Source organism: Salminus brasiliensis, chromosome 24 (assembly GCF_030463535.1).
Source record: "Salminus brasiliensis chromosome 24, fSalBra1.hap2, whole genome shotgun sequence".
NCBI lineage: Eukaryota > Metazoa > Chordata > Actinopteri > Characiformes > Bryconidae > Salminus > Salminus brasiliensis.
Genome location: NC_132901.1, coordinates 842,918 through 985,053, shown reverse-complemented (window position 1 = coordinate 985,053; position 142,136 = coordinate 842,918). Strand labels below are relative to the sequence as shown.

Below are 142,136 nucleotides of genomic sequence, written 5' to 3'. Positions count from 1 at the left end.
ATGATCGAATCGGGGTGGGCAGATTCTGGTGTTGAATATCTGGCAACCTGTGCACGGACAGACCCGTAGGGGCAGCAGGTTTGCCTCCTGACCGCTCTACTGCTGGGATTCATGGTTCAGGCTGACTCTGCATTTCACCGTATCATTCGGTGAGGGGGTGGGGTGTGTGTGTGTGTGTGTGTGTGTGTGTGTGTGTGAGATTGACGTCAGTGCTGGCTCATTGCCAGCTCAAGGTACTGCAGTAGCCTGAAGTAACGAGGCCAAACTGACACCCTCCTGTCCTTCATTTATCGCACTGATCTGACCGAAATAGCGCCCTCTACCTCTGAAGGTGGGATCTGTGGTATCTGACCGCAGGACGTCCCAGCAGATGCTGGCTTTAACCCCTGTGAGATTCAGATGGAGCCTTTATGGAACGGACTTGCTGTTCCAGCGCCTCCCACAGGTGAACAGAGCATGTGCACCTGGATGTCTATGAAGGACACTGGACCAGACCGCCTTCTTCCATTGGTCCAGTATTGAGGCTCACTTGTCCATTATAGATGGTGGACAGGGGTCTGCATCTACGCAGCCTCGGATGCAGCATCGCCCCCTCTCGGCCACCTCAGGGGTCCTCGGGTCCTACGCTTGTCCATTTTTCCACTTGCTGCTTGTTTTGACTCTAACCCGGTGGTCTTCTGTGTATGTGAAGGGGGTCCCCCTGATGTGGGAAAGATGCTGGGTGGAGAAGAGGATAAGGACCCCGAGGCGGAGAAGGAGAAAGAGGAGGAGAGGCAGGAGGCTCTGAGGCAGCAGGAGGAGGAGAGGAAAGCCAAATACTCCAAGATGGAGGCCGAGAGGGAGGTGATGAGACAGGGCATCAGAGACAAGGTAGGAGTTTCATACTGGATATTAATGTTATTAGAGCTTCATACTGGATATTAATGTTATTAGAACTTCATACTGGATATTAATGCTATTAGAGCTTCATACTGGATATTAATGTTATTAGAACTTCATACTGGATATTAATGCTATTAGAACTTCATACTGGATATTAATGTTATTAGAACTTCATACTGGATATTAATGCTATTAGAGTTTCATACTGGATATTAATGCTATTAGAGCTTCATACTGGATATTAATGCTATTAGAGTTTCATACTGGATATTACTGTTATTAGAGCTTCATACTGGATATTAATGTTATTAGAACTTCATACTGGATATTAATGCTATTAGAGCTTCATACTGGATATTAATGCTATTAGAGCTTCATACTGGATATTAATGTTATTAGAACTTCATACTGGATATTAATGTTATTAGAACTTCATACTGGATATTAATGCTATTAGAGTTTCATACTGGATATTAATGCTATTAGAGCTTCATACTGGATATTAATGTTATTAGAACTTCATACTGGATATTAATGTTATTAGAACTTCATACTGGATATTAATGCTATTAGAGCTTCATACTGGATATTAATGCTATTAGAACTTCATACTGGATATTAATGTTATTAGAGCTTCATACTGGATATTAATGCTATTAGAACTTCATACTGGATATTAATGCTATTAGAGCTTCATACTGGATATTAATGCTATTAGAGCTTCATACTGGATATTAATGTTATTAGAACTTCATACTGGATATTAATATTATTAGAGCTTCATACTGGATATTAATGTTATTAGAACTTCATACTGGATATTAATGCTATTAGAGCTTCATACTGGATATTAATGCTATTAGAGTTCATACTGGATATTAATGTTATTAGAACTTCATACTGGATATTACTGTTATTAGAGCTTCATACTGGACATTAATGCTATTAGAGCTTTATACTGGATATTAATGTTATTAGAGCTTCATACTGGATATTAATGTTATTAGAACTTCATACTGGATATTAATGATATTAGAGCTTCATACTGGATATTAATGTTATTAGAACTTCATACTGGATATTAATGCTATTAGAGCTTCATACTGGATATTAATGCTATTAGAGCTTCATACTGGATATTAATGTTATTAGAGCTGTAACTGATGATGTTGCACGCCGCCCTTCCTCACCTCATGTCCGTGTGTTTCGTGTGTCAGTACGGCCTTAAGAAAAAAGAGGAGGCAGAAGCCGAGGCACAGGCGGCCATGGACGCGGCCAGCGAGGGCAGCTTGACACGCCCGAAAAAGGCAGTACCGTCCGGCTGCGGAGACGACGACGAGGAAGAGGAGAGCATCATGGACACAGTGATGAAGTACCTGCCGGGACCACTGCAAGACATGCTGAAGAAGTAACACACCGTAACCACGGCAACACCCAAGCTTTACACATCACTCGAATTATTACAATTGTAATGCGCGCTTCCGCGTTCAAACAGCAGGGGGCGCAAGACCACACTCCACGTCAGAAAACCCACCATCCGTGTTTCGCAACGGTTCTGTAAATAGACTTTAGCCACCGGTTTTAGGCCAGAAGGACGGGCGGGCGGTACGTACGTTTCAAAATATAAGCCATATTTTATCTTGAAAAGGAAATGCTGAATCATTTCATGACTTCTGATATCGTTTCTTATCAAAACACAAACGAGAAAAACGCGAGCTATGACGTATGCATGAAACGTAGCCTACAGATCTACTTCCACTGTTTTGTACCGTCAACCAGCCATGAATTCCCCTTCATTTATTAGACAATAGCAATATGCCGAGCTAATATTAACTATATATTAGCTAAATTAATATTAGATATACTAGCTAAACTAACATTGACATTATAATAATATCAACTATATATATATATATATATATCGGTCGAGTTAATAGTAGCTACATATTAGTTCAAACCAATAATAGCTCTGTTAAGTCATATTAATTATACGTTATAACTTCAACTTAGCGATACATTAGCTCTTAATGCTAATCAGGTTAATATGAACTACATACTAGCTTGGTTAATATTCCATAAATAAACCTTAACCTAATTAATATTAACTATATATTAAGATATAGATTATATATTAGCTATACTAATATTAGCCAAGCTAATATAAGCTATATATTAGCTAAGTCGTCAATGATCAAATTAGCTAGTTATGTTTTGCCTAAATGTGAAGAAAAAAACAACAAAAAAAAACATTGCAAATATTAGCAGAAACACTTCATCTATGCATGTATCTGTAACGTTTGTCATATTTTTGGTGCAAAGTATAAAAATAAATAAATAAATAAATAAATAAATAAATAAAAATCAACATAGAAGGCAATAAATTTTTTAGCGTTCTGGAGGCTAAGCTGATGCGTGTTGCTGAACATACCAAAACTCAGTCGGTCTTGAAGCTAAACTCTCTCAGAGGACTGGCCTATCGAGCACAGGTTAGAGTCACATGAGGCCTCGACACTCTTATCAGCGCAGAAACGTCCAAATCCAGCGTTTATTTCCGTCCTTTTTAGCGCGACGTGATACGTTCCACACTTCAGGTGCAGCATCCGCCAGAAGGCCAGACGGCCGAGGCCTCGTTTCGACTGGAAAAAGCGGGGTTTAGCATCGGGCCGGCCTCCGGACCTTCTCTCGGACTGTTTTCTGGAACTTCCTTAGCAATAAGTTTCTTCTGTTCTGCTTGGTCTGTGAAAACCACTGGTACACCCACATTCTGAGTGAGGGTGAGGGACGACCATGGGAGGGAATGTGGCTGGAGTGAAATACGTGAGGAGGAATGATGGGCATTATAGCAATATAATGATTAATCACGTGCTGTCATTTATTTGCATTCCAGGCTGTTTTTTGTTTGCTCGCCTTAAACGATGCCTTTGTTATGATTTATGAAGAAGATGAAATGTGTTGTACTGTCACTCCAAATCATTCAAATAAACAAACTCCTGAACGCCTCTTTCACAGAAAGCATGCTGCTGAATAAACGGGATTCTCAATGACCATCGAGCTACGCTTTCAGAACCCCGCCACACGGTGTCGCTGTTTCACAGCTTCATACTGGATATTAATGTTATTAGAGTTTCATACTGGATATTAATGTTATTAGAGCTTCATACTGGATATTAATATTATTAGAGCTTCATACTGGATATTAATGTTATTAGAACTTCATACTGGATATTTATGTTATTAGAGCTTCATACTGGATATTAAAGTTATTAGAGCTTCATACTGGATATTAATGCTATTAGAACTTCATACTGGATATTAATGCTGTTAGAGCTTCATACTGGATATTAATGCTATTAGAGCTTCATACTGGATATTAACGCTATTAGAGCTTCATACTGGATATGAATGTTATTAGAACTTCATACTGGATATTAATGTTATTAGAACTTCATACTGGATATTAATATTATTAGAGCTTCATACTGGATATTAATGATATTAGAGCTACATACTGGATATTAATATTATTAGAGCTTCATACTGGATATTAATGTTATTAGAACTTCATACTGGATATTAATGTTATTAGAGCTTCATACTGGATATTAATGCTATTAGAACGTAGCAAACCTTTTGTTGCTATAATTAAACCGACACAAGCACTGCTACGTCAGCTGACAGACGCCCACACAGGCTCGCAGCACCCATGCTGAGTGATGGGGAGAGGGACGTCCTAGTTATGCATTGTCTGGGGCTCTCATTTACAGGGAATCTTGTGGGGAATCGAACCTGCAACCTTCTGATTTCAGGGCTTAGTCATATTTTTAAAAGGTAAACATTTTTAAAGTACGAAGCTAACGAGACGTGGTGTAAAGTTATCTGGAGAGTGGAGGTTTTTGGTTGAACCTGGACGGATGAGGTCATGCGAAGCAAACCAACACAAGAGCGAATTCACACAATAATTCCAATCTTTATTAACCAAAACAGAAAAACAACAAAATACTCAGAGTGAACTAACTCAACCATACAAGCAGGAGATCAACAGCAAGCTGTCGGTCTGCAATCGCGATTCCCCGCGTTCTTCTCCGCACTCCCAACACCTGAGTGGGCTGAACAGGTCGGCCCAGTGTGGAGAGGCTCGGTGCGGCGCTGGACGGGAGGTCGGAGTACAGAGAGCGGGAGGGACTTATACACTACATAGGCCCAGATAGCCACGTAATACAGTGGCTGGTGGTCCGGTGTTCTACCCACTGACCAGTGCGGTACGGTTACTAACCCGTCATTTTGTGACCCATGCGGATTGTGGTCTCCCTTGTCGCCAGGGTGCCAACAGTTGTGGATTTGTCACCGTACTGGGCCGCACCTCACTGGCCAGGGGGTAAACGCCGTAAACGCGGTTCTTCAGTGGGGAACAACGCTGCATGGGGGTGGGGAGGTTGGGGACACACAGCTGGTTCAGGATGGAGTACAGTGGGGAGCAAGGTGGCGGGCGGACTGGACGCCGACCCAGTACAGTAAACTACGCACCAACCAGCAAACCATGCAAAGGGGCTACAAGGTACACTCGGGCATGGTCAGCATCAGCAACACTTGAGCTTATGGACTTACGAACTCCCGCGGGCAACTTTCCCCACATCCTGGACCTCCAAATACACCGACACGGTGTTTTACGGTCAACTGCCGCCAAGTTAAAGGTTCTGTCGCTCTCCAAATTCAGGAACACTCAACGAAACGACCGTCCCTGGACATCCCGAGCTACAGAGGGAGCAGATACTGGTCAGGCCTGTGCCAGAATATCCCTTTAACAAAGTCAACCATGCATTTTAACCAGGGTTTATACTACGATAGTACCACTTCCCATCAACCTGAGAGACTGAGAGGGAGCATGAGAAGGAAGGAAGGAAGGGTCACGCTGAACAGCAAAAGCACATAAATAAAGTATATAATCGCAGAAATACCGCACATACGTCACGGTCCTCAACCCAGCGCAACCAAGGGTGACCCCATACACAGGTTAAAGGCTCACTAATAACAGCCACGTCGTGTCAGAACTGAAAACACTTCTAGATTTGAACCCGAAAAAAAGCTCTGGAAGGATCTACTGGGTGTGTTTATGGAGGCGTGTCCTTATGGGGGTGTTTACACTTTGCATCAGCAGGGTGATTTTATGGTGTTCGGATTTCACAACAGCCTGAAAAAGCACCGTGAAAGGGCAGGCATTCCCAGTACGGACTGTGCGGGAAGGCCGAGGGGGGACCCGGCACGGGCTGTGGAAGGCCGGGGGGGGGGGACCAAGTACGGGCTGTGGAAGGCCGAGGGGGGGGAACCGGCACGGGCTGTGGAAGGCCGGGGGGGGGGGGGGGACCTAGTACGGGCTGTGGAAGGCCGGGGGGGGGGGACCAAGTACGGGCTGTGGAAGGCCGAGGGGGACAGAGTACGGGCTGTGGAAGGCCGAGGGGGGACCAAGTACGGGCTGTGGAAGGCTGAGGGGGACAGAGTACGGGCTGTGGAAGGCTGAGGGGGACAGAGTACGGGCTGTGGAAGGCCGAGGGGGGACCCGGCACGGGCTGGGGAGAGCCAAGGGGGACCAAGTACGGGCTGTGGAAGGCCGAGGGGGGACCAAGTACGGGCTATGGAAGGCTGAGGGGGGGGAACCTAGTACGGACTGTGGAAGGCCGAGGGGGGGACCTAGTACGGGCTATGGAAGGCTGAGGGGGGGGGAACCTAGTACGGGCTATGGAAGGCTGAGGGGGGGGGGAACCTAGTACGGGCTGTGGAAGGCCGAGGGGGGGACCTAGTACGGGCTGTGGAAGGCTGAGGGGGACAGAGTACGGGCTGTGGAAGGCCGAGGGGGGGACCTAGTACGGGCTGTGGAAGGCTGAGGGGGACAGAGTACGGGCTGTGGAAGGCCGAGGGGGGGACCTAGTACGGGCTGTGGAAGGCCGAGGGGGGGACCTAGTACGGGCTGTGGAAGGCCGAGGGGGGGACCTAGTACGGGCTGTGGAAGGCTGAGGGGGACAGAGTACGGGCTGTGGAAGGCCGAGGGGGGGACCTAGTACGGGCTGTGGAAGGCCGAGGGGGGGACCTAGTACGGGCTGTGGAAGGCCGAGGGGGGGACCTAGTACGGGCTGTGGAAGGCCGAGGGGGGAACCCGGCACGGGCTGTGAGAAATCAGGGATACCCATTAAGCACTCTGTAAGCACCGTAAAAAGCCAGGTACACCAGTGAAGTCGCAAGGTGTAAACAGGCTGTATGTGAGGCTGTAGTGATCTGAAATCCAGCTGTGTGCAAAAGTTTAGACACCCTGACCTAATGATGCAAAAGACTAGGTATTGGCGCGCACCACGCTTTCTCCAGTCTGCGGTTCCAGGTGTCTCAGAGTAGAGTAAGGCGTGGGCTTATTCCGTTCCAGTGTCCAGTGTAGTAATACCAGTAAGGGTACTGTGTCCCTCCGACACGCGCCCTTTACCTTCACTGGTTCCCAAATCAGCAGACCTCGGACACCAGGACCCTAACTCACCATCCCTTAAAAGCACATCCAATTATTTACAGTAGCAGTGGACAGTAGAGGGCGCCGGCCGGCCGCGGAAACGCGAGCAGCCTCAGCATTGGAGCTGATCGTTACTGAGTGACGAATTTAACACCAAACCTCCTGCCTGGACCTTTAACTGACTGCTGGAGCGCCCTCTGCAGTTACAGTGTGTCGTCAAGGACCGTCATGAAGGACGGACTGTGTGTGTGTGTGTGTGTGTGTGTGTGTTGGGATCAGAGTCTCTGCAGTGGTGTAGAGTGAGAGAACAGTACACTACAGACACCAGCGTAAGAAATTCGGAGAGAGAAAGGGAAGGAGGAGAAGAGACGTGGGCTGCCGCAGACCTCCAGCCCACAGGGGGCGCCGTCACTGCTGCTGCCACCACTGCTACACGTTTGTCCGACATTTGGGGAAGATGGGGCCTCCTTCAAGCCTTTTCTTTCTTACTAGAAAGAGAGAGAGACAGAGAGAGAGATCATCAGTGTATGCACAACATAGAATTAGACAGTACAGCGCTGATCTCTCCAGGCTCCGCCCACTGGGTTCTTCCATAGCTATAGTTACTAGATGTAGCTCCGCCTCCTCAGTGTATATCACACTACCTACATTTAGAGCGTTATTAATATTCACCCTAATGAGAGACTGTAGCTCCGCCTCCTCAGTGTATATCACAATACCTACATTTAGAGCGTTATTAATATTCACCCTAATGAGAGACTGTAGCTCCTCCTCCTCAGTGTATATCACAATACCTACATTTAGAGCGTTATTAATATTCACCCTAATGAGAGACTGTAGCTCCGCCTCCTCAGTGTATATCACAATACCTACATTTAGAGCGTTATTAATATTCACCCTAATGAGAGACTGTAGCTCCGCCTCCTCAGTGTATATCACACTACCTACATTTAGAGCGTTATTAATATTCACCCTAATGAGAGACTGTAGCTCCGCCTCCTCAGTGTATATTACATTACCTACATTTAGAGCGTTATTAATATTCACCCTAATGAGAGACTGTAGCTCCGCCTCCTCAGTGTATATCACAATACCTACATTTAGAGCCTTATTAATATTCACCCTAATGAGAGACTGTAGCTCCTCCTCCTCAGTGTATATCACAATACCTACATTTAGAGAGTTATTAATATTCACCCTAATGAGAGACTGTAGCTCCTCCTCCTCAGTGTATATCACAATACCTACATTTAGAGCGTTATTAATATTCACCCTAATGAGAGACTGTAGCTCCGCCTCCTCAGTGTACATCACAATACCTACATTTAGAGCGTTATTAATATTCACCCTAATGAGAGACTGTAGCTCCGCCTCCTCAGTGTATATCACAATACCTACATTTAGAGCGTTATTAATATTCACCCTAATGAGAGACTGTAGCTCCGCCTCCTCAGTGTATATTACATTACCTACATTTAGAGCGTTATTAATATTCACCCTAATGAGAGACTGTAGCTCCTCCTCCTCAGTGTATATCACAATACCTACATTTAGAGCGTTATTAATATTCACCCTAATGAGAGACTGTAGCTCCGCCTCCTCAGTGTATATTACATTACCTACATTTAGAGCGTTATTAATATTCACCCTAATGAGAGACTGTAGCTCCGCCTCCTCAGTGTATATTACATTACCTACATTTAGAGCGTTATTAATATTCACCCTAATGAGAGACTGTAGCTCCGCCTCCTCAGTGTATATCACAATACCTACATTTAGAGCCTTATTAATATTCACCCTAATGAGAGACTGTAGCTCCTCCTCCTCAGTGTATATCACAATACCTACATTTAGAGCGTTATTAATATTCACCCTAATGAGAGACTGTAGCTCCGCCTCCTCAGTGTGTATCACAATACCTACATTTAGAGTTATTAATATTCACCCTAATGAGAGACTGTAGCTCCGCCTCCTCAGTGTATATCACAATACCTACATTTAGAGTTATTAATATTCACCCTAATGAGAGACTGTAGCTCCTCCTCCTCAGTGTATATCACAATACCTACATTTAGAGTTATTAATATTCACCCTAATGAGAGACTGTAGCTCCGCCTCCTCAGTGTATATCACAATACCTACATTTAGAGTTATTAATATTCACCCTAATGAGAGACTGTTGCTCCTCCTCCTCAGTGTATATCACAATACCTACATTTAGAGCGTTATTAATATTCACCCTAATGAGAGACTGTAGCTCCTCCTCCTCAGTGTATATCACAATACCTACATTTAGAGTTATTAATATTCACCCTAATGAGAGACTGTTGCTCCTCCTCCTCAGTGTATATCACAATACCTACATTTAGAGCGTTATTAATATTCACCCTAATGAGAGACTGTAGCTCCTCCTCCTCAGTGTATATCACAATACCTACATTTAGAGCATTATTAATATTCACCCTAATGAGAGACTGTAGCTCCTCCTCCTCAGCGTATATCACAATACCTACATTTAGAGTTATTAATATTCACCCTAATGAGAGACTGTTGCTCCTCCTCCTCAGTGTATATCACAATACCTACATTTAGAGCGTTATTAATATTCACCCTAATGAGAGACTGTTGCTCCTCCTCCTCAGTGTATATCACAATACCTACATTTAGAGCGTTATTAATATTCACCCTAATGAGAGACTGTAGCTCCGCCTCCTCAGTGTATATCACAATACCTACATTTAGAGCGTTATTAATATATATTCACCCTAATGAGAGACTGTAGCTCCTCCTCCTCAGTGTATATCAATACCTACATTTAGAGCGTTATTAATATTCACCCTAATGAGAGACTGTAGCTCCGCCTCCTCAGTGTATATCACAATACCTACATTTAGAGTTATTAATATTCACCCTAATGAGAGACTGTAGCTCCGCCTCCTCAGTGTATATCACAATACCTATATTTAGAGCGTTATTAATATTCACCCTAATGAGAAACTGTAGCTCCTCCTCCTCAGTGTATATCACAATACCTACATTTAGAGCATTATTAATATTCACCCTAATGAGAGACTGTAGCTCCGCCTCCTCAGTGTATATCACACTACCTACATTTAGAGCGTTATTAATATTCACCCTAATGAGAGACTGTAGCTCCGCCTCCTCAGTGTATATCACAATACCTACATTTAGAGCGTTATTAATATTCACCCTAATGAGAGACTGTAGCTCCGCCTCCTCAGTGTATATCACAATACCTACATTTAGCGCTTAAGTGATGAAATGACATCACTCCAGCGTGGTCGGCAAGATGGTTGTTGTCGAGTTCGGCTCCCAACCGTAGCTATGGACGAACACCTCAGTGGGCGGAGCCTAGGTGGATCAACTCAAGGGAAGAGCAAAGAGACTGCAAGCTGAACGACTGCAGATACTGAGCGCGAGAGAGAGAGAGAGAGAGAGGAAAAGCGAGCGAGAGAGTAAGGCGTGTTTGAGGAACCAGGTTCAGCACAGCTCTTAGACGCTACAAGCGGAAATAAAAAAACTCCAGCAGCTGCAGAGAGAGCAGGAAAAGCGGACGAGAGGACGAGGACGTGGACGAGGACGAGGACAAGGCCTCTGGAACTCCAGAATGGGAAGAGAGCAGCTCTGAGGACAGGAAGGAGAAGCCGGTTTAAAAAGGGAAGCGCCTGCTTTTACTTGGGTTTGGAGGAGAACTTGAACTTTTTACAGAAGGCTCGCTCCAGTTCGGGGACGGACAGGGTGAAGGTGATGGCTCCGTCGGAGTCCGACCGAACTACGCGCACTGCAAGGCAGGCAAAACAGGACAAGCGATGGTCAGACATGTCCACAGTTTCAGCCCCGAGTCCAATCCCCCCAATTGGGATTAAGATGCGTGTCCAAATACTTTTGTCCATGCAGTGTACATTAGTCTTGTTGCTCCAGTGTAAATAATCCACTACAAGTGGGGTACATCTGAGAGACTGAATGTGTGTGTGTGTGTGTGTGTGTGTGTGTGTGTGTGTGAGGAGTTTACCCAAGTCGTTGTTGTTCATCATGGCGTTGGAGCAGCGTAGGCGCGGGCCCTGCTGGGTAAAGTGGTACCCGAACTTCAGCAGAGTGCTGTTCTTCTCCAACATGCTGGCTATCTCCATCTCCACCTTATTACCCAGGGGCTGACTCTGCAGAAAGGCAGTACAACAAGAGCGACGAACATGAATGATCTGTAATACAGCCCAGGAACTGCAGGGGGCGACACAGCTGGAGAGATTTCCTCACACGGATGGAAATTTGAGTGATGCTGGAGGTTCAAGCTTACGCGTGCAGCTCGGTTCATACCTGGTTGTCGATTTTCAGCTCCTGCAGGGTGGTGTTGTGCTGCAGGGCGTCCACAAGAGCGACGATCCCGGCTCCGGTGATGAAGTTCGACTCCACGTTCAGACTTCTCAGAGCGGTGTTGACGTGCAGCATGTCCGCCAACGCCTGACGCAGCAAGTGCAAGCAATACACACACACACTTAAGAACCCTTTCAAATCTTTGACCGGACCCTAAAATGCCAAACCAAACACTGCTACGGGGGGGGGGGGGGGTATCATGGCTTAAGCCTCGGGTTTTGGACCGCTTTGCCATTACTGATGTAGCTAGGAATTCTGGACTGCACCATTCTACAGGCCTGAAGTGCAACCTTAAGTGGGCCATGTGACAAGACAATGACCCTAAGTGTATAAATGAGCCAGTTCAAGGACCAGACATTCTTCTCATTTCTATAAACACTGCATCCAGGTTTTCTAAGGAGAAACGGGCCAGAACAATCCTGAACCGAATGGTTCTGAAGTGAATCACCAGTTACTGGGAATGTTTGGATGAGGCGACACTTTACGGGGAGTTATCTCCCTCAGTAAATAAACCACAGAAATGAGTGTTTCTAGTTTTAGGACCTGCGATGACGCTCTGACCACATCTCGGGTCCAGTTTCTACAGAAATCCATGTTTATGAGAGGGTTCGAGTGCGTGAGACTCACATGGGCGACGGGATCGTTGCTCCTAGTTCCCACGATGCTCAGACGCTCCACCGCCGTGTTGTTTTTCAGGGCTTCAGCGTAGGCTTTCAGGGTGGCAATGGGGATATTCTACCAAAACAACAGGAGCAGCTGATACACCCCGCCTGACCGGCCTGACCGGCCCACACACAGCAGGCTTCGACAAACACACTTAAGCGGCTTTAGTGAAAATCTCAGCTTTTCTTGAGGGTTTAGGGTGGTCCAGAGGTCAAGCTTGTAGAAGGTAGGTGTGTGTATGTGTGTGTGTGTGTGTGTTTATGAAGTACCCTGATGTTGTTAAGGTTGACCTCCACAAGTTCAGGGTCGTTGCGCTTGATCCGGACGAGCGTCTCCTCCACGTCGGTGTCATTGGGCCGCTCATCGGGAACGGGCTTGTACTGCGCGCACTGGATCACACCTGACCAATCAGGACACGGAAATGCGTTAAACAACCATGTGTTATTGAAGTGCGCCGGACCAATCACATCTCACCTCCCTCATCACATGACGTGTCCTGTTAGCGGCCAGTTTTACGCCACATTTACGCCTTTACGGCCCGACCCGTTACCGACTAGGTCCGATTACAGGAGACCCATCGCGGTCGGTCACATACACAGTGAAGCTAGCTCTATCTCGGAGGGTCAGTGGGCTGAGGCAGAGGTGTGTGAGAGTGTGTGTGTGTGAGACAAAGAGAGAGAGGGAGGCCGAGGGAGAGATACTCACTGTTTAGGCCCTGTTTGTTGACGATGGTACTGCTGGCAAGAGCTTCATAATACTGCTGATTACTCATCAGAGTGTGCATGCCCAGGATAGCTGGAGAGAGAGAGAGAGAGAGAGAGAGAGAGAGAGAGAGAGAGAGAGAGAGAGAGAGACATTGTTTATATACAGTGTGTTTGCAGGAGAGGAGAGAAAGCTGTAAATCTCCTCTAACTGCTGGTGACGTAAGCAGAGCTCGTGCAGGACGGGGGACAGACGGAGCAGAGTGGTCCAGTACAAACAGTCCTGTGGAGGACATTACTCTATAAACTCCACTGTAAACCCCTCAGACCGGCAGCGCCCCGAACCGCTGCAGCGCCCTTCACTCTCGTTTCTTCTGAGGAAGCCAGGATGTCTGCCTGCCAGTCTAGCTGCCTATCAGACTACTACCCTACTACCTTATCAGTCTAGGAGTCTACCGACCCATCAGTCCATCAGGCAACCAATCCACCAGCCTACTAACTTACTATAGACCTACCAGAGTAAAGTGGGCAGTGAGGGGGTGGAGCTTAGAGGATACATACACCCATGTTTCCTTTTAAGTTCACTGCCTACTAATCTAAAACTTTTTCCAGTGTACCCGCCTGGCGGTCTATCAGACGGCTTGCCTACCAGCTTCATCAATCTATGAGCCTAATAGCCTTTCGGTCCACCAGCCGATCAGCCAATCAGCCGACCAGTCCACCAGTCTACCAGCCTGTCAATCAGCCGACCAATCAGCCAACAAGTCTACCAGCCAACTGGCCGATCTGCCGACCAGTCTACCAGCCGATCAGTCTAACTGTCAATCAGGCTGGTAGACTGGTCGGCTGATTGATAGACTGGTTGGCTATCAGCCGATCAGCCTATAAGCGTACAGGCATATGAGCCTACCGGTCCATCAGAGTAAAGTGGTACCTCTGGTAGTGGGCATGAAGGTGGTGGGCCCACCAGTCTACCCACCCACAAGCCTACCAACTAACCTGCCCATCAAGCCATCAGAGCCTACCAGCCAACCAATTCCCCATGTTTGGGGGCTGTACTGTAGCCTGGCTCGCTCTGGATGGGGAGTTGGAAGTCGTTCTGCTTCACGGCGGCGCTCCATTACGCCCCCTGCTGGACCCCTGCCAGACAGCGCTGAGATATTTAAGAGTATTGAAAATACTCAGGCCAAAAATGGAGGCATGCTCTACACGTTTGTCATGCCACGGGCTCCGAATGCTGCACCGTGATCCCACGAGAGAAGGGGAAAAAAGAAAAAAGGCCTGACCCAATTTCTATGACAACAGCTCTCCATCATGCAGGACGAATCAGACGGCTGAGAAACTTTGCTCCCCTTTTTTGGAAGCCATGCGTCTTTCCAGCAAAGCAGTGAGTCATCGCTGCGGAGAGAGAGCACTCAATGAGGCATACAGCAGAGGCTCGGGCCCGCGGGGGGAATTCACCGTCCTCAACATGGCAACCCACACACACACACACACACACACACACACACACACACACACACACACACACGCGCTAAGAGTTAGTCTAAGCTACGCTCCCTCCATCAGTTTCACACTGGAGCTACGAGGCTAATGTGGCTAACGAGCAATGGACACCTCTACGCCATGATTGGTGGTTGCTCTGCTATTGGAGGTGGTTGCTACGCTACCCCAGGTGGTTGCCAGGTATTAGCTTGGATTTCCACAAGGTTGCGAGGGTACAAGCATCATGAAGACGTGAATGGCGGGGCACAAACATTTGCACAAAGATATTGCGGTTGCCATGGTGTTCCATGTGATTGCTAGGGTGTTATTTGGCGGTTGCTGTGTTGCCCTAGATGGCTGCTGATCACCAGGCCACTGTTACGCCATGTCTGATGTTTGCTAGACTGTTGCTTGGTGGTGTTCCAGGTGGTTGTCTGGGTGTTGCTAGGGTGTTTGCTTTGATGTCAAGGTGGCAAAGGTATTAGTCAAGAGGCTTTTACTAAGAGGTCTCTAGACTGCTCCATGTGGTTGCTAGGGTGTTCCTAGGTAGTTGATACAGTGTCTCACTAGCCTGCTAGATTGCTGCTAGATCAGCGGTTGCTTTGCTATTTGAGGTGGTCGCTATGGTATCTTAGGTGGTGGTCTGGGTGTTGCTAGGTCTTTGCTTTGCTAATGTAGCAACGCTAGCATACCGTGGCTCGTGTTTACAGGGAGCAGCGAGTCACGGCAGTGCAGTGTCTGAAACCACACATGCAAGTCCACTTGCGGTTAGCGCCATGCTAATGGAAGGGGGCGTGAGCTTGCATGAACTTGTTAGCTACATTAGCCTCGGAAGCTAAATGCACCAAACCAGACCTGGCTGATGTTGCTCTGGGATTAGCATTGCGGTCGTAGAGGGAGGTTAGCGCGGCGAGCTGCTGTTAGCCCATCATGCAGAATGACCTGCTGGGGAAAGTCCATGGCTTAAGGAACGGGTGAACCAGGGTGGAGGGGAGGGTGGAGGGTGGGCGGGGGTGGAAATGAAGGAGGATGGAGGTGACTGGAAAGCAGAAGGTGGGTAAACGCACATGGTGAGGAGAGGAACAGTGAAAATCATCCGTGGGATTAAATATTAGAGGACGATACGGTGACATGGGGTCAAACAGGGAGCAGTAAGCAGGGCCTCGGGTGACGCGTACCTGCTATGTCACAGAGCTCGGCGTCAGTGGCGTTCGCCAAGGCCTCCTCCAGCTCCGGTTCGAGGGTCACGTCCTCCAGAATCGGATCGACCACCTTCGTCTTCGGAACCCACGGCTTCCCTTCGAAAAGGCATGGCGGTGTGCACACAGTTACTCACATTACACACAACATGCGTCCAAATACTTACGGACACCCCTTCAAATGTATGCATTCTGCAACATCAAAAAGCAAACGTTTGCACAAAAGATATTGTGGTTGCCATGGTGTTCCATGTGGTTGCTCTGGTGCCCCTAGATGGCTGCTGATCACCAGGCCACTGCTACGTCGCCATGGTGTTTCCAGGTGACTGTCTGGGTGTGCTTTGATGTCAAGGCGTGCAAGGGTATTAGTCAAGAGGCTTTTATTAAGAGGTTGCTATGCTGCTGCATGTGGTTGCTAGGGTATTCCTATGTAGTTGCTATAGTGTCTTGCTCAGCGGTTGCTTTGCTATTTGAGGCGGTCGCTATGGTATCCTAGGTGGTTGCTAGGTACTTTTGTCCACAAGATAAATAACCAAGAGCCTGTAGGTATTAGGCAGGTCATAATGTTTTGGCTGGTTGGCCTTACCCCTCTTCTCGCCCGTGAAGGGCACCAGGTCGTCCCGGTCCGGATGCTCCTTCGCCTGCTTCTCCAGGTGCGCCAGCAGGTTGTCCCGCTGAAACGTCCCAGTCGGAGCTTTCTTGGTCTGGTCCCTCTGCCTCATCCCGGCGGGCAACAGAGCATTCTGGAAAAGAGGAGCACACGCCAACCTCTCTCAACAGCTGCTGACCAAACCAACTGACCGACTGACTGACCGCTGTATGAACGTCTCATGAAGATCAGCTGTACTCAGACATTAGCGTCTGAAGGCTGCCTCCGCGTCCGACACGCATCTCTGGCTGGACGCTACCGGACTCTCCGGACGTTTTCTGACGCTGATGTGTGCTTCTCCACAAGGGGGCGCTATAAATACTGCAACAGCTCACTTATCAGTTGATGTTTGGGCCCAGGAATTTTCTAGATTGGTCCATTTTTTATTCTCCATACATTCCACGTCCACCTGGCAGACCAGGCCGCCCCGCCAGGCCGCCCCGCCAGGCCGCCCCGCCAGGCCGCCCCGCCAGGCCGCCCCGCCAGGCCGCCCCGCCAGGCCCCTGCACTCATGGGAAGATATGCCCAGCGCCTCCGTACAAATCAAACACCATCAGCCTAATAAACACGTCATCCATAGCTCACCGAGCAAAGTGGGCTGCATAACGGAAGCTATGATTTGCGACGGCGGTGCGCAATGACGCCGCCCCGCCAGAGCACCAGGAGGGCACCCAGCACATGCAGTATCTGCCCCCCCCCCCGGCTATTAATAACACACCACACAGCTGGGCCCCGTCAGCGCCACAGACTCTGCTATCTGAAGCCGAGACGTGCCGAGGGACAGTCTGCAGGACACACACTGCACTTCAGCCAGAGCCTGATCAGATATTCCAGCTGTTTATCTTCAGAGCAGTCCGAGCCGAGAACAAGACAATACAGTAACGGCACCCAATCACAGCCCACATCACTCACCACTGCTTACCAATAACCCAACAATACATCCAGTAAATAGACAAAAGTATTGGGACACTGGTCTGGAGCTCTGCTGCAGTTAGTGAGTCAGTTGGAGGCTTTTCTGCACTCTGCTCTGAGCTCGGCACTCGGCCCTGACCCCGCTCTGTAACTTTACGTGGTCTGACAGACACTCTGTGGACACTGAGCTGCTCTCTGTGAGCTGTTCCTCCTAAACTCTTCCACTGTTCAATAATAACACCACTCACAGCTGATGGAGGAAGATCTAGGAGGGAAGGTCTAAATTTCACCAGCTGACTTGTTGTAGTTGTTGGTGCAGCGGTGTCTCCTATTACATACAGAACCACGCTGGAGTTCAGTGAGCTCTTCAGAACCTCCCAGAAGACAGACTGCAGGACTCGAGGCTGGAGTTTATACACCTGTGGCTGAACGGGACTGAAGAAAGCGCCTGAATTCAGTGATTATGAGGTGCGTCCAAATACTTTTGTCAATATAGCGTATGACCCATCCAAATCACTGAACCAAAGACCGTACAACCCATTCAAATTAATATCATCCAACCAAACAAACCACTGAAACCACTTAAAGCCCAACTATCCAATCAAAGGCCATCTAACCAAAACCCACAACCACGCCCTCAGCCAGCCCCTCATCCCCTCGGCCAGAGTGCGGGAGTCGGCCGCTGGTCAGAGTCGGTCAGTTAAAGAGGAGTTTCCTCAGTGAGGAGTTATAGCTGCGTTCTCTCCGTGGCAGCAGAAGTGCGCTGGACTGTCCAAACCTGTTATTTACGGTCAGTTTGGTCCAGCACCTCTGGCTTTCTCGCCCTGTTTGGGTCTGCCCACAGTTTTCTGTCCCTCTCTCTCCTTCAGCTGCTCATTAATTCAGCCTCTGTGGCATCCGAGTGTCGGCACGTCCAGATAAATGCCCAGAGAGCTGGAGCTCGACCAGACTGGCTCTCTCTCTCTCTCTCTCTCAGCGGAGAGAAAAACGACCACGGTCCGGGAAAACCCCAAACACACACACACACACACACACACACACACACACACACACACACAGTACTTTTAACATTTAAAACTTCATACATTTTCAGGTTTCCTTAAACGCTCTAAAGGGTGTGAACTAATACCCCCCCAACCCCCCCCCTCTCCGGTGTGAGAGGCAACGCCAGCTGTAGCAGGACAAATGGTGCATAGCTGACACGACAGCAGGAGGCGAAACACAAGCACATCCAGATCAACCTCACAAGCAAACTTCTACATCAGAGTTAATAAATCACAAGGCTGTGGGTTCGATACCCCAGTCTGCTAAGCTGCCACTCCACTGTGTTCTGGAGCGCTGTTATTAATCCCAACAAGGCTGTTGGTGTAATAGTCAGGTTCACTAAGGTGCCACGGTTGGTTTGAGTACTGGGTTATTAAAAATCACAAGGTTGTGGGTTCAATACTCTGGTCTGCCAAGCTGCCACTGCTGGTAAGAGCTCCAAACTACAGCTCCAGCTATTACTTCTACATTGGTGCAGCGGCGGCCGTGGAGTTAGGGTGATGGGTTACTAATCTCAAGGTTGTGGGTTTAATACCCTGATCCGCTATGCTGCCACTGTTGGGTTATTAATCACAAGTTTGTGGGTTTCATACCCAGATCACAAGGATGTGGGTTTGATACTAAATTATAACTCATGAATTACATGAATCACTCAACAATTTGAGGTATTGAGGATAATCACAAGGTTGTGGATTTAATACCCTAAACCCACTAAGATGCCACTGTTGGTTAATTGCCAGGTTATTAATCCCAAGGTTGTGGGTTCAACACCCTGATCCACTATACTGCCACTGTTGGTCACAGCGCTGGGTTATTAAACACAAGGCTGTGGGGTTAATACCCAGGTCCACTAAGCAGGCACTGTTGGTTAAGCGCCAGGTTATTAATCCCAAGGTTGTGGGTTCAACACCCTGATCCACTATACTGCCACTGTTGGTCACAGCGCTGGGTTATTAAACACAAGGCTGTGGGGTTAATACCCAGGTCCACTAAGCAGGCACTGTTGGTTAAGCGCCAGGTTATTAATCTCAGGGTTGTGGGTTTAATACCCTAATCTGCTAAACTGCCACTGTTGGCCAAATCGCTGGGTTATTAATCACAAGGTTGTGGGTTTAATCCTAAATACCCTCGGTTTGCTAAACTGCCCTCTGTAACATGCCTGGCCCTACACTCTGACCCCCGAAGGGCAGCGCTGTACTATACAGGCGATGGAGGTTCTTTCCAGCACAGGTTTTTGAACGGAGATTCTCCACCGAGCAGGGAGAGTAGTCCAGAACCAGGCTTAATCCCTGCCCGGGCAACCAGCCCTGCAAGTCTGACTAAGTCTGTGCTATGACACGTACACGCCCCTCCCCTCCTGATCTGCAGCCTTGATTTCCAGCCAGTTGCATCACCGGGAAAATGGGAGACCAGAGACGATACTCCACCTTCGTCAACCTCTCAACTGTAGCAGGACAAATGGTGCATAGCTGACACAACAGCAGGAGGCGAAACACAAGCACATCCAGATCAACCTCACAAGCAAACTTCTACATCAGAGTTCATAAATCACAAGGCTGTGGGTTCAATACCCCAGTCTGCTAAGCTGCCACTCCACTGTGTTCTGGAGCGCTGTTATTAATCCCAACAAGGCTGTTGGTGTAATAGTCAGGTTCACTAAGGTGCCACGGTTGGTTTGAGTACTGAGGTCACAAGGTTGTGGGTTCAATGCTCAGGTCTTAGCGCTGCCACTGCTTGTTAGAGCTCCAATCTACAGCTGCAGCTATTACTTCTACGTTGGTGCAGTGGCAGCTGAAGAGTTAGAGCGATGGGTTGCTAATCACAAGGTTGTGGGTTCAATACTTCGTCAACTTCCACTCACAGCTGCTCCGACACGCCTCCCGGCCCTACGATCGGGTTTTTAGACCACGGTGTTCTTCTGTAGGGATTACAGAAAGAGGTCTGCAGAGGGTCCTGAACCCACCCTCCGGTAAAAGTTTCACTTTCTGCTAGAACGTAAATCTGGCTTCATGACGACTGGACCAATAGAAATGCCCCAAACATGCAAAGCTCTTACATCAGGGTCCAGCTCCTCCAGCTCATCCTCCAGCCTCCTCAGCTCCTCCTCGCTGAGTTTCTGCAGTAGCTCATCTTCATCCACGTCCCGATACTTCTCCATCTCCTTACGGAACGACATGACGAACGGGGTGGAGGGGCGAAAGGTGGGATAAAGCACAAAAAAAAAAAAAAAGAAGGAAGGAAGGAAGCTCAGGCAGCTAAAGCCACCCCCTCCAACCCTCTGGACCTGGAGAAGAAAGCACAAGCATGTTTGAATAACCGGTTATCTAGTACACATTGGACTTCATAGGACGTCAAGCCAAGCAGTAACCATAGAGATCGCAATCTGAAGGGGGATTGGAGGGTTTGAGGTACCCCCAACTGTATTTGTGGGCGGCTTTCTAGGAAAATCTAAGCTGGTGCTGGTTTTTCCCCTCCTTTCCTGGACCTGGCAACCTAGCACACTCGGAATAATACAACTGAACAGTGGATCTTTGGGGATTAACTTCAAATTATTAAAAGTAACGTGATGTAAAAGCCGGAAGTGACAGCTGCCAAAAAATATAAATATATAAATAAATAAATAAAAATCCATTACAGAGATGAACAATCCCGTTAGCTTTAGCGTTTCAGTGATTACTGTGAAATCGCAGTGCTCAACCCATAACCTGCCAGGAACACAGGGCTTAGCAGTGTTGGGGGTATCGAACCCACAACCTTGGGCTCAGTGACCCAAAACTGTAAAAAAGTCAAATAAATAAATAAATAAATAAAAATCTTAAATACAACTGTAGATCTAAAGGACATTCTCTGGAGTAAGATAACGTGCCGTAACTGACGTGTCGGAGTTAGTGAGTCGGCAGGTGTGAAGTACGGCGGCGTTAGCAATGAGAACAATAACGGATAAGGTTGAGGCCGAGACTGTAGATCAGACGCTTCTGAAGAGGAGAAGGAGAACAGCTGTCAGCTGCCGGCGTTTATTTATACCCCAACGTCCCGTTTAACCCAGGAGGGTCAGGGGGTCAAACCAAATAAAAGAAAAAAAGGAAAAAAGAAATAAATAAAGGCTCCTCGATGGTTCCTGGCCCTCGTTTTCGGTCTGGAGAGCTGTGAAGGCCTGCAGTTGGCAGAACACAAAAAGCCAAGATAATGGTAAAGAAATCAGGTGGGTTTGAAATTGAGGTACGGCATTAAATTAAGGATTTTGCAACTAAAATATTGAAAAAAAATAGAAATTTTTGAAGCTTCTGAAGACAGAAAATGTGTTTGATCTCTTACTGGATTGAAGGCGAGGGGGGGGGTTAAGGTGACCTTCTGGCAGGCCAAATCAGACATCCTTAGAGTTCAACTTTTAGCAGCTCGGTTTTTCACTTGAAACTTTCCTTAAACTTTAAAGCTTTTTTTAAATTAGTATTTTTTTTTTTAATCTATCTAAATATCTAAAAATTATCAAAAATTTGCAATTCTTAACTTTTAATCCAATCCACCAATGACCAATCAAACATCTTCTGTGTTTTGGCCCTCATATGCAAATGTTAATGATGGCAAAATAGGGCCAAATCTGAACAAAATACATGTTATTTGGACTTTCTACTGTATGTATCCCTCCACTAGGAAAGTCTCTCGGGGCATCAGGGTGGAATCATCGTCTAATTGTCTGTTTAATTACTTTTTTAAACTGTCTTGTAGAAACAAGACTAGTCCAAAACCCTGCACATCACCATTTGTCTCTGGAGCTCAACAAGGGCGCTCAGTGCTTGGACCCCCGGTGATTGCCGCCAGCAATGTAATCTGAGGACTTCTCGTGGTTCAGAGAGTTACAGAAATCAACACGTTCTTCATCCATTTCCATTCCTTTCAATGTGTGCCAACCATCATCCAGCCACTGATGTGCTGCATAGTAAACGCTGCATGTAGTTTATATATATATATTTTTTTAAATGTATAAATTACTTTTTATATTGATTCAGCTATTCGCATATACTCATTTTTAGTGAGGATTTAATTTATATACTCAACCATGAATGTGTAGATATTTCCATGTCAAATTGTAAAGATTTACACACTGCTTTAAGTCCAAAATAAGTTCTGAAATAATTCAGCATACTTGACTAAAAGGTGTCAATTCTTGGTGTCAAAGTATGAATATCTAAATATTTTAGTTTTTATTTATAACACTACACAATTTTCTCTATAACATCTAGGTGCTTGTGTCAAAAACTTGGACTGTTTTTAGTAAAACTAAAATTAGTAATAAATAAAAATATTTGCTGTTATACTTACACCCTGCTTTCAGTTAAAACCTTTACAGTTAAAAGAATTTACAGTGAACCTCACTATTAACTGTGTAATAATTTAAGTGGGAATATTTACAGTCTTTCAGTTAAAAGAAACTTTAGTTACAAGACACACTTTTCAATGAACTTTAACTGAAAATTCACTTTCTTGTAAAAATCAATGAAAAAAGTACAAATAAATATAAAATATAAAAAGATGAAAAACGGTTTTCCCACTAAACCATAAAACACTGTATCTGACACTGAGTATATTCTACACTATATACTTCTCAAATTAAAATTCAAAATATTCTATATTTATTTGTACTTTTTCTAACTTGAGGTTTTTCTTGGGTAAATAGCAAAGCACTTTGCAAGTCGCTCTGGATAAGAGCGTCTGCTAAATGCCATAAAAGTAAAATGAAGATTCACTTCAACTTTAATTTCATTCATTTTACTGGTTACAATAATTCAATTCAGCAGCTGACTCCTGTTACATTGTACAATATTTACAATATTGAACATGTTATAAATCACAGAGTTATACAATGTGTTATACGTTAAGTTAGGGCTGGGCGAAACTGTAAAAATATTGAAAATCACGAAAGCTACCGTCCAAACATTCTCCCATATTCAGTACAGTAATTTTGATTGAAATGTGCTGCACTTGATCCTGTTAAACTAAGACTAATTACACTGTTAATGAGGAAACATGCAGCTGATCAGTGTTATTCAAACATATTTTGTCAGGTTCGATAAAATCTACGTGAAGTATTTCGTAAGACTTATAATTTGTAATATATATATATATATATATATATATATATATATATATATATATATATATATATATATATATATATATATAGCATATACACACACACACTAACATACATACTTAAACACACCAAAATAAAAGCCAAAAGTTAAATAATAAATATATATATATAAAAAAAAGCTACTTTTAGATAAATAAATTAACATGACCTGTAACTGTCCACTCAGGATAAAGGGGGTTTCTGAGAGAGTGAATGACCATTTGTGACAGCAGTGTGAAACACACACACACACACACACACACACACACACACACACACACACACACACACACCTTTCACAGGCAGTTTAAAGCTAATCTGCATTTCAATCACATGTAAGGTGATGGCTCTGAGTGTGTGTAAGTTTAAACCCCAGCTACAGTCAATTCTCTGACATACTTCTGATATGTACTCTATGTGTAAGAGAGAGCGAGAGACATAGAGACACAGTGAGACACAGTGAGAGAGAGAGAGAGAGAGAGAGAGAGAGAGGTAGTTTGACAAACTGCAAATGCAGCTGATCTGAACTCCATCCCACTATTTAGAGAGTTTAAGCTCAGCGAGAGAGCCGACACACACTAAGCGAGTGTGAGTGAGCGTGTGTGTGTGTGTGGGTGCGAGAGAGCCCACCGCGTCCCCTTACCTCACACACTGATGATCCGCGCTATATATAGCACACACATACACACTCCCTCTCGCGCACTCGCAGGCCGAATACTTTGCCCAGATATGGTTTCTTCTCAGGGTCGCAAACTCGCTCCAACGTGCTGCAGCAAACGGCCGGCAGCCGAGTCGGCGGTACACACACACACACACACACTGCGCTGGAAACACACACACACACACACACACACACACTCACTCTCACACAGCTCTGCAGCCCAGCTCTCTCTCTCTCTCTCTCTCTCTCTCTCTCTCGCTGCCTCCTCTTTTCCTCCAACTTGTGAGTTACAAGTCCTGCAGCTCTGCTACCGCCACCAGCTTTCCACAGGAGAGAAGTTTGGGAAGCCACGCCCACTCTGGGCAGGTCACGCCCACCGATCCGCCCAGTCCCAGCTTGATGCAGTCAATCAAATGAGGTCACAGTGTGGCCGTGTCCTTGTTCCAGTCCTAGGGAGGAAAAACAGAAGGGTCAGAGAGGCTGTTCGTTGCTGGGCTTCGTTAGCTTAGCAGAGGAGCTGCAAGGCTATGGTCAGTGTCGCATACACTCAGACTGTCCACCAGTCTGTCCGTCCATCAGTCTCACTAATTTCACCAGCAGCCACCAATTAGCACTGCTCAATCGATACGCCAAACTGTGCCCATCAGAGCTCATTTACTGTTAGCAACTGTTTCAAAGTAGATCCTAAATAATCCATAGTGGATCCTAAATAATCTATAGTGAACACTGGATATTTCAAAGTAGATACTAAATAATCTATAGTGGACACTGGATATTTCAAAGTAGATTTTAAATGATCTATAGTGGATCCTAAATAATCCATAGTGGATCCTAAATAATCCATATTGGATCCTAAATAATCTATAGTGAACACTGGATATTTCAAAGTAGATACTAAATAATCCATAGTGGATCCTAAATAATCCATAGTGGACACTGGATATTTCAAAGTAGATTTTAAATGATCCATAGTGGATCCTAAATAATCCATAGTGGATCCTAAATAATCCATAGTGGATCCTAAATAATCCATAGTGAACACTGGATATTTCAAAGTAGATACTAAATGATCCATAGTGGATCCTAAATAATCCAAAGTGGATCCTAAATAATCCATAGTGGACACTGGATATTTCATAGTGGATCCTAAATAATCCATAGTGGACACTGGATATTTCATAGTGGATCCTAAATAATCCATAGTGGACACTGGATATTTCATAGTGGATCCTAAATAATCCATAGTGGATCCTAAATAATCCATATTGGATCCTAAATAATCTATAGTGAACACTGGATATTTCAAAGTAGATACTAAATAATCTATAGTGGACACTGGATATTTCAAAGTAGATTTTAAATGATCTATAGTGGATCCTAAATAATCCATATTGGATCCTAAATAATCTATAGTGAACACTGGATATTTCAAAGTAGATTTCAAATGATCCATAGTGGATCCTAAATAATCCAAAGTGGATCCTAAATAATCCATAGTGGACACTGGATATTTCATAGAGGATCCTAAATAATCCATAGTGGACACTGGATATTTCATAGAGGATCCTAAATAATCCATAGTGGACACTGGATATTTCATAGTGGATCCTAAATAATCCATAGTGGACACTGAATAAGTAGAGAATTACTTATAGTAGATACTAAACGATTGACTGCAGATACTAATAAGTAATTCACAGAAGTCAATAAAGGTGATTAATTTATAGTAAATACTGATTCACTCCGTGGATTCAGAAGGAGTCATTAGAGAATAATAAACCGTAGATACTGAATAATTAGTAGTTAGTAAATATTTCATAATAGATCCCGCAGAATTCACAGTAGATATTTTTAATTACTTGCAGATACTGAGTAAGTAATTAGAGAATATTTTACCAAAGGGAAGAATTCATAATGGATACCGAATAAGAAGGTAATGATTTATACATTTAAAAAATGAATAATTAGTTAGTGAATAATTCATAGTCGATACAAATGTAGTAATTAGAGAATTATAAACAGTAGATATTGAATAATGCATAGTGGTTCATGAACAAGTAGTGCGTTAGTTTTACATTTGGTTAGTGGATAAGTCATAGTAGCTGAATATTTTGTAGTCGATATGGAATTAATTAGAGAATAATACACAGTAAATATTGGATAATTAGTAAATGAGTCAATATTTTTTAAATAAGTAGATAAATTATTTTAAATCATTTGTAAATAAGTAGATTGTGAAAGTCATGCGTATTTAAAACGCAAATAATAGATAAAAACAGAGGGTAAATTCCTGATTTTTTTTTTTTAGCAAAACCAAGTTTCAATCAATCAATCCTGCAGCACTTTTCTGACCACTGCTCTGTTCTTTAATAAAATAACGAACAGAATCAAACGAACAAATCCTAAGAAAACTGAACAACTTCCTCCACAACTCTGTTCTTACGGCTCTTACAGGTAAACACACAAATCCAAACCTTCAACACACAAAAGACAAGTGCAAAAAACTCTCAAACCAGCCGCAGCCAGTTCTAAGTGGAACCACACGTAAAAAACCAAAGACAAACGAGGATAGAAACCAACCAGAGGAGGAGAAACGGCTTCACTGCAAACATTCAAAAGAGGGGAAAAGAAGAAGTTCAGCCTCTAAGCAGAAGGAGAAACACGGTCAGGACCCCGACTCGGAGCCGGGCCTTTCAGCCAGAAACATTCACATGCAGAGTCTTCAGAGATCTCCGGAATAAACACGCCATCTAGAACGTTCCATTTTTTCTTGTTTAACACCAGTCCGACCCGGCGACTGACTTTAAAACCCCAGTAGAGTCGATGTCGGATCGGCTGGATGTCGAGCGAAGGGGAAACGGCTCCCCCGGTGGCCAGAGCGCAGTACTACTCAGCTCTGTTGAGCTCGTCCATAAACTCAGCCATGATGTTGTGGATCCACACGTCGCTGCTGTCCGTTGATGTGTCCACCAGGTAGACGGAGAGCCGGTGGTCCCACGGGTGCGCCCCCTCCTGGATGGACTCGATCTGCGCCACCAGCGGCCGTTTCTCCACGTGGTTCCGGAACACCATGGAGGCCTCCTCGCCCCAGCCGTCCCGCCGCACACCTGTCACGGCGGCAAAGGCGGATGATGAGCCGCATTCCCTCAAACACGCGTAAACAAACACATGAATCAATAAATAAACAAACAAACAAACAAACAAACAGTCTGTATTGATGAGCATCGTTTACACAATGAAACGAACCCTTCTAGTGGCCCTCAAGCCCAGCCTGGGGCCCCTTGCCCAACCCACGTTACATATCTACATACGCTGGACAACATCACTTCTTGGTCTGTTCCTCAGTGCTCAGACTCGGCTGTCTCACAGTAATTCAATAAAATATAAAGAACACACTGAATCCGTCTGGGTGTGTGTGTGTGTGTGTGAGAATGTCCGTCTGACCTGCCAGCTGTGCCAGGATGCCCTGGAAGGGCAGCTGTCTGAACTCCTCGATGAGGGGGCGGAGCTGGGAGCAGTGGACAAGCTCGTGTTTGCCGTAGTCGAGCTCGTACACCGACACCAACGAGTTCACCAGCACACCTTTCACCAGCACACGGTGCCAACTAGACAGACAGACAGGTACACAGACAGACAGGTAGACAAACAGGTACACAGGTAAACAGACAGGCACACAGGTATATAGACAGACAGACAGACAGACAGGTAGATAGACAGGTACACAGACAGACACGTCGACACACACACGGGTTGATAGACAAGCAGACAAGATTGGTAGACAGACAGACAGGTAGACAGACAGACAGGTAAACAAACAGGTACACAGGTAAACAGACAGGCACACAGGTATATAGACAGACAGACAGACAGGTAGATAGACAGGTACACAGACAGACACGTCGACACACACACACACACACACACACACGGGTTGATAGACAAGCAGACAAGATTGGTAGACAGACAGACAGGTAGACAGACAGACAGGTACACAGACAGACAGGTAGACAAACAGGTACACAGGTAAACAGACAGGCACACAGGTATATAGACAGGTATATAAACAGACAGACAGAGACAGACAGGTAGACAGACAGACACACACAAGTAGACAGACAGATAGGTAGATAGACAGGTACACAGAGAGACACACAGGTAGACAGACGGACAGACAGACACAGCTAAAATATCATTTACATAAAACATAATATATATAAAACATAATCTGGCACAGAGCCAAGATATCCGTGGTTTCTGTAACTGCCTGTAGAGGAGTGTAACACCTCGGACCGTGACGGGGTTGAGCGACCGCCCGCCGCCTCTCGGCCTCTCAAGCGGCTCCCTTCCCCGCAGGACGACTCACTTGCTGTCGATCTTGGCGGCGTAGATGTGGTTCCTCTCCACGCTGATGCGGAGCTCCTCCTGCCGGTTGTAGTACAGGATCATCTCCCCCATCAGCACCACCAGCTTGTACAGCTCCTGCCACGGCTGCAGGATGAAGTGCCCCGGGTGGCAGGCCACCGACACGAACACGTCCAGGTTCTGCCCCGGCTGGGGCAGCTGCAGCAGCGGGGGTAGGACGGGGGTCGCGGGAGCCCCCGCGCAGAGGGGCGCATCGCCCGCCTCGGGCTGGAGGGGGGCGGTAACCATGGTAATCCCGCTGAGGTGGACATCGCGCTGGCGTTGCCACAGGCTGGATGAGGCCAGCTGCAGGTTGATGCTGGAGGAGCGGTCGTGTGGCACGGCGCCGCGGAACAGATAGACGTGCACCAGCCCTGCGGAGTCCAGACTGGAGATCTGAACGAACACACACACACACACACACACACACACACACACACACACACACACACACATTGTGATAACTGACATTTCTGCTCTTGGGCTCCCCCTGCAGTTAGGGAGAGTAATTCACATTAGCTCCACTGCAGTAAATACAAAAATCACGCATTGAGCGCCCCCTCATGGACAGTTGTACACATGCATTTCTGGACAGTGTGAGAGCTGCAGAAGCTTGATCTGAAGGTGGAGCAGCATGTGGGCGGAGGCAGTAGAGTAATACTACAGGATTTTACACTAATATGACTCTATGGGTTCTGCAGCGTTACACAGCAGCAGTTCTGGAGAGAGGTTCTCCTCCTGCAGCTCCACCACCAAACCTCCATAGTGCAGTAGCAGCAGCAGCGCTCCGGCCCGGAGTGGGAATGACGGAGACTGACCAGTTCGTCCCGTCAGAGAGTTCAACACACCTTCATGTTGCAGTCGTCTGCGTTCAGCAGCGTCTCTCTGAGCCACAGGACCGCATCAGGAGGCCATACGCATCCCTCCACCTCCAGCTCTGCGAGACAGCATTTCACAGCCTGTAGAGAGAGACACACACACACACACACACACACACACACACACACACACACACACACACACACACACACTTTTTGCAGCCTTTAGACGCATCTTGTCCCCCGTAACTTGACAGGACAGCCCTCATATGGAGCCACGGGCGTGTCTGTGTGAGGTGGTGCACCTGTGCAGGTATGGTGATGAGCTCTCGGAGGAAGACCGGTGGGATCTCCCTCAGTTCGCTGACCTCCAACGAGGCAGGGAGACCCAGGTCCACAAACAGAACGTCCAGAACCCGACTGCCATGCAGATTAACCACCTGAAAACACAACCTCATAAAAGCTCCTCACAGAAAGTTCTTCACCTAATGGTGATGAAGACGCTGCCTGATGCCTGAGACACGGTTCTACCAGAGTTCTGAGAAGAGTTCGGCTCTAGAACCTGCTTTTAGAACCAGATCATTAAAATGGTGGAGGGATACATGCTGCAGGGTGTAGTGCAGCTACAGAAAGTAGTCCCTAAAGAAAACTGCATTAGTTCAGATTCTCTATTCACTATTTTACCTTCATCATCATCATCATCATCATTCTATATAAAACTCAGAAGACTCGTGTTGTAGCTGCACTGGTGGGTTTGGATAGGAGATAAATTATGGGCTGTATCTGTGTGGTAGTCATGGTGACCGACACCTGTCGGTTAGTTTCTCTACAGTGGATGGATTTGCTTACCTCCACTCTGGCCCACCTGCCTTTGTGTCGAGCCAAACACACTTTACCACAGAACGGCCGAGACACCAACAGCTCCCACGACACCTGCACACACACACAGGTATTTAAAGGTGCTGGGCTAGATGGCCTGGGGGGGTCCGGCAGTCAGACTAGACGGCCTGGGGGGGGGTAAGGTTCAGTACCTGAGAGAGGAGGTAGGACTCGATCTTGCCCATGGTGTCTCGGAGCTTGGCCAGACCACGGGACGGGAGCTGGCAGTACACCCTGCCGTCTGAACATACGTTGGTCACGTGGACGTCAGAGTACGAGCTGTTCACCTGCGGAGACGACGGTAAACATCAGATTATTATATATATTCACATATTCAGGGGTCTTTTTATGAGGTCATCACGACATCATTATATCACGGTGGTCATGTCTGTGACGTCTGTAAAACTGGCCTGCAGGGGGTTCTCCATGGTTCTGTCCTGCAGGGCCTGGAGGCAGGCTGAGTTTATGTTGACGTCCGTCTGCTGAGACGTGTCATACAAAACCACGAGGGGCGTGGCCTCCCGCTCCACCAGCTCGGCCAGCAGCGTCCGCCCGCAGGCCATCGACTCCAGAGTCTTCAGGACCGCCGCGTCCTCGCTGAACGGCTCCAGACCTACCACCCACACAATTGGGACAATACGTATGCAAGAGATGTGGAGGTTCAACACTGCCCCCTGGTGGAGCACACACACACACACACACACACACACACACACACACACACACACACTTCAGACACCCACACCACCTCCTCTCAGGTGAGCATTACCTGCTAGTTGGCAGCTGGTGGCCTGGAAGGGCAGGGGGAAGAACCGGTCAGCGAGCTGGAGGAGCTGGTCTCTGCCCACGACCTCGGAGAAACCGTGATCCACACAGAACACCTGCATGCAGACAGCGAGGGGCACAACACCCCTCCAACATCAAGAGGAACAGCTAGCAGAGCTTGACATTAGAGGTTGGAACATTGCTGTGAGGAAGATGTGATTGCATTCGGCCTCGTGAGAGCGGATCAGTGGGGTCGAATGCCATGCCTAGCACTGGGCACTGTGACCTCTGGCTCGGCTACGCTATGGAGGCGTGTGTGTGTGGATTTGAACATCTGCATCGGCATTGGTTGAAGCAGCTGGACTGAGTGTCCATAAACTTTTGGCGTATGCATTAACAGTCAGATACCGGTGGTCTACCGTACCTTTGCGTCGTCTGCCGTGACCCGGTGCACCTGCGCTCGCAGCACAGCGTCGTCCTCCATGGAGACCGCCACCAACTGACCAACCGTAGGACAGGGGAGGGTAAGACTTGCTCCACTGCCACGGTAAAACTCCAGCATGGCCTCCTCCATCTTCTCCAGAGCTTTAGAGTAGTCCTCACCAACATACCTAAAATCGAACAAGCAGCACCTGCTCATGCACACCTGCTCTGAATAAACCTGTCCCAATACTTTTGTCCATATAGTGACTATGGAGACTGCCTGGCTACCGGGACATACCTGAATACAACACTGTTGGTGCTGCTGGCCTCCATCACCAGCACGGACGGGAACTCCTCTTTGGGCAGGGGCAGCTCGGGCACCTCGGGGTTGTCGCAGCAAGTGATGATGAAGGGGCGCGGCTGCGGGCGCGGCGAGGGCTGAGCGACGCTGGGCAGCGCGTACAGGATCGCCTTGCTGCGGTTCTCAGGCATCGGGTACTCGACCACGCAGGTATCGGCCAGCAGAGACAGGTCGTCCAGCACGTGCTGCGGGAACTCGCACCTGGGGGGAGAGAAAGCCGGGGACTCGAGCAAAGCCATGGACTCCGTTTGGAGGCGACGTGCCGGTTCTTAACTGTACCTGAAGGCCTCCCGGAAGAGGCGGGGCAGCGCGTGAGCCCAGAGGCCGTGACTGTACTTATCCAGAAGCACAAGCACTCTCTGCTTCAGGGAGGGAGACACTGGCACCCCAGGAGGGGGCGTGGAGGGCGGGGTGAGCAGAGAGTGGCTCAGGGCGTTGGAGGTGACCGGGGATTTGGGGGTGTCTGGAAAAAGAGAAAGAGAAAATAGAGAAAATTCTCAATCCCATATACACTGTATGGGCAAAAGTATTGGGACGCCTCCAGAGTTCAGTTCAGAGCTCTTCAGAACCACCCAAGAAAGGCAGACTGCAGGGCTAGGGGTTTTGATTTTACCTGGACTGAAGCAAGCTGCTGGATTCAGTAATGACTAGGAGCGTCCCAATACTTTTGTCTATACGCTGGGACTGCTTAACTCACCTTCTCCAGCAGGGGGCAGTCTCGGTATGACTAGTCTGGGAGGCTTGAGGTTGGGAGAAACCGGAGACTGTGGGAGTGACTTTGGCGAGTTGGGGGTTACAGGCGGTTTCGTAGGGGTTGAAGATGGCGGGGCGCTGGGTTTGGGGGTCGTCTCTTTAGCGGGATACACCAGACGCCCGGCGATGTTATTAGAGCCCGGCTTCTCCACCTGGAAGAACATGAAAGATCCATGATCCATCATCATCATCATCATCCCATTTAAAATGCGCTGGTGGGTTTGGAGAGTCTCACAGTGCAGATGTGCGTCCACGTCTCCAGCAGGGCGGGGGCGCAGGACGGCAGCTCCTGGTGGAACATGTCCTTGTAGACCTGAGGGAGTTTGGAGAGCCAGACGCCGCTGCTGTATTTCTGCAGGAGCTGTTTCACTCGGCCCTGAATCAGCTGGAGGTCTCCACCTGCCCCTCCAGCGCCCTCCGCAGGCCTCTGGGGACCTGCAGGGAAACACACGAACGGGCCAGACTGGCGGGCTGGACCGGAGCACCTGTGTGAGAGAGCGTGTGAGCGAGAGAGGAGCTTACCTGCAGTCTGGCTGGTACTGGACGGATGGGTCATGGTCAAGTCCTTCTGGAACTTACAGGCCAACGCTGCGCTCCTGACGCACCTGGGACCAGCAGAGGTGGACAAACAGTGTTCAAAGGGTACTTTGTACTTTTGTTTTTGCTAGGAGGTTGCTAGGTGGTTGCTAGGGTATCCCAGGTGGTTGCAATTGCATTGCTATTGTGTCTCATGTGTTCAATATGGATATACTGGGTGGTTGCTATGGTGTTGCTAGGCAGCTGCTATGAGGTCCCAGATGTTTGATATGGTTGCACTAGGCGGTTTATATAGTGTTGCTAGGGTGTTCCTGTTATATTTTAGGTGGTTGCTATAGTGTTGACAAGTGGTTGCTATGGTATCCCAATTGTCTGCTTAAAAAAAACGCTAAAGCCCAAAGGGCAAAAGAAAAATGTAAGATATGGGTCCTTTAATAAATATTCTAAATGTAGGTATTGTGAGATACACTGAGGAGGCGGAGCTACAGTCTCTCATTAGGGTGAATATTAATAACGCTCTAAATGTAGGTATTGTGAGATACACTGAGGAGGCGGAGCTACAGTCTCTCATTAGGGTGAATATTAATAACGCTCTAAATGTAGGTATTGTGATATACACTGAGGAGGCGGAGCTACAGTCTCTCATTAGGGTGAATATTAATAACGCTCTAAATGTAGGTATTGTGATATACACTGAGGAGGAGGAGCTACAGTCTCTCATTAGGGTGAATATTAATAACGCTCTAAATGTAGGTATTGTGATATACACTGAGGAGGCGGAGCTACAGTCTCTCATTAGGGTGAATATTAATAACGCTCTAATGTAGGTACTGTGATATACACTGAGGAGGCGGAGCTACAGTCTCTCATTAGGGTGAATATTAATAACGCTCTAAATGTAGGTATTGTGATATACACTGAGGAGGCGGAGCTACACTCTCTGAGGTATTGTGATAAACTGACCCTGAGGACTTTGCGCTCTGTAGGGCAGGAACTCGGCTGGACAGAAGGTGGGTGGGGTAACCATGTCGCTGGTTGTTTTGGAGACCGCCCCGAAAGACCCTGGAGTGGGAGGCGGAGCCTTGTGTGGGCCAGGTCATGTGACCAGGCTGCCGCAGGGATGAGCGAGGTTTGGCTTTAGAACCACAAACAGAGAAAACCCATTAATCAATCAACCAATCAAATTCTCTCATTTTGTTACCGTACCTTTACGAGTCTCCTAATTAAATGTGCTCTGCCCTGATTGGCTGCCCTACGTTACACCTGCTTTAGGAAGCAACCCAGGCTTAAACACTGCTCACTGCTGAACCCAGAGCCTGAGAACTGCAGTATAAATGGGCGGGGCTATATTTTGCTACGCCGAATGGGGGGTGGTTATGCAAATGAGCTCTTGTGACATCATAAAAACAGTGGTTTCACCAAACACCATTTTTTTCATTTATGGACTGGGGGGAGTGGGCAGCAGTTTGAAACACCTGTTCACGCTTAATGGACAAAAGTATTTGGACGCACCTCGTAATCACTAAATTCAGGCGCTCGCTTCAGCTACAGGTGTATAAACTCCAGCCTCTACTCCTGCAGTCTGCCTTTCTTCCACACATCAGTGAAAGAACGGGAGGTTCTGAAGAGCTCACTGAACTCCAGCGTGGTTCTGTATGTAATAGGAGACACCGCTGCACCAACAACAACAAGCCAGCTGGTGAAATTTAGACCTTCCCTCCTAGATCTTCCTCCATCAGCTGTGAGTGGTGTTATTATTGAACAGTGGAAGAGTTTAGGAGGAACAGCTCACAGAGAGCAGCTCAGCCACCGAGTGTCTGTCAGACCAGCTCCAGAATAATGCCTATTGGTTCAGAACAGGACGTCATAAAACCTCCTGTAGGTGGAATGGTGTGGAGGTGTCCCAATACTTTTGTCCATTCATTTCAGCGCATACCCCACCAAATTACTACCCCAGATATTCGATGTATACTGCAAAAAACAATAAAGCCTAGCAGCATCTGTCCGTGTGTGTGTGTGTGTGTGTGTGTGTGTGTTACCGGTGTGTGTGAACAGAGAGGACTTGGCCCTCATATGGAAGTTGAGGAGCTGAGAGCGTCCGGCCTTCTTGGCGTTCTTCTGCCGAGCGACCAGCTGAGCGATGTGGGCGGTCTCCTCACAAACAGCAGCAAAACACACCACCTGCCAACGTCCCATTCACATACCCAACGATCACCTCCACCACACTGCTCAGGCCCCGCCCACCAACACCCCCCCCCCATCAGAGCTGGAGTTCTACAGTGGAGGTTCTAGATAAGCTCCTCCAGTCAGAGCTGGAGTTCTACAGTGGAGGTTCTAGATAAGCTCCCCCAGTCAGAGCTGTGGTTCTACAGTGGAGGTGAAGGGAAGCAGACGTCTGAAGCTCTACTAAAAGCTCCTCACAGAAAGTTCTTCACCTAATGGTGATGAAGACGCTGCCTGATGCCTGAGACACGGTTCTACCAGAGTTCTGAGAAGAGCTCGGCTCTAGAACCTGCTTTTAGAACCAGATCATTAAAATGGTGGAGGGATACATGCTGCAGGGTGTAGTGCAGCTACAGAAAGTAGTCCCTAAAGAGAACTGCATTAGTTCAGATTCTCTATTCTTCACTATTTTATCATCATCATCATCATTATTCCATATAAAACTTGTGTATCTTCACTGGTGGGTTTGGATAGGAGATAAATTATGGGCTGTATGTGTGTGGTAGTCATAGCGACCAACGTCTCGCTCCATTCACCTCCACTGTGAAGACCTGGCTGGACATTTCCTTTAACCGTCGTAAGGTTCCAAAACTTTAAGAAACAGAACCTTGAACTTTCCTTCATCTTTAACTCTATGATAACATCTCAACCTCAAAACTATAGGTTCCTAAATTGTTCTAGCCTAGAACGTGCAGTTCTTTTATTTATTAAAAAAAAATAGCTAGAACCTTTTATTAAGGTTCTTTAATCGTTAACCTAATCATACCCAATGAAGGTTACATAAAGGTTCCTAACTTGTTTGTGGATAGAACACCATGGCTAAAGATTGAAGAACAATTAAGATTAAGGTTCTACTTTGTTAAAAGTATACAATCCTTAAGGAACTTTTGGAGGTTCTTCAGTGGAGGAAGTTCCTAAGGTGCTTTGACGAACCTTCAAGAACCATCTTCCCCCTTTCAAATTGAAGAACCTCTAAAAAAAGTTCCTAGAGGAACTTCTTCAGTTTGACACTATGGAGGAACCTCTGAAGGTGCTTTAAGGAACTTTCAAGGAAAATTGAGAAATAGAAAGCACCTTAAGAGGTTCCTCCACAGTGTAAAACGGAAGAAGTTCCTCTAGGAACTTTTTTGGATGTTCTTCAATTTGAAACTGTGGAGGAACCTCTGGAGGTGCTTTAAGGAACTTTCAAGAACCATTTTCTTCTATTAAAAATAGAAAGAACCTAAAGATGTTCCTCCACAGTGTCAAACAGATGAGGTTCCTCTAGGATCTTTTACTTTTTTGGAGGTTCTTCAATTTGAAACTGTGGAGGAACCTCTGGGGGTGCTATGAGGAACCCTCAGTTAGCTTTTCTTTTCTTCTTTAGAGGAAAATGGTTCTTGAAGGTTCCTCAAAACACCCTCAGAGGTTCCTCCACAGTTTCAAATTGAAGAACCTCTAAAAACGTATAAGATCCGTTTGACACTGTGGAGGAATCTTTTTTGATGCTTTCTATTTTTAATAGAAGAAAAGTTCTTGAAAAGTTCTTGAAGGTTCCTTGAAGCCCCTTAAGAGGTTCCTCCACAGTGTCAAATGGAAGAAGTTCCTCTTGGAACTTTTTTGGAGGTTCTTCAATTTGAAAAGGGGAAAATGGTTCTTGAAGGTTCCTCAGAGCACATTGGGAGCTTCCTCCATGGAAGAACCTCCAAAAGTTCCTCAAGGATCTTATACTTTTAACAAAGTAGAACATTAATCTTAATTGTTCTTCAATCTTTAGCCATGGAAGAACCTCCGCAAAAGGTACATGACCTGTGTGTATTCTACCTGGAACTGTGGTGTTCTACCCACCTGATTAGGTTAACAATTAAAGATCCTAGAGGAACTTCTTCCATTGGAACCTCTTTAGGTGAAGAACCTCAAGGATCTCCTACTTTTAACAGTGTAGACTCCTTAAGAAAAGGATTCCTAATACTGAAATTCTCAAGCCAAGAACCATCAAATATTACGCCTAGAACTGCAGGTTCTAACCAAGAACCATTCAGGAACCTATATCTGCAGGACTGAATGAGCCATTAGGTCTGGCGTGAAGTGTGGGTGACCTCTCCGGTGCGAGACCGCTCGAAGCGGACCACGCTGGGGACGGATCTGAGGAAGCTCTCCAGCGTGGGGTGTCCGAGTTCTCGGTGCTGGATGAATTCTCCGGTCAGAGCGCGGTAATCAGACTGCAGCCGCGACACGGCCACCCCGTGCTTACTGCTCTGCAGCACGGCCCGCAGCATCTTCTTCACCAGCTCCACGTCCGACATCCTGAAAACACAGCAGCCAGCGCCAGGGCTACAGCCTCAGAAACACACACACACACACACACACACACACACACACACACACACACACACACACACTACGCTACATGTCCAAAAGTATCCAGACACGCCTTACTCTCATCCGTCTGGACACTCCTAGACTACACCAGATGCTGGAACATGGCTGTGAGGAGGATTTGATGGCCTTCGTGTGAGGGCAGGTCCTGATGCTGCACTGAAGGTACTGGATGGAGCTCAGTCACTCCAGAGAACCCCACAGCTGGGACCGGGGCCCCATGTTGGGAACTGGTCGAGGTGACCTGAGGGTCATGTGTATTCTGGTCTGTTGGTCAGAGCTTCTCTATGGAGGTCATAGGAGCTGAAGGCCTGTAGGTGTCTGAAAACTTTTGGACCATAAACTGGACTCAAACACTACTGTTATGTTTAGGCTGGAAGGGAGATTATTATTATTTCCTCATAAATATGCTTGTTTTTATGGTTATTTTTGAATAATTGGATAATTATTAAAATCTCCTCTCGTCACATTTTGCCGCCTCATCCAGGCTAGGCTAGGCTAGGCTAGGCTAAGCTAAGCTAAGTCAAAACATTATAGCTAGCTGTCTCCATTTTAAATGGTTCAAACTTCCATTTAAACCCTGATTAATATAAATATTATTAATAATATTAATAATAAGTAACATTTACTCTGTTTTATAGTCGGCTAGTCTAGGGAAACGGGCTGTTAGCTAACGAGCTATGCTAACTTGTGTAACGTTAGCTATAGCTAAGCTAAACATAGCTACAAGACCAGTACAATTTAATACAACCTATGAAAACACTTAAAACACTTATATTAAGCTAAATTTATAATAAACACACACTATATTTACACACATTATTCATATCCGTGCTGTTAGGCTAAAATGACAAAGCCGAATTTAGCCAAGATGACAATTCGTCCGTTCCACCTTAAATCGCGCTGCAGTACATAAGCGCTGCTCCACTCCGTCTATTCAAGCTAACGGCGCTATTTAAGGTGGACCGGAGAATTCCAATGGTCCTTGATTAGAACCTGTAGTTCTTGGACAATTATTAGAGAACCTTGTAGAGAACCTTAAGAACATTGACTCTAAACAGAGGTTATCTAAACTTCAACCACATGTTAAGATGACAAGTCGTCCGTTCCACCTTAAATCGCACAGTGTCTATTCAAGCTTGCGGCGCTATTTAAGGTGGACTGAAAAATTCCGATAGTCCTTGATTAGAACCTGCAGCTCTACGACAATTATCACTTAAATTAGAGAAAGTAGAGTTTAATTACAGATCCATTAGTACAGATTTTACACGACGGTCATTTCATCTTTAACCCCATGTGTTAATACAATTCGTCCGTTCCACCTTAAATTGCACTGTGTCTATTGAAGCTAACGGCGCTATTTAAGGTGGACCGGAGAATTCCGACCAGAAGCCGGCGTTACCTGTTGATTAGGTCCAGCGCTGGACGGAATTTGATGCAAAATATAGATTATTAATGCAAACGTTTTAATAAACTACATATTTTGTCATTTTTTAACGTAATAATCAACAAAAAAATAAAGAAAAATTAATAAACACACGCAGTAATAAAAGCTGCAACCCGGCTCCATTCACACACGCTAGCCAACTAACCTCGAGTTCCGACCTCACCCGCGGTGAAGGGGGCTCATCTGCAGGGCGCATGTGTTGGGTTCACAGCCCAGACTGTGTGAATGGGGTCAGATCTGACCTGGGAAAGGGGCTGGAACCTCACCTGAGTGCGCGTGAGTGCAGGAAACCGTGTGGACGACTCTGCACGAGCTGAGCGCGCGCGCTCGGTGAGGTCACTACGGGGTCAGAACTAATTAAAACAATAATATTTTTAATTAGTTTCAATTATAATTAAAAATGTGTTACAGCCTTGTGTCAAAATCTAGAATCTAGAGATGAATACTTTTCCATTTGAATTATTAGAAAAATCTGATTCCCTCATGGAGGGTGTAGATCAGAAGGTCAGAAGGTCAGAAGATCAGAAGATCCCTCACCAACTATCTAGAGCGAAGGTTCTTGGTTCTTCCAGGTTCATGGAACATCTAGGCTAGAGGTGCCTGCTATTGATCTCGTGTGTGTCGAACGGCGTTATCTGTACGGCTAGATGTTGGTTCTGAAGGGTTCTGCATCGTACTGACAAAAGTATTTGGACACCTGCTCGTTCAAATTCAGTTCAGATTGTCAAAATCCTGCTTTGGTTGGACTGACTGTCCTGACTGTCTCTGCTGTCCAGGGAAGAAGACTAGCTTTCCTCTAGATTTGGGAGCAGAGGATTTGATGGCAAGGGCCTTCCTGAGGTCAAGATGTTGGATGATGACGATCACCACCCCACCCCACCTCCCCAACCTCATCCCATCCAAAAGTACTGGATGGAGCTCCACCACTATCATTCCAGAGAACACAGCTCTTCCACTGCTCCACAGCTCCTCAATGCTGGGGGGCTTTATACCCCTCTAGCCCACGCCTGGCATTATTAGGCAGCATGGAGCCGATAGGGTCATGATGTTGATCTGCTCCAGAGAGATGGTCCTATTCTTTTGGCAGTACTTCTTCTCTACAGGGACTAGACAAGCTGTGTGTGTGCATTTGCACATCTGTGTCAGCAATGGGTTAAACAGAAAAGAAGCTGAATGCATTTATTAGATGCGTCCACAAACTTTTGGACATATAGTGTCTAAAAGGCCAACAGTCCACAGTTATGATCATTTTATTTACCAGTTACACAGTGTCTCTCTCTCTCTCTCTCTCTCTCTCTCTCTCTCACACACACACACACACACACACACACACACACATACACACTATCAGCTGACCCTCCACTCCGACCACAGGGCCTCTGCTGTCCAGATATTATTGGCATGGCGGCCCGTTCTCAGCGCAGCAGTGCCGCGGGCACGGTGGTGTCCAGGGTAGTGTGTGTGGCGCTCGTACGAGTGTGTGGGGTAAGTCAGCGTCACTGGTAGGTTGAGAGTGGGTCCAGCACCCAAAAATATCCGGACAAGAGCAGCTCTGTGGTCAGACACTGACCTCTGATGTAGGTCTACAAACTGTGCATCAGCAGATGATCTACTGCAGTCTAACTGAACGAGGAAGGGGTTTCTGATAAAGTGGCCAGCAAGGGGTAAAGCTACAAGAGAAGGGTTTCTGATAAAGTGGCCAACAAGGTGGAGCTACAAGAGAAGGGTTTCTGATAAAGTGGCCAACAAGGTGGAGCTACAAGAGAAGGGTTTCTGATAAAGTGGCCAACAAGGTGGAGCTACAAGAGAAGGGTTTCTGATAAAGTGGCCAACAAGGTGGAGCTACAAGGGAGGGGTTTCTGATAAAGTGGCCAACATGGTGGAGCTATAAAGGAGGGGTTTCTGATAAAGTGGCCAACAAGGTGGAGCTACAAGAGAAGGGTTTCTGATAAAGTGGCCAACATGGTGGAGCTATTAGGGAGGGGTTTCTGATAAAGTGGCCAACAAGGTGGAGCTACAAGAGAAGGGTTTCTGATAAAGTGGCCAACATGGTGGAGCTATTAGGGAGGGGTTTCTGATAAAGTGGCCAGCAATGTGGAGCTATTAGGGAGGGGTTTCTGATAAAGTGGCCAACATGGTGGAGCTATAAAGGAGGGGTTTCTGATAAAGTGGCCAACAAGGTGGAGCTACAAGAGAAGGGTTTCTGATAAAGTGGCCAACATGGTGGAGCTATAAAGGAGGGGTTTCTGATAAAGTGGCCAACAAGGTGGAGCTACAAGAGAAGGGTTTCTGATAAAGTGGCCAACATGGTGGAGCTATTAGGGAGGGGTTTCTGATAAAGTGGCCAGCAATGTGGAGCTATTAGGGAGGGGTTTCTGATAAAGTGGCCAACAAGATGGAGCTACAAGGAAGGGGTTTCTGATAAAGTGGCCAACACAGTGTAGATATAAAGGAGGGGTTTCTAATAATGTGGCCAACAAGGTGGAGCTACAAGAGAAGGGTTTCTGATAAAGTGGCCAGCAAGGGGTAAAGCTACAAGAGAAGGGTTTCTGATAAAGTGGCCAACAAGGTGGAGCTACAAGAGAAGGGTTTCTGATAAAGTGGCCAACAAGGTGGAGCTACAAGAGAAGGGTTTCTGATAAAGTGGCCAACAAGGTGGAGCTACAAGGGAGGGGTTTCTGATAAAGTGGCCAACATGGTGGAGCTATAAAGGAGGGGTTTCTGATAAAGTGGCCAACAAGGTGGAGCTACAAGAGAAGGGTTTCTGATAAAGTGGCCAACATGGTGGAGCTATAAAGGAGGGGTTTCTGATAAAGTGGCCAACATGGTGGAGCTATAAAGGAGGGGTTTCTGATAAAGTGGCCAACAAGGTGGAGCTACAAGAGAAGGGTTTCTGATAAAGTGGCCAACATGGTGGAGCTATAAAGGAGGGGTTTCTGATAAAGTGGCCAACAAGGTGGAGCTACAAGAGAAGGGTTTCTGATAAAGTGGCCAACATGGTGGAGCTATTAGGGAGGGGTTTCTGATAAAGTGGCCAACAAGATGGAGCTACAAGGAAGGGGTTTCTGATAAAGTGGCCAACACAGTGTAGATATAAAGGAGGGGTTTCTAATAATGTGGCCAACAAGGTGGAGCTACAAGAGAAGGGTTTCTGATAAAGTGGCCAGCAAGGGGTAAAGCTACAAGAGAAGGGTTTCTGATAAAGTGGCCAACAAGGTGGAGCTACAAGAGAAGGGTTTCTGATAAAGTGGCCAACAAGGTGGAGCTACAAGAGAAGGGTTTCTGATAAAGTGGCCAACATGGTGGAGCTATAAAGGAGGGGTTTCTGATAAAGTGGCCAACAAGGTGGAGCTACAAGAGAAGGGTTTCTGATAAAGTGGCCAACATGGTGGAGCTATTAGGGAGGGGTTTCTGATAAAGTGGCCAACATGGTGGAGCTATTAGGGAGGGGTTTCTGATAAAGTGGCCAACAAGGTGGAGCTACAAGAGAAGGGTTTCTGATAAAGTGGCCAACAAGATGGAGCTACAAGGGAGGGGTTTCTGATAAAGTGGCCAACATGGTGGAGCTATAAAGGAGGGGTTTCTGATAAAGTGGCCAACATGGTGGAGCTATAAAGGAGGGGTTTCTGATAAAGTGGCCAACATGGTGGAGCTATAAAGGAGGGGTTTCTGATAAAGTGGCCAACAAAGTCGAACTACTAGGGATGATTTTCTGATAAAGTGGCCAGAAAGGCGGTGCTACAAGGGTGGGGTCAGGAAGATGGAGCTGGACACTACCATGAACACCACCATGTCCGTGTCCCTGTTGAACGGACACCACCTCAGTAATATGTGGATGACAGTAGGGGTTGCACACTACACTGTATCCACCGGATGGCGCTGTAGGCAGCTGTGGACGACAGTGTTCCAAATCCACCCCCGTTCCTGCTCCAGCGACCTGTGGAGCCGTAGGACCTGAGGGTCCTACACAGAGGGTCCACCAGCATGGGCCGAATGGTCACTCGCTGTTGACCATAGAGGTCATGGCCCGAGCGATGGCCAGAGGGTCTTTAGGGGCGGGACTCCGTTGCTTCCTCAGCAGGATGAGTTTGGGGTTTTTCAGGAGGGTGTAGAAGAGGAGCCAGCGAACACGGACCCTGCCCCCTGCTGGACCGTCTGGGGAAGACATGAAACGACACCTTCATCATACACCGAATGTTGAAAAATAGGTGGACTGTCCCTTTTGGCACACAGCCAAGTGGACAGGGCAGTAGGACAGGAGTTCTGACCTGTGCTGTGGAACTGTGAGTAAGGGTTGGCCGCTGTCTGTCTCTCCAGGGTCCAACTGAGCAGCAGGTGGCAGAAACAGACCATAACTGGGTTGCTATGGTAATGGTCTGCCATGATCATCCCTATCCATGTGCGGTAGCCTACAGACACAGTGTGAATTAATCAATTATTAATTAAGATTAATTAAGAGAACAGCCAATGGACAGCCCTCGTCTCTGGGCTAGGGGCAGTGAGCACACACCCACCCGGAGTAGTGGGCAGCCACCTCAGCGCCCAGGGATCAGTTGGGGGTTAGGTGTCGTGCTCAAGGGCACCTCAGCCTTAAATGCTGAGGGAGGAGAAAGCGCTATTCCTTCACTCCTTCGCCCCAACTTCCTGCAAGTCCATGGGACTGAACCAACAACCTCCCGGCCTACTTCTTTTAGGGCTTTAGACCACGACTGCCCACTATGTACTTATCTAGGCAATGCTGCTCTCAATGCTGCTATTATGCTTCTGTTCACAAGTCCCCCTAGAGCGCTGGGTCATCAATCACAGGGTTGTGGGTTCTACACTCACTAAGCTGCCGCGGCTGGCCCCTTGACTTCTAAGAACCTGGCTTAAGGGGCGCCTCTGGGGCAAAGAGGTTGATGGCCTTGTTCAAAGGCCCAACAGTGGCAGCTTAGTGGGTATAGGACCCACAACCTTGTGATCAATACCTGCCACCTTTGGGCCCTTGAACAACTCTATGATCAATAACAGGGTTGTAGGTTCGATACCCACAAAGCAGCCACTGTTGGGCATGTGAACAACCCTATGATCAATAACAGGGTTGTAGGTTCGATACCTGCTAAGCTGTGACTGTTGGGGCCGTGAGCAACACTGTGATTAATAACAGGGTTGTAGGTTCGAGACCTGATTAGCTGCGACTATTTGGCCCATGAGTAACCCTGTGATCAATAACAGAACTGTAGGTTCGATACCCACAAAGCAGCCACTATTGGGCCTGTGAACAACCCTATGAACAATAACAGGGTTGTAGGTTCGATACCCACAAAGCAGCCACTGTTGGGCCTGTGAACAACCCTATGAACAATAACAGGGTTGTAGGTTTGATACCTATTAAGCTGTGACTGTTGGGGCCATTAGGAACTCTGTGATTAATAAGAGGGTTGTAGGTTTGATACCCACTAAACTGCCACTGTTGGGCCCATGAGCAACCCTGTGATCATTTACAGGGTTGTAGGTTCAAAGCCCACAAAGCAGCCACTGTTGGGCATGTAAACAACCCTATGATCAGAAACTGGGTTGTAGGTTCAAAGCCCACAAAGCTGCCACTGTTGGCCCGCTCTCAAGCACCAGTCGACAGACCTTCAATTGTCAGAGTGACCTACACCTTTGGTTTTACCTGGATCCATGGACTCATAGCCCCGCTGCATAATGGTCCGGTCGATCCGAGGCACGAGCCAGGTACCCACAATGCAACTGTTCAGCAGCCGCAGGATGCAGTTGCTCAGCCCCATGATGACGTTGTAGAAGAAGAAGAAGTAGTTAAAGTTGTGAAAGGCCTTCCTGAAGAGGAGAGGAGCACAGTGCCTGTTAGACCCAACCCCTCCCAACACATACAGACAATAACGAGGGGTCCTCCAGAACCAGGGTCGGGAACCACTGTACACCAGAGACCACCAGCAGTCCAACCCTCCGACACCCTGTATCTACTCTGGCTACATCAGACCTACAGTAGCGGCAGTTACCTGTTATTGAGTGCCAGGGGCTTCTCTCGGTCCTCCGGCGAGAGTTTGTCCTGCAGGAAGAAGATCCGCACCAGCAGGACCTGCAGCACCACCAGGACGATCACTATGAAGATGGTCAGTCTGAGAATGGTCAGCAACACTTGGGATGAGCTCCAACTCTCCAGATTCCAGCGCTAAGCTGGCCTGAATGAATTCAGCGTTTACTGACGTCGAGGCCGGACTCACAGTATGATGGCGACGTGGGAGAACCAGGGCAGGAAGCCTCCTTTCTGAATGGGCAGGATCACCAGATACACGAACAGCAGCGCGAACACGAACTGGACAAAGTGGACGATCAGGTAACTGATCGTCCACCTTTGTCCAGTTCGTGTCTCGCGCTGCTGTTCGTGTATCTGGTGATCCTGCCCATCAGAAAGGAGGACTTCCTGCCCTGGTTCCTCCCCACCGTCGCATCATACTGTGGAGTCCGGCCTCGACGTCAGTAAACGCTGAATTCATTCAGGCCAGCTTAGCGCTGGAATCTGGAGAGTTGGAGCTCATCCAAGTGTTGCTGACCATTCTCAGACTGACCATCTTCATAGTGACTCGTCCTGGTGGTGCTGCAGGTCCTGCTGGTGCGGATCTTCTTCCTGCAGGACAAACCTCTCGCCGGAGGACCGAGAGAAGCCCCTGGCACTCAATAACAGGTAACTGCCGCTACTGTAGGTCTGATAATCAATTAGTAATCAGTGTTAACTAGGGCTGGACAGCATTCCGAATTTTTTTTCCGGACCGATATTTTGGCGTTGATTCGTCCACGATATTTTTTGTTTTCCGTTATTCAATCACAAACAGGAAGTGGGTGGAGCTTATCCTGAAGCAGAAATGTGGGTGGGGCGCGTTGCCGTACCTGTAACACGCCAGAACGTGGAACGTGTAGGTGACCGAGGTCAGCGAGGCGAACAGTGTCGTGGCAAACCAGGCCTCTAGGAAACAAACAAACACAACGGATATCTGTAAATGTACCCTGCAGAACCCTGCAGAACCCTGCGGAACCCTACAGAACCCTCCGGAATATGTATGGAGATGTTCATGCAGTGTAGTCTGGGTGGGCAGGACAGCCCTCCCTTTCCCTTTGCATGATGATAGCCAGTGCTGGAAGCATTGTGTGACAGTGGGAGGCTTGGATAGACTCAACTAGGGGTGGGGCTTATAAAGTAGGCGTGGCTTCGTGTTTTTTTTTTTTTTGTAATGCAGAAATGATTTGCTGAGAATGATATAATAGACAGATACACAGATCAGCAGATCCACGGGTCTTACATAGAAATAGATAGATTCACTACATTGACAAAAGTATTGGGACACCTGCTCATGCACCCTTCCTTCTGAAATCAAGGGTGTATAAAAGCGCCGATCCTGCTTTTGTTGGAGCAACTGTCTCTACTGTCCAGGGAAGAAGGTTTCTACTAGATTTTGGGAGCAGAGCATTGCTGTGAGGATTTGATTGCATTCAGCAAGGTCAGGATGTTGTGTCAACAGCAATGGGTGCAGCTTAAATTAGCCGAATGCATTCATTAGAAGGGGTGTCCACAAACTTTTAGACGTATAGTGTAGATGTATAGATTTATTGATTGATTGATTGATAGATTGATCGAACTGATCGATGGATCTCACTCCAAGCCACATGGCCGAACTCGTCCAGATACGGCAGCATAGAGACGAACAGATTGTCCGTCTCGTTGAAGGCGTGCGCCAGCTCCTCCACAGAGTCCGTCACAGCCACCAGCGTCGAGAAGATGTAACCACTCACGCTGTAGTCCCCGAGAGTCATCTATACACACACACACACACACACACACACACACACACACACACACACACAGTGACTTCACAGAATCTCCCGATGAGTCAGTCTGACGTGTCGATTCCTTCTTCCTGAACAAATTCTTTGGGTGAATGACCTGACACACATGACCCCCACACACACACACACCCACACACACACACACACACACACACACACACTGACCATGTAGAGTCCGATAAGGGAGATGACGGCAGTGCCGATCATCCTGTTGGGGAATTTAAAGTAGGGGTCCCAGTCGTACACCTTCCTCTGGAACCAGGTCTTCTCCGGTGACCTGGACGGGAAAACAAGAGTGTGTGTGTGTGTGTGTGTGTGTGTGTATGTGTATGTGTGTGTGTGTGTGTGTGTGTGTGTTAAGGCCTGTCTGCATGCTTCTGAAAGTGTGTGTGTGGGTGGGGTGTGTATAACTGTCTGCGTACCGTTCAATAGGTCGTCTCAGTAGTGTTTGTACATATCTGAACTGATGAGACTGGACAAGCTTCTCCTCCTCCACCTGCAGATCACACACACACACACACACACACACACACACAGAGAAAGAGTGTGTAAGTGTCTTCTGTAAGAGTTAGATGATCTACATATGAATTATTGAATTATTCTCCTTTAAACTGCAGATATAAGAAATATCAGAACCACAAGCGGCAATCTGCGGGGACCAAGCACTATTTGCTAGTGTCCCGAATAGTGCTTGGTCCCCGCAGATTGCCGCTTGTGGTTCTGTTATTTCTGTTATTTCCAAACTGTGATGTCATTTTGTGTATCTTAATTCAGATAATAATATTGATGTTCTGAGTTGGCCTCATTTTATAGTCCTATTAGAAACCATACTTTACTATATTTCTTTATTTCAGACCGTGAAAAAGAAAGACAGTATTCTGGCAGCCCCAAATATTACTTATATAAATTTGACATTTCCTCTGAGTGTTCACACATGTTCTGTGCAAAGGATTTAGACACCTAAGCAGTTTTTTTTAACATTAAAAATAATGTTATGTATAATTACATACAATTCTAATTATGTATAATTCTAAAACGCTTACGTGAACACATTATTATATGTAAAATTGCAAAGTTAAATATATTCTAAAACATTAAAGTAAGTAAAGTTTCCTTTAACTTTTTAGAACGTGCAGTGCTGTAAATAAAGAGTGAATTTAATTAAAACCTTTGTACTTTTGAAAATGGTAATGGTAACAATCCAATTTCTGAGTCCAAAAAGTAAAAATCTAAATATATATATATAAAAATATATATATATATACACATACCTTTTTATATACAAGTTTTTATGTATACGTTTTTTATAAATATATATAGATAGATATAAATATATATAATTTAAAGTAAAGAAGATATAAAACTATTAAAAAATTAATATAAAAAATATATATTAAATGTCAAATCTTAAGGTTGTATTAACATCTTAATCAGCAGCTCATCTGATCTAAACTGTGGGGCTGTATTATTTATACATACGATCAGATCGGATCGGACCGGTATCGACTGAGACTGATAGCATTAAGAGACTCGGATTTGAGGGCAAAATAACCTGATAGGGAAAGTCTAATCACAACAAGAGCTGTGCCATGAGGGCTTGGACCCCAAATAATGCAGTGTGTATATATATATGTGTGTGTGTGTGTGTGTGTGTGTGTGAGACCTGTTCGTTCTGTAGCAGTAAATGAATTCGGACGGCCTTCGCCACTATATATATGAACCGTCCCATCAGGAAGCCCAAACACAGGAAACACGGCCACTGCAGGATTATCTTCTCATAGTCCCCCATGACCTACACACACACACACACACACACACAGATATGGTCTACATATGAATTATATATATTATATATATTTATACTGCGGATATATGAAACATCATAACCACAAGCGGCAATCTGCGGGGACCAAGCACTTTTTGCTAGTGTCCCAAGCTATGATTACTACTATAGCACCCCCTAGAGGTGAAATGTCACTCACACATTTTTAATACACACACACAGCATTTAAATCTGTACATTAAAACACATTAAGGACGTGAAGTGCGGTTAACCTACCAAACCTCCAGGACAGGTGATGACATCCCATAATCTCACTATCAACCTATTAAACACACAGACACACATTACCACATGCAGCCAGTGCTGGTATAACCGTGTGTGTGTGCGCTTGCACGGACGTTCGATTACCAGGCCAGTGTGTACAGCAGGCCTAGAACTCCCCCCAGCACTCGGTGGCTTGTTGACAGGCAGACGAAGAAAGGCATGTAGGCCATGCCCACCTCCAGAGCCCCCAGCAGATACAGGAACGCTGAGCAACACACACACACACACACACACACACTGATCAGCCATGACATTAGTACTGGGTATCGGGTCAAGTGAACAACAATGGTGACCTGAGATACTTTGACAGAACCTGACTGTGACGTTCTAGATAAAAGACTGGGTCGGAACATCTCCAGAACATCAGACAGGTTTCGTGGGCTGTTCTCTCCTGGTGTGTGGTGGTCGGTACCTATGGTAGCAAACGTGCTCCAAGGAAGGGCAACCTTGAGGGCCCACTGATGCTCATGGAGGTCCCACCTCATGGAGGTCTTGGTGCCAGATACCACAGCAGGACACCTTCAGAGGTCTTGTGGAGTCCATGCATCGACAGGGGGATCTCCGCAATGGTCTACAATGGTCCATTTAGGTGCTAGATACTTGTCTACCATGGTTGGGGACCTAGTTATAAAAGCCCCCAGCCTCCACCTAGGTCCAGGTCTGGCAGGGCTGGATTCTGGATTCTTCAAGCCACTGCAGTAACCTTAGAACTGATGGACCTGATGGACCTGCTGGGATCTCAGGCTTAGGGAGGGATCATGGAACGGTATCAAAGCTCTGGGTTTGCGGTGTGCATCTCGTACCTTTGGCCCAGGTGGGTACGGGAAATGGTGTGTAGGACTCGGAGAACAGCTGGAGTACGCTGGGAGCCACGGCGCCAAACGCAACACCATAGGACCAGCGGTTGCTCATGCTGCCGATGAAATCCAAGGGCCTGAGAAAGCAAACAGACGGTAAACGTCCACTGAAAACCAACGATGCCAATGCGCCCCCTAGGGACGCGGTCTGAGGAAAGCGTGGGTTCCCAGCTTCACCACACCAGGTAAGAGAGCGCTGCCAATTGTGCTCTTTCTGACTCCGGCTGCTAATGGCAATGCGGTGGCATGGCTCGGGATTTGAACTCGTGACCTCCCGGGACAGTATCTCCACAAGGAGATATGGCACAAGTAATGGCACCCTGAATTATTAAGGCCAAAGGGCCCCATGATTGGGCACAGTCTGATGCAATGTGTGTGTTCCTGTGAGTGTGTGTGTGTGTGTGTGTGTGTGTGACTCACACCACAAAGCCGAATCGTCCTCGGAGGTAGGGGAAGCGTTCCTCGAAGGGCCGTGTCTTCTCTCTGTGCTGCACGAACGACAATATTGCGATGATACACACCTACAGGAGAACAAACAGTGCATTATCACACACCCAACCGTGAAGCATGGTGATGGTAGTGTCATGTCGTAGCCAATCAACCCCAGTCAACCACAAAAGTATTTGGACGCCTTCTAATTCATCGCTTCTTCTGAAATCTTCTGTCCAGAGAAGAAGACTTTCTACTAGATTTTAGAGGAGGAACATTGCTGTGAGGATTTGATTGCGTTTAGCGATTGTAAGAGCGTTACTGAGGTTGAGGATGTTGGAAGAGGATCACCACACCACCCCACCTCATCCCATCCAAAAGTACTGGATGGAGCTCCTCCACCACCATCATTCCAGAGAACACAGCTCCTCCACTGCTCCACAGCTCCTCAATGCTGGGGGGCTTTACACCCCTCTAGCCCACGCCTGGCATTGATAGGCAGCATGGAGCCAATAGGGTCATGATGTTGATCTGCTCCAGGGAAAGATAGTCCTATTCTATTGGCAGTACTGAGGTAAATCATTGAGGGGTTAATTAGAAGGTGTAGCGAGAACATAAATATTGATAACTCACCGACGGAACAAGAGAGACGTGGAGGAACAGGTCCAGAGGAACTCCACAGTTGTCTTCCCTGTGGAAGAAGAAGACAACCAGCATGACCAGCATGATTAGCATGATTAAGCTGGTCCACCAGCATGACCAGCAAGTACCAGGTGGTCCACCAGCACCACCAAGCTGGACGACTAGCATGACCAGCATGTGTCCCCAGATCTAAAAGACGGCCCTCAGTCTATTAACTACCATCGATTGGGTTTCCTGAGGGCTCTCTCGAGGTCGGTGCAGGTCAAGGACGTCCAAGTTCCTGGTGTCTGACTCACCTGCCCATTTCACGACCTCTCTTATGGACGGCAGATCGTGATGTTTGCTCTCCAAAAGCCCCACACACACCTAAATCATGTGTGTCACGTCTCAAAACCACACCTTCTCCTTCAGCACATGAGCGTCCTGCTTCCTTTAAGGTCAATCCAGACCTATTATTGTGCTGAGAGAAGTGAAACTAGCTGGAGGAAGCAGCTCAAAGGAGCCACAGAATGCATTTGAGAAGTATCTGAGGTCTTATTTCACGCCAAATGTCAATTTACCACCCTGTTATTGCACCTCAGAACGAGGCGGGCTCAAGCTATAGTAACAAGCCCCGCTCTGATTGGCTGGTTTACGGCACTGGCGTCGACTCCCCAGTCTTACCGGATTGAGGTGCCGTCCTCTCAGCAAGCTGAAGAGATTGCTTGTAGCCGGTTAGCTTTTAGCCTAGCCCCCCACCTTTCTCGGCCTTTCTCGAGCCGATGTGAATTTAGCTCCAGTTTGGTTCACCGGAGGTCGTCCTGTTAGTTTTGGAGGGTGTAGAGAGAAGGTGGTAAAAGCTAGCACTAGCGTTAACTTTTAGCCTAGCCGCGTTTTAGCCTAGCTCCCCTTCTGCGGACACTGGCCCAGGAAAAGCCGAGGTCACGATGACCTCGGCTGGCGATGAGCTGCTCTCCAGTATCAACAACACCATATTCTCCTAAAGACCGCCGTCGCAGTGTACAGGTTTGAGGGTGGGGTTATCTGTAGTGGGCGGGGCTTATTTGCATTTTGTTATATTTCAAGACTGTGATGTAACAGTTTTGATGGTTTTGCTTCTGCTGGATGTTCTTTTAAATAAGGAGCAAGAGGGTTTGAGGTTCACGGTTCGCCACCTCCATCTACTGAACTCTCATTGAGCCTCACTATGCTAAGCTAAGTTAGCTTTCAATGAAAACGGAGCGTTTCCCACAGCCAGATTCAGCCCTGACCAAGACTGAAGGCCTTTCAAATGCAACGTACCATTGGATACCTACAATTTAGTCCAGCGCTAGGCTTAATCCGTGTCCAGAAGCGGATGCTAAGCAGCTAATCACTCTAAACACTCCCCAACACGCTACTGATGAGCTCGTGAAAATAGCTGAAGTTACTCACATGGCTGTCTGCCTCTCTGTCCTCCGGCCCTGAGCTTCAGAATGGAGCCTCAACATATCTCAACCCATCAGCGCCTAAACTCTAATCACATGATCAAATGACCTTTGACCCCGGGCCTTTGCAGTAATGTAAACTCTCACTCTCTGTTAACATGTGTGTGTGTGTGTGTGTGTGTGTGTGTGTATTTCAAATACTGATAAGAGTTTCCTGATACTGTCTGTAAATCATTACACACACTCACACACACACACACACACACACACACTCTATCGCTATGTCTGGATTGCACCACACACCACTATAAACCTCAGGAGATCCATCAGGAACAGGCTTCCCCGTTGGCTAGAACAGCAGCGCCCCCTGCTGAATCATGCAGGAGTTCATTAGGACGGCATTCTGTAACATACACTCTCTGGCCAAAAGTTTGTGGACACCCCTTCTAATGAATGCAACCAGCTGCTTTTATTCAGCCTTACATACACACACACACACCTACTGGTAGGCTGAATGGGTGGGGCTAAATTGCTGTAGGCTGAATGGGTGGGGCTAATCAAACACTAGAAGACTTTGATTGTGGAAAGACTGGGGGTCTTGTAGGGTCACTTTTTGCAAGATGGCAACTAGATTCCTCTCTCAGGCTCCGGCTGCTGATGGATTCAAACTAGGGGTCCCAGGTATGCTGGACCACTCGGAGCCCCAGGTCTACGGACGGAATATTAAAGAGAAACTGGTGGAGCTGAAGCTGGAGTACGTCCCAATATTTTTGTCCAAACAGTGTATTTCCTCGGGTGGCGCTATGACACTGAATTAGTCCAGGATGACAGATTAGGCCTTAGGGCTTGGAAGTGAACTTCAGGAACGGTTCCTTTTAGAACCCAATAGAAAAACAGACAGACAGCAGCGGGTTCTCCAAGAGGTTTTACTACCAAACATGTCTTTAATAAAACACACAAATGTATCAAATTTAAATGTAAAAACAGCAAACTGCAAAAAATACAAATAAAAAAAAATAATAATAATACAGGCACTGAGGTTTGGGTGGAGCTAAACTGCTGTAGGCTAAATGTGTGGGGCTAAACTGTTATAGGATGAATGGGTGGGGCTAAACTGCTGTAACCTTCGTTAGCCTCGGCGATGGCCAGTGAGTTCACTTCCTCCATCTGCAGTATGACCCAGGCTACGGCCATTTGGTCCTGGTTGTCGTTGCTGTGCTTTCGGTGCTTCCTCAGGAGGATGAGTTTGGGGTTCCTCAGCAGAGTGTAGGAGAGGCGCCAGCGGGCTCGGACCCGGACCTCGTTTGGACTCCCTGACAAAAACAACATTCGGTGTGACTACTGTAGGCTGTTGTGAGCTGAATGGGTGGGGCTAAACTTCTGTAGGCTGAATGGGTGGAGCTAAAGTGCTTTAGACTTAATGGGCGGGGCCAATCGGCTATACGCTGAATTAGCTGGTACTGCGGTATGTGAATGGGCGTGGCTAAACTAGGCTGAATGGGTGGGGCTAAACTGCTGGATCTGGAAGGGTGGGGCTACTCTGATGTGGGCTGAATGGGTGGAGCTAAAGTGCTTTAGACTTAATGGGCGGGCCCAATCGTCTATACGCTGAATTAGCTGGTCCTGCCTTATCAGAATGGGCATAGCTAAAGTAGGCTGAATGGGTGGGGCTAAACTGCTGGATCTGAAAGGGTGGAGCTAAACTGCTATAGGCTAAATGGGTGGGGCTAAACTGCTGTAGGCTGAATGGTCTGAGTGGTCTGTGAATAGTCACCTGAGGTGCTGTTCAAGCGGGAGTAAGCACTGGTTGTCTTCTGTCTCTCCAGGGTTCGACTGAGCAGCAGGTGGCAGAAACAGACCATAACTGGGTTGCTATGGTAATGGTCCGCCATGATCATCCCGAGCCATATCTGGTAGCCTGCAGAGAGCAAGAACACCATTGTTCTGAAAGATTGTCTAAAGAGCTTTTTTGAACAGTTGCTACTTCAGTCCAGTAGGTGGTGCTGTGTGACTAGCGGATGTAGCTAGCCGTCATCTGGCTCGCTCTACCTTTGTCCAGCAGCTCGAAGCCCTTCGGCATGATGGTCCGGTTGATGCGCGACACCAACAACAGGCCGACGAAGGCGCTGGCACACAGCCGTAAGATGCAGCTCCCCAGCCCCAAGATCACGTTGTAGAAGAAGAAGAAGTAATTGAAGTTGTGGAAGGCTTTCCTGGAGAGGACAGAGAACCAATGAGAGCTCTTAATTAATCACTCACACAACAATGGCTAACAATGGCTAACAATGGCGCTGCCACTGCGGCCCGGGGGGTCGTGAGTTCCAATCCCGAGCCATGCAGCTTTGCCATCAGCAGCTGGAGTCAGAGAGAGCACAACCGGCTGTGGGGTCTCTCTCTCTCTCTCTCTTTCCGGGTGGGTAGGTGGCGCCCTCTCTGCCCTTGTCACTCTTAAGCAATGTTGGTTCCTCTGAGCGTGCCGGCTAGCCAGCAGCAATTAGAAAAGAGGCGGAGCTAACATGCTTTTGAGTAAATGGCCAGAGCCAATCGGCTATACGCTGAATGAACAGGTACTGCCTTATCTGAATGGGCGGAGCTAAACTAGGCTGTATTTGCTGTATTTGAAAGGGTGGGGCTAAACTGATGTAGGCTGTATGGGTGGGGCAATTAGAAAAGAGGCGGTGTCTGGCTTCACGTGCATCATAGGAGACATAGCAGTGTTAAGTCCTGACCCTTCTAGCGTCGGGAGCTTTGCTAGCGCTAGGGGGCGCTAGGAACGGGTGGGTTAATTGACAGGACCAGATTGGGAGAAAGATTTATGAATTATTAATTAAATATTTTTATAAATTTATATATATTTAACGCTTTACCTGTTGTTGAGCGCGAGGGGCTTCTGCTTGTCCTCGGGGGAGAGTTTCTTCTGCAGGAAGAAAAAGTGAACCAGCAGGATCTGCAGCATCAGCAGCGTTATCACTACGATGAAATTCGACCTGTTTTTGCAACACACACAGACCCAGGATCAGAAGCCATGATCAGCAGCTCGTGAGTCAAGAACCGACCCTAAACCAACTTAGGAGGAGGACTTACAGAAAGATGAGCAGATTCTTCAGCCACGTGAAGAATCCAAAGACGCCAATGGGGAAAATAACCAGATACACAAAGATGATCCCAATCACGAACAGAGCAAAATGCACCATGAGATAACCTGCAAATGCAATGCGTTTGAACAGGAGCGTTAAAAAAGTAGCAAAAAAAAAAAAAGTATGTGGACATACGTAACATCAAGATGTAGAAAGAAGAGCTCGGTTCGTGAAATTTCTGCCCTGCTAGAGCTGCCCCAGACAGCGGTAAGTGCCAGTATTGGGAATAGTAGCGCCTCTGAGCGACAACAGCTCAGGTAGACTGTGCAGGACCCTGAAGGAGCATGCTCTTGGTGTAGTCGTGGATGCAGCAGCACGGGTCATCTTCAATATTCCGAAGTTCACGCCATGCCATGACGCCGGTCTACAAAGTCAAGACTGGACCAGCCAGCCCCTCCGTACTTGACGGCAAAGCCCCCTAGAGCTCTTCAAGCGTCTGGAAGTACGGCTGGGCTCGACCCGCCACCCTTTAAGATCCACGGAAGACGAGCGTCCAGACTTTTTACTGTCCTGCACCAAAGTGGTGGAACGAGCTTCCCCTGGATGTCCGAACAGCAGAGTCCAACGCTCACTGTCCTCAAACCCAGACTGAAGACCCAGCTGCTCCGAGAGTACCTAAATCAGCACTTACCCTCCACTTGACTTTTGGACTCGGCAGCTTCTAAGCTCAAGGTACGTTTTGGATCCTAGCCAATACAAACTAGCCGAGGACATTTCTGGGTGAACGGTGCGGAACGTCTGTAAGATGCTCTGGAGAAGAGCATCTGCTAAACGCCTTAAACTGAAGTGGAAACATGGAGTCAAGGCTGCAGTTCCCAGTCTGGACACTAGAGGCCATGTATGGTAACCCCATGTACGGTTATGGCACTGCCAACACAGTAAACAAGCAGTTCTGATTACTTTCACTTTCTCCAAGGTTTTTGGATGTGGGTGGGGCCTATGAAGTGGGTGGAGCCTGTGAAACCCCCACTCAGACCACTACACAGGTAATGAAGGACCACAAAACTAGCCCTACCTCTTGGCTTCTGTTGAGCTCCCTTCAGTTCAGGGTCTTTGTTCTTTAAGCCGTGTTTCGAGAACCAGGATCAAGAACCGATAAGAACCAGACAACAGGAATCCGCTACTAACCTGGATCTGGATCAGGACTAGATCAGGAAAAAGGCCGGGCCTACTCACCCCATATTGTGAAGGCAATCTGGCAGCCAGGGTATTTTGCAAAGGCAGCCTGCGGACGAGATATTGATCGGGTGCTTGTTATTAATTATTAGTGGAAACGGAATAAACATGGGGTGCATCATGGTGGGGTTCCTCAGCCTGCTGGTGGAGACCTACTACCACTACTACTACTACTTGCCCTCGGTTCCATGTGGGCCAGTATCTAAGTTGTACACTGCACATGGGGGCTTAGATGGGACCCATGCCAGATGGAGGTGGAACCCATCTAGGCCCCACATGGACATGCTGGCTGCAATCTGAGACACGTTGACAAGAACCAAACTGTGATGTTCTAGACGACTGGGTCAGAACCTCTCCAGAACATCAGGCTGGGCTCTTTTGTACGTATGCAGTGTTTTAAAAAGTGCTCCAAGGAGAGACCGGCGACAGGGGACTTGGGCACCCAAGGCTCTCAGTGATGCTCATGGAGGCCCCGTCCACCTCACAACTTACAGGACCTAAAGGATCTGCTGCTGCCGATAGTTAGTTAGTCTTGGCGCCAGATACCACAGCAGTCTTGTGGAGTCCATGCCTCGAATGGTCAGAGCTGTTATATTAGACAGGTGGTACTAATGTTGTGGCTGATATGGCACTGGATAATGGCCAAGGCCTTCATGAGTTCAGTGCAGTCATGCTTACCACACTAACAGCAGGGTTGGCGTGGTACTTCTCTGGCAGGAAGGTCTTGTTCCCCGCCCACAACCTCTTCATGTGCTTCCTGTGAAATGAACGAATAAATAAATAAACAAATAAACAAACAAACAGCAAAAGAAAGCATGCTCAGACGTACCGGTAACACACCAACACATGTCCGATGTGAGCCACCGACGCCAGCGTGGCCAGGGCTGTCGTGGCGTACCAGGTATCTGGAACCCAAAGAACAAAGAGCTTTATGTAACATCTAGAACAGCCGTCTAGTCACAGAGGTCAGCATGCTACGCTATATGGACAAAAGTATTGGGACACCTGCTCATTGCCCACCTCATCATCCCCAACTCCCCAAAGTACTGGATGGAGCTCCACCACCACCATCATTCCAGAGAACACAGTTCTTTCGCTGCTCCACAGCTCCTCAATGCTGGGGGGCTTTATACCCCTCTACTAGCCCACGCCTGGCATTATGCATGGAGTCAATAGGCTCATCAGGCTTATCTGCTCCAGAGAGATGGTCCTATTCTATTGGCAGTACTTCTGTACACAGACTCTAGACCAGCTGTAATGCTTTAAGCATTCATTTGAAAGGGTTCTCTGAGGGATACCAAAGATGGACCAACTTCGGGGTCCCTAAAAGAACCATGTCTGAGAGATTTTGTGAGTGGGAAGAAGGGTATGAAGGGTTCCAAGAACCTTCGCGTCATGCAAAAGGTTCTACACCAGCGCGAGGGTTCTTCCTCGAACCCTGACATTATTTTGGAGGGCAAAGAACGAGGAGGAAGAGGAGAAGGAAAAAATGAGAAGACAGTGATCTTACTCCTGGCGTAATCCAAATGGTCGACAAAGTCTGCCGATACGTTAGAGTACAGGAATTTGAGGCCCACCGAAGAAAACACCTGCTCGGTTACAGCGGTCTATGGAACACACACACACACACACACACACACACACACATACACATTCACTAAACTCGCAACAACACATCACATGGCTGAGAAGCTCATCTCACTCGCACACTGACCATGTAGAGTCCGATGATGGAGATGACGGCAGTGGCGATCATCCTGTTGGGGAATTTAAAGTAGGGGTCCCAGTTGTACACCTTCCTCTGGAACCAGGTCTTCTCCGGTGACCTAGAGTGGTATACCAGGGTCAGAGTGTGTGTGTGTGTGTGTGTGTGTGTTAACGTGTGGGTAAGAGTGTTTGTAAGTATGCACCATACTTGACATAAGACCTCCTGTGGCTCCATAAATAACTCAACCCAAAAGCTAGCAGGCCCCCTACAATTTTTGCACTTTTGGTAGGTACTGACCGTCGCATACCGGGAGAGAACACCTCACGTGACCTGACCTGCTTGCGGACGTTTTGGATATCTGGTTCTGACCCAGTCGTCTTGAAACATTTGTCCATTTTGTCCATTTGTCCATCTCCAAGAACTGACCCTTCACTTGCTGCCTCCAACTCTCGACAGGAGCCGCTGGAGATGACGATGATCAGTGTTCTTCATGTCACCGGTCAGTGGTGCTAATGTTATGGCTGATTAGTGTGTATGTTTATGTGGATAATCGGACAATGTGTCTGCACATTGGAGGATGGGGGGGTGTTATCGTGAATACCGTGCAGAAGGTCGCCTCAGTAGTCTTTGTACATGTCTGTACTGATGGGAGTGGAGGACCTCATGCTCTTCCACCTGCAGAAACAGACAGACAGATATCCCTGGCGGGGTTAAACATGGGCCCTATCTGCACACTAAGGCCTAGATGGGACCCATGTGAGATAAGGATGGGCTGTAACGATGGGTCCCAGTACCTGGCGGTCGCTTTTCTGCAGGCGAATCTGCACGTCCTTCACCACCATGAAGGCAAAGCGACCCAGGAGGAACCCCAGACACAGGAAATACGGCCACTCGTACAGCTGCACACATCAGAGCGCACCCTGGTCAGCAGTCACTCTTATGAGGTGAACGTGGTCCATCAGCCAAGCCAGGTTTGGAATCTGGCGGTTCTAGATAAGTGCTAGATAGAAGTGCACTCACCCATTCATGGCACGTCACCATGCCCCAGAATGTTTTTTGGTCACATGACGTATGGAGACAGTGGTAGTTCCACGCTGCCACAATCAACCTGAGGAACACACACACACACACATATATATACACATCAGCCATAACATTAACACCACCTCCCCAACTCCTAAAATCCAAAACTACTGGATGGAGCACCTCCCATCAATCCAGAGAACATAGTTCTGGGGGTCTTTATACCCCTCTAGCCTACGCCTGTGTTACCAGCAATGGGTGCAGCTTAATGCACTCATTAGAAGGGGTGTCCACAAACTTTTGTATAAACATATACAGTGCCCTCCATAATTATTGGCACCCCTGGTTAAGATGTGTTCTTTAGCTTCTAATAAATTGAGTTTTTTTCTAAATAATATAGGACCACGATGGAAAAAAGAGTCAAATCCAACCTTTAACTCAAGTAAATTTTTATTCAGTAGGAAAAAATCCCACATTAAGAAATAATTGTTTAACATCAAATCATGTGTGCCACAATTATTGGCACCCCTGATGTTAATACTTTGTACAACTCCCTTTTGCCAACAAAACAGCACCTAATCTTCTCTAAGATGGGAGAATACAGATAGAGGGATCTTGGACCATTCCTCTTTGCACAATCTCTCTAAATCATCCAGCGACCCGGGTCCTCTCCTCTGCACTCTCCTCTTCAGCTCACCCCACAGGTTTTTTCAATGGGGTTGAGGTCTGGGGACTGAGATGGCCATGGGATGAGCTTGATTCTGTGTGTGGTGAACCAGTTCTGTGTAGATTTGGCCATATGTTTTGGGTCATTATCTTGCTGAAAGACCCAGTGACGACCCATCTTCAGCTTTTGGGCAGAAGCCACCAGAATTTGTGTTAAAATGTCCTGGTATTTCAAAGCATTCATGATGCCATGCACCCTAACAAGGTTCCCAGGGCCACAGCATCACTGGCCCACAGCATCACTGATCCTCCCCCATATTTCACAGTGGGCATGAGGTGCTTTTCTGCATACTCAGCTCTTGTGTTACGCCAGACCCACTTAGAGCATTTGTTGCCAAAAAGCTCTATCTTAGTTTCATCTGACCGAAGCACACGGTCCCAGTTGAAGTTCCAGTGCTGCTTAGCAGACTCCAGATGTTTGCGTTTATGACTGTGAGTGAGAAAAGGCTTTTTCAGTGCATGCCTTCCAAACAGCCTGCTGGCATGCAGACAGCGCCTGATGGTTGTTTTGGAGACTTTGTGACCCCAAGAAGCTGCCATTTGTTGCAGTTCTGTAACAGTGAGCTTTGGAGAGCTTTTTATTCCTCTTATCATCCTCCTCACTGAGCGTGGTGGCAGAATAAACCTGCGTCCTCGTCCAGGCTTGTTTACCACTGTTCCAGTTGTTTTACACTTCTTAATAATTCCTCTGACAGCAGATATGGACAGGTGGAGGTCAGTGGCTATTTTCTTGTGGCCATTGCCTGACTTGTGGAGGTCAACACACATCTGCCTTACTTGACTGGTATGTTCCTTTGTCTTTCCCATGTTGAAGAGAAATGGCCTCTGTGTCATGTCATATTTATACCCCAGGGAAACAGGAAGTTGTGAATTACTAATTAAATGTTCCTACATACTCTGATCAACTTCGTAAACGACTGTAGAATTGACAGAAATACTTTAATTACATTTATTTCCTAAGAAATGTTAGGGGTGCCAATAATTATGGAACAGGTGATTTTATAAAGAATAATTATTTCTTAGTCAGGGATTTTTTTTTCCCCTTAAAATTTACTTGAGTTAAAGGTTGGATTTGACTCTTTTTTCCATCGTGGTCCTATATTATTTAGAAAAAAAATCAATTTATTAGAAGCTAAAGAACACATCTTAACCAGGGGTGCCAATAATTATGGAGGGCACTGTAGTGTGTGTATGTGTGTGTGTGTCTGTACCAGGCGAGTGTGTATAGCAGGCCCAAAGTTCCTCCTAGTCCTCTGTGTGTTGTTGACAGACAGACGAAAAAAGGCAAGAAAGCCACGCCCACTTGAAACGCAGCCACCAGGTACACCAGAGCTGAGGACCAAATATAATATATATAATAATATTCAATATTCAATATAATATAATATTCAAAATTATTTTTTGTGGCACAGTGTGATAGTGTGTTACTGTAGTGTGGTATACTGTTAGTGTGGTGTTAGTGTACTGTAGTGTGGTGTTAGTGTAGTGTGGTGTTAGTGTAGTGTGGTGTTGGTGTAGTGTGGTGTTAGTGTACTGTAGTGTGGTGTTAGTGTAGTGTGGTGTTAGTGTAGTGTGGTGTTAGTGTACTGTAGTGTGGTGTTAGTGTAGTGTGGTGTTAGTGTAGTGTGGTGTTAGTGTACTGTAGTGTGGTGTTGGTGTAGTATGGTGTTAGTGTGGCATGGTGTTAGTGTAGTGTGGTGTTAGTGTACTGTACTGTGGTTTTAGTGTAGTGTGGTGTGGTGTTAGTGTAGTGTAGTGTAGGTGTAGTGTTGGTGTAGTGTAGTGTTAGTGTACTGTACTGTGGTGTTAGTGTAGTGTGGTGTTAGTGTGGTATGATGTTAGTGTAGTGTGGTGTTAGTGTACTGTAGTGTGGTGTTAGTGTAGTGTGGTGTTAGTGTACTGTACTGTGGTGTTAGTGTAGTGTGGTGTTAGTGTACTGTACTGTGGTGTTAGTGTAGTGTAGTGTAGTGTGGTGTGGTGTTAGTGTACTGTACTGTGGTGTTAGTGTAGTGTGGTGTTAGTGTAGTGTGGTGTTAGTGTAGTGTGGTGTTAGTGTACTGTACTGTGGTGTTAGTGTACTGTGGTATGGTGTTAGTGTAGTGTGGTGTTGGTGGTGTTGGTGTAGTGTAGTGTTAGTGTACTGTACTGTGGTGTTAGTGTACTGTGGTATGGTGTTAGTGTAGTGTAGTGTTGGTGTAGTGTAGTGTTAGTGTACTGTACTGTGGTGTTAGTGTAGTGTAGTATAGGTGTAGTGTAGTGTTAGTGTACTGTACTGTGGTTTTAGTGTAGTGTGGTGTGGTGTTAGTGTAGTGTAGTGTAGTGTAGGTGTAGTGTTAGTGTACTGTACTGTGGTTTGGTGTTAGTGTAGTGTGGTGTTAGTGTAGTGTGGTGTTAGTGTGGTATGGTGTTAGTGTAGTGTGGTGTTGGTGTAGTGTTGGTGTAGTGTAGTGTTAGTGTACTGTACTGTGGTGTTAGTGTATTGTGGTATGGTGTTAGTGTAGTGTGGTGTTGGTGTAAATGTAAATGTGTAGTGTTGGTGTAGTGTAGTGTTAGTGTACTGTACTGTGGTTTTAGTGTGGTGTGGTGTTAGTGTAGTGTAGTGTAGGTGTAGTGTTGGTGTAGTGTAGTGTTAGTGTACTGTACTGTACTGTGGTTTTAGTGTGGTGTGGTGTTAGTGTAGTGTAGTGTAGTGTGGTGTGGTGTTAGTGTACTGTACTGTGGTTTTAGTGTAGTGTGGTGTTAGTGTGGTATGGTGTTAGTGTAGTGTGGTGTAGGTGTAGTGTTGGTGTAGTGTAGTGTTAGTGTACTGTACTGTGGTTTTAGTGTGGTGTGGTGTTAGTGTAGTGTGGTGTGGTGTTAGTGTACTGTACTGTGGTTTTAGTGTGGTGTGGTTTTAGTGTGGTGTTAGTGTAGTGTGGTGTAGGTGTAGTGTTGGTGTAGTGTAGTGTTAGTGTACTGTACTGTGGTTTTAGTGTGGTGTGGTGTTAGTGTAGTGTAGTGTGGTGTTAGTGTAGTGTAGTGTAGTGTGGTGTGGTGTTAGTGTACTGTACTGTGGTTTTAGTGTAGTGTGGTGTTAGTGTGGTATGGTGTTAGTGTAGTGTGGTGTGGTGTTAGTGTACTGTACTGTGGTGTTAGTGTAGTGTGGTGTTGGTGTAGTGTTGGTGTAGTGTAGTGTTAGTGTACTGTACTGTGGTTTTAGTGTGGTGTGGTGTTAGTGTAGTGTAGTGTAGTGTGGTGTGGTGTTAGTGTACTGTACTGTGGTTTTAGTGTAGTGTGGTGTTAGTGTGGTATGGTGTTAGTGTAGTGTGGTGTGGTGTTAGTGTACTGTACTGTGGTTTTAGTGTGGTGTGGTGTTAGTGTAGTGTAGTGTAGTGTGGTGTGGTGTTAGTGTACTGTACTGTGGTTTTAGTGTGGTGTGGTGTTAGTGTAGTGTAGTGTAGTGTGGTGTGGTGTTAGTGTACTGTACTGTGGTGTTAGTGTAGTGTGGTGTTAGTGTAGTGTAGTGTAGTGTGGTGTGGTGTTAGTGTACTGTACTGTGGTGTTAGTGTAGTGTGGTGTTAGTGTGGTATGGTGTTAGTGTAGTGTGGTGTGGTGTTAGTGTACTGTACTGTGGTTTTAGTGTGGTGTGGTGTTAGTGTAGTGTAGTGTAGTGTGGTGTGGTGTTAGTGTACTGTACTGTGGTTTTAGTGTGGTGTGGTGTTAGTGTAGTGTTAGTGTAGTGTGGTGTTAGTGTACTGTACTGTGGTGTTAGTGTAGTGTAGTGTAGTGTGGTGTGGTGTTAGTGTACTGTACTGTGGTGTTAGTGTAGTGTGGTGTTAGTGTAGTGTAGTGTAGTGTGGTGTGGTGTTAGTGTACTGTACTGTGGTGTTAGTGTAGTGTGGTGTTAGTGTGGTATGGTGTTAGTGTAGTGTGGTGTGGTGTTAGTGTACTGTACTGTGGTTTTAGTGTGGTGTGGTGTTAGTGTAGTGTAGTGTAGTGTGGTGTGGTGTTAGTGTACTGTACTGTGGTTTTAGTGTGGTGTGGTGTTAGTGTAGTGTAGTGTAGTGTGGTGTGGTGTTAGTGTACTGTACTGTGGTTTTAGTGTAGTGTGGTGTTAGTGTGGTATGGTGTTAGTGTAGTGTGGTGTTGGTGTAGTGTTGGTGTAGTGTAGTGTTAGTGTACTGTACTGATAATCCAGGAGGGCACTGTAAACGGTTTGATATGTCCAGAGATCAGGTTAATCATTTGGGGAGTCGCAGCCCCCACGGCAAAAGCGTACGACCAGCGGTTCCTCAGCGTCCCGGTGAAGTCCAGCGGCCTGCCAACAGCAAATACCTGGGGTGTTGCTATGTGGTTGCTATGGTATTGGATGTAGATGCTGAGGTGTTGCTTTGTGGTTACTATGGTATGCAAGGTGGTTGCTGATTGTCTTAGTAACACTTACACCACGATGCCGAAGCGTCCGCGGAGGTACGGGAAACGTTCCTCGAAAGAGTAAACCCTCCGTCTGCGCTCCAGGAACGACAACAGCAATACGATACACAACTGCAACACAACAGAGCACAGGCAAGGGTTTCTGATAAAGTGGCCAGTGAGTGGAAGCACAAGAGTAGGGGTTTCTGATAAAGTGGCCAGTGAGTGGAAGCACAAGAGTAGGGGTTTCTGATAAAGTGGCCAGTGAGTGGAAGCACAAGAGTAGGGGTTTCTGATAAAGTGGCCAGTGAGTGGAAGCACAAGAGTAGGGGTTTCTGATAAAGTGGCCAGTCAGTGGAAGCACAAGAGTAGGGTGTTTCTGATAAAGTGGCCAGTGAGTGGAAGCACAAGAGTAGGGGTTTCTGATAAAGTGGCCAGTCAGTGGAAGCACAAGAGTAGGGGTTTCTGATAAAGTGGCCAGTGAGTGGAAGCACAAGAGTAGGGGTTTCTAATAAAGTGGCCAGTGAGTGGAAGAACAAGAGTAGGGGTTTCTAATAAAGTGGCCAGTGAGTGGACACACAGGGTAGGGTGTTTCTAATAAAGTGGCCAGTGAGCGGAAGCACAGGGTAGGGTGTTTCTAATAAAGTGGCCAGTGAGTGGAAGCACAAGGTAGGGGTTTCTAATAAAGTGGCCAGTGAGTGGACACACAGGGTAGGGTGTTTCTAATAAAGTGGCCAGTGAGTGGAAGCACAGGGTAGGGGGTTCTAATAAAGTGGCCAGTGAGTGGAAGCACAGGGTAGGTGTTTCTGATAAAGTGGCCAGTGAGTGGAAGCACAGGGTAGGTGTTTCTGATAAAGTGGCCAGTGAGTGGAAGCACAGGGTAGGTGTTTCTGATAAAGTGGCCAGTGAGTGGAAGCACAGGGTAGGTGTTTCTAATAAAGTGGCCAGTGAGTGGAAGCACAGGGTAGGGTGTTTCTGATAAAGTGGCCAGTCAGTGAACGCACAAGGTAGGTGTTTCTGATAAAGTGGCCAGTGAGTTGAAGCACAGGGTAGGTGTTTCTGATAAAGTGGCCAGTGAGTGAAAGCACAGGGTAGGTGTTTCTAATAAAGTGGCCAGTGAGTGGAAGCACAGGGTAGGTGTTTCTAATAAAGTGGCCAGTGAGTGGAAGCACAGGGTAGGTGTTTCTAATAAATTGGCCAGTGAGTGGAAGCACAGGGTAGGTGTTTCTAATAAAGTGACCAGTCAGTGGAAGAACAAGGGTAGGTGTTTCTAATAAAGTGGCCAGTGAGTTTAAGCACAAGGTAGGTGTTTCTGATAAAGTGGCCAGTGAGTGATCATGTGTTTGTGGGGTAACTTACAGAGGGAAGGAGACATGCATGCAGGAATATCTCTGTAGAAATTTCACACTGATTTTCATCTGTCGTAAAACTGGATTAAAAAAACGAATGAACAATAAATTCAGTATTAATTTGATGAAACTTTTATTCAATTAGTTTATAAATCTATCGAACACACGCTGAAGCTGTTACCCACCTCTGGTCTTCTGTAGCATGCATATCATAGTCGGCCTCATCCTGGTATTCATAGTGGTCCTGAGGGGGAAACAGGCTGTTATAGACGTTCATGACCTCTACTTTGAAAAATGTGAGCCTCCTCCACCCACCCCAGCAAGCCCCCCCTGAGAAAGAGCAGAAGGTGGTCAGTGTATCAGCAGAGGCCTGTGGAGTGTGGAGCAGAAGCAATGCTGAAATCTGAGGAAACCCTCAGGAATGTGGGTGGGGGTGGGTCATGGCGGAAAGGAACTGCATGGTGGTAAGGTATTACACAGTGAAACAGGAAGCAGCCAGATACGCCACGGCTAAATCACCACCTTCTGCTTCACTCCACTGGAAGTGAAACTCCATCCCATTACTGGAAATCAGACGCCAAGTCAGTTCAGACACCTTAGTTCAGCACGTTTAACTGTGCTTTACTGTGCTTCACCATACTACACTGTGCTTCACTCATCTACACCGTTCTACACTGTACTACCCTGTGCTTTACTGTTCTACTCTGTGCTTTACTGTTCTACACTGTGCTTTACTGTGCTTCACCATACTACACTGTGCTTCACTCATCTACACCGTTCTACACTGTTCTACACTGTGCTTTACTGTTCTACTCTGTGCTTTACTGTTCTACTCTGTGCTTTACTGTTCTACACTGTGCTTTACTGTTCTACACTGTGCTTTACTGTTCTACTCTGTGCTTTACTGTACTACCCTGTGCTTTACTGTGCTTCACTCATCTACACCGTTCTACACTGTTCTACATTGTGCTTTACTGTTCTACACTGTGCTACACTGTACTACACTGTGCTTTACTGTGCTTTACACTGTGCTTTACTGTTCTACTCTGTGCTTTACTGTTCTACTCTGTGCTTTACTGTGCTTCACCATACTACACTGTGCTTCACTCATCTACACTGTTCTACACTGTGCTTTACTGTTCTACACTGTGCTTTACTGCTACTCTGTGCTTTACTGTGCTACCCATGTGCTTTACTGTACTACACTGTGCTTTACTGTACTACACTGTGCTTTACTGTACTACACTGTGCTTTACTGTTCTACTCTGTGCTTTACTGTTCTACACTGTGCTTTACTGTTCTACACTGTGCTTTACTGTTCTACTCTGTGCTTTACTGTACTACCCTGTGCTTTACTGTGCTTCACTCATCTACACCGTTCTACACTGTTCTACATTGTGCTTTACTGTTCTACACTGTGCTACACTGTACTACACTGTGCTTTACTGTGCTTTACACTGTGCTTTACTGTTCTACTCTGTGCTTTACTGTTCTACACTGTGCTTTACTGTTCTACTCTGTGCTTTACTGTTCTACTCTGTGCTTTACTGTGCTTCACCATACTACACTGTGCTTCACTCATCTACACTGTGCTACACTGTACTACACTGTGCTTTACTGTGCTTTACACTGTGCTTTACTGTTCTACTCTGTGCTTTACTGTTCTACACTGTGCTTTACTGTTCTACTCTGTGCTTTACTGTACTACCCTGTGCTTTACTGTGCTTCACTCATCTACACCGTTCTACACTGTTCTACATTGTGCTTTACTGTTCTACACTGTGCTACACTGTACTACACTGTGCTTTACTGTGCTTTACACTGTGCTTTACTGTTCTACTCTGTGCTTTACTGTTCTACACTGTGCTTTACTGTTCTACTCTGTGCTTTACTGTTCTACACTGTGCTTTACTGTTCTACACTGTGCTTTACTGCTACTCTGTGCTTTACTGTGCTACTCTGTGCTTTACTGTACTACACTGTGCTTTACTGTGCTACTCTGTGCTTTACTGTACTACACTGTGCTTTACTGTTCTACACTGTGCTTTACTGCTACTCTGTGCTTTACTGTGCTACATTGTGCTTTACTGTGCTACATTGTGCTTTACTGTGCTACTCTGTGTTTTACTGTACTACACTGTGATCTACACTGTGCTTTACTGTGCTACTCTGTGCTTTACTGCACTACACTGTGCTTTACTGTGCTACTCTGTGCTTTACTGTACTACCTTGTGCTTTACTGTACTACCCTGTGCTTTACTGTACTACACTGTGCTTTACTGTGCTACTTTGTGCTTTACTGTACTACACTGTGCTTTACTGTGCTACTCTGTGCTTTACTGTACTACCCTGTGCTTTACTGTTCTACACCGTTCTACACTGTTCTACATTGTGCTTTACTGTTCTACACTGTGCTTTACTGTACTACCCTGTGCTTTACTGTTCTACCCTGTGCTTTACTGTGCTTCACCATACTACCCTGTGCTTTATTGTACTACCCTGTGCTTTATTGTTCTACGCTGTGCTTTATTGTTCTACCCTGTGCTTTACTGTACTACACTGTGCATTACTGTTTTACCCTGTGCTTTACTGTTCTACACCATTCTACACTGTTCTACATTGTGCTTTACTATTCTACACTGTGCTTTACTGTACTACCCTGTGCTTTACTGTTCTACCCTGTGCTTTACTGTACTACCCTGTGCTTTACTGTTCTACACCATTCTACACTGTTCTACACTGTGCTTTACTGTTCTACACTGTGCTTTACTGTTCTACCCTGTGCTTTACTGTTCTACACCATTCTACACTGTTCTACATTGTGCTTTACTGTTCTACACTGTGCTTTACTGTACTACACTGTGCTTTACTGTTCTACCCTGTGCTTTACTGTGCTTCACCATACTACCCTGTGCTTTATTGTTCTACACTGTGCTTTACTGTTCTACACTGTACTTTACTGTTCTACCCTGTGCTTTACTGTACTACCCTGTGCTTTACTGTTCTACACCATTCTACACTGTTCTACATTGTGCTTTACTATTCTACACTGTGCTTTACTGTACTACCCTGTGCTTTACTGTTCTACCCTGTGCTTTACTGTACTACCCTGTGCTTTACTGTTCTACACCATTCTACACTGTTCTACATTGTGCTTTACTGTTCTACACTGTGCTTTACTGTACTACACTGTGCTTTACTGTTCTACCCTGTGCTTTACTGTGCTTCACCATACTACCCTGTGCTTTATTGTTCTACACTGTGCTTTACTGTTCTACACTGTGCTTTACTGTACTACCCTGTGCTTTACTGTTCTACACCGTTCTACACTGTTCTACATTGTGCTTTACTGTTCTACACTGTGCTTTACTGTACTACCCTGTGCTTTATTGTTCTACCCTGTGCTTTACTGTGCTTCACCATACTACCCTGTGCTTTATTGTTCTACACTGTGCTTTATTGTTCTACCCTGTGCTTTATTGTTCTACCCTGTGCTTTACTGTTCTACCCTGTGCTTTACTGTACTACGCTGTGCTTTACTGTTCTACCCTGTGCTTTACTGTGCTTTATTGTTCTACCCTGTGCTTTACTGTGCTTTATTGTTCTACCCCGTGCTTTACTGTGCTTCACCATACTACCCTGTGCTTTATTGTTCTACACTGTGCTTTACTGTACTACCCTGTGCTTTACTGTTCTACCCTGTGCTTTACTGTGCTTCACCATACTACCCTGTGCTTTATTGTTCTACACTGTGCTTTATTGTTCTACCCTGTGCTTTATTGTTCTACCCTGTGCTTTACTGTTCTACCCTGTGCTTTACTGTACTACGCTGTGCTTTACTGTTCTACCCTGTGCTTTACTGTGCTTTATTGTTCTACCCTGTGCTTTACTGTGCTTTATTGTTCTACCCCGTGCTTTACTGTTCTACCCTGTGCTTTATTGTTCTACCCTGTGCTTTACTGTTCTACCCTGTGCTTTATTGTTCTACCCTGTGCTTTACTGTTCTACCCTGTGCTTTATTGTTCTACCCTGTGCTTTACTGTTCTACCCTGTGCTTTACTGTACTACACTGTGCTTTACTGTTCTACCCTGTGCTTTACTGTACTACACTGTGCTTTACTGTTCTACCCTGTGCTTTACTGTGCTTTATTGTTCTACACTGTGCTTTATTGTTCTACCCTGTGCTTTACTGTGCTTTATTGTTCTACCCCGTGCTTTACTGTTCTACCCTGTGCTTTACTGTGCTTTATTGTTCTACACTGTGCTTTATTGTTCTACCCCGTGCTTTACTGTTCTACACTGTTCTACACTCTGCTTCACGCTGCTTTACTAGTAAATAAAATATTATTATGTTATGCCTGTGTTTTAGTCATGGCGACCGACGCCTGGTTAAATTCACCACCGCTGTAGAGAACTCAGAGAACCTCTCCAGTAAAGCTCAGTGCACGGAGGTGGCTGCCCAGTCAGTACTGCAGGGCGGTAGAAAGGCGACGGGGGGAGGGGTGTCTCTCCAAACTTCACCAGGCATGAAGGGGAAATCGTGGGGCCTGTCTGGGGTGGGACTGTAGGAAAACACAATGCACACTGACAGAAATGCCAGGCGCTGTGCTAGTCAGGAGCTAAGCTGCTCCACCAGCTTCCCAGCACACGGTGTTACAGGGCCACCAACATCCACAGATTTACAATTAATAGACAAAAGTATTGGGACACCTGCTCATCCACTCATTCCTTTCCTCTGAAATCAAGGGGACAGCTGATCCCGCTTCTGTTGGAGTCTCTACTGTCCAGAGAAGAAGACTTCCTACTAGAGTCTGGAGGAGCATTGCTGTGAGGATTTGATCGCATTCAGCCACCAGAACCACAAGAGCCACATCATCCCTAACTCATCCCAAAAGTACTGGATGGAGCTCCTCCACCATCATTCCAGAGAGCACAGCTCCTCCACTGCTCCACAGCTCCTTAATGCTGGGGGGCTTTATACCCCTCTAGCCCACGCCTGCCATTATTAGGCAGCATGGAGCCAATAGGGTCATGATGTTGATCTGCTCCAGAGAGTCCTATTCTATTGGCAGTACTTCTGTACTGTGTGCATTTGCACATCTGTCTCAGCAGCAGGGGGTGCAGCTTAAAGTAGCTGAATGCATTTATTAGAAGGGGCGTCCACAAACTTTTTTCAAAACAGCACTGAGTTTTTGTTTTGGTGGATTTAGCTCGTGGCGTTAGCTACGTCACAAAATCTCATCAAAGCAAACAAAAGTAAAAAAAAACAAAAAAAAAAAAAACACAACATCTGCTCAACGTTTATAAGGTTAACGCCAGAACGTCCACACAACGTGACGTTTAAAGAAGGCTAAACGTTAGCTAACATGGTGCTGTTTTTTTAGTCGTGACACCAACATTCAACGTCTTTCCAACGTTGGAGGTTAAATATGTCAAGCCATATCACCTGCAACGTTCCCACAACCTTCTCAGAACCGTAATAAGCAAATAATAATAATAATAATAATAATAATAATAACTGAACGTCTAACCTAAAATAGACGTTCTAGAAACGTCATGGAAACCAAAACTAACGTCTAATAATAAATAATAAACGTTGAATGAAGCAGTTGTTGTTTTTTGCTTTTCTGAAGCAAACGTCCTAAACGTTCAGCTCAGCCCGCGCGCGAGTTTAATACTGGACCAGGACTTACAGTGCTGACCGTGGGCATCTTCTTCCCCGGATTAGGAGCAGGACTAAGCCTCGCGCAGCTCCTCTCGCGCTCGTATGTGTGTTTATACGGCTGCGCTGGCGCGCGCCGCTGGAGAGTGGGCGTGGCGCACGAGGAGCTCCAGTTCTCCCGTAAAAGGGAAACTCCGCCCGAATCCCTGCTGGACAAACCTGGTGTCCGGTTTCAGTGACTGGACTGGGCTGGACTGGGCTGAGAAGCTGCTCATCCAGGCCAGGCTGGGTTCCAGGGTCGTCAGTGTTGTTAATTAATTAATTAATTAACAATTAATTAATTAAGTAATTAAAACGTGCCCTGTCAGTTTAAATGAAGTGTACTAATTAATTAAATAATAATTAATACTTTTAAACACAGTTACATTAGTGTTAGATTTTAATTAATAAATGATTGATCATTTTTTATTTAAAGTGAAATAATTCATTAATAGCATAATTAAAAATAAAGCAAATGATCAAGTTAATTATTATATATATTGTTTATTAATAGCTATTTTATATATAGACCAAAACTGAGAAAGCAAGCGAATTAAACAGTGCCTCAATATTGCAGCAAACACACGTTTCAATACACCTCAGTGTTTCATTTTAATAAATTAATTCAAATCTTATTTTATTATTTATTATATGTTTTATTATTCAGAATTGTGTTCGATTGAATAATTATATATATGGTATATATAGTAACTTTATATACAGAGCAAAACTGTAAAACCAAATGAATGAAACACAGCAAGTCAAATCTGCACACATTATATTGGACTGCAGGGGGAGGAGCTAAACATCCAGCCTTTTATACAAACGTAAAAAAATATATAAATAAAATAATCTCCAGACGTCAGACAGTAGCAACGTAAAACACACCCTCTGAAAAGTAAAAAAATAGACAGCAGTCAAATTCCACCCATATATATATATATATATATATATGCCCACAGTCTATATGTTTAGCTATAGCCACAGTGCTGCTTGCTGCATCTCCCTGGAAGAACGAATGGAGAGCGGTTACGCCGAGAGTGGGCGGTCAGCAGAGTCGGTGACGGCCCCCGTGTCTCGTTGTTGTGTCTGCAGCAAGACCCAGGCTACGGCCACCTGGCCCTGGTTGAAGCTGCTGTTGTGTTTTCGGTGCTTCCTCAGCAGGATGAGGCTTGGGTTCCTCAGCAGAGTGTAGGACAGCAGCCAGCGGGAACGGACTCGGACCTCGACCGGACGCTCTGACCAAAACAGCAGAAGATCACGGGTGTACATCTGTAACCATGTAGCCATGACAATGTGGTGTGGGTGGGGTTAAACTGCTGTAGGCTGAATGGGTGGGGCTGAGCTGCTGTAGGCTGAATGGGTGGAGCTAAGTTGCTGTAAAATGAATGGGTGGGGCTAAACTGCTGTAGGCTGAATGGGTGGGGTTGAGCTGCTGTAGACTGAATGGGTGGAGCTAAACAGCTATAGACTGAATGGGTGGGGTTAAGTTGCTGTAAACTGAATAGGTGGGGCTAAACTGCTGTAGGCTGAATGGGTGGGGCTAAATTGCTGTAGGCTGACTGGGTGGGGCTGAGCTGCTGTAGATTGAAAGGGTGGGTACATGTGGTTACCTGAAGTATTGTTCAAGCGGGAGTAAGCACTGGTTGCCTTCTGTCTTTCCAGGGTTCGACTGAGCAGCAGGTGGCAGAAACAGACCATAACTGGGTTGCTATGGTAATGGTCCGCCATGATCATCCCTATCCAGGTGCGGTAGCCTACAGATATGGAAGTGAGTAGATGAATAAATCAACAAGGCCCCCGTTCTGAACTATGTGCTCTTCTAGACCTCACTCCTGCTCGCTCTACCTTTGTCCAGCAGCTCGAAGCCCCTTTGTCCAGCAGCTCGAAGCCCTTCGGCATGATGGTCCGGTTGATGCGCGACACCAACAACAGGCCGACGAAGGCGCTGGCACACAGCCGTAAGATGCAGCTCCCCAGCCCCAAGATCACGTTGTAGAAGAAGAAGAAGTAATTGAAGTTGTGGAAGGCTTTCCTGGAGAGGACAGAGAACCAATGAGAGCTCTTAATTAATCACTCACACAACAATGGCTAACGGTGGCTAACGGTGGCGCTGCCACTGCGGCCCGGGGGGGCGTGAGTTCCAGTCCCAAGCCATGCAGCTTTGCCATCAGAGGGACTAAATTAACGTAAATTGCAGAGAGGAAATATGTGAACCACAGAGGGGAACTACATGACCCACAGAGGGGGAAACGTGAGCCACAGAGGGGGAAATAAGTGACCCATAGAGAGGGAAATAAGTGAACCACAGAGGGGGAAACGTGAGCCACAGAGGGGGAAATAAGTGACCCATAGAGAGGGAAATAAGTGAACCACAGAGGGGGAAACGTGAGCCACAGAGGGGGAAACGTGAGCCACAGAGGGGGAAATATGTGACCCACAGAGGGGGAAATACGTGACCCACAGAGGGGGAAATAAGTGACCCACAGAGGGGGAAATAAGTGACCCATAGAGAGGGAAATACGTGACCCACAGAGGGGGAAATACGTGACCCACAGAGGGGGAAATAAGTGACCCATAGAGAGGGAAATAAGTGACCCACAGAGGGGAAATACGTGACCCACAGAGGGGGAAATAAGTGACCCATAGAGAGGGAAATACGTGACCCACAGAGGGGGAAACGTGAGCCACAGAGGGGGAAATAAGTGACCCACAGAGGGGAAATACGTGACTCACAGAGGGGAACTACATGACCCACAGAGGGGGAAATACGTGACCCACAGAGGGGGAAATACGTGACCCACAGAGGGGGAAACGTGAGCCACAGAGGGGGAAATAAGTGACCCACAGAGAGGGAAATACGTGACCCACAGAGAGGGAAACATGAGCCACAGAGGGGGAAATAAGTGACCCACAGAGGGGAAATACGTGACCCACAGAGGGGAACTACATGACCCACAGAGGGGGAAATACGTGACCCACAGAGGGGAAATACGTGACCCACAGAGGGGGAAACGTGACCCACAGAGGGGAAATACGTGACCCACAGAGAGGGAAACATGAGCCACAGAGGGGGAAATAAGTGACCCACAGAGGGGAAATACGTGACCCACAGAGGGGAACTACATGACCCACAGAGGGGGAAATACGTGACCCACAGAGGGGAAATACGTGACCCACAGAGGGGGAAACGTGACCCACAGAGGGGAAATACGTGACCCACAGAGGGGGAAACGTGAGCCACAGAGGGGGAAATAAGTGACCCACAGAGGGGGAAACGTGAGCCACAGAGGGGGAAATAAGTGACCCACAGAGGGGGAAAAACATCAGTAGAAAAACAAACATGAATCTCTGCTGGATAAAACAGCTTGTGGAAACCCCACGACTCCAAAGCCTCAAAGTCAAAAAGCTAAATCTTAATGTGTACCTGTTGTTGAGAGCGAGGGGCTTCTGCTTGTCCTCAGGGGAAAGCTTGTCTTGCAGGAAGAAAATCCGAACCAGCAGGATCTGCAGCATCAGCAGCACCACCACTATGAAGAAGTTTCCCCTGTTTTTGAAACACGTAGACCCAGGACCAGAATGCAATGCAAGTGAAGACCTTTGCTATGGCCTGCCAGGATATTACCCTAAACCCACCCCCCCTCATTTGCTTTGTTTTTTAGATGCTAAGCTCTTCATGGACTTGACTGGAAGGTCACTCATTAACTCCCTCACTCACCCAGGTTTAGCAGTCTGCAGATTCTCCACAAGGGGGCCTTGGGTGTCCTTGTTTTTAAGGGGCCCTAAGTGACCACTTAGACTTTGTAGAGCAAGACTTAGACTAAGACTCACAAAACATATAATCTGACTTACAGAAAGATGACCACATCGAGCAGCCAGGTGAAGAATCCGTTGCTCCGGATTGGGACGACAACCAGATACACAAACATGGTTCCAAATACGTGGAAGCCGAAGTGCACGATCATATAACCTGCAACAGCGATGGGTTTAGGATGGGCCGCCATGACAGAAGGCATACCACAGCAACCACCCGTTCACCCCCTAGCAACCACATAGCAACACCATCTTAACCACCTAGCAAAAACAGCTTCACCCCTTGGGACCGCATGCAACAGCATTAGCCTAGCGACTGCCTGGACATGGGAAATCAGGGAAACCTGTCCCAGAGGTACAACGGACGAGGTGGACGAGCATACTCACCCCATAGTGTGTAGGCGATCTGCCAGCCGGGGTACTTCAGAAAGGCGGCCTGAGGACGAGTTTTTGACCAAAATAATAATGATGATAAGGATGAAAAGGACACAGTCGCCATGACTCCTCAAACTGATCAGCTAATTATCGGCTAATTATCAAGCCCTGGATAGCGCTCATGCTCACCACGCTAACAGCAGGATCAGGCACGTGGTACTTCTCCGGCAAGAAGTTCTTCCTCCCCGCCCACAACCTCTTCATGTGCTTCCTAGGAAACGAATGCAATCATTCATTTGTTAATTAAGTAATTAAGTAATTAATTAAATAACTGTAAAGTAAGATACATCTTTCTCTGCCGCATGCTCGCTTCTCTAATCAAAAAAACCAGTGGAACCAGTGCCGTCCCATTCAGCGAGCTCACACGTACCGGTAACACATCAACACATGTCCCACGTTAAATACGGACGCCAGCGTGGCCAGGGCTGCGGTGGTGTGCCAGGTATCTGGGAAGCAAAGGAAAAACCGTTGTATGGGACATCTATACACACACACACACACACACACATATATATATATAAACACAATTGTTGTTATATTATTAATAGAAATTAACTATTACATTATTTATATAGATTTATATATATATATACAATATGTATATGTATACAATATTAAATATATATATAACTTTATAAAAGATTTTGAAAAAAAAGATCTATATATGTGTAAATAATTTACTAAATTCAGTTCAGTTAATGTTGAACTATTCTATAACCAATCATTTTTTAAAATATAAATAATTAATAATATATATAATTATATATATTATGATATATAATATAATAATAATATAATATATAATATAAATAATATATACTACAAATTATGTTTAAAAATATATAAACATACATATAAATTTAATAAAAAATAATTAATAAGATAAAAAAAAATGTAATAAGAATTGGTTATTTATCCATATCAAATTATGAATCCGAATATTAATCAATATAGCTAGCATTTTGCACTGTGGAAAAATAATGTGTGTGGGTCTATATACAGTGGGGAGAACAAGTATTTGATACACTGCTGATTTTTCAGGTTTTCCCACTTGCAAAGCATGTAATTTTTATCATAGGTACTCTTCAACTGTGAGTGATGGAATCTAAAACAAAAATCCAGAAAAATACATTGTATGATTTTTAAATAATTAATTTCCATTTTATTGTGGGAAATAAGTATTTGATCATCTATCAACCAGTAAGAATTTTGGCTCTCACAGACATGTTACTTCTTCTTTAAGAAGCCCTCCTGTTCTCCACTCATTACCTGTATTAACTGCACCTGCACCACAGTCTCAAAGAAAACAATCAGTAACACTCTACGCCGTCAAGGATTAAAATCCTGCAGTGCACGCAAGGTGCCCTTCCTCAAGCCAACGCATGTCAAAGCCCGTCTGAAGTTTGCAAATGACCATCTGAATGATCCAGAGGAGGAATGGGAGAAGGTCATGTGGTCTGATGAGACAAAAATAGAACTTTTTGGTTTAAACTCCACTCGTCATGTTTGGAGGAAGAAGAATGATGAGTACAACCCCAAGAACACCATCCCAACCGTGAAGCATGGCGGTGGAAACATCATTCTTTGGGGATGCTTTTCTGCAAAGGGGACAGGACGACTGCACCGTATTGTGGGAAGGATGGATGGGGCCATGTATCGTGAGATTTTGGCCAACAACCTCCTTCCCTCAGTAAGAGCACTGAAGATGGGTCGTGGCTGGGTCTTCCAGCATGATAACGACCCAAAACACACAGCCAGGGCAACTAAAGAGTGGCTCCGTAGGAAACATCTTAAGGTCCTGGAGTGGCCTAGCCAGTCTCCAGACCTGAATCCAATAGAAAATCTTTGGAGGGAGCTTAAAGTCCGTGTGGCCCAGCGACAGCCACGAAACCTGAAGGCTCTGGAGGAGATCTGTATGGAGGAGTGGGCCAAAATCCCTGCTGCAGTGTGTGCAAACCTTGTCAAGAACTACAGGAAACGTCTCATCTCTGTAATTGCAAACAAAGGTTTCTGTACCAAATATTAAGTTTCTTTTTCTGGTGTATCAAATACTTATTTCCCACAATAAAATGGAAATTAATTATTTAAAAATCATACAATGTATTTTTCTGGATTTTTGTTTTAGATTCCATCACTCACAGTTGAAGAGTACCTATGATAAAAATTACAGTCTTCTACATGCTTTGCAAGTGGGAAAACCTGAAAAATCAGCAGTGTATCAAATACTTGTTCTCCCCACTGTATATATATATAATATGGATATATATATAATGTAAATATGTGGTATTTGACATGATGGTCAGGTTTGGTCAGGGATGAGGGACAGCAGGCTGGATTTATTAAAGTTAATAAAGGAACTGTGGTCTCACGCTTGAAGTAATCCAGGTCATCTGTTTTAATGTTGTACAGCCGCAAAAAATCGTAGGCCTTGTTTATGACCAGTGCAGTTAAAACCTGCTCCGCAAAAATGACCTAGGAGGAAACCACACAGACACAGTGGCTGATCTCATTACAGTGCACTACATGGACCACAGCGGAGGACAGCGCTTCAACAGCAACAGACCCAACCCCAACATACCCCGTACAGTCCGATGAGGGAGACCACGGCGGTCGCAATCATTCTGTTTGGGAATTTAAAATAAGGATCCCAGTCGTACACCTTCCTCCTGAACCAGGTCTTCTCCAGCGGCCTAGAGTGGAGATCAAGGGTCAGATTGTGTGTTAGTGTGTATACGACCCCACGTGTCCTCACAAGCCCCCGAACAGTGGCCTCCAACCATGCTTCCTGCAACCCACCTGTAGACTTTGGGTCCAACCCAACTAATTACTAGATTTGGGTGGAGCAGGAACCTGCAGGACCTCCAAGACTAAGGCTGGATGGACCTTCTCGATTGCACATCATTTGTTATGTTTATTTTATTGACCACTTGGGGGCGCTCCAACAACATTTTTAACTCGCGCCCTTTGAGGTGTGTGGTGGTGGGACCTTCCTGGGGGCATATCAGGAAGATCTATCTGCTGGGACGCAAGCGAGCTCGTGAACACACATATGACCGATGTGATGTACGTACCGGTCAGGAGGTCGCCTGAGTAGCGCTTGGACGTATCTGTACTGGTGGGACTCGACAACCTCATTATCTTCCACCTGCAGAGACAGACAGACAGACAGACAGAGCAGACAGGGGTTCCAGAGCACCACGGTGAATAATGGGACCTTATCATGTAATCCCTTTATACCCGTCAAAAGTTTGGACACACTTGGTTGAATGTGTCCTGATCAACATCCTAACTGTGGTGGATACCAGTGTGTCCCCAGTGTCCTTTTTTTTAAATAAGCCAAATATTCAAATTGTATGTCAACATATACAACCATATATGTGTATTACATACACTTAATATATAACTCAATAAATAATAGAAAGTAAAGAATGGAAATACAAGGTTTTTGCACATCTGTTACATATATGTTTACTACAAATATGTACATATGTTATAAAAAAAATAAATATATGTTCAAATCTCTAAATAAAATCGTGTATATACCAAAAACATATCTTTTTTTAGTTATACATACATAAAAACAATAATAAATAAATAAATAAATACATATACACAATTTTATGTCATATGTTTATATTTTAATTATATAAATAATAATTATATAAAATGTCATATATTTGACATATATAAGCATATGTCAGATTTCTGTATGAGCTTAACGGAGCGTCTGACCTGCTGGTCATTTTTCCGCAGGCGGTTCCTCACACCCTTTACCAGCATGAAGCCGAAACGACCCAGGAGAAACAGCAGACACAGGAGATGTGGCCACTGCAGTAACTGCACACAGGAGCACACGCCACGGGCCGTCAGTCGGGCCGTCACCCGCGATACTTTAGCAGCAGATCAGCAGACTGCCCCCTACCTTCAGTGTCTGAAGTGCACTGCTTTAGTTTTAGCATTGAAGCTACGAGGCTAATGTAGCTAATGTAGATAACTAAAAGGTATCAGGTGGAGAAAGCTAACAGGTAATAAATGTTTATACCCAGTCTATTAGCACTGAAGCTAACTGGTAATGGACTCACCCATTCATAACAGAACTTGGTTTCCAATGTATCATCGCATAAGGGCAGGCAGCGGATCTTCCACACTGCCAGAATTAACCTGGAGAGACACACACTGTGGATAAGTATAATTGTGGGGTACCTCAAGGCTCCGTTGTGGGCCCTTTTTCATTTTCACTGTATGTTTTTCCCCTTGCTAAAAATTACAGTACAAATGTATCTCCCACTAAATCCTGCTGATAATCAACTTGTTGATCTTTGCACCACCTTTTTAACTCGATTTAGGGACCCTGGGGAAATCCCAGGGATGTCTGGATGTTTTCTAGTTGTTATCCCATAGGGAAATCTGGCCAAATTTCAAAATATCTGTACATATATTGCATATTTATTGAGCATATATGTAATTCGTATATATCTGTGTGTAGTAAAAAAACAATAATAAATAAATAATAAATAATATATATATATAATTATTATTTAAAAATATATATATATATATATAATGCAATTATGTACATAGAGTGTGTGTACAATGTGTGTAAAATAATGTGTGATGTGACAATAAACATGAGTTATATATATATATATTTTTGTAGCACATATATGTAATTAATGTGTGTGAACTCTGATAGATGGTAATTTATAGATTAAAAAAATAGTCACATGTGTAATATATACATATATATATATATATATATATATATATATATATATATATATATATAATCAAATGTTAAGTATACATGCTACATTTGTGTATGTTTGTACACAGTTTAAACATATATATTGCATATTAGAAACTGGCCAAAATATTACATATTTTACAGGATACGGAATTCCTGTATATCAACCATATATTTGTCACATGTTGCCATGCAATGCGTATGACACCTTATTAAAAAAAAATTCTAGATATATATTTAAATAAAAACCAGAGCATGGCCCAATGTTAAATCTTTAAAAATAAATGCATGAGTATGTGTGTGTCTACCAGGTCAGAGTGTATATGAGGCCCAGAGCTCCTCCCACTTCTCTGTGCATGGTTGACAGGCAGGCAAAAAAGGGCAGGAAGGCCACACCCACTTCAAATGCAGCTACCAGGTACACGAGAGCTGAGGTAAAAACACAATTGGACATACAGTATATGTGAATTATGGATCATACATATTTATATATGCATACATACATAGTCGTAGTATATATATACATACACACACACGTATATATATATATATAGATAGATAGATATGTAGTATCATACATATTACATACACCGATTAGCCATAACATTAAAACCACATGCCTAATACCTAGTATTGTGTAGGTCGCCTTCGTGTGGCCAAAACAGATCTGAACAGATGTTCTGACCCAGTTGTCTAGAACATCACAATAGTTTAGTTCTGGTCAAAGTGTCTGAGATTCTTACACTGCCCTTTTCCCTGCTTCAACACCTTTATCGCTAATGTTATGGCTGGTCGGTGTATGTAGTTAAATGCAAACTACCTCAAGGCAATATTTTTGTACCACAGAAAGGCACAATACTACTGAATAAACACACTGTCGGTCTGCAATGGTGTAGTCTGATTGTATACAGTAGTGCGTACAGTAGAGTAACGTACTTATGATCCATTTCGGGAGTGTAAACGGTATGATGTCGCCGGAGAACAGAGCACACATGTGTGGAGCCGCCGCTCCGATGGCAAAAGCATACGACCATCGGTTCCTCAGCGTTCCAGTGAAGTCCAGCGGCCTGGCAGCAAATAGAGCAAAAGACAGCAAACAGACAACGGCTTTTAAAAAACGCAGGAAAGTACTACAGCTACTAACGTGAGGCCTGTGGATGGAATGGGTTGGCCACTGTCCAGGTTAAAGCAAACCTGGCTATCTGGGTTAGCCTATTTGTCTGATTCTTCAGCATAATCAGCCCTTTTCTGTTGTGTTTTTCAGGAAAAGCATGTGTCTGGTATCAAATTCCACTTCGTTCCTTCCACAAAAGCTATTAATCATGGGGTACCCCAGGGCTCTATCGTGGGCCCTATTTCGTTGCCACTGTATTTTCGCAATCTATCGCTCTTAGACCCTTACACAGATGTATCTCCCACTGAAACCTGCTGATAATGAACCTGTCGACCTTTGCACTTTCTTTTGACTCGTTTCAGGGACCGTTAATGAAGGTCTGGATTCAGAATCTCTCACTTACACCACGATGCCGAAGCGTCCGCGGAGGTACGGGAAGCGTTCCTCGAAGGAGTAAACCCTCCGTCTGCGCTCCAGGAACGACAACAGCAATACGATACACAACTGCAAAACAAGAAATTTACAGACATTAGCCAGGTTAAAGGACAGCCTTCAAACATGGTGGAGGTAGTTTCATCATCAACAACTCACAGTGAGAGCTAACCAGGGTAAGTACAGCCTTCAAACACGGTGGAGGTAGTTTCATCATCAACAACTCACAGTGAGAGCTAACCAGGGTAAGTACAGCCTTCAAACACGGTGGAGGTAGTTTCATCATCAACAACTCACAGTGAGAGCTAACCAGGGTAAGTACAGCCTTCAAACACGGTGGAGGTAGTTTCATCAACAACTCACAGTGAGAGCTAACCAGGGTGAGTACAGCCTTCAAACATGGTGGAGGTAGTTTCATCAACAACTCACAGTGAGAGCTAACCAGGGTGAGTACAGCCTTCAAACATGGTGGAGGTAGTTTCATCATCAACAACTTACAGTGAGAGCTAGCCAGGTTAAGTACAGCCTTCAAACATGGTGGTGGTAGTTTCATCATCAACAACTCACAGTGAGAGCTAGCCAGGGTAAGTACAGCCTTCAAACATGGTGGAGGTAGTTTCATCATCAATAACTCACAGTGAGAGCTAGCCAGGGTAAGTACAGCCTTCAAACATGGTGGAGGTAGTTTCATCAACAACTCACAGTGAGAGCTAGCCAGGCTAAAGTACAGCCTGTAGTGTTTCTAATACGACATAATTGGAAAGTGTGTTGGAGTCACTCACAGAAGGTAAGATGAACGAGTGCAGGAAGAGTTCACGGTTGAAATCACACCCCTGACTCTCCCCTGGAGCGTTCCTGTGTGGAAAAGAGAATTTCATAAAGAACCGTTTCAGTGAAACACAAGAACCAGACTGTGATGTTCTAGATAATGACTAGGTCAGAACATCTCCAGATCATCAGGCAGGTCTTGTGAGGTCTTTTCAAGTATGCTGTGGTCAGTGCCTACCAAAAGTGCTCAAAGGAAGGACGACCAATGTTTGACCTAAGGCTCACTGATGCTCCCAACCACAACTTACAGGACTTGAAGGATCTACTGCTAACGTTAGTCTTGGTGCCTGTGATATTTGCCGATACCACAGGACACCTTCAGACGTCTTCTGAAGTCCATGCCTCAAATGATCAGATCTCACTATTAGGCAGGTGGTACTAATGTTTTGGCTGGTCTGGTTTTTCTGACATAATGTGAATCTAGAGGTTGTTCTTTACGTTGTATCTGAATTCCATGGTAAATAGAAATGCTCCAAATTGACTCCCATTTAAAGTTATGAAGAATTTTCCTCCACCTGTAAAGTTGCTGTTCTGGATTCTGGTTATATATTGTTATATATATACGTGGTAAATATATATGTTTGTATATGTTGATATACGCCTGAAATATATTTGTTAAATGACTAACATAAATATATTTGCATGTCGTTTGCATTTAAATATGTTACATGTTGAATACAAGGGAATTGTATGTATTTCAAGTTATATATTTATATATATATATAAAAGCTATATATTGCTGTATAATAGATTTCTGTATGGGCGTGCACACATTTGGTATTTGATATGGGGCTTTGGTGGCATCTCTAAATATCTAAAATATATAACATTTTATAAAAAAACAACAACTTATGAATGGTTCTATATATTAGTACATAACGTTAATATATATTAACTCTCATATTTAAATGGTTCTAAATATTAGTACATAACATTAATATATATTAACTCACATATTTAAATGGTTCTATATATTAGTACATAATGTTAATATATATTAACTCTCATATTTGAATGGTTCTATATATTAGTACATAACGTTAATATATGTTAACTCACATATTTAAATGGTTCTATATATTAGTATATAACATTAATATATATTAACTCACATATTTAAATGGTTCTATATATTAGTACATAACGTTAATATATATTAACTCATATTTGAATGGTTCTATATATTAGTACATAATGTTAATATATATTAACTCTCATATTTGAATGGTTCTATATATTAGTACATAACGTTAATATATATTAACTCTCATATTTAAATGGTTCTATATATTAGTACATAACATTAATATATATTAACTCACATATTTAAATGGTTCTATATATTAGTACATAACGTTAATATATATTAACTCACATATTTAAATGGTTCTATATATTAGTATATAACATTAATATATATTAACTCTCATATTTGAATGGTTCTATATATTAGTACATAACGTTAATATATATTAACTCATATTTTAATGGTTCTGTTTGTTCAGTATATAACATTATATATGAACTCTCATATTTCAATGGTTCTATATATTCAATATATAATGTTAACATAACGTTCTATGTAGCAGGCTATGGCTGAGGTTCTAGCTGTCCTCGTGATACTGTTTCTCTTTTTGAATGGTTCTATATATTAGTACATAACGTTAATATATATTAACTCATATTTGAATGGTTCTATATATTAGTACATAACGTTAATATATATTAACTCATATTTGAATGGTTCTATATATTAGTACATAACGTTAATATATATTAACTCATATTTGAATGGTTCTATATATTAGTACATAACGTTAATATATATTAACTCTTATATTTGAATGGTTCTATTTGTTCAGTATATAACATTAATATATATGAACTCTCATATTTCAATGGTTCTATATATTCAGTATATAACGTTTATATATATTAAGTCTCATATTTGAATGGTTCTATATATTAGTACATAACATTAATATATATTAACTCTCATATTTGAATGGTTCTATATATTAGTATATAACATTAATATATATTAACTCATATTTGAATGGTTCTGCTTGTTCAGTATATAACGTTTATATATATGAACTCTCATATTTCAGTGGTTCTATATATTCAGTATATAATGTTAACATAACGTTCTATGTAGCAGGCTATGGCTGAGGTTCTAGCTGTCCTCGTGCTACTGTTTCTCTCATGTCTCTCCTTTCTTCACCACTAATTCTCCTATTTGCATCCAGCAAGTCCAAACAACGTCCACAGCATGTCCTCACAGGAAGAGGTGGAGAGCTTTCACTGGGGAACACAAAGGAACTGCAAACAAAAACATGGTGAGTTCATTTGAGGGGAACCTTGAAAAACCTCAAATGAGTCATCGCCATCTCCTTCGCCGTTTCCTTCAGTGCTGGAAATCCTCCTAAAACGAGCTCTGGTAGCTGTTTTTCACAGAACTGCTCAAACGTACCGACAGATTAAGCCTTCGGTAAGGCGGCTAACACCGTTGTTAGCTATGCTAATCTACTTAAGTCCATGGTTCTAGATAACAGTGAGTCATACAGTGTTAGAAACCACATTATCGAGTTTATTAGAGATCACTGAACACTTCTACACTGAGGAAAGTGTGTGGTGAGTTAGACACGCAGTTAGCATCATGCTAAGTGGTCCATTAATTGCCTTCTGTTGTTTTTCTCTGGAGCTACATGGCTAATGTGGTGTACAAGTAAGCTTATAGCCACCGTTTAGCATTGTGTAGCTGTTTTCCACAGAACTGCTCAAACGTACTGACAAATGTAGCCTTATTAGGGCGGCTAACATCATTGTTAGCTATGCTAATCTACTCAAGTTCATGGTTCTAGATAACAGTGAGTCATACAGTGTTAGAAACCACATTATTGAGTCTATTAGAGATTATTAAACACTTCTACACTGAGGAGAGTGTGTAATGAGTTAGACACGCAGTTAGCATCATGCTAATCTAATTTCCCTCTGGAGCTACATGGCTAATGTGGTTTACAAGTAAGCTTATAAACCGCCACCGTTTAGCATTGTGTAGCTGTTTTCCACAGAACTGCTCAAACGTACTGACAAATGTAGCCTTATTACGGCGGCTAACATCATTGTTAGCTATGCTAATCTACTTAAGTCCATGGTTCTAGATAACAGTGAGTCATACAGTGTTAGAAACCACATTATCGAGTCTATTAGAGGTTATTGAATACATCTACACTGAGGAAAGTGTGTGGTGAGTCAGACGTGCAGTTAGCATCATGCTAAGTGGTCCATTAATTGCCTTCTATTGTGTTTCTCTGGAGCTACATGGCTAATGTGGTGTACAAGTAAGCTTATAGCCACCGTTTAGCATTGTGTAGCTGTTTTCCACAGAACTGCTCAAACGTACTGACAAATGTAGCCTAATTAGGGCGGCTAACATCATTGTTAGCTATGCTAATCTACTCAAGTTCATGGTTCTAGATAACAGTGAGTCATACAGTGTTAGAAACCACATTATTGAGTCTATTAGAGATTATTAAACACTTCTACACTGAGTTAGACACGCAGTTAGCATCATGCTAAGTGGTCCATTAATTGCCTTCTATTGTGTTTCTCTGGAGCTACGTGGCTAACGGAGTTTACAGGTCAACTTGTAGCTGTTTTCCACAGAACTGCTCAAACGTACCGAAAGATTTAGCCTTCAGTAAAGTGGCTAACACCGTTGTTAGCTATGCTAATCTACTTAAATCCATGGTTCTAGATAACAGTTAAGGCAGCTAACACTGTTGTTAGCTATGCTAATCTACTTAAGTCCATGGTTCTAGATAACAGTGAGTCATAAACCACATTATCGAGCCTATTAGAGATTATTAAACACTTCTACACTGAGGAAAGTGTGTATTGAGTTAGACACGCAGTTAGCATCATGCTAATCTAATTTCCCTCTGGAGCTACATGGCTAATGTGGTTTACAAGTAAGCTTATAAACCGCCACCGTTTAGCATTGTGTAGCTGTTTTCCACAGAACTGCTCAAACGTACTGACAAATGTAGCCTTATTATGGCGGCTAACATCATTGTTAGCTATGCTAATCTACTTAAGTCCATGGTTCTAGATAACAGTGAGTCATACAGTGTTAGAAACCACATTATCGAGTCTATTAGAGATCAATGAACACATCTACACTGAGGAAAGTGTGTGGTGAGTCAGACGTGCAGTTAGCATCATGCTAAGTGGTCCATTAATTGCCTTCTATTGTGTTTCTCTGGAGCTACATGGCTAATGGAGTTTACAGGTCAACTTGTAGCTGTTTTCCACAGAACTGCTCAAACGTACCGAAAGATTTAGCCTTCAGTAAGGCGGCTAACACCGTTGTTAGCTATGCTAATCTACTTAAATGGTTCTAGATAACAGTGAGTCATACAGTGTTAGAAACCACATTATCGAGTCTATTAGAGATTATTAAACACATCTACACTGAGGAAAGTGTGTGATGAGTCAGACGTGCAGTTAGCATCATGCTAATTAAAAGACAGCCACATCCGTTAGCTTCCTGAATCTACTCCATCAAAGCCGCGACTCACGTTGGGCTTTCGGTGGGATCAAAGCCCCACAAACCATCTTCCAAGCCCTGAGGAAAGAAAAGGCTACAAGTTAGCTGGGCCGCAACACTTAGCTAGCTAGCATCTCCTAGCAATCCAACATCCCATCTGCCATAACATTAAGACCACAAATTATGACTGTTGGGAAAATATTAGGCCAGCAAGTGAAGAGGTCCTCTAGGACCCCTTCAGAGGTCTTGTGGGGTGGTTTTAATGTTTTGGCTAATCAGTGTCTGTTTTATGGCACGTTTGAAGACATGCGCATGCGCGCAGCTTCAGTCGTGATAAAGAAGCCTAAAACGATAAAGAAACACGAGAAAACGCAGGTTTTTTAACGCAGAACGTCACGTTGATATTCGTGCAGGGTGAAAACGTTTGTAAATGTTTGGCACGAAAAATATAAACGTGATTTTTAGCTTTTTAAAACTTCGGCTCTGAATTCTCCGTTCCACCTTAAATGGTGCAGCAGTTCCATTCTGGCGCCTCAGGCGCCAGAATGGAACTGCTGCACCATTTAAGGTGGAACGGAGAGTTCCTACATGAACATCCAAAAAATAAGAAAATCCAAACATGCAATTTTCCCAATTTTTTTTTTATTTTTAAAAAGGGAGCCAAAACTTACAACCAGGCCTCGGTCGGTCTCACTCGGCGGCATGTTGATAAAAGAAAGACCCGTGAAAAAAGGGTGAAACCCCGTCCCATCAAGTTGCGTGCATGTGGGCGTGTTAAAAGGGGGGCAGTGCATGTGCTCTGACACTGTGGTTACTAGTATAATATATATATATATATATATATATATATATATATATATATATATATATATATAATTAATTAAATATATTTTATAATCATAAAAAAAATCATAAAAGTGTGTTATTAATATAAACAGCCTTTGTTTTGGAAACGGCCGCCAGATGTCGCTGTCCTCGGTTCCTGAACATCACATATTTTTATGTCATTTGACACCATTCTAACGAGACATTAACACACACACACACACACACACACACACTACCCACATCCTGCAGCACAGCTGGTCCTTTCTGCAGAAACGAAACTGTAGATGTTCAGAGAGTTTTAAGTGTTTATATTTTATTAGCACCATTGGACATCATTCTTCGCCATTTGCTGTTCTTAATGACGTTTTTAGAACGTTTATCACGTTTATCTGTAATTCTGCAGTGTGTACAGACACTGTGTGAACGTTTGGTACTCTCAGATAAGTTTCGTTTTGAGTAATACGACCTCGTTAACAGCAGTTGACGATGAATGACACCAGGGGGCGCTGATTGCCAGTTTATCTATAACGACCACACGAAGAGTCCTAAGAGTTGATCCAGGAGTTCTGAAGGTTAATCTAACTTTGTAAAAGTGAATCCAGGAGTTCTAATGACTAATCTAACTCTGTAGGGGTTAATCCAGGAGTTCTAAAGGTAAATCTAACTTTATAAAAGTTGTAGGGGTTAATCCAGGAGTTTTAAAGGTTAATCTAAGTCTATAAAAGTTAATCCAGGAGTTCTAAAGGTTAATCTAACTTTATAAAAGTTGTAGGGGTTAATCCAGGAGTTTTAAAGGTTAATCTAAGTCTATAAAAGTTAATCCAGGAGTTCTAAAGGTTAATCTAACTTTATAAAAGTTGTAGGGGTTAATCCAGGAGTTTTAAAGGTTAATCTAAGTCTATAAAAGTTAATCCAGGAGTTCTAAAAGTTCATCTATCTCTGTAAGAAATGAATCCAGGAGTTCTGAAAGTTAATATAACTCTATAAGAAGTTAATCCAGGAGTTCTAAAGGTTAATCTAACTCTATAAGAAGTTAATCCAGGAGTTCTAAAGGTTAATCTAACTCTATAAGAAGTTAATCCAGGAGTTCTAAAGGTTAATCTAACTCTATAAGAAGTTAATCCAGGAGTTCTAAAGGTTAATCTAACTCTGTAAAAAGTTAATCCAGGAGTTCTAAAGGTTAATCTAACTCTGTAAGAAGTTCATCCAGGAGTTCTGAAAGTTCATCTATCTCTGTAAGAAGTTAATCCAGGAGTTCTAATGACTGATCTAACTCTATAAAAGTTAATCTAGGAGTTCTAAAGGTTAATCTAAGTCTATAAAACTTAATCCAGGAGTTCTAAAGGTTAATCTAACTCTGTAAGAAATTAATCCAGGAGTTCTGAAAGTTAATATAACTCTATAAGAAGTTAATCCAGGAGTTCTAAAGGTTAATCTAACTCTATAAGAAGTTAATCCAGGAGTTCTAAAGGTTAATCTAACTCTATAAGAAGTTAATCCAGGAGTTCTAAAGGTTAATCTAACTCTGTAAGAAGTTCATCCAGGAGTTCTTAAAGTTCATCTATCTCTGTAAGAAGTTAATCCAGGAGTTCTAATGACTAATCTAACTCTATAAAAATTAATCTAGGAGTTCTAAAGGTTAATCTAAGTCTATAAAACTTAATCCAGGAGTTCTAAAGGTTAATCTAACTCTGTAAGAAGTTAATCCAGGAGTTCTGAAAGTTAATCTAACTCTATAAGAAGTTAATCCAGGGGTTTTACTGAGTAATCTAACACTATAAAACTTAATCCAGGAGTTCTAAAGGTTAATCTAACTCTGTAAGAAGTTAATCCAGGAGTTCTAATGAGTAATCTAACTCTATAAGAAGTTAATCCAGGAGTTCTAAAGGTTAATCTAACTCTGTAAGAAGTTAATCCAGGAGTTCTAATGAGTAATCTAACTCTATAAGAAGTTAATCCAGGAATTCTAAAGGTTAATCTAACTCTGTAAGAAGTTAATCCAGGAGTTCTGAAAGTTAATCTAACTCTTTAAGAAGTTAATCCAGGGGTTTTAATGAGTAATCTAACACTATAAAACTTAATCCAGGAGTTCTAAAGGTTAATCTAACTCTGTAAGAAGTTAATCCAGGAGTTCTAATGAGTAATCTAACACTATAAAACTTAATCCAGGAGTTCTGAAAGTTAATCTAACACTATAAAACTTAATCCAGGAGTTCTAATAGTTAATCTAACTCTATAAAACTTAATCCAGGAGTTCTAATAGATTAACTCTGTAAGAAGTTCATCCAGGAGTTCTGAAAGTTAATCTAACACTATAAAACTTAATCCAGGAGTTCTAATAGTTAATCTAACTCTATAAAACTTAATCCAGGAGTTCTAATAGTTAATCTAACTCTGTAAGAAGTTAATCCAGGAGTTCTGAAAGTTAATCTAACACTATAAAACTTAATCCAGGAGTTCTAATAGTTAATCTAACTCTATAAAACTTAATCCAGGAGTTCTAATAGTTAATCTAACTCTGTAAGAAGTTAATCCAGGAGTTCTAATAGTTAATCTAACTCTATAAAACTTAATCCAGGAGTTCTAATAGTTAATCTAACTCTGTAAGAAGTTAATCCAGGAGTTCTAATAGTTAATCTAACTCTATAAAACTTAATCCAGGAGTTCTAATAGTTAATCTAACTCTATAAGAAGTTAATCCAGGAGTTCTAAAGGTTAATCTAACTCTGTAAGAAGTTCATCCAGGAGTTTTAATGAGTAATCTAACACTATAAAACTTAATCCAGGAGTTCTGAAAGTTAATCTAACACTATAAAACTTAATCCAGGAGTTCTGAAAGTTAATCTAACACTATAAAACTTAATCCAGGAGTTCTAATAGTTAATCTAACTCTGTAAGAAGTTAATCCAGGAGTTCTAATAGTTAATCTAAGGAGTTAATCTAATCCAACATTGCGTTTAGCAGGTCGCTCCCTGTGGTTCACAAAGTTGTCCGACACGCGCACGTACCCCACCCCAACACTCACACACACTGCGCACATGACCGCGCAAGTAGCGTTTCTTGCTCACTTGTCACCAACAGAAGCCGCACGCGATGTAGCTCCTCCTCACACACGCGCGCGCGCGCGCACCGAGAGAAACTCGGCACGGCAGGTGAGAGGACACCTGTTCGCGTGCGTTGTTTAACCCATGCAGAAGAGCGAGATCACCTGTCCGCGAGATTCTCTCCGTTTGGGTTTGACCAGTTTTGGTTTTGTTTTTTTCTCCTCGTTCTCGCGCGCTCCGGAAGTGTGCAAATGGAGCCTCGCGCGAGCTTCTCCGTCCTATATAAAGCGTGCTTTCTGGTGGTCGCCGCGTGCGCGCTCCACATCTCCCTCATGCTGCTGTTCTACCTGAGGAACCCGAGCACCGAGAACGAGCCCGCGCTCCCGCGTCACAGCAACAGCACGAGCAGGAGCATCAACACGAGCACGAGCCTCAGCACGAGCACGAGCACGACAGTGAAAATCCAGGCTACAGAAGCGAGCTCGACTAAAGCGCTGGAGAGATGCCCAGAGACCCCCCCTCACCTAGGTAAGACTCACTGGCCACTTTATTGGAAACACCTAACTTACTGGCCACTTTATTGGAAACACCTACCTTACTGGCCACTTTATTAGAAACACCTACCTTGCTGGCCACTTTATTAGAAACACCTACCTTGCTGGGCACTTTATTAGAAACACCTACCTTGCTGGCCACTTTATTAGAAACACCTACCTTACTGGCCACTTTATTGGAAACAGCTAGGAACCACCTAGAACAGCAAATAAACCACTTAGCTCTTAGCAACACCGTAGCAACCACTTCAGATACGCACTGTTGCTACTGCCTTTTAACACTGTACCAAATGAGCTGCCCTGCAACCGTCTGCATGGAGATACCACAGCAACCAACTGCAAGACCACAGCAACCACAAAGCAACAATCTAGCAACCCCCTTACAACCACCTGGAATACCACATGAAACCCCTAGCAACCACATGAAATACCTTAACAACCATCTGGTAACACAGTTGCAGAACTAAGGTGAGGCTGTTAGTGTAAACATGCTAACCGTCGCAGCGTTGTGGGGATCCCTGTCCTTACGTGGAGGAAACTGGTGTTACGTGTGTGTGTGTGTGTGTGTGTTTGTGAGTGTGAGTGTGTGTGTAAGTGTGTGTGATTGTGAGTGTGAGTGTGAGTGTGTGTGAGGATGCACACTATGACTCCAGTGACTCTGGTCTCGGTCTCAGTAAACAAGGCCCACTGCTAGTGTACGGAAACTCATCAGAAAGAGAGAGAGAGAGAGGAAGTGTGAGCTGCTGTGGTTTGCATTTCACCTCCACCCAAACACACACACACATACACACACAGATAAGTCCTATAAAAAAAGACACAGTCATATCCTCCATTACACACACACACACTTACACTGACATGCTCATGCCACTATCTACTAGAGCAAAACAGTATCCTAGGCCAATCCTAATTGTAACCTTTTAAGTGTGTGTGTGTGTGTGTGTGTGTGTGTTATCAGAAACACCTACTTGTGCATTTTTTTTTCAAACAACGATTCAGACAAAACGACAGGGACACAAAATGTGGCGGGGACAAAATCAGCATTCTAAAAAGCAGTGGGGCAAATTCTGCCCTTTCAAAAGCTTTGGGGACAAAATTGATATTTGAAAACATGTGTTGACAAAACCTGCATTTTAGAAAGTGCTGGGGACAAAATTTGGTATTTCAGGAAGTGGCAGGGACACAACCTTCATTTCAAAAGGGATGGGGACAAAAGCAGGCAAGAGGGACAAAATATTAATTTTAAAATATGATGGGGACAAAAGCAGGCCTTTCAAAACAGTGCGGGGACAAGATACGCATTTTTAAAAGGGGCGGGACAAATTCTGTCTTTTCAAAAGCTTTGGGGACAAAATGTATATTTCCAAACGTGACGTTGACAGAATCCGCATTTCAGGAAGTGCTGGGGACAAAACGTGGTAGGGTCACATTCTTCGTTTCAAAAGTGATGGGGACAAAAGCAGGCATTTCAAAACATTGCAGGGACAAAATCAATATAAGCCTTTAAAAACAATGGGGACAAAAGTGTCATTTCAGGACGGGGACAAAATCTGTATTGCAAAAAATAACGAACCAGAAATTCCTACGTTGATTAACTGAATAACGGCAGGTAATCTGTTCTTTTCCTCGGCAGTCGGTCCGTTAAGAGTGGAGTTTTCCGATCCTGTGAACTTAGACGAGATGAGGCAGGACCCGTTGCTGTCTGAGGGCGGGCGCTACACCCCGCGCGACTGTGTGTCCCTCCAGAAGGTGGCGCTCATCATCCCATACAGACACAGAGAGGATCACCTGAAGTACTGGCTGTTTTACCTTCACCCAATACTGCAGAGACAACAGCTCGATTATGGGGTGTACGTCATCCAGCAGGTAATACACACGCTAACACACACACACACGCTAACACAAACACACACACACACATGCTAACACACACACACATGCTAACACACACACACACGCTAACACACACACACACACATGCTAACACACACACATTTATTTACTGTGGGAGGCACCTGACCTTCACAGGGGCAGAACTCTTTATGATGAACGGACCAATGGAAATGCTCGCTTTACATTAAAGGGTCCGTTAGAGTTTATTGTTTTCTACATGTGCATATGTAAAAGAGCTCTGTTCTGATTGGCCGAGAGCTCTCAGAGTGGTCGTAGATGCCTCACAAGCCCCAGAAAAATATCCAGCAGGTCTAATGTCTGGACCATGTCTGGACCAGTAATATTAATATATATTAAAACAGGCAAAATGATCTGTAATATTAATTAAAACAGTCGGAATGATGAGAAAATATTTATTTTAACAGGCAAAATGATCTGAAAAATATATTAAAACAAGCAAAATGTTCTGTAATATTTATTAAAACAGGCAAAATAATCTGTATTATTTCTGAAGACAAGACACTTTCACTAGGGAAACTAATCACAGGTAAGTGTTAGAAACTTGGCTTAGAAGGCAGCAGGGAAACCTGTTCTCATCCATTTATATTTACGCTGTACACACACACACACACACACACACATATCCTTGTACACAGGGAAATTAAACCACTTTTAGTTTACACGCTTTGAGAAACATGCAGTACAGTAACCTCAGCAGTCTGATTGTATCAGCTAAGTGTGTTTAAGCACACAGCACTGTTTACCTTTCCTTTGTACCGGACTGTAGAACACAGCGAGGAAAACCCTCAGAGGAAAATCAGTATCCCTCAGAGACCACGGTTATAACCTGCCGTAGCAGAGCGTACAGCGCCGTGCTCACTCCAACAAGCTGAGGACTTCTGTGGAAAGTGCAGATAGTAAAAGGCAAGGCCAGAACTCCCCAACTCATCCCAAACCCAGTTCCACAACTCACCCCCAACCTAACTCCCCAACTCACCCCCAACCTAACTCCCCAACTCACCCCCAGCCTAACTCCCCAACTCACCCCCAGCCTAACTCCCCAACTCATCCTGACCTAACTCCCCAAATCATCCCCAACCCAACTCATCCCCAGCCCAACTCCCCAACTCACCCCCAGCCTAACTCCCCAACTCACCCCCAGCCTAACTCCCCAACTCATCCTGACCTAACTCCCCAAATCATCCCCAACCTAACTCCCCAACTCATCCCCAACCTAACTAATCCCCAACCTAACTCACCCCCAACCCAACTCCCAAACTCATCCCCACCCCAACTCCCCAACTCATCCCCACCCCAGCTCCCCAACTTATCCCAAATCAACTCCCCAACTCATCCCACCCCAACTCCCCAACTCATCCCACCCCAACTCCCCAACTCATCCCCAGCCCAACTCCCCAACTCATCCCCAACCTAACTAATCCCCAACCTAACTCACCCCCAACCCAACTCCCAAACTCATCCCCACCCCAACTCCCCAACTCATCCCCACCCCAGCTCCCCAACTTATCCCAAACCAACTCCCCAACTCATCCCACCCCAACTCATCCCCAGCCCAACTCATCCCCACCCCAGCTCCCCAACTTATCCCAAACCAACTCCCCAACTCATCCCACCCCAACTCATCCCCAGCCCAACTCATCCCCAACCTAACTAATCCCCAACCTAACTCACCCCCAACCCAACTCCCAAACTCATCCCCACCCCAACTCCCCAACTCATCCCCACCCCAGCTCCCCAACTTATCCCAAACCAACTCCCCAACTCATCCCACCCCAACTCCCCAACTCATCCCCACCCCAGCTCCCCAACTCATCCCAACCCAGCCCCCAACTCATCCTCAGCCCAACTCTCCTACCTCACTCTCCAACTCATCCCCAACCCAACTCCCCACCTTATCCCAACCCAGCTCCCCAACTCATCCCCAACCCAACTCCCCAACCTCACTCTCCACCTCATTCCCAACCCAGCTCCCCAACTCATCCTATCCAAAGGTACTGGATGGAGCACCACCATCATCCAGAGAACACAGGTCTTCCATGGCAGTAGCACAACATCGTACTATTCCCCAACCCTATGTAAAACAGTGCTCGGGCCCCTAGCCAGAGCAGGTGTTTCCTTTAAGTCATGCCTGAGGTGTTCTCTCTTGGCACAACATGAGAAACAGGAGTAAGACCTAGACGTTTTTGAATGAAGTGAGGCAGAAGGTTGTGCACCAGCAAATGTTCAATTTAGCAGCGAAGCAAAATCAGAAATAAATAATATAAACAAATAAAATATGGAAGATTTGGTGATCCAGATGGTCAGAGAGGCGAAGGTCACAGTTTCAGGACGGAACTGTGTAGCTTTCGGTCTTCGATTTCTGAATTTCTCAAAGCTTTGTGGAAAGTTTCATGAAAGAACGCACACAACGCAGCACCTGCACTGTAGTCCGCCCTCAGTACTGCTAATGAAGTGTGGTCAGATGAAGCCATAATGAAACCCAATTGCCACATTCGGACAAAGACTGAAGCCACAGCTTTGTGATGAAACATGGGGCTGCTAGTGGCCTAATGACTTCCAGGAAACATCAGGAACTCTGCATAACACTGCATGGGTGGGCCTTTCAGCCCGGTTAGTACTGAAGTTAGTTAGTTTCTACTGTTCAGAGAAGAAGACTTTCTATTCGATTTTGGAGCAGATCATTGCTGTGAGGATTTGATTTGATTGCATTCAGGTCAGGATGTTGGATGATGATCACCACCCAACCTCATCATCTGCAACCCATCCCGCCCGAAAAAGGTATTGGATGGAGCTCCACCATCATTCCAGAGGACACAGCTCCACTGCAGTAGCATGGCGTCGTACTATTCTCAAACACTGAGTAAACCAGTGCTTGGGCTCCTGGCCAGAACAGGTTCTTTTAAGTCATGCATGAGGTGTTCTCTAGTCTTTTTCCAGTGTGTACAGAAGGAAATGGGCATGCAAAGACCAGCTTTATCTTTCGTTGTTTACCTTTGCTCCACACAGAGTGCCACTGGGTAGAGGTCTAAGCATGTACAGGTAGAGAAAATGCTTTGCATTTCAAAACAATGAAGTCGTTTCCTCCAAGGAAGGCCAAGAGAGCCTGCGAATCACTTCTTCCGTATCTTATCTGTCACTGAGACGACTAAATAAAGAAATCCAGTCACAGCAGCCACTGTAAATTACGCTTCTGACCACCCATCACATCTACAGTACGCTCCTGACTGACCCACCATCACATCTACAGTACACTCCTGACCCACCATCACATCTACAGTACACTCCTGACTGACCCACCATCACATCTACAGTACGCTCCTGACCCACCATCACATCTACAGTACGCTCCTGACTGACCCACCATCACATCTACAGTACACTCCTGACTGACCCACCATCACATCTACAGTACGCTCCTGACTGACCCACCATCACATCTACAGTACACTCCTGACTGACCCACCATCACATCTACAGTACACTCCTGACTGACCCACCATCACATCTACAGTACACTCCTGACCCACCATCACATCTACAGCACACTCCTGACTGACCCACCATCACATCTACAGTACGCTCCTGACCCACCATCACATCTACAGTACACTCCTGACCCACCATCACATCTACAGTACACTCCTGACTGACCCACCATCACATCTACAGCACACTCCTGACTGACCCACCATCACATCTACAGTACGCTCCTGACCCACCATCACATCTACAGTACACTCCTGACCCACCATCACATCTACAGTACACTCCTGACTGACCCACCATCACATCTACAGTACGCTCCTGACCCACCATCACATCTACAGTACACTCCTGACCCACCATCACATCTACAGTACACTTAACCAATCTAGTAGAAAGTCTTCTTCTCTGGACAGTAGAGACAGTTACTCCAACAAAAGCAGAATCACTTGATACCGCTGCTTTCAGAAGAAACGATAAATGAGGAGGTGTCCCATTACTTCTGTCCATATAGATCTGGTCAGCGACTGGGCGTTGTGTATAACATGTCAGCGTTTCCTCAGTAGTTCCGCAGTTGGCTCGTTGGCCAGTTGGTGGTTGTCAGCCTCACTATCTCAAAGGGACATACTGCGACCCAGCTGGCCCCTTATCAGGTTGCTTCCATCCCTCCCAAGGTTCCTGACACCACTGACAACTCAGCATTAATAGACTTGAGGTGGCTTCATATGCTTCTAAAACAAACGGCAAACGATAGATATGGCGCAGTTGTGTAGAACCATGGACTGGGGTGTGAACTTGACAACAGGAGACAAGCTTCTTCGGTGAACCATTTCTGAAAAGATAATGACTTGGCGTGGCAGCGAAGTCAACCAGGAAACAGATCAGGCTCTTCGGTTCCCTGCCGTTGAAGAACAATAACAGCCATAGTTACCATAGCTACTATAGCTGCAGACCTGTTTTTCCAAATGCATCACGGTATGAGGTTAACCTGAGGTTTCACCTGGTGGAATTCCACCATACCGCAACTTGAAGACAGTGGCCGCTCAGCTACATTCATTCATTAAACTGATCTGGTTCCAGTCCTGTCTGTCGAGGGGTGGATCTACATATTAGGCAGCAAGTGAACAGTCAGTTCTTGAAGGTGATGAAGGAGTTGAAGAAGGATGGGCAAAATGGGCAAGCGAAAGAATCTGAGAACCAGAGTGTGATGTTCTAGACGACTGGGTCTGAACATCTCCAGAACACCAGGCAGGTCTTGTGAGGTGTTCTTTCCCAGTATGCAGTGGTCAGTATGCGCCCAAAATTGCTTCAAGGAAGGGCAACCGGTGAACCAGCGGCAAGGCCATGGGTGCCCAAGTCTCACTGATGCTCATAGAGAGAGAGAGTTCCAACCACCTCACAACTTTTACAGGACAGCTCCCCGAAAGAGGCCCTTGCCTTTGGGGAACACCATTGGGCTCAGGAGGGGTACCTGATTCCCAACGATATTCAGGTGCTGGCACGCATCTAACTGACGTCTACCTGAACACCCGGATCTAGGAGTTTCGCAGCAGAACACTGACCAAAGTGTCACACCCCCTCCACTTGGTGGTCTTCTTCCCACAGAAAAACAGGTCATCCATATCCAGAAAACAGGACTTGTCTGACCAGGTCACCATCTTCCGTCGCGCCGAGGTTCAGTTCTGATGCTCTGGCGTTCATTGTTGTCGCTTTAGACGGTTGACAGGGGTCAGCATGGGCAGTCAGACCAGTCTGAATAGTGCTGAAATATCAGTGGTTTGAAACTCTAGCCTTTGCTGCTGATACCAGCCGAGGCGCTTAACAACATCACTGTTTGGTCACAGTGGAACAGCAGGTTCAGGTGTAGGGGTTCCTGGTGGGTGTGTCCAGGCATGCCTCCAGGGCTATTTGTCATTATTCTTGCTGCTGGCCTACAGGAGAAATTGACTTAATTTCTGTGTCCGCCAGTGCAAAGCATGTTAGCAGGAAATAACCTTCATTAAACAGTTGGCTACATTACACATATTCCATCTGTCACCACTTTCTAATTTACTTTGGTGTGTATGTATCTCCTATTCTAGTGTATAGGAGTGTTTAATGAGGTGTTTATGGACTAATATATCATATTCTAGTGTATAGGAGTGTTTAATGAGGTGTTTATGGACTAATATATCATATTCTAGTGTATAGGAGTGTTTATTGAGGTGTTTATGGACTAATATCTCCTATTCTAGTGTATAAGAGTGTTTATTGAGGTGTTTATAGACTAATATCTCCTATTCTAGTGTATAGGAGTGTTTAATGAGGTGTTTATAGACTAATATCTCCTATTCTAGTGTATAGGAGTGTTTAATGAGGTGTTTATGGACTAATATCTCCTATTCTAGTGTATAGGAGTGTTTAATGAGGTGTTTATGGACTAATATCTCCTATTCTAGTGTATAGGAGTGTTTATTGAGGTGTTTTGTGGACTAATATCTCCTATTCTAGTGTATAGGAGTGTTTATTGAGGTGTTTATAGACTAATATCTCCTATTCTAGTGTATAAGAGTGTTTAATGAGGTGTTTATGGACTAATATGTCCTATTCTAGTGTATAGGAGTGTTTATTGAGGTGTTTATAGACTAATATCTCCTATTCTAGTGTATAGGAGTGTTTAATGAGGTGTTTATGGACTAATATCTCCTATTCTAGTGTATAGGAGTGTTTAATGAGGTGTTTATGGACTAATATCTCCTATTCTAGTGTATAGGAGTGTTTATTGAGCAGTTTATGGACTAATATCTCCTATTCTAGTGTATAGGAGTGTTTATTGAGGTGTTTATGGACTAATATCTCCTATTCTAGTGTATAGGAGTGTTTATTGAGGTGTTTATGGACAAATATCTCCTATTCTAGTGTACAGGAGTGTTTATTGAGGTGTTTATAGACTAATATCTCCTATTCTAGTGTATAGGAGTGTTTATTGAGGTGTGTATAGACTAATATCTCTTATTCTAGTGTATAGGAGTGTTTATTGAGGTGTGTATAGACTAATATCTCTTATTCTAGTGTATAGGAGTGTTTATTGAGGTGTTTATAGACTAATATATCCTATTCTAGTGTATAGGAGTGTTTAATAAGGTGTTTATGGACTAATATCTCCTATTCTAGTGTATAGGAGTGTTTATTGAGGGTGTTTATGGACTAATATCTCCTATTCTAGTGTATAGGAGTGTATATTGAGGTGTTTATAGACTAATATCTCCTATTCTAGTGTATAGGAGTGTTTATTGAGGTGTTTATGGACTAATATCTCCTATTCTAGTGTATAGGAGTCTATAGTAAGAAAAATTTGTTTTTTGTTTGTCTGTCAGTCTTTCTCTGTTTAGACAGAAATATTTTTGCTGATTGTGTGTGTGTGTGTGTGTGTAGGACGGTGAGGACACATTTAACCGTGCTAAGCTGCTGAACGTGGGCTATGCTGAGTCTCTTAAGGAGTATGACTACAACTGTTTTGTCTTCAGTGATGTTGATCTCATACCTATGGATGACCGAAACATCTACCGCTGCTTTGACCAGCCACGTCACCTCGCAGTAGCCATGGACAAGTTTGGGTTCGGGTAAGAGAGATCATGTGCTTTCACGTATTAAAGGAGAAATGCTGCAAATGACCAAATCTATTTCCACACCAAATTTTGAGATCTTCTTTCCCACTACATTACCACTTATTTTACCACATATTTCACTTGCTAATCGACAGATCTACCTCTTCTCTATATTGCTGTTTTTTGACCATGCTACCAGATCTGCTTTCCCACCAAATTGCCAGATCTACTCACCTACCAGATCTACTTTTCCACCAAATTGCCAGATCTACCTGCCTACCAGATCTATTTTCCCACTAAATTGCCAGATCTACTTGCCTACCAGATCTACTTTTCCACCAAATTACCAGATCTACTTGCCTACCATATCTACTTGCGTACCAGGTCTACTTTCCAACTAAATTGCCAGATCTACTTGCCTACCAGATCTACTTGCCTACCAGATCTACTTTCCAACTAAATTGCCAGATCTACTTGCCTACCAGATCTGCTTGCCTACCAGATCTACTTTTTCACCAAATTGCCAGATCTACTTGCCTACCAAATCTACTTTCCCAATAAATTGCCAGATCATCTCACCTACCAGATCTACTTTCCCAATAAATTGCCAGATCATCTCACCTACCAGATCTACTTTCCCAATAAATTGCCAGATCATCTCACCTACCAGATCTACTTTCCCAATAAATTGACAGATCTACTCGCCTACCAGATCTACTTCACCACTAAATTGCCAGATTGACCTTCCCACCATATGCCCAAATCTACTCTCTCACCAAATGGCTAGCGCCACCTCTGCTATGACCAGCCACGTTGCCTCGCAGTATCCATGGAATCCACCCATTTGAGTCAAACAACCCCTGTAGAGCTAAGCCACCTGCTTTAACCAGATACCCATATTTTTAAATAAACACACCAAAGCACAGTGTTCTTAATCATAACAGGAAACGTAACGGTCTCTATAGCAGGTCGATGGCAGGTAGGTGGCAGGTAGACGCTTGCATGTTTCAACAAAGTAACTGATTTTTTTGTGGTGTTTTGTGTGAACGCAGGTTACCTTATGTCCAGTATTTCGGCGGCGTGTCTGCAATGAGTAAAGAGCAGTACCTAAAAATCAACGGCTTCCCCAACAACTACTGGGGCTGGGGTGGGGAGGACGATGACATCTACAACAGGTCAGAACAGCAGCATGCCATCTTCTGCAAGGTCCTGCACCCTTGTGGCGACTGTAGTAAAAGCAGTCTATTGTGTGACAAATTACGACGTCTGACCAAACGTCTCACAACTTCGTTTTTTGGGTTGTTGTTTTTTTTGCAGGTTGACGTTTCGGGGGATGTCCATCTCTCGGACTGACGGGGTTACTGGACGGTGTAAGATGATTCGGCACGATAGAGACAAAATGAATGAACCAAATCCTCAGAGGTAATTATAGGGAATGTCTCAGAACAAACAAGGCAGTCAATAGGACCAATCACAGTCAGGGGGAGGTCTCAGTTCAAAGAGGGTGGAGATTAGGACCAATTAGGACCAATCACAATTGTGGGAAGGTCTCAAAAAAATGAGGGGGAGGGGCGTGGGCTCAAAACAAATATTAAGCCCAATTACAGTCAGGGGGAGGTCTTAAAACAAACAAGGCGGAGATTAGAACCCATTACATCCATGAAGAGGTCTCAGAACAATGATTAGGACCAATCACCGTCAAGGGAGGTCTCAGAACCAATGAAGATTCTGTGATTAGGACTAATCACAGTCAGGGGGAGGTCTCAGAACAAAGAAGGTGGAGATTAGGACTAATCACAGTCAAGGGGCATGTCTCAGAAGAAACAAGACATTGATTAGAACCAATCACAGGGGGAGGTCTCAGATTGGCACCAATCACAGTTAGAAGGAGATCAGGAAAAGGACCAATTACAGGAGGAGGTTTCAAAACAAGGAGGAGCACATTTCAAGGTGGAGATTAGGACCAATCACGGTCAAGGGGAGGTCACGTAACAAATAAGATGAAGATGGGGAGCAAACTGGACTTAGGGGTTCTGTTTAGCGGTAGGTGCACACCACAACGTTAAAGCTCATACTGCCAGGCTGAGGGGTGTAGCACCAGGACGTGCAGGAATCTTTCTCACAGTGTCTTCTGTTGCCTAGGTTTCACCGAATCGCTCACACGAGAGAAACCATGGACAGCGATGGCATCAACTCACTGACCTACAAAGTGTTGAAAATCGAGAAGGACAAGCTGTTCACCAAAATCATTGTAGATATCGGCAAGCCTTGATCTTCTGGAGCCTTCCAATCTGTACTCACCGTTACCGTTTTCACAGTGATCTTCTGCGGCTGCTGTTATGTTTACACTGGACCTTTTCTGACCAAGCTTTTATATTGATCTACTCACCGGTGGATCATCAGACCGAGATGTACTTGAAAGTCCATAAAGAAGGACGTTAAACCATGGTGGCGATGTGGTCCAACTGGAAAATGGAACAAATGGGTGACCATTCGGAGACATTAACAGGGACCCTTCACTTACCAAAGCCTAGCAGATCCAGTCCTGGAGAGCCACAGCACTGCACAGCAATGCCTTGACTTGGAAGGTGTTGATCATGCTAAAAATGTTAGCGTTGGCTGCTTAGATCAAGCCAGCTAGCATTATCCAAGTAAGGATGGAACCGTACTTGCATCCTACGTACTACACCAGCTAGTGCGACCTTGGGTGGCATGGGGGGCAGGGGTGGCATAAACATTAGGGTTAGAGTTAGCTTACAAGCCTGCTAGTGCATCCTTAGTGAACACTGTTTTGTTAGCATACATGTTAAAACATTAGCATTATCTGCTTAGGAAGCTTATGTGACCTTAGTCCAGACTAAACTGTACTGTACTGTAAAATGCTGAACTGTAGCGCCACCTTTAGGCCAATCGAGCTCATCACTCTTAGGTAAATTAGTGGTTGGAAGGTTTCCCAATCCACCAAATCTCATGGCTCTTGAACTTCAGGGTTGGTCTGCACAATTAGTTTTAGTCTTGGATCAGGGTCAGTGCTTGGACCCCTAAAGGTCACAGCTGTAGCAGATCCGGCGTTTAGCTGGTGTTGGCTGGACTGTGTTGGGCGGGGGAACACTCAACAGTGCTGCAAGTCTTCGGAAACACTCAAGGGATCTCAAGATTCAAACTCGCCTTTTTTCTTTTAAACGACCTGGAACTTCACTCCCCGCAGGGAGTTCATGTATCTACATTTTCACTCTTGTAATTAATTAGGTGTAGTAAAATTGACTGGGGAACCTCTTCAGGTGGACGTCAAAGGGTTAAACTTCGGCAGTTAAACTCTGCGAGTCACGTAATTGCATTATGGACTAATACTTAAATTCTTGGGCTGTGGCCGAAAAAAGTCAGCCATTTTTCTCCTGGTGTCCGAATCGCAAAGTGGGATTCCAGTGCGAATTAGAGGGAACTACAATTTCCCACAATGCACTGGTCTTTTTGTTTTACTGTACAGCGTGGACCAGAGCTGAACGTGGACCAGAATGCATTGCGAGTCTTTTTGTTACTATGTAACAGACTTCAATCAAAATGGAGCCTAATAAGCCAGTGATGGTTACAATAGCCACTGAACCAATCACAGTCAGGGGGAGGTCTCTGAATAAACTAGGTAGAGGTTAGGACCAATCACAGTCAGGGGGAGGTCTCTAAATAAACTAGCCGTTGATTAGGACCAATCACAGTCAGGGGGAGGTCTCAGAACAAATGTCAGAATCATAAAGTAAATTTGAGCGCGATTTTGAGGGCTACATGAGCTGAACATGGACCAGAATGCATTGTGCTAATACTAAACTGGTGTTGATGAAGGGCACTAATGAGGGAGTAGGGGTCCATTCAGTCACAGCCTTAGAGTCTCAGGGAAGTTAGCTAACATACACTCGCCTCAAAGCATTAGCACAGTGCTAACTGAGTGCCTAACTCACACACACTCGCCTCAAACCATTAGCACAGTGCTAACTGAGTGCCTAACTCACACACACTCGCCTCAAACTATTAGCACAGTGCTAACTGAGTGCCTAACTCACACACACTCGCCTCAAACTATTAGCACAGTGCTAACTGAGTGCCTTAATCACACACTCTCGCCTCAAACTATTAGCACAGTGCTAACTGAGTGCCTTAATCACACACACTCGCCTCAAACCATTAGCACAGTGCTAACTGAGTGCCTTAATCACACACACTCGCCTCAAACTATTAGCACAGTGCTAACTGAGTGCCTTAATCACACACACTCGCCTCAAACTATTAGCACAGTGCTAACTGAGTGCCTTAATCACACACACTCGCCTCAAACTATTAGCACAGTGCTAACTGAGTGCCTTAATCACACACACTCGCCTCAAACTATTAGCACAGTGCTAACTGAGTGCCTTAATCACACACACTCGCCTCAAACTATTAGCACAGTGCTAACTGAGTGCCTTAATCACACACACTCGCCTCAAACTATTAGCACAGTGCTAACTGAGTGCCTTAATCACACACTCTCGCCTCAAACTATTAGCACAGTGCTAACTGAGTGCCTTAATCACACACACTCGCCTCAAACTATTAGCACAGTGCTAACTGAGTGCCTTAATCACACACACTCGCCTCAAACTATTAGCACAGTGCTAACTGAGTGCCTTAATCACACACACTCGCCTCAAACTATTAGCACAGTGCTAACTGAGTGCCTAACTCACACACACTCGCCTCAAACTATTAGCACAGTGCTAACTGAGTGCCTAACTCACACACACTCGCCTCAAACTATTAGCACAGTGCTAACTGAGTGCCTTAATCACACACACTCGCCTCAAACTATTAGCACAGTGCTAACTGAGTGCCTTAATCACACACACTCGCCTCAAACTATTAGCACAGTGCTAACTGAGTGCCTTAATCACACACACTCGCCTCAAACTATTAGCACAGTGCTAACTGAGTGCCCTAATCACACACACTCGCCTCAAACTATTAGCACAGTGCTAACTGAGTGCCTTAATCACACACACTCGCCTCAAACTATTAGCACAGTGCTAACTGAGTGCCCTAATCACACACACTCGCCTCAAACTATTAGCACAGTGCTAACTGAGTGCCTTAATCACACACACACTCGCCTCAAACTATTAGCACAGTGCTAACTGAGTGCCTTAATCACACACACTCGCCTCAAACTATTAGCACAGTGCTAACTGAGTGCCTTAATCACACACACTCGCCTCAAACCATTAGCACAGTGCTAACTGAGTGCCTTAATCACACACACTCGCCTCAAACTATTAGCACAGTGCTAACTGAGTGCCTTAATCACACACACTCGCCTCAAACTATTAGCACAGTGCTAACTGAGTGCCTTAATCACACACACTCGCCTCAAACTATTAGCACAGTGCTAACTGAGTGCCTTAATCACACACACTCGCCTCAAACTATTAGCACAGTGCTAACTGAGTGCCTTAATCACACACACTCGCCTCAAACTATTAGCACAGTGCTAACTGAGTGCCTTAATCACACACTCTCGCCTCAAACTATTAGCACAGTGCTAACTGAGTGCCTAACTCACACACACTCGCCTCAAACCATTAGCACAGTGCTAACTGAGTGCCTTAATCACACACACTCGCCTCAAACTATTAGCACAGTGCTAACTGAGTGCCTTAATCACACACACTCGCCTCAAACCATTAGCACAGTGCTAACTGAGTGCTTAACTCACACACACTCGCCTCAAACTATTAGCACAGTGCTAACTGAGTGCCTTAATCACACACACTCGCCTCAAACCATTAGCACAGTGCTAACTGAGTGCCCTAATCACACACACTCGCCTCAAACTATTAGCACAGTGCTAACTGAGTGCCTTAATCACACACACTCGCCTCAAACTATTAGCACAGTGCTAACTGAGTGCCTTAATCACACACTCTCGCCTCAAACTATTAGCACAGTGCTAACTGAGTGCCTAACTCACACACACTCGCCTCAAACCATTAGCACAGTGCTAACTGAGTGCCTTAATCACACACACTCGCCTCAAACTATTAGCACAGTGCTAACTGAGTGCCTTAATCACACACACTCGCCTCAAACCATTAGCACAGTGCTAACTGAGTGCTTAACTCACACACACTCGCCTCAAACTATTAGCACAGTGCTAACTGAGTGCCTTAATCACACACACTCGCCTCAAACCATTAGCACAGTGCTAACTGAGTGCCCTAATCACACACACTCGCCTCAAACTATTAGCACAGTGCTAACTGAGTGCCTTAATCACACACACTCGCCTCAAACTATTAGCACAGTGCTAACTGAGTGCCTTAATCACACACACTCGCCTCAAACTATTAGCACAGTGCTAACTGAGTGCCTTAATCACACACACTCGCCTCAAACTATTAGCACAGTGCTAACTGAGTGCCTTAATCACACACACTCGCCTCAAACCATTAGCACAGTGCTAACTGAGTGCCTAACTCACACACACTCGCCTCAAACTATTAGCACAGTGCTAACTGAGTGCCTTAATCACACACTCTCGCCTCAAACCATTAGCACAGTGCTAACTGAGTGCCTTAATCACACACACTCGCCTCAAACTATTAGCACAGTGCTAACTGAGTGCCTTAATCACACACACTCGCCTCAAACTATTAGCACAGTGCTAACTGAGTGCCTTAATCACACACACTCGCCTCAAACTATTAGCACAGTGCTAACTGAGTGCCTTAATCACACACACTCGCCTCAAACTATTAGCACAGTGCTAACTGAGTGCCTTAATCACACACACTCGCCTCAAACTATTAGCACAGTGCTAACTGAGTGCCTTAATCACACACTCTCGCCTCAAACCATTAGCACAGTGCTAACTGAGTGCCTTAATCACACACTCTCGCCTCAAACCATTAGCACAGTGCTAACTGAGTGCCTTAATCACACACACTCGCCTCAAACCATTAGCACAGTGCTAACTGAGTGCCTTAATCACACACTCTCGCCTCAAACCATTAGCACAGTGCTAACTGAGTGCCTTAATCACACACACTCGCCTCAAACTATTAGCACAGTGCTAACTGAGTGCCTTAATCACACACACACTCGCCTCAAACTATTAGCACAGTGCTAACTGAGTGCCTTAATCACACACACTCGCCTCAAACTATTAGCACAGTGCTAACTGAGTGCCTTAATCACACACTCTCGCCTCAAACCATTAGCACAGTGCTAACTGAGTGCCTTAATCACACACTCTCGCCTCAAACCATTAGCACAGTGCTAACTGAGTGCCTTAATCACACACACTCGCCTCAAACCATTAGCACAGTGCTAACTGAGTGCCTTAATCACACACTCTCGCCTCAAACCATTAGCACAGTGCTAACTGAGTGCCTTAATCACACACACTCGCCTCAAACTATTAGCACAGTGCTAACTGAGTGCCTTAATCACACACACTCGCCTCAAACCATTAGCACAGTGCTAACTGAGTGCTTAACTCACACACACTCGCCTCAAACTATTAGCACAGTGCTAACTGAGTGCCTTAATCACACACTCTCGCCTCAAACCATTAGCACAGTGCTAACTGAGTGCCTTAATCACACACACTCGCCTCAAACTATTAGCACAGTGCTAACTGAGTGCCCTAATCACACACTCTCGCCTCAAACCATTAGCACAGTGCTAACTGAGTGCCTTAATCACACACTCTCGCCTCAAACCATTAGCACAGTGCTAACTGAGTGCCTTAATCACACACACTCGCCTCAAACTATTAGCACAGTGCTAACTGAGTGCCCTAATCACACACACTCGCCTCAAACTATTAGCACAGTGCTAACTGAGTGCCTTAATCACACACACTCGCCTCAAACTATTAGCACAGTGCTAACTGAGTGCCCTAATCACACACACTCGCCTCAAACTATTAGCACAGTGCTAACTGAGTGCCTTAATCACACACACTCGCCTCAAACCATTAGCACAGTGCTAACTGAGTGCCTAACTCACACACACTCGCCCTTAAGTAGTTCTTTGTGTTGTTTCTGACACTGTAGAACTTACTGTTATCTAGAACCATGATGTAAAATATGGACTAACGGTAGTGGCTGTAAATGTCTGTTAGCCGTTAGCTACATTAGCGTAGCTCCACTGTAAACACCAAACATGTCCTGGCTGACCGGCTGTGAAAGTGTGGGTTTTTAAAACGACGGCTGTACATATCTGAACTGTTACGTGTGTGTGTGTGTGTGTGTGTGTGTGTGTGTGTGTTTTAGCGGTGTGTGTGTGTGTGTGTGTGTGTGTGTGTGTGTGTGTTTTAGCGGTGTGTGTGTGTGTGTGTGTGTGTTTCTGCTGCAGTATTTAAAGAGAAATCCCTCACATCCACTGTTCATGTAAATGAGCACTAAACTGGTTTGTGGAAATAATAATAAAGGAGTCATGATATTTATGATTAATATTTTATATATTTTATATATATTTATATATTTTATATATGCTCTTTTTCCTATGAACTAATACGGGTTCCCTCGCTTTAGCGCTGGCTTTGCAGAACATCAGGATCCGAATTATTAGGTATGTTCAGGATTCAAAATAAACATGCTGTTCCCGCCTCCTGACGGTAGATTTTTAGCCATGCTGCTCTTCTATTGTTGGCTTTTTAACCATCTTATCCTCCTATTGGTGCATTTTAGTTGGGCTGTTCTCCTATTGGTGCATTTTCAGTCACGCCATTCTTCTTTAGCCTACCTGTTCCTCTACTGTTGGATTGTAGCCTAGCCGTTCTAGGATTGGTGGATTTTTAGCCTAGCTGTTCTTCCATTAGTGGATTTATAGCCTAGCTGTTCTTCCATTAGTGGATCTTTAGCCTACCTGTTCCTCTACTGTTGGATTGTAGCCTAGCCGTTCTAGGATTGGTGGATTTTTAGCCTAGCTGTTCTTCCATTAGTGGATTTTTAGCCTAGCTGTTCTTGTATTAGTGGATTTTTAGCCTAGCTGTTCTTCCATTAGTGGATTTTTAGCCTAGCTGTTCTTGTATTAGTGGATTTTTAGCCTAGCTGTTCTTCCATTAGTGGATTTTTAGCCTAGCTGTTCTTGTATTAGTGGATGTTTAGCCTAGCTGTTCTTGTATTAGTGGATGTTTAGCCTAGCTGTTCTTCCATTAGTGTTTTTTTAGCCTAGCTGTTCTTCCATTAGTGGATTTATAGCCTAGCTGTTCTTCCATTAGTGGATTTTTAGCCTAGCTGTTCTTCCATTAGTGGATTTTTAGCCTAGCTGTTCTTCCATTAGTGGATTTTTAGCCTAGCTGTTCTTCCATTAGTGGATTTTTAGCCTAGCTGTTCTTCCATTAGTGGATTTTTAGCCTAGCTGTTCTTGCATTAGTGGATGTTTAGCCTAGCTGTTCTTGTATTAGTGGATGTTTAGCCTAGCTGTTCTTGTATTAGTGGATGTTTAGCCCAGCTGTTCTTGTATTAGTGGATTTTTAGCCTAGCTGTTCTTGTATTAGTGGATCTTTAGCCTAGCTGTTCTTGGATTGGTGGATTTTTAACCTAGCTGTTCTTGTATTAGTGGATGTTTAGCCTAGCTGTTCTTGTATTAGTGGATGTTTAGCCTAGCTGTTCTTCCGTTAGTGGATTTTTAGCCTAGCTGTTCTTGTATTAGTGGATGTTTAGCCCAGCTGTTCTTCCATTAGTGGATTTTTAGCCCAGCTGTTCTTCCATTAGTGGATTTTTAGCCTAGCTGTTCTTGTATTAGTGGATGTTTAGCCCAGCTGTTCTTCCATTAGTGGATTTTTAGCCTAGCTGTTCTTGTATTAGTGCATTTTTAGCTCAGCTGTTCCTGTATAGTAGATTTTTTAGCCCACCTGTTCTCCTTTTGGTGGATGTTTACCCCAGCTGTTCCTCTTTTATTGGATTTTAGTCATGTTATCCTCCTGTTGGTGGAGTTTCAGCCCTGCTGTTCTTGTATTGGTGGATGTTTAGCCCAGCTGTTCTTTCATTAGTGGATTTTTAGCCTAGCTGTTCTTCCATTAGTGGATCTTTAGCCTAGCTGTTCTTCCATTAGTGGATCTTTAGCCTAGCTGTTCTTGGATTGGTGGATTTTTAGCCTAGCTGTTCTTCCATTAGTGGATCTTTAGCCTAGCTGTTCTTCCATTAGTGGATCTTTAGCCTAGCTGTTCCATTAGTGGATCTTTAGCCTAGCTGTTCTTGGATTGGTGGATTTTTAGCCTAGCTGTTCTTCCATTAGTGGATCTTTAGCCTAGCTGTTCTTCCATTAGTGGATCTTTAGCCTAGCTGTTCCATTAGTGGATCTTTAGCCTAGCTGTTCTTCTATTAGTGGATCTTTAGCCTAGCTGTTCTTCCATTAGTGGATTTTTAGCCTAGCTGTTCTTGTATTAGTGGATTTTTAGCCTAGCTGTTCTTCCATTAGTGGATCTTTAGCCTAGCTGTTCTTGGATTGGTGGATTTTTAACCTAGCTGTTCTTGTATTAGTGGATTTTTAGCCTAGCTGTTCTTCCATTAGTGGATTTTTAGCTTAGCTGTTCTTGTATTAGTGCATTTTTAGCTCAGCTGTTCCTGTATAGTAGATTTTTTAGCCCACCTGTTCTCCTATTGGTGGATGTTTACCCCAGCTGTTCCTCTTTTATTGGATTTTAGTCATGTTATCCTCCTGTTGGTGGAGTTTCAGCCCTGCTGTTCTTGTATTGGTGAAATATTAGCCATGCTGTTTTCCAATTGGTGGATCTTCATGCACTAAAGATACAGAGGGATGTCTTTCATTTGAAAAACCAAGGCCTAACAGACTCCGGCCAAAGATATCTACAGGGTCCACTTGTTTTGGTGGCCCACTATCTGGTGACCTGAGGGTCCAGTCTGAGCCAGTTTCATGAAATATCGCTCGCTCGCATCCCGGAGAAAGACGGAATTTATAGCATATTCACTGTTCGGGAGCGGAGATCGGGACGCTGGGTTTCTTCCTGTTTGAGAGCAGCCTGCTCCCTCCACATCCTTCCTATGACCCTGCGAGCTCCTAGCGTTAGTCATTTTGACGGAAAAATCCATTCTCAGGACTTTTCTCACGCTGGCCGCCGTCTCAGACCAGCAGAACGTGGCAAAACGTGGCCTATTTGTTCACGTACGCTATCATGCTACTTCCTAGGTAGTCCTAATTGTAATTTGAAAGATATTTGAGCCCTTCAAATGTTTGCTAAAGCTAGCGTCAGTAGTTATTCTACTTAGCTAGCGTATAGAAAAGTCTAGCTAAATCTAGCTAGCGACGTTTAGCTTCTGTAGCTCCACTACTCAAACTGACGTACATCAAACAGGAGCTCAGTTGGAGTTAGCGTTACTGGAACTTTAGCAATGTTGGCTAAAGCTAAGCTAGCCTAGGCTACAAGAAAACAGCTCTATTAGCTAGCTAATCGTCTAAAAACGGGTAGCTAATCTCGTATTGGTTGAGTTGAAGGTAAGTCTGAGTTTAGGTGGGCTAAACCTTCATTAGCATGGTGTCACTACTTTCTGAGGTAGGTGGGGGTGTTGTGGTGGTGATGTGAGGCTGTTCGCGCCCTGAATTAGCATGAATCTGGATCTACTCCGGCGTCTACAACCCTGGTGACCCTGATGACCCTGGAGGAAGCAGGAAACCTTATAGGGGAAATTCCTCTCCCGGTTCTCACACTAGAGGGCGCCAGAGCGCTCCGTGTGAATGAGTGAGGAACAGACATGCGTGTCAGATGCTATCAGGCTTTATTTGATCTTAAAGACACTCCGGACGTCCCTGAAGGGAATCAGCAGCTGCCATCCTTCTGGATTAGAATCTCTGTTCTGGTTGATCTGGAAAAGAGCAGAGAGAAAACGAGCGCTAGAGGATTGGTCAGTGAAGGGATGCAGGTGGTCAGTAACGGTAAAGGAACTGTATCCGGACCGTATCTGGACCGTATCCGGACCGTATCAGTCAAGTGTGTGTTAGTGTCACTCACAGACTCTGCACACACAGCATACACTCGTTGGCGTACGTGTTTCCGTCTGTGCCGCAGACCGGATCCATGTTCATCGGACACGCCAAGATCTCAGACATCTTGCTGCACATGGGCTGCAGAACACACACACATTCACACACACACACACACACACACACACACACATAGAAAGAAAAAAGTCTGACTCCACAGAAGAGAACTACAGAACTGCAGACTCCTACACACAAACCACAACAGACAGACAGGCAGACATAGATGATCAGATAGAGAGACAGACAGATATATAGAAAGACCAAAAGGCACACAGACAAACTGGTAGACAGACAGACAGAAAGGCAGACAAACTGGTAGACAGATCGACAAGCAGGTAGACAAACAGATAGAAAGACTACAAGATAGACAGACAGACAGACAGAAAGTTCGACAAACAGGTAGACAGACAGAAAGGTAGACAGATCGACAAACAGGTAGACAGACAGAAAGGTAGACAGTTAGATCGACAAACAGGTAGACACACAGATAGACAGATCGACAGACAGAAAGACTAAAAGATAGACAGACAGATCGACAAACATGTAGACAGAAAGGTAGACAGATAGAGAAACAGATAGACAGACAGACAGACGTATAGAAAGACTAAAAGATAGACAGACAGACAGATAGGTCGACAAACAGGTATACATACAGGCAGAAAGAAGGAAAGATAGACAGACAGACAGAAGGTTTGACAGATATATACAAAGACTAAAAGATAGACAGACAGAGAGACAGACAGGTAGCCAGACAGATCGACATACAGAAAGACTAAAAGACAGACAGACTGATTGACAAACAGACAGATCGACAAACAGGTAGACAGACAGAAAGGTAGACAGTTAGATCGACAAACAGGTAGACACACAGATAGAGAAACAGATAGACAGATCGACATACAGAAAGACTAAAAGACAGACAGACTGATTGACAAACAGGTAGACAGACAGAAAGGTAGACAGAGAAACAGACAGACATATAGAAAGACTAAAAGATAGACAGGTTGACAAACAGGTATACATACAGGCAGAAAGAAGGAAAGATAGACAGACAGACAGAAAGATAGACAGACAGATAGAAAGACTAAAAGACAGACAGCCAGAAAGATAGAAATACACATAGAAACACTAAAAGACAGACAGAAAGACAAACAGATAGAGATATACAGACAGACAGGTAGACAGACAGACAGGTAGACCTGCAGTGGTGGTTGAACCTGTTTGTAAAGCTGAGGAAAACACAGAAACACCCACCTTTCTGACTGAAGGCCCCGACCCCTCCGACCCTGAAACACACAGAGCATTCAGTTCAGAAGACCTATCATCATCACCATCATCATCATCAATATTATTATTAATATTATTATTAATAATAAAGCTTATTCCAGCTACACTACCTGCAGCGAGGAGGATCAGCACGCAGAACACAAGCATGGACATTCTGAAGCAGTAAGTGTGTCACACGGATCTTACACACAGGTTTATAGCTGACTATCAGTGAGAAACCACCCACCTGAGCACACACACACACACACACACACACACACACAATCATCCCCACCCTCTGATAAGAGAGCCGTGAATTACCAGCACCGTGACACAGACCCTTATGTAGCATATTTCCCCCCTGAATCAACGCAGAGGTCAAGCTGCACCCACTGCTGACACACATGTGAGCTAGAGGGGTACGAAGCCCCCCAGCATTGAGTGACACACTCACAGCAATGCTCCAGCTCCAAAATAATACCCTTGATTTCAAAAGAAATAGTGAACAATGAGCAGGTGTCCCAATACTTTTGTCCATATACTGTATGGTGTTTTATTAATTAATAGACATAAAAATAACAGGTCTTGAATGTTAAGAGATGAAGGCCTAACGTGAAGTCACCTGACGGCTGAGAGACTGCGGGGAAGTGAGTGAGCGAGTGTGTTGTGACCTTTAACCTTCTGACCTGCAGGAGGGTCAACCACAGAGCGAGAACAACACACACACACAAACACACAAAAATGCACAAATACAGATAAAGGCAGATAACAGGGAGTCATACAGTGTCAGAAACCACATAAGCAAGTCTATTAGAGATGACTGAACCTTGCACTTCCACTCACTGGCCACTTTATCAGAAACACCCTACTCCTGTGCTTCCACTCACTGGCCACTTTATCAGAAACACCCTACTCCTGTGCTTCCACTCACTGGCCACTTTATCAGAAACACCCTCCTCCTGTGCTTCCACTCACTGGCCACTTTATCAGAAACACCCTCCTCTTGTGCTTCCACTCACTGGCCACTTTATCAGAAACACCCTACTCTTGTGCTTCCACTCACTGGCCACTTTATCAGAAACACTTACCTTGAGCTTCCACTGACTGGCCACTTTATCAGAAACACTTACCTTGAGCTTCCACTGACTGGCCATTTTATTAGAAACACCCTACTCTTGTGCTTCCACACATTGGCCATTTTATTAGAAACACCCTACTCTTGTTCTTCCACACACTGGCCATTTTATTAGAAACACCCTACTCTTGTGCTTCCACACACTGGCCACTTTATTAGAAACACCTACCTTGTGCTTCCACACACTGGCCACTTTATTAGAAACACCCTACCTGGTACTTCCACTCACTGGCCACTTTATTAGAAACACCTACTTTTGTGCTTCCACTCACTGGCCACTTTATCAGAAACACCTACTCTTGTTCTTCCACACACTGGCCACTTTATTAGAAACACCTACCTTGTGCTTCCACTCACTGGCCACTTTATCAGAAACACCTACTCTTGTTCTTCCACTCACTGGCCACTTTATTAGAAACACCTACCTTGTGCTTCCACACACTGGCCACTTTATTAGAAACACCTACCTTGTGCTTCCACTCACTGGCCACTTTATCAGAAACACCCTACTCTTGTGCTTCCACTCACTGGCCACTTTATCAGAAACACTTACCTTGAGCTTCCACTGACTGGCCACTTTATCAGAAACACTTACCTTGAGCTTCCACTGACTGGCCATTTTATTAGAAACACCCTACTCTTGTGCTTCCACACATTGGCCATTTTATTAGAAACACCCTACTCTTGTTCTTCCACACACTGGCCACTTTATTAGAAACACCTACCTTGTGCTTCCACACACTGGCCACTTTATTAGAAACACCCTACCTGGTACTTCCACTCACTGGCCACTTTATTAGAAACACCTACTTTTGTGCTTCCACTCACTGGCCACTTTATCAGAAACACCTACTCTTGTTCTTCCACACACTGGCCACTTTATTAGAAACACCTACCTTGTGCTTCCACTCACTGGCCACTTTATCAGAAACACCTACTCTTGTTCTTCCACTCACTGGCCACTTTATTAGAAACACCTACCTTGTGCTTCCACACACTGGCCACTTTATTAGAAACACCTACCTTGTGCTTCCACTCACTGGCCACTTTATCAGAAACACCTACTCTTGTTCTTCCACACACTGGCCACTTTATTAGAAACACCTACTCTTGTTCTTCCACACACTGGCCACTTTATTAGAAACACCTACCTTGTGCTTCCACTCACTGGCCACTTTATTAGAAACACCTACCTTGTGCTTCCACTCACTGGCCACTTTATCAGAAACACCTACTCTTGTTCTTCCACACACTGGCCACTTTATCAGAAACCCCTACTCTTGTGCTTCCACTCACTGGCCACTTTATCAGAAACACCTACTCTTGTGCTTCCACTCACTGGCCACTTTATCAGAAACCCCTACTCTTGTGCTTCCACTCGCTGGCCACTTTATCAGAAACACCCTCCCCTGTGCTTGATCATTTCCTCTATAGCTGTATTCAGATCTTCACTGTCTTGTTAATCAGCAGGTCTGCGCTGCTCCGCCCATTTCTCTTTCATGTGGTCAGGGATTATAGTGAGTGACCGTGATGTCATCTCGGTTCATTTCTCCACTGCTGACTGCTGAGTTATTGATTATAGATTTTTCACTACTGCATGATACACATAATAACTAGTGGCTCATTGGTAATAACAGTAGAACAGCTAGCGTTACACTCTCATGGCGTAGAACACTACCTGTTAAAGCAATGCTAATACTCAAAGCTAATGTAGCTAACAAGGAATGCAAGCTTGTGCTCATCAGATAGCATTGCGCTAAATCATCAAACAGACTTGATTATGTGGGTTCTGACACTGAATGACTCCCTGATATCTAGAACCATGGTCTAAAACAAGATGCTACTACTGTATCTTTGTGTTTAGCTAGGCTAACGTATGTCCGTCCATGGTTCTAGACAACAGTGAGCCACATAGTCTATTCGAAATTACCGAACACCTCAACACAGTTAGCACAATGCTAATTAGTAGTAATTATCATAATAACATTAATCATTATGTATTTTGCTAAATCTTGATTAAACAATGGTTGAGAATCCCACTCTGAATAAGTGGGTGTCCCAATACTTTTGTCCAAATAGTGAGTAAGCTTCAATTGCCTGTTAGCTGCATTAGCCTCATAAAACATTGACCTTTGACCGATTACGCTAGCTAAGTTAAGTCTAGCTAGTTATGCGACTACATGACCAATGCATTCAACGCCTGATTTGCTGGATGTAACTGCCTCGGAAACGTGGACACTCCCGCCTGTCAGACTGGACACTTACCAGACTTTTAGGTGGGCGATGTGTTTGACCTGATGTGTTAGTTGCGCCAAAGTGACCTGAAAACTCCCTCCTGTCTCAAACCTAACGCAATCCTGTTCTCTCCACATGTGCATAAAACGCTTCATTGATAAATTTGGAGAGTGAGCGGTATGATTAAAGGTCAGTGCACCAACCTGATGACCTAACAGAGCGGCCATAAACCACACAGGTGCCAACCTGGCATGTCCATGCTATGAATCATGGGCAGGCCGAACAGGCCTGAAAAACTAGGGCTAGGGTTGCTAACTGCATCTGGTAGCAATCCAGGAGATGATCTAATTAACTCATTTAAATCTACTAAAAATGAAGGGTGTAACAGTGCCGATTTAGGGGTTAGGGTGAGCTAGGCTAATTTAAAGAAACCATTGTCTTGTGTTGTATTTTTCCCCGGAAGTTAATGAACCCAAAATAATAATTAATTTTACTTTGACGACTTTTAGCCTTTCTTTATCCATTGGAAAACAGCCTGACGTTGTTGCTTTTCCTTTGAAACTCAGGCTAAACTGCTTTAGCTTGAAAAGGCAGGTTCCCATGTAAATATGGTAGCACAAATTAGCATACTTAGCATGTAGCATTACTGCTATTCAACTTGTTAATGGGGAAAATATATACATTGGTATGGCACTAACAGCAGATCGACGAAACAATAGCTTTAGTTGTCTATGAAATGCGAAATTATGAAGTTAGAAGAGCAAAAAAACAATGCATAGGTTCAGATGTGGGCTTTAGAGGTATAAGCGCTAATAGTTATTTGGTTGAGGGCAAGTGAAGTTCAAGCGCGTTCCTAAAATGTCAATTTTCTGAGGTAAATCCATCTATGTAAGATATAATTAGAGTTCTGTAGAAATAAAGGCATTGTTAAAACATAACACATTAATAATATAATCACAATTTTACCTCAAAACCACAAGACAACTGTAAGTGTTCCTAAAATATACTAAATATACTATATACTATATACTATATATTGTCTGAGGTAAATCAGTCTATGTAAGACATAATTAGAGATCTGTAGAAATAAAGGCATTGTTAAAACATAAAAGATCAAACATTTATTAAATAATTTACCTCAGACTTACAAGACAACCCTAAGTTTTCCTAAAATATAAACTTGTAGGATATAATTAGAGTTCTGTAGAAATGTAGGCATTGTAAAAACATAAAATATCAAAATTCCCATCAAAAATTTACCTCAGATTCCAAAGACAACCCTAAGTGTTCCCAAAATGTGAATTTTCTGAGGTAAATCAATCTATGTAAGACATAATTAGAGCTCTGTAGAAATTAAGGCATTGATAAAACATAAAATATCAAACATTTATTAAATAATTTACCTCAGATTCAAAAGATAACCCTAAGTGTTCCCAAAATGTGAATTTTCTGAGGTAAATCAATCTATGTAAGACATAATTAGAGCTCTGTAGAAATAAAGGCACTGTAAAAACATAAAATATCAAACATTTATTAAATAATTTACCTCAGACTTACAAGAAAACGTTTTCCTAAAATATAAACTTTCTAAGGTAAACTAATACATGCAGGATTCAATTAGAGTTTTGTAGAAATGTAGGCATTGTAAAAACATAAAATATCAAAATTACCATCAAAGATTTACCTCAGATTCAAAAGACAACCCTAAGTGTTCCCAAAATGTGAATTTTCTGAGGTAAATCAATCAATGTAAGACATAATTAGAGCTCTGTGGAAATAAAGGCATTGTAAAAACAAAACACATTAATAATATAATCACAATTTTACCTCAGAACCACACTTTTTTTCTAAAATATAAATGTTCTGAGGTAAATCAATCTATGTAATACATAATTTTTCAACATATTGAGAATTTAATCAAAGTTTTACCTCAGATTCACAAGACAACCCCAAGTGTTCCTAAAATATAAATGTTCTGAGGTAAATCAATCAATGTAAGACATAATTAGAGCTCTGTAGAAATAAAGGCATTGATAAAACATAAAATATCAAACATTTATTAAATAATTTACCTCAGATTCACAAGACAACCCCAAGTGTTCCTAAAATATAAATGTTCTGAGGTAAATCAATCTATGTGAGACATAATTAGAGCTCTGTAGAAATTAAGGCATTGATAAAACATAAAATATCGAAAGTTTAATAACATTTGTACCTCAGAATCAAGAAACAACCCTAACTAGCTAACTGGGCGGAAGCGTTGGCTTGAAAGGATTGAAGACGTGTGAACTGCTACCGCTAAAACCGCTTTAATCAGAGGCCTGGGGCCTGGGGCCTGGGAGGTGTGGGGGGACACAATTTGATCAAGCACTGATTGATGGGCCATAATGTGGGCACTATATAGATGGGCCTTATGACCCCTCACGGCCAGGGTGAAGATCAGTGTGTCTGAAAGCTCGCTGAGCGCTGTCGGTTAATTATTAGCTTAGCACGTACTTAGAACCGGAGCGTGGAGTTTGGATTCTGCCCTCCGTCCAAGATAAACATCATTCAGGCTTGTCTGGAGCCCACAAACGCCTGGCCCTCTCTCTCTCTCTCTCTCTCTCTCTCTCTCTCTCTCTGTTTTTTCTCCTTTCCCGGCTCACCCCTCACTCTTCACTCCACTGGTCACTCCGCAGGCCCACCATGCAGCGGCTAGTTGCCCCTCTGCTCTGCCTGACTGCCTTCCTAAGCGCCTCCTCTGAAGGTGAGTTACCGTTTCTTTGTCTGTATCAGTTAAAGTGTGGCTCTATAGCAGGCGCTAAGCTGATTAGCAGTAGCCGAGGGTGGGCTGGGGTGATTCTGGGGTGAGTTTTGGTGGGAAAGCTCCCAGCAGTGACCGCTAGTCCGCCATGCTAGCGGCGTGCGAAACTGACCGGGGCACTGATTTCATTCATTCTCATTCATTCAGTCTTTCCCGTTCGAGACAGTTCAGGATTGAACATTGAAATACAGCGGATTCCCAGTTTACCTCTGGTTCAGGCCTGAATGGGTCTATAGCCTAATTATATACCTAGAAAAGAAGAGTGGTATATACTGATGGATTTGGACAAAATGGCCAAAAAAGTGGGAGTGGGAAATCTGGGAGTGACACGTCAGTATTGATAAGGTTGGACCGTGCTGAGATTGCAGCTTTGAAAACATCGCTTTAGCTATAAATACCGATCTATATATATCGCCGTCTCCATGTTTGTCTTTTACACTGTTCGATATATTTCACAATAATCTGTCCATTGTTGTTTACATTGCGCCGGAATTCGAAAAGCTCCAGAATGACCTGGAATACAATGTTTTTACACTGACGTCCATTCAAAGTCCTTCTGAGAAATTGCCATTTTGGAGATACAAGGTTTTAGATTTATTAGGGGTGGGCAATCTGACATTTATGACATGATATTGTATCGTTTCGTGATAAACCTTTGTTATGATGGTACACGATGTGCTGTTTTTTTTGAGCATATCGTGGAAATAATCGGTACTCGTGCAACAAACTTAGCAAACAAAGTAAATATTACGGTACTAGATATCGGAGAGTTTTCGGACAGTTTTAAAGTATCTGATGAAATATTATATATCGTAAAAAATGTCTTTAAATGTTGTGATATTACTATACCGCCTAGCCCTTATATATGAGGAAAATTAGCTTTCGCTAACGTATATATAAAAAACATATATATAAAAAAAACGTTAAAAAACTCAATTCTACATTTACCTGTAAATATGTTCGTATTTGTAACAAAAACAATACATTTGACAGTTTCGTAGTTTAGTTATGGCCTAAACCTTCAAAAAAAAAACGCCTCATCAAATCATAAGGATAATAAAGATCTTTTTTTTTTTTTACGATATTGGTTCTTCAAAACGTGCCCTTTAAATAATCGGTTGCTAATGGAGATAAAGATTTTCCAGGCACGCTAGTACATCATATCCACACTGATGGCAATCTGTGTGTGTGTGCGCTAATGCTGCATCGCGGCTCCGTTATCTAGGACCCACCCATCGCCAATGTAGATATGGGTACATTACGACACCGATTAGACCAGTGGAACACTAAAACCAGTTAATTACACAGAAGCTGAGCGAGAAACTCAGACTTTCAGTTCAGGAGTGAAAGTTCCTCCACAGACAGCGCTAAGAGCTACAAACTAGCGGTGCTAAACCCATCTGAGGTTTGGCCTAAATTGACCACTTAGGCCTACGTTGGTCTTCACTTCAAAAGTTGTCTTTCTGCGTTACTTCAACTTTCAAACGGGATAAACAAATGTAGCATTGTTTAGCCCACGCTAATTTTCCTTTTTCAAAACCGAAGCTCAAGTTTGCTTTGTTAGTTTTAGCACCAGAGCTATAAGGCTAACAGGTATTCTAGTTAGCATCGCCTTAAGTCATCACACACTCTCCTCAAAGCACGTGGAGATGTTCGGTAACCTCGCTAATAGACTCGCTGATGTGCTCATCTGACCCTCGGCTACAGTGGACTAAAGTCCATTAGCATGGCTAGCTACAAACACGAGCTAACAAGTAAAGCCTGGCTGAACGCTAAATTCTGTCCATGTTTTTTAGATAACAGCTAGAAACCACTTAAGCTTCAGCTTGTAGCACAATGCTAATCCATTAGCTACATTAGCTTTTTAGCACCAGTTTAAACTAAAATTGAGGCTTTTGGCTAAACTATCACCTTAGTGATTTTAGGTGTATTAAAGACCCTGAAGACTAAAATCTGTAGATGGTCTAACTGTCCTGCCTTCTTCTCCAAGCCCCCCAACCCGAACCCTCCTGAGTAAACATCCCCTACTGACCCGGAACCAGCCGCAGCGAGTGTATAGTGTGTATCTCAGCATGGTGTGTGTGTGTGTGTGTGTGTGTGTGTGTGCTGTGTTGTTTCAGGTGCGAATGCAGGGCCACGGCTGGACGATGGACGGCTCTACAGATTCCGTTACGGGGTGGAGCTCGGGCTGAATCGGCCCAAAGGAACGGCCAAAGGAAGCGCTGGGTTCAAGCTCTCCAGTGATGTGGGCATCAGCCTGGCCTGGAGGAACCCCGAGAACCAGGATGACCAACTGCTCCGAGTGCAGGTGAGGACAAGTAGAAGAAGCTTCGGGTTCAAATTAGCATAAACTCTGAAGAAGCTATGAGTACTCATGAGAATGCTCTCTCTCTCTCGCTCGCTCTCGCTCGCTCTCAGATCTCCAATGTTCAGCTCGAGAATGCCGTACAGCGCTCCCGCAAGAACAACATCTTCCACGGCTCCACCACAGAGAGCATTCTTGGTAAAGTGAAGCTCGAGGCTCTGCAGAGACCCTTTCTGCTGCTCTGGAGAATGGGCAAGGTAAACAAACAAACAAACAAACAAACAAAGCACAACAACTGCCCACAAACAACATGGTCTTCCAATAGCCTCCGTCCATAAAAAAACCTCACTATATTCGTGATATATGGTCGTCATGGTGACTGTTGTTACTTCGTCCCAGGTGAGGAGCCTCTACACCCACATGGGGGAGCCTACGACCATCAAGAACCTGAAGAGAGGCGTGGCCAGCATGCTAATGATGCAGCTGAAGTCTGGGAAGATGATGGAGGTGAGAGATGCTTTGTCTGATGGTCAGATACTGAATCATTCATATTAGTTATTGAATAATTCAGAGTGGATTTCAAATACTTGAAAGTGGATACTTAATCATTTATAGTGGATAATTCATTCATAGTGGATACAGAATAATTCATAGTGGATACTGAATAATTCATAGTGGATACAGAATAATTTATAGTGGATAATTCATTCATAGTGGATACTGAATAATTCATAGTGGATACTGAATAATTTATAGTGGATACTGAGTAATTTATAGTGGATAATTCATTCATAGTGGATACTGAATAATTCATAGTGGATACTGAGTAATTTATAGTGGATAATTCATTCATAGTGGATACTGAATAATTCATAGTGGATACTGAGTAATTTATAGTGGATAATTCATTCATAGTGGATACTGAATAATTCATAGTGGATACTGAATAATTTATAGTGGATACTGAGTAATTTATAGTGGATAATTCATTCATAGTGGATACTGAATAATTCATAGTGGATACTGAGTAATTTATAGTGGATAATTCATTCATAGTGGATACTGAATAATTCATAGTGGATACTGAGTAATTTATAGTGGATAATTCATTCATAGTGGATACTGAATAATTCATAGTGGATACTGAGTAATTTATAGTGGATACTGAATAATTCATAGTGGATACAGAATAATTTATAGTGGATAATTCATTCATAGTGGATACTGAATAATTCATAGTGGATACTGAGTAATTTGTAGTGGATACTGAATAATTCATAGTGGATACTGAATAATTTATAGTAGATACTGAATCATTCATAGTGGATACTGAATAATTTATAGTGGTTCCTAGCAGTTAAGGGTTCATTTCTATTACAGAGATAATTCAGATGTTTATGTTTAAATATATTATATTGTAACTAATTGTTGTATGCTGTGTGTGTGTGTGTGTGTGTGTGTAGGCTGATGCTTCAGGGAAATGTCTGGTTGAGTATAAGGTCACTAAAGACCAGGTGATTCGCACTAAGCATGTGGACAGCTGCAAAACCCAAGAAACCGGATTCACAACCCACAACCAGGTCAGCGTCACATGATATTATCAGTAAGGTGTGCTAAACAAACAAACAAACAAACAAACAAACAACTAAATACTACAACTAATACTTATCACTATCATCGTTTGTGTCCCAGGTTTTGGGTGTGAGTGGAAAGTCTACCTTGGTAACAGTCATTACCCTGCAAGACGGCTTCATCAAGTCTGCTGTTGCCGAGGAAACGCACATCGTGTCCCTCAATTCTCGCCAGACAGCCGCTGCTAAAATCCTGTCCAGGTAACATTATTATAACAGTTATGATTACCGTGGGAACGGCTGTAGTACGCATGACGGGTAGCATTACTGAAAAAATGATTACTGTGTAACCAAGGAAATTAGTGTAGTGAAAATGAGTGTAGCGTTACCATGGAGTTGGGTGTACTGCAACCACTATGATTGGTGAAACATAAACATGTGACTGATTGTAGCATTATCATGGAAATAGGTGCAACATCACCATAGAAATGAGTGTACTGTAACCACGGAGAATGCATTACCATGGTAATTACTGCAGTATTGAAAATGAAAATGAGTGTAGTATCAACATGGCAATAGGAGTAGTGTAACCATGGACAATAGTGTAGCGTAACCATGGAAATCAGTGTAGCGTAAGCATGGACAATGATGTAGCGTAACCATGGACAATGGTGTAGAGTAACCATGGAAATCAGTGCAGTGTAACCACTGAGATTGGTGTAGCGTAACCATGGAAATGGATGTAGCATAACCATGGAAATCAGTGCAGTGTAACCACTGAGATTGGTGTAGCGTAACCATGGAAATGGGTGTAGCATAACCATGGTCTGGTCTCTCTCTCAGGCAGTCGCTGTCTCTGCTGGACGTGGCTTCAGGGCCGGTGGAAGCTGCTGGAAAAGACGCCGCCAGCGTGGTCAAGAGTCTGGACCCAAAGCTCTCCTCAGTGGGGGTCATCACGGAGAAGGGAAAGAGCCAGTGTAAAGGATGCCCTTCAGTAAGTCCCAGCATGCATTAGCTATGTTAGCCTTGCTATTAGCCATGCTAGCCTTGCTATTTTTTATTCCCTTTAATATAATTCCCTTAACTGTGGGTGTGTCTACAGCTGATGGACACCTGGAAAGTTGTCCGTGGTGAGTTGGAGCCGAACTCTATGTCCAAAGCATCTGCTCCACGCACCTTCCTGACCTTGATCCAGCAACTCCGCACAGCCAGCAAGACCGAAATCCTGACGGTGCTCCGCAACTGCAGCAAAACAGCACTGTAAGCACCTCAGTGTATATCCCAATACCTACATTTAGAGCGTTATTAATATTCACCCTAATGAGAGACTGTAGCTCCGCCTCCTCAGTGTATATCACAATACCTACATTTAGAGCGTTATTAATATTCACCCTAATGAGAGACTGTAGCTCCGCCTCCTCAGTGTATATCACAATACCTACATTTAGAGCGTTATTAATATTCACCCTAATGAGAGACTGTAGCTCCGCCTCCTCAGTGTATATCACAATACCTACATTTAGAGCGTTATTAATATTCACCCTAATGAGAGACTGTAGCTCCTCCTCCTCAGTGTATATCACAATACCTACATTTAGAGCGTTATTAATATTCACCCTAATGAGAGACTGTAGCTCCTCCTCCTCAGTGTATATCACAATACCTACATTTAGAGCGTTATTAATATTCACCCTAATGAGAGACTGTAGCTCCGCCTCCTCAGTGTATATCCCAATACCTACATTTAGAGTGTTATTAATATTCACCCTAATGAGAGACTGTAGCTCCTCCTCCTCAGTGTATATCACAATACCTACAGTTAGAGCGTTATTAATATTCACCCTAATGAGAGACTGTAGCTCCTCCTCCTCAGTGTATATCACAATACCTACATTTAGAGTTATTAATATTCACCCTAATGAGAGACTGTAGCTCCGCCTCCTCAGTGTATATCCCAATACCTACATTTAGAGCGTTATTAATATTCACCCTAATGAGAGACTGTAGCTCCGCCTCCTCAGTGTATATCCCAATACCTACATTTAGAGCGTTATTAATATTCACCCTAATGAGAGACTGTAGCTCCGCCTCCTCAGTGTATATCACAATACCTACATTTAGAGCGTTATTAATATTCACCCTAATGAGAGACTGTAGCTCCGCCTCCTCAGTGTATATCCCAATACCTACATTTAGAGCGTTATTAATATTCACCCTAATGAGAGACTGTAGCTCCGCCCCCTCAGTGTATATCACAATACCTACATTTAGAGCGTTATTAATATTCACCCTAATGAGAGACTGTAGCTCCGCCCCCTCAGTGTATATCACAATACCTACATTTAGAGCGTTATTAATATTCACCCTAATGAGAGACTGTAGCTCCGCCTCCTCAGTGTATATCACAATACCTACCTTTAGAGCGTTATTAATATATATTCACCCTAATGAGACACTGTGGTTGTAGTCCTCAGCTGGTGGACGCGGTGACCTCCGCCCAGACGGCCTCGTCTCTCTCGGCCATGCTGGAGTTTCTGGACTTCAGTAAAGCGGACGGCATGATGCTTCAGGAGCGATTCCTCTACGCCTGTGGCTTCGCTTCACACCCCACGGAGAGCATGCTCCAGGCTCTGCTGGTGAGAAAACACACCCACGCACTGACCTTAGGTCAGCCCAGTGTTCTCCGCAGGCCTTGACGTTCTTCTACAGAACCAACAGCTGTTCTAGACCTCAAAAGAACATCTGATCTAAGAGCACTGTGGTCTTCAGCCCTGCTCCTGGAGAACTTGGGAAGTTCCTGATAGGCTGGTTTGGCTGGATTTGGGTTGGAGTTGAATAGATAGTAGAGGAACAGGTAGAACCCTTAAACTGGGGTAGAACCTTTATATGAACTGATGTGAACGTTCATTAGAAATGCCTTTGTCGAACATGGTTCTTTAAACGAATCCAAGCATGGTTCAGATGTTCTTAACCTTGATTAAGATCCACATTAATGCTGTGTGTGTGTGTGTGTGTGTGTGTGTGTGTTCCTTGTAGGATATCTCTAAGGGAAAGATCGGCAGTACGGACATTAAGGAGTCAGTTGTGATCATCATGGGAGCTTTGGTCCAAAAGCTCTGTCAGAAAGGAGGATGCGACCTACCAGTAAGTTTGACACACACTGATTCAGTGATTCACATCCGATTCAGCATTCCGATTCATATAACTTGATTCATAAAGAACTGATTCAGCTGAACTGACTCTCTGAACAAAGCAAGGATTCATCAAGCTGAAGTGAATCCTACTGAAATTAATCCAACGAATCAATGCTAGCAAGATGAATCTGAGCCAGACATGAGATGAATCAAACAAGTGAACAAAAATGAGTGAAGTGAATCAGAACCGCTTAAACGGAATCAAATGTAAAACGAATGGAATTTAGGTAGATAAGATGATTCAGTTACACACCAGAGTGTGTCAGAATGCAGTGAATCATAACTCTATAAACCGACTCAAACAGAACCAAATCATATGTAAGATGAATCACAGTGAAATGAATAGAACTAACATGGTGCTCACTAAAGTGAGTCAGAATCAAGTGAATCAGAACTACCTGAACTGAGCAACGCAAACGTAACAATAACTGAATCAGTTGAATCAGACTGAAATGAATCAGAACTTTGTAAGCTGAACCAAATACAACCTAATCAACTGTAAAATGAATCAAATTGAAGTGAGCCAAATCAGTGAGTCCTATTCCCAATGCTGAAACGATTCATGAGTCAGTTCATTTTGAACTGAACAAGACTGAACCAGTGTTCCCACGTTGTGTGCGGTCCAGGCGGTTGCCACGGTGAAGCAGCAGCTCCTGGGCGCACTGGACAGCACAAAGGACGAGGCGGAGGTGCAGATGTACCTGCTGGCCCTCAAAAACTCGCTCCTGCCCGAGGCCATCCCACTGCTGGCCCGATTCGCAGAGTCCGAGACTGGAGCGTTCAGCACCATCGCCATCACCGCGCTGCAGAGATACGACCCTCCACTCATCACGCGTGAGGTTAGTGAACACGCCCCCTCCACCCAGTCCACACATGGTTCAGCACTGGAGCTACTGGAGGCTAATGTAGCTAACAAGTAATGGAAGCTTATGTACACCAATTAGCATGGATTGGATGCTGGTCATGCTGGTCAACCAGTTTGGTCTTACTGGTCATGCTAGTCAACCAGCATGGTGTATGTAGCCTCCACACTCTCGACCAGTTCATGTTCTACCACATGTTCTCCGTTCTCCGTTCAGGTGAAGCAGGCGCTGAACCGTGTGTATCATCAGAACCGGCGCGTGTACGAGAAGAACGTGCGCGCGGCCGCAGCTGACGCCATCCTGAGCAGCAACCCGTCCTACATGGAGGTGCAGAACCTGCTGCTGTCCATTGGTCACCTGCCCCACGAGATGAACAAGTACATGCTGTCCAAGGTGCAGGACATCCTGCGCTTCGATATGCCCGCCAGGTGAGGCTTACCATGCCAGCCGTTTCGAGATCATTCCACATAGCGTTTGTTTGTTTGTTTGTTAGCCATCAAGATTTCAGACGAAACAATGAATTAGCAGGTGTCCCAATACTTTTGTCAATATACTGTATTTGAAACACCAGGCCTGACCCTTTTTTTTCCTCTCTTCATTTTACAGTAAACTGGTCCAACAAGCCATGGAGGACATGATCACCCACAACTACGATCGCTTCTCAAAGCTGGGATCCTCCTCGGCCTACTCTGGCTTCATGACCCGTAAGTGACCCGAGCGACCCGTCTCTGAGCTAACTCTGTCTAATGGTCAATAGTGAACAGCCTAGCCTCGGACTAAATTCACCACTGGAGATTCTCGTTAAATGTCTTTGGAAAACCAGCCCAGTTTTGCTGCTGTTAACGCACCTCTTTCCTGCAGAGGGAGCCGACGTCACTTGCACCTACAGCCTGGACATCCTGTACTCCGGCTCCGGCATCATGAGGAGAAGCATCATGAACATTTACGGCCAGAGCCAAGGCGCCCTCCTGCACGGACTGCAGGTACTGCACCCACAGCCCGCTTGTCACGCTCGGCCCCGCCTATACACCTGCTCTTACCTGCAGACCTCACCTCACCTGTACACCTGCTCTTACCTATAAACCTAATCTCACCTGTACACCTGCTCTTACCTTCAAACCTCACCTCACCTGTACACCTGCTCTTACCTGTAAACCTAATCTCACCTGTACACCTGCTCTTACCTGCAGACCTCACCCCACCTGTACACCTGCTCTTACCTGTAAACCTAATCTCACCTGTACACCTGCTCTTACCTTCAAACCTCACCTCACCTGTACACCTGCTCTTACCTGTAAACCTAATCTCACCTGTACACCTGCTCTTACCTGTAAACCTCATCTCACCTGTACACCTGCTCTTACCTTCAAACCTCACCTCACCTGTACACCTGCTCTTACCTGTAAACCTAATCTCACCTGTACACCTGCTCTTACCTGTAAACCTAATCTCACCTGTACACCTGCTCTTACCTTCAAACCTCACCTCACCTGTACACCTGCTCTTACCTGTAAACCTAATCTCACCTGTACACCTGCTCTTACCTGTAAACCTAATCTCACCTGTACACCTGCTCTTACCTGCAGACCTCACCTCACCTGTACACCTGCTCTTACCTGTAAACCTAATCTCACCTGTACACCTGCTCTTACCTGTAAACCTAATCTCACCTGTACACCTGCTCTTACCTGTAAACCTAATCTCACCTGTACACCTGCTCTTACCTGCAGACCTCACCTCACCTGTACACCTGCTCTTACCTGCAGACCTCACCTCACCTGTACACCTGCTCTTACCTGTAAACCTAATCTCACCTGTACACCTGCTCTTACCTGCAGACCTCACCTCACCTGTACACCTGCTCTTACCTGTAAACCTCATCTCACCTGTACACCTGCTCTTACCTTCAAACCTCACCTCACCTGTACACCTGCTCTTACCTGTAAACCTAATCTCACCTGTACACCTGCTCTTACCTGTAAACCTCATCTCACCTGTACACCTGCTCTTACCTTCAAACCTCACCTCACCTGTACACCCACAGGTGGCTATCGAGGCGCAGGGCTTGGAGTCTCTAATCGCCGCCACGCCCGACGAAGGCGAGCAGGACCTGGAGTCTTTCGCTGGAATGTCGGCGCTCCTTCTGGACGTGCAGCTCCGTCCCGTGACCTTCTTCAAAGGCTACAGCGACCTGATGTCCAAAATGTTCTCTATGTCCGGAGACCCCATCAGCGTGGTGAAGGGGCTCATCCTGCTGACGGACCATTCACAGGTGAGACCCGTGAGCTCATGAACCTGTAGTGCAGCTGCTGCAGCCTAGTCTCGAGACACGTTTGGACTTCTGGTCTTTTTCTTCTTGTCCTCCAGGTGATCCCTCTGCAGTCTGGTCTGAGGGCCGCTGTAGAGTTCCAAGGCGGTTTGGGCATTGACATCTCGGGTGGAATGGAGTTCAGCCTTTGGTACAGAGAATCCAAGACCAGCGTCAACAACAGGTACAGAAGGAACCCCTCGGTTTTTGGCTCCACCTCCTGGCTGGAGGAGGAGGCCATGGGCCTCTCCATGGCAGCTGTTGGTGTGGTTCTAAGGAGCTTATCGTCATTTCGCCATTAATCCTCTCGGGGGGCTCGGTGTGCCCCTCTGATCTTCTCGTTGGTAGCCCCTGTATTAGGCGCTACTCCGTTAGCTTCTGGCGGCTAGCCTGGGAATGCCAGCTAAGCCTGCTAAGCGTCCGCCAGGAAACAAATGCATTGGCAGACAGGTGAGGTAGCTGCCTCAGATCCTTCAGGACAAATATAGGACGTCCTTGGGTGGCCGAGGCCGAGGAGAGAGCCTCTGATTTTTGGCAGAGAACATCTGGCGAGTCAACCTTTTGGAAGCTAGCGCGCTTAGCACTGTGGGATGCAGCTTAAGGCTGGGGGTTGGATTTACAGTAAATAAGGAGGTGAGGGGTCTGTTCTTTGTTATGCGGATGGCATCTGGCATCTTTCTCCCTGCTGCTGCCAGCCAGCGCTCCGGATAGGCAGGGGCAGGTGTATGATTCGGGGAATTGAGCGCTACCTCGTTTGCTAAGGCGTATAAACGCACACACACATACAGGCGCTCGCACCCAGACAGGCAGACAGACGGAAAGGCGGGCTATGTATAGATGCGAATAAACCGCAGCTCTCTAAGGTCCACAGGCTCCGCATGCCACCATCAAACCCGTTGATCACTGGTAGCCATTTCGAGTGGGGCAATAAAGATGGACAGGCGAGAGATTAGCCAGACGGCTGCGTCAGCTGAGCTGAGCCCGCCATCTCGATCTGTCCTCAAGGAGCTTAGTGTGTCTGCGGTGTTTAATCAACAAAGCTAATTAGTCATTTATTATTCTCATTACGGGAAAGGCTAATGCTCTTTAATGTTCATACCATCCATCTTAGTCATTCTGACAGACTGTAATACACTACAGGAAGCGTAGGGGGTGCTCTATAATGCTCTATAATGTTCATATGATCCACACGCTCATTCTTACAGACTGTAATACACTACAGGAAGCGTAGGGGGCGCTCTATAATGCTCTATAATGTTCATATGATCCACACGCTCATTCTGACAGACTGTAATACACTACAGGAAGTGTAGGGGGCGCTCTATAATGCTCTATAATGTTCATATGATCCACACGCTCATTCTGACAGACTGTAATACACTACAGGAAGTGTAGGGGGCGCTCTATAATGCTCTATAATGTTCATATGATCCACACGCTCATTCTGACAGACTGTAATACACTACAGGAAGCGTAGGGGGCGCTCTATAATGCTCTATAATGATCCTATGATCACACGCTCATTCTGACAGACTGTAATACACTACAGGAAGCGTAGGGGGCGCTCTATAATGCTCTATAATGTTCATATGATCCACACGCTCATTCTGACAGACTGTAATACGCTACAGGAAGCGTAGGGGGCGCTCTATAATGCTCTATAATGTTCATATGATCCACACGCTCATTCTGACAGACTGTAATACGCTACAGGAAGCGTAGGGGGTGCTCTATAATGCTCTATAATGATCCTATGATCACACGCTCATTCTGACAGACTGTAATACACTACAGGAAGCGTAGGGGGCGCTCTATAATGATCATATGATCCACACGCTCATTCTGACAGACTGTAATACACTACAGGAACCGTAGGGGGCGCTCTATAATACTCTATAATGATCCTATGATCACACGCTCATTCTGACAGACTGTAATACACTACAGGAAGCATAGGGGGCGCTCTATAATGCTCTATAATGATCATATGATCCACACGCTCATTCTGACAGACTGTAATACACTACAGGAAGTGTAGGGGGCGCTCTATAATGCTCTATAATGTTCATATGATCCACACGCTCATTCTGACAGACTGTAATACACTACAGGAAGCGTAGGGGGCGCTCTATAATGCTCTATAATGATCCTATGATCACACGCTCATTCTGACAGACTGTAATACACTACAGGAAGCGTAGGGGGCGCTCTATAATGCTCTATAATGTTCATATGATCCACACGCTCATTCTGACAGACTGTAATACGCTACAGGAAGCGTAGGGGGCGCTCTATAATGCTCTATAATGTTCATATGATCCACACGCTCATTCTGACAGACTGTAATACGCTACAGGAAGCGTAGGGGGTGCTCTATAATGCTCTATAATGATCCTATGATCACACGCTCATTCTGACAGACTGTAATACACTACAGGAAGCGTAGGGGGCGCTCTATAATGATCATATGATCCACACGCTCATTCTGACAGACTGTAATACACTACAGGAACCGTAGGGGGCGCTCTATAATACTCTATAATGATCCTATGATCACACGCTCATTCTGACAGACTGTAATACACTACAGGAAGCGTAGGGGGCGCTCTATAATGCTCTATAATGATCATATGATCCACACGCTCATTCTGACAGACTGTAATACACTACAGGAAGTGTAGGAGGCGCTCTATAATGCATCAAGATCATTGTGAAGTCACTCTAAGCGTACCTGTTCTCTCTCCAGGGGTGCTCTGGTGGTTGTGGGTAATGTGACGGTGGACGCCGATTTCCTGAGTGTGGGACTGGAGGTGAGCTTTGATATGGAGGCAGCTCTGGACTTCATCACCACTGTTCAGTTCTCCAACTACCCGTTCCTCGTCTGCATGCAGATGGACAAAACCACCTTCCCCTTCAGGTACTAGCTTCAGCCGCACACCGTCTACACCATATGTCCAAAAGTTTGCGGACACCCTTTCTAATGAATGCATTCAGCTAGTTTAAGCTGCACCCATTGCTAACACAGATGTGCAAATGCACACACAGCTTGTCTAGTCCCTGTAGAGAAGAAGTACTGCCAATAGAATAGGACCATCTCTCTGGAGCAGATCAACATCATGACCCTATTGGCTCCATACTGCCTAATAATGCCAGGCGTGGGCTAGTAGAGGGGTATAAAGCCCCCCAGCATTGAGGAGCTGTGGAGCAGTGGAAGAACTGTGTCCGAGTGAGCAGGTGTCCCAATACTTTTGTCCAAATAGTATATCAGTAAAAAGCCGTACACACAGTACCTGCTATGAGGCTCATTGTTAGCCGTGGCTGCGTTTGTGACCTGTGGTTGTGTCTCTTGTTTTTGTAGGGAGTCGGTGTCTAAGGTGGAGAAGCTAGCCTCCGGAAAGCCCTTCGCCTGGCAGAGGAGCAAGGAGGTGCTGATTCCCGGCTCAGAGTTCCCTCTACATCAGGAAAACTCCAACATGTGCAAGAAAGTGTTCGACAGCGCCTGGTAGACCCGCTAAAGCCGAACTAGCGTCCCGGGCTGAGTTGGCTGAATGCCTCACGAGTGTAAACTTGACTTTTTAAATAGAAGTAGCTTTTAATGTACGCTAAGCTAAGGGTGCTAAGCTCTTTAGACGGCTAGCCTTCGGTGGGCTTTGAAGTAGCATCTCCCTTCATAGCGAATTCCCCCCCCCCCTCAGTGCTAAAAGTGTAGCTCAACACAAGATGCTAATGATGCTAACAGTGTGTGAAAACAAAAGCGTGGAGAAAGCCAGCAGCTAGCACGACTGAATGTGGGTAATGCTAACTCATTCGGCTAGCTTTTGTTGCTGTTAGCATAATTTGGGCTGAAATTCATTCAAGATAATGTAAAGTTTGATAATCCTCCTGGAAAAAAAACAGCTCGGACTAGCTTTAATTTGTGGTTTTATGCTAGTTTGTGCTAGTTTTAGCTAGTTTTTGCTGGCCTGGTGCAGGTTAGCTCGTTTACAGAGTCAAAACAACACATGATGTCCATTTTCTTTTTGTTTTTTTTGCAAAAATACAAGCTTTTACTGTCAGTAATGAATAATTTATAGATGTTCGGCCATCAGGACTCCCCGTTTAGCCGCTGTAATTGGTGTTGTGCGATGTTTATGTTTATAATGTGTTATGACAGGTGTAATATCAGGCTCCTAGGTTATTTATTTGGTCGAACCAATTCCGAACACACCTCAGGCAACGCAGCCAAGGAAGAACCAGTGAAATAGCAGATGATGTTTACAGTCGTTTCGTATTTCGAGGCAAGGAGGAAATAAATCAGCATTTTATTGTAAATTATGTGTTTCATCTTTTGTATGGGTCGCTGTAAATATTCTTCAGGGGTTAATTTTTGACGATGTAAACGTGAATAAAGAACCATGTTCATGATTTTAAAGACGTTTTCCGTCTGATTTCAGTCGTACAGGGTCCGAAGCCAGGCGATTTTCACAAAAAATAAAAAGGTTGCCCAGTCGGATGCGATCCCTAATATTTACTGCAGCTTAGATTCCTCCAGTTGGGACGAAATAATTCCCATTTTAAAGCTTCGCTCTGGAATTTTTCATTTCATTTCTGGCCACTTGTGCTCCCTCTGACTCCGGCTGCCGATGGCAAGCAGCACGACCTGGGATTTGACTGCTGACTGTGCTAACCCAGCTCTGAAGCCCCAAAACAGAGGCAATGCTAACACCAGTTGTGGGAAACTCCGAAGTCCTTAGCTTTAGTCAACTCAGGTGTGACGTCGCTCCCAGCTCCGCCGTCCGACATCCTAAGAGTTCGCCTGTCAGACTGACCCACAGCCGAATGTCAAGAGTGTAAACTAGAGGCTAGCTTTTTATATACGCTAAGCTAAAGGTGCTAAACTTTGTCGACGGCTAAGCTTCCTTTGGGCTTTTAAGCCACACTTTTTTATTTTCCCCCTCAGTGCTAAAAGTGTAGCTCAACACAAGATGCTAATGATGCTAACAGTGTGTGAAAACAAAAGCTTGGGGAAAGCCAGCAGCTAGCATGACTAAATGTGGGTAATGCTAACTCACTCGGCTAGCTTTTGTTGCTGTTAGCATAATTCAAGATAATGTAAAGTTTGAAAACAGCTCGGACTAGCATTAATCTGTGGTTTCATGCTAGTTTTATGCTAGTTTGTTTTAAACATAAAAAGCCCCGCCCCCACATCATTTTTATACCATGTCATAAATATATATTTAATTCTCTAGTTGTATATTTTTTTCCCTCGTGATTTCAGAGTAATTGACCCCCCAACCCCCCCCACCCACCATCACCCCCCCACCCCCATCACCCCCCCACCCCCTTCACCCCCAGATTTTTACTGCTTCTCTGGAAGTGCGCTCTCCACATTCCCGCCGAACAGCTGAGCGCGCGTACACGTCTGTCACTCGCGGCGGTACCATGGTGACCACGTCAACAAACGGGAGGCGGTTCGGATTACGCCGCGCGGACTCACCCGCCATCTGCCCCCTCAGCCCCCCCCCCCCCGTGCTAAATCACCCAGCAGGGAGGATTTACGGCCTGCAGCGGGTTCTCAGGCCCCGAGACCACTCGGCAAGCGGCAATATGAATAATAGATATTAATAAAAATGAGTGTATTCACACGTAGCGACCGGTCACCGACGTTTGCTGAAGTGTCACACAACCATAACAACAGTGTAACCATAGCAACGGAGGCCTCAGGTCTGCTCAGGGGCGAGCTACAATGCTACATTTCTAGTTAACATTAAAAACATTGATACAGCTGATAGATAATCTCACTGATAAGTAATATTTAATAAACGTGACCAAATGTTTTCCAAACTAAAGAATTAGAGCATTTTTTTTAAATATAAAATTTAATATTTTCGCAACTAATATTTAAAAAAGCAACAACACTGAATAATAGCCAATAAATCAAATTAAAACAAAAAGGTCCAGAAAACTTGATAGACTAAAACGTCCAAAGAACCAAAAGTCGTAGCGTTTCTTTGCCCGAAATTAAGCGAATAATTTCAGTACAGAAACATTTATAATAATTTACGAGACTAAATGGACTGTTTCGTGGCGAGAACTTAAATCTTTGGCTATCCAGAGCATCGATACTTTTTCAATCTGCAAATCCCTGCTGTTTTGTCTGGTTATCCAGGCTAACGAGTTAGCTCGATCAAGATAAACTCATTCAACGCTTAGCCTAGCTTGCCTACAGCTTCCGTCTAGCCATGCTAACTGAGGAAAACTCAAGTTTATAGCTGGGTTAGCAGTTCAAGATTTTTTCCCCTGCTAAATGAAAGCTAAGCTAACTATGCTAAGCATCGTATTTCCCACCCCAGAAGTTAGCCGTGCTGTGGCGAAGGCTAATCTGCCTTTACCGGCCGTGACTGTTGATGTTTGTGCTGTGGTAAAAGTTTTTAGGTTGGCTAAAGAAATGCTAATGCTTTTTTTAATGAAAATAAGACGTTCTGAAGAGGTTCCTCAGGAAGCTGAAGGATGGATTTGTGCAGAGCTGAGGATCCTCAGAGACGCTACGATGACGGATAGCCCGGTTTCGCCCTGTAGTGTAATGAAGTTAGCCGGATATTAGCGTCCCGGCGTCACCTGTTAGGCGAAAGAGCTTCTCCTCAGAGAACATTAGCACTGAATTAGCACTTGGAAGCTACGTTGGTCAGTCGGTATCTACATCTCTGAGAACATCTCTGCAGGCCCACTGGGAAAACATCTTTTTTTATACGTAATAAACCAAATTACTACGTGAAAATGAGGTGAATGCATGCCGATCTTAAAGGGCCTTCTAGCTAATCAGGCTAGTTACGGTCGGGTCAGTTACCATCCCAATAAGCCCGTAAGGCAACGGACAGGCAGTGGACAGTTTGAGTCAGCTTGCACGTTCAGTTTATTCCAAACCTCCAACATTGGCCCGATTCCACTGTAATTCCTCCTTACAAATTCCATCAACCCAATCTCCGGGACGTCCATTTCCAGTTGCAGGCTCGGGAACGAGGAATCGCTTCTGATCCACGCTCAAAATGGCCTTCATCGTTATCCATAACTTTCCGCTAACCTTCTGCACATATCAGTGACACGAGTGTCCAGTAGCAAGCTGGTCGTCTCCACAGTCCTCGTAGCCAGCATTAATCCAAGAGTGACCGAGAATGTTGTCCAGCGTCTGAGTGGACCGTCCAGACCCTCCCGTATACACTCGTCTCCTTAATAATGCTGGTAACTGGAGATACAATCATTTTAATGCAGTTTTTAGCATTATTATTATTATTATTATTATTATTATTATTATTATTAATTATTTTTTTGGACAGGGATACCAATTTTACCCACAAGAACTCAAAGCCAGTAGAAGTGTAATGCTAACATGTCTTAACTAGCTTCTCAGTTTGGGGTTGTGCTAATCATGACGTGCCTTTGGGCCTCATACTGTATGCTAATGCTAATGACCTGGTCCTGTCTTCACAAACACAGAGACTGAAGCAGTCTGCTAACGCGCTAGTCTGTGAATACGGCGGATTATCTGTAAAGTGCTACGTTCTGGATGTCCTGCTAAACTCCTGCAGCTGTTTACCTTCTTAGGGAGAAGGCAGCTTAGCTCACCCAAACATGCTAATGCTGCCGATAAGCAATCAAAGCCTAAAGGGGCTTGTTAGCTGTTACGCTAACCAATTCTCGACAGCTTTTAGCCGGATTAGCATTGCTGGGACATGAATTTGATGACGCTTGATGAAGTTATTCAGTTGGTACATTTCAGATCACATGAGAAGAAGTACAGGAGAAAAAAAAACTAACAACAACAACAACAACAACAAAAAAACGGCAAAAACAAGAAGCCAAGAAAGACAAAATAGAAGAAACAGTCTGTCTGAGTAACATTTTGAGGTTTAGCGTCAAGGCTTTGGACACCTTTAAGTAGCAGCAGATGACTTCCACATGCTACGTGGCTACATTGTTGATTTTGCAGTTATCTGCCTGAGGGTTTCGGGTGGTGCACCAGTCTAAGCGCTGGCTCTGTCTGGGTGGGTTAGCTGATGTTAGCGGCCGTTCTACTTTAAGGGTGTTGAGCTCCAGTGGTGTTGCACGTGTTCGGTGGCAATTTGCGACAGAAGCTATGGTGGAGCTTCACATATCACAGGATGACTGTTAGCATTTACCTACCTAGCACTGGTAGCATGCAATTGCAGTGTATATATATATATATATATATATATATATATATATATATATATATATATATATATATATATATATACTGCAATTACAGAATATTACAATCTGCTGTCAAACTGGCCCAAAATAGAGGTAAATGTCGCCAAGATTAGCATTAGCACAAGAGCTTTAGCACATGTAATGGCTCTCTGAAGGCTAATTCGAGTCAAAGTCCCATTTCAAGCAAAGGGAAATCTGTATTTCTGAGAGTTTGAAAGCCCAAATATGTACGAATACATACAGCATACTCTTCAAACCCTCGACCAGCAATTCCACAAAACTTTAAATGTGTGCTTAACTCAAAACCCTTCCAAGAGCTAGTCAGTCATTAGCCTAGCCTAGCCTAGCCTAGCAACTAAGCATGAACTGTGAAGATTAGCAGACATCAGCCATGCTCACATTCAGAAATACGTTATTTAAACGCATTAGAAAGCAGGCGCTACGATTTAGCCTCAAGCGGCTAATGATTTAGCCTGACCTCTATTAAAGGGCCAGTACCCTGGATCAGCACACTGTCCTTGCTTACGCTCCCCAGGCCATCAGGTTTGGCCAACGCATTTGAATTAGCATTTAGCGTTTAACCTGGTTCATGCTACGGTTATAAGAAACATTTCTGGCCAATCAGAACAGAGCTCATTTACATATATCAGTCTTAAAGGCACCGCAAAAAACTCTGAACTCTAAGACAGGAAGAAAGCCGCTGGTACAGAATGGTGGTATAAAAATAGGGTGTAGCCCTATAATGATTCCCTTACAGAGACTGGGATTAATGAGCTGGGAAACATAGACGGATGAAGATCTGGAGCCGATGACGGACGACTGAATTAGGCAGGAGGGCGCAGCCGGTTAGTGTTTCAGCTCCTCTTAAATGAGACTCAGACGACTCCATCGAAAAAGAATGAAGAAAAAATATGAAAAAAGAGCAAAAAAAAAATTAATAATAATACAATAAAAAAAAAAAACACCACCAACAACAACGACAACGAACATCTCCAGGTTTTGGAACAAGAGCTTTGAAAAGCCGCCAGACTCGGCAGGTCTGGGTTGGAACATCTCGCACTACAGGTTGGGATTCGTCTGGATGACTCCTGTATTTTTGGCTTAGGTGTCAGAAATGAGGGTTTCTTTACAGAACAGGTAAACAGACTGGCCTGCAGATCCATATACCTTTAATGTACGCTCACATAAATGGAACAAAAAATAAAACCAACAACAACAACAAAATAAAAGGAACAGAAACAGAAAGTCAAAGCAAAGGCAAACAGGCTTGGCTAACACCGCTAATCTGTGCTAACATAGGAAAAGACAACAGATAATGTTTCAGATGATGGCAGGGGTTTGATACACTGTAAAATCTAGAACATAAAGTCTTAATTTCAGCTTTTCCCTGTGGTGCCCATAGCAGATCATCACACTCAGGTAAAAAAATGACCAGCACATGTTCTATCAGCCGAGGAGCACCAAGCTAGAGAACTGAATCAGTACTAGCGGAGGCTAGTTATGAACTGGGTGAGAATGCCTGGCTTCATTAGGCCACGTTATTTACAACTGTGCGTTGCCATCAGCGGCAGATCAGTCGAAGGCTGTGAAGGGTCGTTTCCATCAAGTAGGAGAAAGTAGGAGATAGTGCCTGTATTTTTTTCCCCCATCCCTGACCAAATCTTCAGTTGACTGTTTAGTATGACTCAAGCTGAAGTTCTGGCAGACTGTGCCAAAAGTCATTAGTGTGACGTAGTCGAAATCTCTGTTGTAAGAGTTACAGTCTTAATAGAAAAAGCCTTTAAAGTCATTCATTCGAAGGTCAAACTCCTTAGAAGTCATTATAGTGACAGGGAAAATCTCCAGAAGTCTTTTTTGCAACAGTCAAAATTACTAGAAGTCATTATTGTGACAGTCAGAATTGCAAGAAATAAATTATGCGACAGTCAAAATCTTCAGAAGTCATTAATGTGACAGCCAAAATTCCTAGAAGTTATTTTTGTGACAGTCAGAATCTCCAGAAGTCATTAATTCGATGGTCAAAATCATTAAAGGTCATAATTGCGACAGTCAAAATTCCTAGAAGTCATTATTGCGACAGTCAAAATTCCTAGAAGTCAATAATGCGACAGTCAAAATCTCCAGAAGTCAATAATGCGACAGTCAAAATTCCTAGAAGTTATAATTGCGACAGTCAGAATTCCTAGAAGTTATAATTGCGACAGTCAGAATTTCTAGAAGTTATAATTGCGACAGTCAGAATTTCTAGAAGTTATTATTGCAACTGTCAAAATCTCCAGAAGTCAATAATGCGACAGTCAGAATTTCTAGAAGTTATAATTGCGACAGTCAGAATTTCTAGAAGTTATAATTGCGACAGTCAAAATTCCTAGAAGTCAATAATGCGACAGTCAAAACTTCTAGAAGTCAATAATGCGACAGTCAAAATTTCTAGAAGTCATAATTGCGACAGTCAAAATTCCTAGAAGTCATTACTGCAAAAGTGAAAATATTTTGATCTGATCTCAGTAGAATAAGCCCAGGTTCGGATAAACACCGCTGGCAGCAGCAGGTAAACAGACGATGTTCCCTCTACCTGGTGGAAACAGGCCTCCATCTGATGCACAGTGCTTTGGTACCAGAAAAGAAGAGAAAAGAAGAGAGGAGAAAATGTAGAGGAGGGTTCTTGGTGGTTCTCCACGCTCGAGCGCCCCAGGCTGCACAGCGCTACGACAAACCGCAGAGCAGCCAGGAAACACAAGTACAGGAAGTGACGCAGGAGATTTCCGGTAGCCGTGGGAGTGATTGCACCTGCGGTGAGAACCAGGACAGCTTTCTGGAGGCTAAAAAACACACATTCACACACTCACACACTCACACTCACACTCACACACTCACACACTCACACTCACACTCACACACTCACACTCACACACTCACACACTAACACTCACACACTCCGTCACACTCGCCCACACACACACACACACACAGTCATTCATCCAAGCCTGGGAGAAGTGAGACAGAGACAGAGGACAGAGCTTTATCAGTGTGTTTGTCGGGTTTTGGTCAAGCCGGTCATTAGGCTTAATAAAGCCTTGCTAAGCTAAGCAGCTAATCGTAGCAGGGTAAAATCAGCTAGATACGACTAGCTGCCGCTAGCTGCACACATTACAGATGAAGATTAACAAAAAAAGAAGCTAGCATTAGCAGCCATGGCAGGGAACACACTC

General features: G+C 44.7%; 10 protein-coding genes across 11 annotated transcripts in view; 3 read left to right on the top strand and 7 right to left on the bottom strand.

Annotated features, from left to right (window-relative positions):
- Window positions 1–3,881, top strand: part of cplx2a (complexin 2a) — a 5,904-nt gene extending 2,023 nt beyond the window's left edge. The window contains exons 2-3 of the mRNA XM_072670164.1: window positions 692–870; window positions 2,100–3,881. Of these exons, the coding sequence (XP_072526265.1) occupies window positions 692–870; window positions 2,100–2,294 (374 nt within the window). The 3' untranslated portion in view covers window positions 2,295–3,881. The remainder of the gene's footprint in view (window positions 1–691; window positions 871–2,099) is intronic.
- A 2,344-nt stretch (window positions 3,882–6,225) lies between these two features.
- On the bottom strand, window positions 6,226–24,430 carry tmod1 (tropomodulin 1). Its single transcript, XM_072669879.1, has 11 exons — window positions 24,189–24,430; window positions 20,471–20,698; window positions 16,396–16,552; window positions 15,789–15,908; window positions 13,130–13,219; window positions 12,694–12,824; window positions 12,389–12,496; window positions 11,705–11,848; window positions 11,403–11,547; window positions 11,066–11,171; window positions 6,226–7,857 (listed from the first exon to the last, which is right to left on the bottom strand). Exons 2-11 carry the CDS (start codon window positions 20,588–20,590, stop codon window positions 7,839–7,841), a joined length of 1,140 nt encoding a protein of 379 aa, XP_072525980.1. The 5' UTR covers window positions 20,591–20,698; window positions 24,189–24,430; the 3' UTR covers window positions 6,226–7,838.
- A 2,133-nt stretch (window positions 24,431–26,563) lies between these two features.
- On the bottom strand, window positions 26,564–37,654 carry tdrd7a (tudor domain containing 7 a). Its single transcript, XM_072669573.1, has 18 exons — window positions 37,445–37,654; window positions 35,183–35,324; window positions 34,107–34,278; window positions 33,129–33,211; window positions 32,842–33,041; window positions 32,551–32,758; window positions 32,133–32,316; window positions 31,791–32,054; window positions 31,494–31,680; window positions 31,074–31,185; window positions 30,715–30,917; window positions 30,457–30,591; window positions 30,275–30,358; window positions 29,731–29,865; window positions 29,456–29,566; window positions 28,570–29,003; window positions 27,651–27,811; window positions 26,564–27,313 (listed from the first exon to the last, which is right to left on the bottom strand). Exons 1-18 carry the CDS (start codon window positions 37,649–37,651, stop codon window positions 27,093–27,095), a joined length of 3,243 nt encoding a protein of 1,080 aa, XP_072525674.1. The 5' UTR covers window positions 37,652–37,654; the 3' UTR covers window positions 26,564–27,092.
- Window positions 37,655–40,299: 2,645 nt separating this feature from the next.
- On the bottom strand, window positions 40,300–52,518 carry LOC140546379 (stimulated by retinoic acid gene 6 protein-like). Its single transcript, XM_072669575.1, has 16 exons — window positions 52,465–52,518; window positions 51,043–51,100; window positions 50,401–50,501; window positions 49,927–50,057; window positions 49,208–49,328; window positions 49,076–49,121; window positions 48,680–48,808; window positions 47,439–47,512; window positions 47,182–47,293; window positions 46,827–46,983; window positions 46,058–46,138; window positions 45,399–45,603; window positions 45,174–45,293; window positions 44,828–44,991; window positions 43,440–43,580; window positions 40,300–43,326 (listed from the first exon to the last, which is right to left on the bottom strand). Coding segments are annotated over exons 1-16 (1,800 nt in total). The 5' UTR covers window positions 52,467–52,518; the 3' UTR covers window positions 40,300–43,168.
- An 851-nt stretch (window positions 52,519–53,369) lies between these two features.
- Window positions 53,370–71,721, bottom strand: LOC140546378 (stimulated by retinoic acid gene 6 protein-like). Its single transcript, XM_072669574.1, has 19 exons — window positions 71,662–71,721; window positions 66,154–66,212; window positions 65,979–66,048; window positions 64,651–64,751; window positions 64,394–64,524; window positions 61,439–61,559; window positions 59,499–59,586; window positions 59,273–59,377; window positions 59,080–59,153; window positions 58,485–58,596; window positions 58,281–58,377; window positions 57,600–57,675; window positions 57,449–57,527; window positions 56,771–56,819; window positions 55,542–55,659; window positions 55,325–55,444; window positions 54,507–54,670; window positions 54,232–54,375; window positions 53,370–53,770 (listed from the first exon to the last, which is right to left on the bottom strand). Exons 1-19 carry the CDS (start codon window positions 71,677–71,679, stop codon window positions 53,538–53,540), a joined length of 1,959 nt encoding a protein of 652 aa, XP_072525675.1. The 5' UTR covers window positions 71,680–71,721; the 3' UTR covers window positions 53,370–53,537.
- Window positions 71,722–72,157: 436 nt separating this feature from the next.
- Window positions 72,158–88,388, bottom strand: LOC140546795 (stimulated by retinoic acid gene 6 protein-like). The gene is made up of 19 exons (XM_072670196.1): window positions 88,259–88,388; window positions 87,619–87,665; window positions 82,990–83,062; window positions 82,179–82,279; window positions 81,598–81,728; window positions 80,970–81,090; window positions 80,000–80,078; window positions 79,650–79,754; window positions 78,989–79,062; window positions 78,496–78,607; window positions 78,287–78,389; window positions 76,288–76,363; window positions 76,047–76,128; window positions 75,870–75,918; window positions 75,522–75,639; window positions 75,097–75,216; window positions 73,543–73,704; window positions 73,283–73,428; window positions 72,158–72,907 (listed from the first exon to the last, which is right to left on the bottom strand). The coding sequence occupies exons 1-19, from the start codon at window positions 88,379–88,381 to the stop codon at window positions 72,699–72,701; spliced, it is 2,031 nt and encodes a 676-aa protein (XP_072526297.1). The 5' UTR covers window positions 88,382–88,388; the 3' UTR covers window positions 72,158–72,698.
- A 3,037-nt stretch (window positions 88,389–91,425) lies between these two features.
- b4galt1 (UDP-Gal:betaGlcNAc beta 1,4- galactosyltransferase, polypeptide 1) lies at window positions 91,426–105,158 on the top strand. The gene is made up of 6 exons (XM_072669919.1): window positions 91,426–91,987; window positions 93,647–93,879; window positions 100,825–101,012; window positions 102,050–102,172; window positions 102,315–102,419; window positions 103,140–105,158. The coding sequence occupies exons 1-6, from the start codon at window positions 91,711–91,713 to the stop codon at window positions 103,267–103,269; spliced, it is 1,056 nt and encodes a 351-aa protein (XP_072526020.1). The 5' UTR covers window positions 91,426–91,710; the 3' UTR covers window positions 103,270–105,158.
- A 7,593-nt stretch (window positions 105,159–112,751) lies between these two features.
- On the bottom strand, window positions 112,752–114,507 carry spink4 (serine peptidase inhibitor, Kazal type 4). Its single transcript, XM_072670432.1, has 4 exons — window positions 114,431–114,507; window positions 114,288–114,319; window positions 113,002–113,114; window positions 112,752–112,855 (listed from the first exon to the last, which is right to left on the bottom strand). Exons 1-4 carry the CDS (start codon window positions 114,471–114,473, stop codon window positions 112,810–112,812), a joined length of 234 nt encoding a protein of 77 aa, XP_072526533.1. The 5' UTR covers window positions 114,474–114,507; the 3' UTR covers window positions 112,752–112,809.
- Window positions 114,508–120,354: 5,847 nt separating this feature from the next.
- mttp (microsomal triglyceride transfer protein) lies at window positions 120,355–135,062 on the top strand. The gene is made up of 18 exons (XM_072669876.1): window positions 120,355–120,415; window positions 122,593–122,780; window positions 122,891–123,034; window positions 123,177–123,284; window positions 124,241–124,357; window positions 124,470–124,609; window positions 125,192–125,342; window positions 125,451–125,608; window positions 126,816–126,984; window positions 127,385–127,492; window positions 128,169–128,381; window positions 128,622–128,833; window positions 129,012–129,109; window positions 129,267–129,388; window positions 130,450–130,677; window positions 130,773–130,897; window positions 133,460–133,630; window positions 134,072–135,062. The coding sequence occupies exons 1-18, from the start codon at window positions 120,355–120,357 to the stop codon at window positions 134,217–134,219; spliced, it is 2,661 nt and encodes an 886-aa protein (XP_072525977.1). The 3' UTR covers window positions 134,220–135,062.
- Window positions 135,063–137,594: 2,532 nt separating this feature from the next.
- The window catches only part of LOC140546922 (uncharacterized protein C4orf54 homolog), a 12,803-nt gene continuing 8,261 nt past the window's right edge, over window positions 137,595–142,136 (bottom strand). Inside the window, exon 2 of one of the 2 annotated variants that reach the window (XM_072670388.1) lies at window positions 137,595–137,935. The gene's annotated coding sequence lies outside the window, so the exon portion shown is untranslated. Of the gene's footprint in view, window positions 137,936–140,103; window positions 141,912–142,136 lie in introns of those variants that run through there. The other variant, XM_072670387.1, reaches the window with a different exon arrangement.

What these genes read in the sequence shown, in the direction of transcription:
- LOC140546379 (XM_072669575.1), bottom strand. An exon ending in TCACCTGTCCTGGAGGTTTG is followed by an intron (nt 48,809 to 49,075) that starts GTAGGTTAACCG and finishes GTGTGTGTGTAG; the next exon opens with GTCATGGGGGACTATGAGAA. An exon ending in CTCACAGTTCCACAGCACAG is followed by an intron (nt 43,327 to 43,439) that starts GTCAGAACTCCT and finishes TGTCTTCCCCAG; the next exon opens with ACGGTCCAGCAGGGGGCAGG.
- LOC140546795 (XM_072670196.1), bottom strand. Translation starts at nt 88,381, where the DNA reads ATGCACTGCCCCCCTTTTAACACGCCCACATGCACGCAACTTGATGGG. An exon ending in GATCCCACCGAAAGCCCAAC is followed by an intron (nt 83,063 to 87,618) that starts GTGAGTCGCGGC and finishes TTTTCCACACAG; the next exon opens with GAACGCTCCAGGGGAGAGTC. An exon ending in CCAAGTTCTGTTATGAATGG is followed by an intron (nt 79,755 to 79,999) that starts GTGAGTCCATTA and finishes TCCTGTGTGCAG; the next exon opens with TTACTGCAGTGGCCACATCT.
- LOC140546378 (XM_072669574.1), bottom strand. An exon ending in TGGTGACGTGCCATGAATGG is followed by an intron (nt 59,378 to 59,498) that starts GTGAGTGCACTT and finishes TGATGTGTGCAG; the next exon opens with CTGTACGAGTGGCCGTATTT. An exon ending in AAGAATCTGCTCATCTTTCT is followed by an intron (nt 55,445 to 55,541) that starts GTAAGTCCTCCT and finishes TTGCAAAAACAG; the next exon opens with GTCGAATTTCATCGTAGTGA.
- mttp (XM_072669876.1), top strand. Translation starts at nt 120,355, where the DNA reads ATGCAGCGGCTAGTTGCCCCTCTGCTCTGCCTGACTGCCTTCCTAAGC. An exon ending in AAGGAGGATGCGACCTACCA is followed by an intron (nt 127,493 to 128,168) that starts GTAAGTTTGACA and finishes TGTGCGGTCCAG; the next exon opens with GCGGTTGCCACGGTGAAGCA. An exon ending in CCCTCCTGCACGGACTGCAG is followed by an intron (nt 129,389 to 130,449) that starts GTACTGCACCCA and finishes GTACACCCACAG; the next exon opens with GTGGCTATCGAGGCGCAGGG.
- tdrd7a (XM_072669573.1), bottom strand. Translation starts at nt 37,651, where the DNA reads ATGTCGGACGTGGAGCTGGTGAAGAAGATGCTGCGGGCCGTGCTGCAG. An exon ending in AGCGGTCTCGCACCGGAGAG is followed by an intron (nt 35,325 to 37,444) that starts GTCACCCACACT and finishes GGACGTTGGCAG; the next exon opens with GTGGTGTGTTTTGCTGCTGT. An exon ending in CTCTCTGTTCACACACACCG is followed by an intron (nt 34,279 to 35,182) that starts GTAACACACACA and finishes GTGGTTCTAAAG; the next exon opens with CCAAACCTCGCTCATCCCTG.
- b4galt1 (XM_072669919.1), top strand. Translation starts at nt 91,711, where the DNA reads ATGGAGCCTCGCGCGAGCTTCTCCGTCCTATATAAAGCGTGCTTTCTG. An exon ending in ATGGACAAGTTTGGGTTCGG is followed by an intron (nt 101,013 to 102,049) that starts GTAAGAGAGATC and finishes GTGTGAACGCAG; the next exon opens with GTTACCTTATGTCCAGTATT. An exon ending in GACGATGACATCTACAACAG is followed by an intron (nt 102,173 to 102,314) that starts GTCAGAACAGCA and finishes TTTTTTTTGCAG; the next exon opens with GTTGACGTTTCGGGGGATGT.
- tmod1 (XM_072669879.1), bottom strand. Translation starts at nt 20,590, where the DNA reads ATGTCGTTCCGTAAGGAGATGGAGAAGTATCGGGACGTGGATGAAGAT. An exon ending in CAACAAACAGGGCCTAAACA is followed by an intron (nt 12,825 to 13,129) that starts GTGAGTATCTCT and finishes CTGATTGGTCAG; the next exon opens with GTGTGATCCAGTGCGCGCAG. An exon ending in GATGAACAACAACGACTTGG is followed by an intron (nt 11,172 to 11,402) that starts GTAAACTCCTCA and finishes CCTGCCTTGCAG; the next exon opens with TGCGCGTAGTTCGGTCGGAC.
- spink4 (XM_072670432.1), bottom strand. Translation starts at nt 114,473, where the DNA reads ATGTCCATGCTTGTGTTCTGCGTGCTGATCCTCCTCGCTGCAG. An exon ending in GCTGATCCTCCTCGCTGCAG is followed by an intron (nt 114,320 to 114,430) that starts GTAGTGTAGCTG and finishes TGTGTGTTTCAG; the next exon opens with GGTCGGAGGGGTCGGGGCCT. An exon ending in ATGCTGTGTGTGCAGAGTCT is followed by an intron (nt 112,856 to 113,001) that starts GTGAGTGACACT and finishes GCTCTTTTCCAG; the next exon opens with ATCAACCAGAACAGAGATTC.